The sequence below is a fragment of the Micropterus salmoides genome, unplaced genomic scaffold (genome assembly GCF_014851395.1).
Source record: "Micropterus salmoides isolate LMB-PRFRI ecotype aquatic unplaced genomic scaffold, ASM1485139v1 Ms_hic_scaffold_5, whole genome shotgun sequence".
Lineage (NCBI taxonomy): Eukaryota > Metazoa > Chordata > Actinopteri > Centrarchiformes > Centrarchidae > Micropterus > Micropterus salmoides.
In genome coordinates this window covers 23,973,097-24,117,275 of record NW_024044237.1, presented here as the reverse complement: position 1 = coordinate 24,117,275, position 144,179 = coordinate 23,973,097, and the positions used below count along the sequence as shown (strand labels likewise).

The window sequence follows — 144,179 nt, the reverse complement described above, 5'->3', positions numbered from 1 at the left end:
TCCATTAGGCGCCTAACAGAGCGTTGGGCTGCGGCTGCTCTCTCCCTCAATGCCTCCATCTCCCTGTCGCCCTTCAGGTCTCATCGCCCTCGCAATGGAGGATCCATCCGCCATGATCCCAGGACACATACTGTCCTCCATTACCCATCCTCACAGCCCACTGCATTCAGATCCCACTCCCAGGACCCATACATGTGCACGAGTCCATGTATGCATGTGTGTGAATTGTGCAAGTATGTGTGTATATGAGTGACTCCGCTAGGCCTAACCAAGGAAAGTAAGTCATATCTGGTTACACTACCCCAACACACACAAACACACACAGAGAGAGCTGAGTAAAAGATCAATAGGCCATTTCAAAGGGTTTTGTTTTTTTGCTTGGATGAAGTCCATCTGTAGATTCCTTACACATTAAGTGAATGAAAGACCTTCAGCAGTGACAACTCATACCTCTGAGCCATCACATAAACATTGAACATCTGCCATAAGCACTCCCAAGTCAACAATTAACATTGGTGAATAGTTTGTAATGAGCATGTTTTTCAAGAATGATTATGGCTGAAAGGCAAAATTTGTAATTCACTTATTTGAAAAACTCTTTCCTAATATTTCAAAAACTTTCAGCACTACCGAATGTACTTGTTGCTGTTTGCCTGAAGGTTTAAAAAGAATACATCAGAAGTCTTAAGGCCACAAAGGCAGTCAAAAAGTTTTAAAATGTTTCACTTTTTAATTATTCCATGCAAATCAGACAAACCTTTATTTTTGCTGCATTTAAAACTTAAATGATAATTTCAGACTACTTAGTTTTCAGTCTCAGTTCATGAATGTTCCATACTGAGTATTCCTTCTATATTTTAGTATTGTTTGTATATCAGCATCTTGACAACACTGTTGTTTTTTTGTTGTATTTGTAACTTTTCAAGTAGATGCTATAAATGTTCAGTTTTGTTTTTCTGTCCAGTTTTATTTAGGCCTGCTCTCTATGTAAGGACGTATGGAAACATTTTTTTCAGTCTTTTTTTGCAAAGGACCAGAAAATGTGCCAAATCTACAATGCTCCTCTCATTCAAATCAGATCACTCTGTCTTCGCCTAGAGTCACAAACACCCCCAAAACTGAGATAACAAATTGTTTTATCCATAGGATCCAATTAAAAACTGTGAAGTCACTAAAAGTCATTTGGTGTCTTGGATGCTTATCTCCAGTGAGTGCACAAGTGATTATACTTGCCAGTGAACTCGAGGAAATCAGAGTGATGAGAAAAGCCAGAATCATATTGTACTTATATTTCAAGAGCACAATGAGGAATAGCATCTTCTGATAAAATCAAAAGTGGAAGTTTTAACTCAATGTTCAGTTGGTCCGACTCATACTAAATTACATTTGCTGTAGTCATGTGACCAAACGTTGTACCGTTAGTACAGCATTAAGGAATTTTTAAAAACTTTTGTTTTTAGCCATGTTAGCAACATGGCTCCAGGGACAGCTGTCACCTCAGGATCAAAATTTCTGTGTCCAATATTTGATTTGTGAACAAATTCCTGTAAAGCCAATGACCCATCAGCTTCTCAGTGATAATTAGCAAATGCTATCTTCAGCATGTTAGCATCGTCATTGTGAGCGTGTTAGTATGCTGACATCAATATCAGGTACAGCCTCCCAGATCCATATGCATGGCTTTAGGCTACATCCACACTACTACATTTTTTGTTTTTAAAAAAAGGTTTTAAAAACAAACACAATCTCCATCCACACAAGCGTTTTAGCTCCTTATGAGAAGTGATCCGTCTATATTGAAACAACTGAAAACGCACATTTAGTGGCCATTAATGTACATTGGGCATGTGCATGCTGGTGTAAACAGGAAGCAGGTTGTCTACTCCGCAGTTGCAGAAGATTAGGTGAAAGTAGTTTTTTGCATGGGCCAACAACGAGGTAGAACTGGTGGAACGAGGTGGACAATTAACAAGGGAGTACAAAGCGACTGTGGCGGCGGAGAACAGACTTGGAGTTAATATGTAGTAATAACAAATACTGACTAATGTAGAGCATTTTAGGGATTTAATGAATAAAAACAACCCACAGAAATGAAACAGCTGTAACTGGATTTAATATTCAACTAGGGGTAAAATAGTTTACTATTATAGAGGAGTTTTCCTCGTTTGTTCTGGTCGCTGTTTACATTCCACCTCAGGCCTGTGTTAGTGAGGCGTTACTACACCTGGCTGACCAGATAACTAACATGGAGAAAAAACATCCAGACTCCCTGCTCATTGTTCTTGGGGACTTTAACAAAACAAACCTCAGTCATGAACTTCCAAAATACAGACAGCATATTAAGTGTCCCAACAGGGACACTAAAAACACTGGACTACTGCTACACTACATTAAAGGACGCTTATCGTTCTGTTCCCTGTGCAGCCTTGGGACTCTCTGATCACTGTCTGCTTCATCTTATCCCGACACACAGGCAAAAACTGAAATCTGCTAAACCTGTTGTAAAGACTGTGAAAAGATGGACCAACGAGTCAAAGCTGGAGTTACAGGCCTGCTTTGACTGCACTGACTGGAGTGTTTTTGAGGCTGCAGCCACTGACCTGGACGAACTAACTGACACTGTGACATCTTACATCAGTTTTTGTTAGGACATGTGTGTGCCAACTAAAACCTTCCGCACATACAACAACCAAAAACCCTGGTTCACAGTGAAACTCAGGCAGCTTCGTCAGACCAAGGAGGAGGCCTTGTACAACCAGGCCAGGAACACAATGACTAAAGAGGTCAAAGCTGCAAAGAGGTTCTATGCTGAAAAGCTAAATAACAGCTTTGCAGCCAACAACCCTGCGTCGTTGTGGAGAAGCCTACGGACACTCACAAACTACAAGAGACCATCCCCCAACACTGCTGGTACTTAATGACTGGCAGACGAGCTGAATGGTTTCTACTGTAGGTTTGAAAAGCCCAAAGTCACACCTCTCCCCCACTCCAACGCCATCTTCAAACAGTCACCTTACCCTCTCACCTGCACTCTGATCTGTGAAGAGGACATGAGCCACCTCTTCCAAAGGCAGAAGATCAGGAAGGCTCCTGGACCTGACGGTGTCTCACCATCGTGCCTGAAAATCTGTGCGGACCAGCTGGACCCCATCTTGACTCAGATCTTCAACAAATCACTGGAGCTGTGTGAAATTCCCTCCTGCTCCTAACGCTCCACGGTCATCCCCGTCCCCAAAAAACCCTCCATCTCTGGACTACATGACTACAGACCCGTCGCCCTGATATCTGTAGACATGAAGTCCTTTGAAAGACTGGTGTTGGCTCACCTGAAGGACATTACAGGCCCCCTGCTGGACCCCCTGCAGTGTGCCTACAGGGCTAACAGGTCAGTGGATGATGCTGTCAACTTGGGTCTGCATCACATCCTGCAACACCTCGACTCTCCAGGGACATATGCTAGGATCCTGTTTGTGGACTTCAGCTCAGCGTTCAACACCATCATCCCGGACATCCTCAGCACCAAACTCACCAAGCTTACTGTGCCAGCCTCCACCTGTCAGTGGATCACAGACTTCCTGACTTACAGGAGTCAGCAGGTGAGGCTGGGGAACATCCCCAGCCTCACATTTCACATCCAGCCTATCAGCACTGGCGCCCCCCAGGTGTGTGCTTTCCCCACTGCTCTTCTCCCTCTACACCAACGACTGCACCTCAGGGGACCCATCTGTCAAATTCCTGAAGTTCGCTGATGACACAACAGTCATCGGCCTCATCCGGGACAGTGACGAGTCGGCCTACAGACGGGAGGTTGATCAAGCTCAAAACTGTGGAGATGACCGTGGACTTCAGGAGGAGCCCCCCCCCCCAACTCTGCCCCCCATCACCATACTCAACAGCTCTGTGTCTGTTGTGGAATCCTTCAGGTTTCTGGGATCCACTATATCCCAGGACCTGAAGTGGGAGCCCAACACGGTCACCATCATCAAGAAGGCCCAGCAGAGGATGTACTTCCTGCGTCAGCTCAGGAAGCTCAACCTGCCTAAGGAGCTGCTGATCCAGTTCTACACAGCCATCATCCAGTCTGTTCTCTCCACCTCCATCACTGTCTGGTTTGGAGCTGCCACCAAAAAGGACAAGGACAGACTACAACGTACAGTCAGGACTGCAGAAAAAATAATCGGTGCCAACCTGCCCTCCATTCAGGACTTATACATTTCCAGAGTCAGGAAACAGGCAGGAAACATCACTGCAGATCCATCTCACTCCGGACACAATCTGTTCCAGCTCCTCCCCTCTGGGAGGCGCTACAGAGCACTGTACGCCAAAAAAAACAGACACAGAAGCAGTTTCTTCCCAGAAGTCATCACTCTGATGAACAGCTGATTTCTGACTCACAGTGTCAGGAACAATTCCTGTGCAATAACCCAGTAACTCTGTCTCTAATCAGCACCTGTTTACTGGTTTCCACTTATTATCTATTTGTTCACCATTCTCTATTTCAGTGCTGTTCATACCATGTCATATATACTGTACACCAATACACCTACCTCAGGTCATAAGGTCATTTATTTTTTACAGCATCCTTTGTACTATGCTCCACCCACTGTGTACATGTGTACACATACCTGTATGTCATATCCACCTTCAACATGTACATAATGAGAATAGTTTACTCTTGCATCCTTTGCACTCTGATTACTGCACTATTTGTCAATATGTCTATATTGTTCTGTTCATAGTGTGTATATTAGTGTTGTCTATTCTGTAGTTTGTGTCTGATTTTATTTTATTATTATTATTATTATTGTGTTATGGTATTATTGTATAAGTAAGCACATCGTGAGCAATGTACAATCCTGAGTCAAATTCCTTGTATGTGTACACATACCTGGCAATAAAACTGATTATGATTACTTGCTGTGTCGTTGTTGACTCAATTATAGTATGTGTCATGGTGTTGGATGCAAAGAAGTTACAGTTGGAAATGCCATATTTCATTGAATTTGCGTCAATGACATGACATGTATATTTTTGTGTCTGAGTGAATTCTTTTCTGTTAAAGTAATTTTAATCAATTCACGACATATGTCATTTTATTCTACAAAACCCATTTGATGTGAATAATTTTTCTCAACATTATAATGATGCATATTATTTTATGTTTTGGCATCTAAAACTCCCAAAATGTCAGGTGGTGCAAATAAACACATTAAGAAAAGATTTTAAATATTAAATTCAAAATAAAATACTGTGGCATGATGTTATGTTTTAAACCTTTCAAATAAACCAAATTTTACAAGTACCACTAGTTTTAAAGTTGCTGAGATAATTAAAAAACTCCTTCAGCAATTTGCATGTTTTCAATTGTCAGGGTGGCACAACCGTAAGCATAGGACATTATTCTGAAGTGAAAATTTATTAACAGTAACAGGTTATTGCATCATCCAGAGGACCCCAAGTAACCTTTATGTCTGAGTGAAAAGATTTGTAAACCCCTTTCAAATAATGATAAATATACCTATGTTTAACTTATAGTTAGACTGGTTCACTTTCCATGTCAGGTGGTACAACCAATGTAATACTGGAAAATGATTAATTTGTCATAAAACCTTTTATTTAATCACAACAATATATGTATGAACTTGCTAGCAAAAGCAAAAGTTAATACAAGTTTCATGCTATAAGCCTGTTTCATTTGAAATAAGTTGTAAAGTCAGTTGGTGCAACCAGTATGTCAGGTGGCACAACAGCAAGGAAAGTTGTGACTAATGTTTGGATTGATAATTCAAATTTAAAAATTAGTTTTAAATTAAGAATGTTTTACCTTCTAAGCTTTTTCACGAGAATAGGTTGTGTTTACTAGCTTCAGAAGATCTGCATTCAATACTTCCAATTTAATAAAGCACCTAAAAAATGAACATTAAACAGAATACAGTGAGTTCACTCAGGTAATTCAATCCAAAGCTGCCCCGAAGCAACACACGAGGATAGAGGATAGAGAAATTTAATTAAACATAGCCATCCTGAAGTGTATACTGTGCAACTGTATTATCTAGTAAAATACAAGTATCGGATCGGGACTTGGAATTGGCAGATACTAAATATTAAATGACTCCGATCAAGGGCAAGAAAAGTGATCGGTACATCCCCATTTATAGATATGAGAAGGAAGATAGAGGGGAAACTGTAAAACTCCCAATTAGCCAGCGGTCCAGAAGAGAACAGCAAAAACTGAGGCAACAGTGGAAGCAAAACCGGTGAAAGCACAGGGAGAGGAACATTAAAAACATTGTTGTTCAATTACAATCTAATACAGTGTATCCACTGCACTGTAGCCTATTCTAGTTGTTTTACTTAATGTGATATCGTGTATCCTCTTTTTAATCAGCTCATTACATTTACTTCAATAGAGACTGTTGACCAAAACACCTTTTTTGTATTTGAAAGAAAAATGCAATTTTTCAGTATGTTCGCTCATCATTAGTAATATGTTGTCAGGTGGCACAACTGAATTGTCAGGGGTTGCGACCAGCTAAAATATTGATTTAAACTGATAAATAATAGCTTAAAGCGAACACATGCTTTAAAACAATGATGATCATGGATCATATTTTTCCATCAATAAATGTAAAATTGGATGCTAAAGATACTAAATATCTGGCCTCTAGAATGTAATAATCTTAGATAATTGTAAATACAAATCACAAGCACAAAATAATAATTTGTTAAGCCCATACACTCTAGGGAATTCTTGCCAAAGCTAACTATAAATAGTAGGAAAATATATATATTGTTACAAATATTTGGTTGCGCCACCTGACATTTTTTGGGCTGTGAAATTAAAAAAACATTTGTATTTAAAACACTTTGAAATGTTATTTAACAAATAAAACTTGTTTATACACATGGTCCAATTTCAAAAATATGAATTACATCCATTTTGAAAAGACTTTTAAAAAAAAATCTTTTTTGAAGCTTTATATATCATTGACACATTTACAAAAAAAAAAAATTCTATATTGGGATATGTATCATTATTGGGATATGAAATAACCAATATCAGGATATGAATTTTTAGCCATATCGCACATACCTAATGACTATATTAATTAATATAGCTTATTAACACTGACAGTATACTATAACTGAACATTATACTTTTTATTAATGTTATATTACACTTTTATACAAGTTCCTGCCTAGTTTACAATGTGGTAAAAATCAGCATTTCATTTATTTGATTTTTTAAACTGTATTTCTTCTTATGTTTGTCTAACTTTGTTACATGTCAGTATTTTGTGCATTTTCTTTGATAATCAAGAAAGTATACTCATAGTACTATTTGTTCCATTATATCACAATCTTATCCACAATAATCGCAATATGACTTTTTCTCCAAAACGTGCAGAACCTTGTGCAAAAGAAGCAAAAGTTCTGCATATTAAAACAAAAATGTAGTAGTGTGAATGTAGCCTTACACTCTAAAGGCCATATCCCTCAACCGTGTGCAAAGCAGGGCAAAGCACAGCGCAGGGGTCATTGCTTGTTTCCAACCAACAAACTGATTTTCAGACTGGTACAAATAACGGTTTTGGTCTCTATAGCTAATTTCCCCCTTCACAACAACTGAGGGAGGGTGATGAATCTTTATACAACTTACCCATTCAAATGATTAAGGCTTATGCATAATAAAGGGAGTGGCCACTTTGAGTGACAGGTGGGTGCCCTCTCAGCCAGAGGCAGGAGCCACCAAAAGCCACCCTCATTGAGTTTCACAACAGATCTTCAGAAAACTATGGGTGAGGTCACTACGTCACCCATAGGTTTCTACGTCCATACAGTCTGTGGAAAACACTGAGCTATTAGTGCTAAGTATTTTCCATGTAAGCAGAGAATGTTTTTTATTTTGGTAGACACACTGCAGGTTCAACTTATTTTGAATTGATTTCCAGTGTTTCCCCTACATAGGGCCATCTTCGGCATACCACCATATTTTTACCATGCCACATAATCATAAATAATAAAAATCCATTATGAATTGTTAAATGAATTCATAAAGCTGAGAAACAGCATTGCAAATTACAGCAGTTTGACAAGGCTGATAGGTTAAGTTTGAGAGGTGTTCATCACCGGTGTATTACCACCAATAATTAAAAAAGATGAGCGTAGTCAAGTCAATTTATACAGCCCAATATCACAATGTGCTATTTTTCATAGCAGTACAGATGAATTTATCCTCTGTCCTTAGACCCTCAATTCAAATGAGGACCGACATGCAATGGATGCCATGTGTATAGAATAGATTGACAACAAAAAAATTATAGTATATACAATTATGACAAATAGTTACAACATGGTTAGTTACCAACCACAAAAGCAATGTCCCTTATAGTTCTACTCATCGTTTCAACCAGTATTTTATCCAATTACAGTATAGCTCTAAAAGATAACAATTTCAGACTGCTTGTTGGTGTAAAGGGTTCCTCATATTTACGATAGCCATACTAATGTATGTACCTTTAAACACTGTTTGTAATAATTATTGGTGGACCAACCAAACACATTATGGGCTTTAATAAATTCCAGGGGAGCAAAAGAAAATTACACATTTAAGGCAAACGTAACAGAAATTACTGAATAGCATTTGCAATGTTGAAAGCACCCACACACCTCACCTACTATAAATTACACTCAAATCTTGTTGGAAACAATGAATTTCAGCTTCAAAGAATATTGGAGAACAACTTTAAAAAAGAATGTTGAGTTCACATCTGCAAATAGGTGATAAGGTTAAAATTGAACAACATCCTTCAAAAATTACAAGGTTATGAATGAATTATGATGATACATGTGCACTGTTTTTGTCAGAGAAATTACAGAGAAAAGCAAAAACATTCAGTAGATGAAATAAATTCTTTCAGGTAGGCCAACTTCAGGTTAATAGTGTGGCTTGCTAAGTAGTACAGAAGGTTAGTGACATTTGTCTGGTTTTGTGGGGGCTAATAGCATGCCTCTGGACACAATGGAGGCTCCCACTAAGCTAAAGTGTTGCATGAAGTGCACATGATGACACAGTATTGGCACACTACTTATGTCATGTTATCGTTTCTTCCTTATTATACCAGTCTGTTTCTCATTTTCAGCAAAATAAAACATGCCTCAGAAACATTTTTTTTTAAAAGCACCACTACCACATTTCACTAACTTGAGAATACATTTTATATGGGGGACCTGGTTTAAACCTTACATGACCATGAATCATCCAGCATGCTAAAATATTCGTGAGCAGGACTTATTTAAATGTCGTACATTACTATTTTCCTGAAATTACATGTAATAATGATAATTACAATATATGTTAACTCATATGGTTTTCATGTGCTATGACATGTATTTTGAAAAAACTATACCAAATATTAAATGCATTTAAGACCAATGAAATATAGGAGGAAGAGTTCATTACCACTTGATTGATTCAATGGTTTTCTAAAATGTGAATTAGCTGCATTACATCGGTTGTCTCATTCTGGGATATTATTCATGTTGATGAATGAAAGCTAGAGTATACCTCCATCTCCCCCCAGCAGGCAGCTGTATTTGTAGTTATTCAAAGCTTAGTAATGATGCATACGTAACCTTAATGTATTGGTGAGAATATCATATCGCCCTTTTAACGTCACTTAGTGAAAAAAATAGATCATTCAAATGTGGCACACAGCTAATTTGATGATGAAACATAAAATCTAAATCTGGCAGCTCTGTTACTGTAAACATCCATCCTTGTGCTCAGAGGGTGAGACCAAATGGAGACATAAAATGAAAAGTAAAAGTAGCTGTGGGGAGAGGAGGCGGTTGTAGATGAAAATGTGAGTGACAGATAGGAGGGGAGGAAGACTGGCAGACAGGTGGGTGTGGAGAAGAGTCACACATCCATGAGGAACTGCATAATGGCTGGGGACGGGGAGGAGAAGGCTCAGTGGGTGGGGGTGCTTCCTGTGAATTAACATCTACATTTATGAAGAGCTCCAGCAGCAGCATGCTAATGAAAGGCTTGATAAGACAACAGAGCAGGAGTCAAGTGCAAGTCCTCTGCGAAGGCAACATTTCTGCAAACCTATCCCTTTTTTCTTTCCATTTAGAAGTGATGACGGAAGACCTCTATCAGGACTTTGTAAAGCTTTAGCCCCTATAAAAGGTAGAGCTACAAAAAAATTAGCACAGTTTAATAAAGTCTGTTATTAAGTATGAGATAGTATGAGATATGGACTAAAAGAGTCCATCAGGGAAGGAATAAGTCAAAACCCCTTGGGTGCCTTTCTTCTTTTACTACATGCATAGTGCCTATAGGTGCCACTTGCCTTATGTGCGAGTGGCTACAATGTTGGTAGATGATCATGGACATAAAAAATAGACCAAGGCTTAGGGAAATCAATACCAGAGATAGAGGCCGTTTACCGTTTCATTATTCCAGATTCATGACCTACCACCGCCCCATGCTGTTGTTGCCCCCAGGCTAAAGCTCATTGTCACTCACATTCGCTCATTAAGTGCCAATCACACAGTACTTCAGGCTATAATTTTGCCAGCACTTGGTGGCACTGCAGATGTCACATAATGATCCCCTGCCTACTTCTTGCATAATTCAATATAGGTGCAGTTGACAGAGTTTACCCTTGACAATGAACTCTGCCACTGTGTAAACTGGTGGTGAACTGGGTCAACCAACATTTTTTGTGTTTTACAGGTGAAATGTTGCACCTGCTACACCTAATTTTGCAAGTCTTGTCAATGTGTTTTAGCCAGAAAGAAAATGAATTCTGTGTGCTGGTTACATTTCATCTGAACTGATAAACACAGTAATATGCCCTGAAAAAACACCAGTGTAAACCTTCTCCTTTGATGATATATAATCTTGTTAGAGGCCTGCATCTCATATTGTACATCACATAAAAGACTCAGGTCTAATATGCATATATTATCTCCTTATGTGTATGATGCAGGAGAGAACATATGCATGGCTCTGATATCACTTAAAGCAGACAGAGTTGTGAGTGGTTGGTTCTTCTTCATGTAACATTTACAATATAAAAGACCTTCAAAAACTTTCAGTCAGCAAAGAGAAATAAAATGCAGATAATGTTTAATACAAGGGACAAATCTGGGTTCGGGCCACAAGGCCCAGTCAGACTGAGGCTTCAAAAAGGACGTCTGTATGACCAAGGCAAAATGGCATGCTACATAATAACACAGTACAATTAAAACACATTTCAAGTAGGACTGTGATTAAATATGAAGAGGTGCCCCAGCATGGCAGTGAATTAAATGAAAAGTGTCATGTGTCAGCAGCCATGATCCTGACTTAAATTGACAAGTTGTCATAGTTCAGGCATTTGGGAGGGAAATAAATCATTCACAGCCCAGAGAGACAGAGACCTGAGACAAATAATGCTTCTGTTCCAACAAGTTAAAAACACTCAAATTGCAAAGTGAAGGCCATGTCAACATGCAGAAAGAGGAATGAGAATGCCCACAGGAGGTGGTCATATTATTTCATCAAGACAAAAAGCCTACATCTATGATAGTGGCCCCTGCTGGCTGCAATTTTCATTGTACCTTACATTACCACAAAATAGATGACTGATTATGCCATTGTTGGTAATGGGGTTTAAAGCTTGTCCAAAATGGTGGTGCTGGTTAAAATGCTAAAATCATGAGTGAAACAACGGTTTATTTAAGTACACTGAACAAAATTATAAACGCAACACTTTCCCCCTTTGATCATGAGCTGAACTCAAAGATCTAAGACTTTCTCTATGTACAGAAAAGAAGTGCTTTTCTAGGATGTCACCGTCTCCTGCATCTGATGGTGTGTCCAGTAAAAAGTGGGAGCATACTGAGCTACCAGTTTAATGTGCACAGAAGCGCAGACGTTTGTGCTAATTTTGCAACCTGGTGCTGGCTAAGTATGATTTAATCACAGTTCCCACAATGTATCATTTTGTGTGTGGTGTGTGCTGTTTGGCGACACTTTTCATATTAGATCCTGCAGGTGGAAAATGCACATCTTTCCTGCTGCCTTCAAATGATTGCAGTGATTTAATAAACTGAAGGGGGAGGCTTTCACACAGTATACAAGCAGTTGTAGGTAACACATACTAATAAGAATCGCTTATGTATCTTTAGTTTATTATGCACTTATTTAGAGCATTTTTGCTACAATAACAGTGAATAAGCATTTTTGTGTCTACCTTGGAGAATATATAGTCAAAGTGAATGTTCACATAATTAAGCACTTGTCTCCAGTGGCTGTGCATTCCCATCACAGATTTCATTTGTGCTCGTCAATGAAATCATCCCACATAATTATCAACTGAGTGAAGTGGTAAACATATTGATTCTCAGTGCTATGTCAATCACCCAATTTTCATCAAAAATACCAACATGTCTTGTGTTACCTCAGCTTGAACTCCCACATACTTACACCTCTCCTCCCACTTTTGTGGCATGTGTGATGTCCCTGGTGGGTACAGCTCAAATTCATCTTTACTGCTATGAAAAAATAGAACCCTTGCTAGGTAAATCTTGTCACAGTATAAACCTACTGAACTCCAGCTGAATAGATAGATTAACTACTATTTTGATAAACAATTAATCATTTTAAGTCTTTTTTCAAGCAAGAATGTCAAACATTCACTGGTCCCAGCTGCTCTTATGTGAGTGCCTGTAGCTGTTGAAGACGTCACCTCAGGCTCTTAGAAATTATGGTATTTTCCTACTTTTTCTGGCACTTTATAGTCAGGACAATTGATCAAGAAATGAATCTGCAGATTAATCAGTAGTGAAAATAATCAGTGGTTGCAGCCCCACTGAACTTACACTGAAAAAAGCCTTCATCATCCTTTATATATCCTGTTAAAAACAGTTTTGCCCACAACTTTGCCATCTTGAACTATGTGCTTGCAGACTGCATATAACAAATCCTTCTCATTGTCACAAAAATACTAACTCAGTCTGATAAATCACTTTATCAAATTTAAAATGTGTTTCAAGATTTAAAAAAAAAAAAAAAAAAGCCTTAAAAGTTGGCTTTTGGTAGCCCTATTCATTTGTCTACAAGCAGAGAAGCGAAAGTACTTTAACATGATCAGTGTTACCAATAAAAACTTGAAGGCTTCCATAACACTTGGTTATCTATCTGGTCTGAGGTTATTACAATAAATGAAACAATTTTGTCAATGGCATTTACTTAAAATACCAATTTGCACTAACATTTAATGATTTAGGGTAGATAAATAATCAATACTTCATTACACATATTTGCCTCAAGCTGAGATAGTTGTGAATAAATATACCTAATGAATGAATAACAAAAACAGCTAGTGAGCAAGACTGAATATTATAAATGAGATTTTTGTAATGTTAATGTAACTTACTGAATGGGTCTTCCACTGTGGTGTTGTCCTGCACCGTTATGCTGCATTATTTTATATTATGTGGCAACTTATGGCGACTGAGACAGGCGAAGGAGCTGTGTACCTGAGTATCTGTAAAAAGACAATAAATGTAAATACAATGTTACAAAGCTAACTATGTCAGATCCATGCTAATGTAGCTTGCTACCTCCTGCCTTTCATCACTACAGGCTAGTATAAACAAATAGCTCCACATTTTCTTTGTAAATTACATAATGTCTTGCAGGCTAAAATCAACACTTTGACATAATAACGGTACAGAAACATGGTAATACAGATCGCATTAGCTGGTGAAGTAATGTGGCAAGTCATACAACTAAAGCATTTTGCAACGAATAACAACTGGTCGCCATTAGTCGGCAAGCTAATGTTATTTAACTTGAGTCATGTTAAACACAAAAACACAATATGTTTCATATGATTTAAAGTAATGTTAGTTTACCTGTCCAACAGGATGAAAGGTAGCTCTGGGTCAGTTTTTGTGTCCAAAACAAAGCAGTGGTTTCTCCACAACTGAAACGTATTTCCAATATTGACCAGTGTTTTCACCCAACGTAGATCTGATTCTCGTTTGGCCAGCATAATTCAACATGCAACATTCAGCACATAAACATTTTTTGATGTTTTTTGTACTTGAGGGGAGTTTATGTTGGAGTCTGTGTTGTGCTGTAAACCAGTCATTCTTTTGGTGTTAGCTATGGCGTTATTGCTGTGTGTAGTTCAGAGTTTAGAATAAGCAGGCCGACATGATGTTCAGTCTGATTTCTTCATATAGTAAGCAGCACACAGACCATCAGAGGTATTCGAGAAAGCCAGCAAATGGTTAAATTTTATAAGATACAACCCGTCAAAATAGGTAATAAAAATGTAATTAATTTCCTGTAGCCGCTTTAAAAAAAAAAAAACAGGTTTTCTTCAATATATTGGGATCAAAATACAAGCAAAGTTATCTATATAACTTACCTCATGATATATTTATCCTTTGTTAACTTTTCTGTAGCCCTAAACTTTGTTTCCTCAGTCTTATAGACAAACTTTTAATCACAGATAGACAAAACCACCAAAAAATATTCCTCGAAGGCTGTCTATGACTGAGCAAGGTAAATGTTTCCCAATACAGACTTACTCAGAGGCAAAGTAATATATAATATATGAAGGCTAAAATACAATTGTAATCTCCTGCTAGCTACAAAAGTGCAGTGAAAAGCCTTTTCCGGGTTGCTGCCAGAGAGGCAGTCAAATGTGAAGAGTTAAAGCTGCTAACAGCACTGAAGGCCAAAAATCCCATTTCCATCTGGATTTGATTTAAAATGTAAACACCACAGAAATCGCAGCAATGTTGCAACTTCTGACATGTCTACAGGCATAATCTAATCCCTAATACACCCAACTAGTTTCTCAAGTTATTTTATTCCTCTTCCTTTCTTAGTCTTTCTAAGTCATTCTCTTGCCCCTTCACTCTTCCTATATTTTCCACTCAGATAAACCTTAATTGATTTTGATTGATTCTAATACATTTTGATATAAGTCATGCGGTCAAATAAATAAATAAAGTCTATTAATGAAAGGGTTACTGAAATCCCTCTATCTCCAGATTCTTCGCTCCTCTGGGATCTGGCTCAATCTCAAGGTTGTTTTTGGCGATTAGGTCCTTGGTGTTCTCAGCTGAATGGCTCTTTTATCAGCCACTATGGCTTTTTTCTCTTTCTCGCCTCCCAGCTCAGTGTGAGAGGGGCTTGGATGCACTCCTCTCATCCCCCCTTTCCCATGCTCCATTTCTCCCCCTTTCCTCTCCTTTGCTCTTCTCTGCCATCTAGTCTGTGTGTACAGATGACCTGCATTATCATCAGTGCCACAGAAAACATAAGTCTCCTGAGATGACTACCAACTCCTTCTTGTCTTTAGAGAGACACATGTCTATCTAAGTTCTTCTGACTTACACTGATGCATGCCACAGGGCCAATGATAAATGAAGAGACATGACTTATTATGTATGCGGATAGAGACTGGCAATCAGCGAGAATTAGCAAGGTTATGAGGGCCTCAAAGCCCGCCATTCAAGGCAATTATTGCATTTGTCGCAGATATGAAGGAAGACTGATTAGAGGTAAATGTCATGTATTGGCCACGGAAAAACATGTTGGTGAATCATTAATGTACTGTACAGCCTGCAGTATATCCTGCATGTATTTGGAACCTGTTAAGTGAGACAACAACAAATATGACAGATGCTTATTTATGTATGCACACTCATCTGTAAACTCATCTGTATATCTGTAAACATTGGAGGTGGTAATTTCAACCAATAGGTAGCTCAACATCTCAGTTTGAGATTCTACCACTTTATGATGTGTACTGTATTATTGATTACATGTGGGGTTCAATCTGACTAGGCAGTGAGGGAGGGCAGCAAAGACTTTTACTAGACAGTTTACTACATCACCTATGTATAGTACATCATACTGTACTATACCTCATATTCAGTAAACTCCTTTTGTTTGGCAACTGAGAGCAGATTGTTTTCCAGGACCTGTTGATAAAAGGTAATCCAAAATGCAGGCTATTTTAAGGACCAGCTAATTAGCATTGCATTTTCCTTCTAGGGTGGAAAACAGCTTGAAGAGAAAGATAATTAAGTGTTCTATTTTGCTCCACTATTTGTAGCTCATTCCAGACTTAATTGTGGCTAATTAGGCAGTGATGTGAGTACTGATAAGTAGTGAGGTGACGCACCTTTTCAAGGCAGCAACAAGAGACATCACAACATCAGCTCATCACAACTTCGAACATGTAAGAAGTTTCCTTAGTACAATGAAATTGAATTACACAAATAATGGATAATCCAGGAGGGGGGTTAAATGGCTCGAGTAGTACTTTTCTAGGGGGTCATTTCTCTATCCAAGGGTGACAAACAATATTATGAAAACTGTACACCAAATGCTTTACAGCAATGGCAGATCACAGACCTCTATACATGGCTCTAGGTTCATCCCCCCTTTAGCTCTGGCCAACCAATCATTGCTGGTTGGTGTAAAAGCAGAGCAGGAATGTCACCACAGAGCAGAGATACCAAAAAATACAAAGATTTACTTGTCTGTGATAGGCTTAAAGGATTGTGTGAACTCGTTTGGCAAGGGCTTGAATGTAACTGACATTTATTTTAGGGATGCACCGAACAGACTTCTTCAGTGGGTACCAGCCAATGCCGAGTACCAATCCAATACCAGTGTAAAATAAATAAGCTGTATTCCTCACCATGAGGAAGAGACTGGGAATCAATCCTTTATGTGTAAGGCATCCGGCTTAAACATAAATACTGCTTCCTAAAAAAACTAAATGCTATTAGCTCTTCTAGCAAAATGTCCATTCAAGTCTACCGGTATACTGCTGACACATCACGTAACACGCGTATAACTAAATAATAATAATAATAATAATAATAATTTATTTATAATGCACTTTACATTTCAGGGAAATCTCAAAGTGCTAGAACAACAAGGGGTTAAAAACAGTTCCAGAAAATAACAATCGCAATAAAACACCGTAACAAAAAATTTAAAACCATGACTGTTAAAAGGCCTTTTGAAATAAAAAAGTCTTTAGGCCCTTCTTAAAAACCTCCAGAGTTTGTGGGGCCCTTAGGGGCTCTGGGAGGGCATTCCAGAGCCGTGGGGCGACTGCCTGGAAGGCCCTGTCTCCCATGGTGGAGAGTTTAGTCCTTGGTTGGTGCAGGCAGTGGGTAGAGGTGGAGGAGCGGAGGTTTCTTAAGGTGGTGAGTGGGGTGAGGAGTTCACTGAGGTAGGCAGGGGCAGTTCCATGTATGCACTGGTGGGTAAGGAGACAGATTTTATATTGAATTCTGTATTGAATGGGCAGCCAGTGGAGGGATTTCAGGACTGGGGTGATATGGTCATATTTGCGCCTCCTCGTCAGGACCCGGGCAGCGCAGTTCTGAATATGCTGGAGCTTTTGCAGTCTCCTGCCAGGGATCCCGACGAGGAGGGCATTACAGTAGTCCAGCCTGGAGGAGATAAAGGCATGGATCAACTTCTCAGCATCTAGTTGTGAGAGGGAGGGGCGGAGTTTGGCGATGTTTTTGAGGTGGAGGAAGGAGACCTTACAGAGGTGACGGATGTGAGTGTCGAATGTGAGATTTGAGTCAAGTCTGACTCCAAGGTTTGTAACAGAAGTAGACAGGGGAATGTGATGACCAAAAATGGATATACTGCTGAGGGAGGAGGACTGGGTTTGATGTGGAGTACCGATCAAGATGGCTTCGGTTTTGCTGCTATTTAGTTGAAGAAAGTTGTCAGCCATCCATGCCCTTATCTCCTCCAGGCAAACCTGAAGTGCAGATGGCAGAGCTGAGGGGAGTGTAGAGTCCATTTTTATGTATAGTTGTGTATCATCTGCGTAACAATGGAATGAAACTTTGTGTTTATGGATGATGTGACCGAGGGGTAGTAAGTAGATGGTAAAAAGGGTTGGACCAAGGACGGACCCTTGTGGCACTCCACAGCTGACTGTGTGGGGTGATGATTGGGACTGTCCTAGAGCCACATACTCCGTCCTGGCTGTGAGATAAGACTGGAACCAGCCTAGTGTAGTCGAAATTGAATAGATCATCCCCCGATCGAGCTGAAATCTGATATCAGTATCGGGATCAGTGCAATTTATTTATATGTGAAAGTTAGAACCTTGCTGAAGACACCCGACCACACCCAACCAAACCCTCAGTCTGGGTGTGATCAAAGGGGCATTAGTCTTGATACTTTTAACTAGACAGGACGGTGAAATACTGCCTTTAAGCCTGGTGTTAAGTTACGCTTTAATAGTTTCTCATCTGTCAAAGGACAAGGGTTTTTACAGCAGTGTCCATCACTGAAAAGTAGGACAAGGTGTAAATCAGATATTATGTTTTGCATCCAGCTTAGTTCCTCTGTTTACTTGTTTATAATTACCAACCTTGCCCTGCAGACTGTTGGCTTCTCTGTGCTTGAAGTGCCAGAAGCACATTTCATGCAATTTACCTACTGAATAATTTCTAATTGATTGGGAATGAGGGACAACACATGATGTCATGCTGGAATTTCTGATACTTTTAGGCAGTAAATGTATGGGGAGTAAATGTCCTCCATATTTCATGTTGTCATTTCAATTCACGCTGATAGTGTATTTGTGCACATTCCCCTAGTCAGAAGGTTAGCATAATGCCGGTGCTATCTGTCACTTAAGACCCTGGCTGAAAATGGAAGGATGGAGAAGCAAGGGATCACTGCTTACCCACCTGGCCAATTAAAAGACAGAGAAACCTACAAGATGCAGTCTGCCTTCAGGAGCAGGTACTAGTCACTGCTATGGCACTCAGCAGTTGCTAGGCAACACCACCTATCTGTTATTGGGCAAACTTGTTGTGGGTATCACTATTATATGTATAAATCACTGGTAATCTCTGCACTTCAGATAAGGTGGTGCAAAAAAAAGAGAATGTGAGGTTTGATTTATTCTTGCAAGACTGTTGGAAATTGATTACCTCAGACTGAGTAAGATCAAGTAATGTAAATATATTTCCAATCAGAAGACACATGATAATATGGGGCCTCTCTATGTAGAAGTGAAAGCTATGGGAAAACATCACATTTTAAGGGAGAACACATTTATCAGCAGCTTCTAAGTTGTCCAACGCTTCCGATTTAAGAGATTAATTTTATGTGAAATTCCAGGTAACAGTGGATAGTGTGTTGTAGTTTGCTAAAGGACAGATGAACGATGGGGTTCTGTAAGGATTTGATATATGCACCGCTTGGCAGGGGATGCGGTGTAAGCAGAAATGATGAGAGCCTTGACACATTGGCATACATCACAAGGAAAGCTTTAACAGCCCATAGAATCTATTTCAAATTAAACACCTACTTAATGTCTATTACGAAAAATATTCTACATAATGAAACAAAACTATTTAATAATACGTAGTATATTAGCATTTCTTTATTCATTGCCGAGTGTTTTTTATAAGCACTTAACATTACTGTCAGTAGTGGCACTTCATATCCCAATTATATAACACTTCTGCAATATTTTAAAAACACTGAATATTAACTGATTACCACCATGGAAACTTAACCTACACAGAATTAACAGAAAATGACACAAAGCATCTAATACCCCAGTAACTCAGCTTTAGCCTATTGCCAAAACCGGGCTTTCAAATAAAAATGGTGTGATTTTATTATGTTTATTTTACACATGATGTGATACCAACTTTTAAATTAAATAGTTGAGTCTTCCATAATATAAATGTGAGTGCACACACACTGAATTTAATGATGTCCCTGTAATGCTGCTGACAATGAGAATTTGCCTACAGAAATAAATAAAATTATTGCAGGCATATATTACCAACACTTAAAATTCTGGATTAATGCACAAATTTTAATATCAGAGTTGGGCTGCATGATGCATTATACAGAAAGAAAGGAAGAGAGAAAGAGTTGAGGGCAACTGGCCAAATCATGTCTATTAGTACCGCATTTTCCCAGATCCCCAGCATGAAAGGTACACTCCCCAATGCATTTTTCTCTGTATATGTAATTATTTCATTAAATATTATATCAGTCCTGCAGCCCACAGCTGCTTGGTTCAAAGGATGTTTGGTATCATGGCCTAAAGCCCGACTCGCATACACACACCAACATCTCTCTCCGCTCTCTTTCGCTTTTCTCACTCTGTCTTGCTCTGCCTTTCTCTCTCTCACTCACTCACACACAGTCCAGCAGTGCCAGTTTTGCCCCGGGCTGACTGATCACAGGAAGGGAGCAACATTTTTGAATTCAGGGGAGGATTGAGTCACACAGTCCCAGCATCAGGCTGTGATGTGTTACCCAGCTTTGCTGTTTCACTACTGCAGACCCCTATGATTCAAATAGAATTTTAATGGCCTACTCTCCTAAAACTGTATCTCTGTCTTCTCCTATTTGTTTCTGGATTTGTCTCCTGCCTGATAATGCTTTTTGTGTTCATTTTGGTATTTGCTTAGTTGTTTCATGCCAGGTATGTTGGTGGTCCACTTACAGAATTTTATGCAAGAGCCTTGTGGTAGTCCCAGGAATATTACTGTGCTTTTTGACCCATTAAAATAGTAAGCAAAACCTACTGTGTTTGCAAACACCACATACCAGGGTGCATATGCAGAGAGCTGAGCAATTCAATCCAAAAAAGACTTTTTCCGTTTTAGGTTGTTAATTTGATAACAGCAGAATTCTACATATCCCTTGAATAAATTTTTAAATGAAAAATCAGTTACAAAACATGAATGTAGAGGAAATGTATTTCTAAACCCCATAAACATCATCATCATCTGAAAATGTCTTTATATGCATCTATCAGAACAGCTTCCTTACAAAATGGTAACATAACGAGAGACATTTCTCTTCAAATATGTAAAATACCAACTAGTCATATCCGTGACCCTTACAGTGGCACCTTATGGTGCCACTATAAATTAAATTGTAGGTGAAAACTTCAGCCATTATAACCTTTAGAAACGGAGGGAAATTACAATTCCTGTATTATGCAGGTATTGACATTCTCAACCAGCTGCCAAGCATGGATGAGTAGTAATACCTTGAGGAGCTCACCTATTTATATTCATAGTCGTTCCCATACAGGAGAGGGCAGTGCAGTGAACCTGCAGTGACTTCAGCCAGCGGAGGGATTCAGAAAGAGAACAGTAGATGGATAAAGTGAAAGTTTAAACCCAGGGCTTATGCACACAGAGACCATAATCCTAACAAAATCTCCATCCACCATCCTTCACAACCAACTTAAGTAGATGACCTTTGGTTATACATTCGGTCACATACTCACTCAAGGATGTGCTAAACAAGCACCTAAATCAATAGGTAAAAGTTGATTCCAACACTGAGAAAAGTCTCTAAAAAGCCTATTTGATGGTATGTAACTGACTAAAGTTATACTATCTAAAATGTCACACAGCTCCCAGTTGATTCAGTGTATGATTGACTCCTAACTTCTTTTGTCTGCTTGTTTTCCATGTTGTTCTCATGCAAAGTTTGAGTAGAGTCTTGCAAATGAGTTTCACGCGTGTTATGCAAATTGTCTCATTTTGCATGAAAATAAATTCTCCTTTTCTTCTCTTCTCTCCCACCAGCACAGCCACATCATGACACCCATAGATAGAAAATGAGGTTCAATTCCACACAGTGTTCCTCTAAGCTGTGAGGGCGGGTCATGTGTCTACAAATGAAGTATTTTAGGGTATCCCTGCTCCTTCCCTTCCCCCATTCAATAAGCCCACCAAGATCAGACACACTAGCACTCACATATTCTTGACAGGATTTAGAATTAGCCGACTTATCGAACATTTTCTAAACATTTAACTGACACACAAAGTTAATGGACAGCCATTTAATCACCAAAACAAACAAATTAACCTTTAAATACCAGTAGGGGTATTTAAGGGCTGGTTGCACTTGTACATCTATTAGAACTCTGGTTTCTCACTGTCTCACACACAATCAACCCCCCACCCCAAATACCCCTTTGCTGTTGGCTACAGCTGGAAAGCGAGGTGAGGTTGTATGTGGGACATCACAGAGCTCATTAATGTGACTGTGCAATCAAATCAGGTCAGATGGATGCATTGGTGCCTAAAGGAAGGATTTGATAGCCAGCTCAGAAATGCCTTATAATAAGTTAATTAGACATTCACTTAATGGTCCTGCAGCTATCCTATCAATTGATAGTTCCTTGATATGGGTTTGGTCTTGAAAATTGAGTGTCACAGACTAGTGCCTTATCAGTCCAGTGAAGTAATGGGAGAGTCCTCATTAGGATTAGAAATAGCCTGCTTCCTGACTTGGAATTTAACCATCTGAGGATGGAAATACAACAATCACAAATAAACCCATTTGCGATCAATTTGGTAAAGACTGAGACATTAATTAAGCTTTTTGGCATGGGGATTCTTCTGATTTTCTGCAAAACAGTATGTGACACGTATGTGAGAAGCAGAGACACAGTTGTGTTTGGAGCCAAGTACCGGAAATACTATATACAGACTTATTTGGAGGAAATGAAAAGTAATGTTTAAATGTTTGCTTGCTTGTTTTTATATCTATTCGATGACTGGATGCAGGTTTTAACAAAATAGCGATTCAATATCAAGTTCAATTATCCTTTTTTCCTGCCCACAGTTTGAGCAGCAGAATACGCAGTATTATTTATGTTGTTAACGGCACAATCTATGAACAGAACAAAAACAGGGAGGGAAACCACAACATTTAGGATTAGAAACTGAAATCACTCTTAAATTGATTGACATTCCCATTAAAACAGAGGCCAACACTAGACAGCAATTAAATCTGAAATATCTGTTTTTTCTTAATCTCAGTTGTAAATACTTACACAAAACAAGGCTATAATAGATTTCCAATTATGGATTTGGGGAAAACAAAATCAAACTCTATACATATTCATATATATGCATGTGTCATAATTTGTAATGACCTTTCGTTATATAAGTGACTGTGTGTGCTTTCTTGTTGTCTGGTTAAGATGCTCTCACTATACAATTACCTCATGAAATAATATAATATAATATAGCACCTGCCCTATATTATATTATTTCATGAGGTTGGTTCTAAGAGACAAAACGTCGAGCACAGTTACTGCAGGTTAGGTGAACTGGAAACTCTACATATTGTTTGTCTGTCTAATGGTGTTTTCACACCAAATCTGCTTGGTTAAAACCAAATCTTGTGCATTTGACCCATTAGTGAGGTTCATCGGATATCAAAGCTGTCAATCAAACATACCACACTAAGATCCGAGGGGGGGTGTCTCGGTCAGGTCCCAAACAAAACCCTGGAGCGGTTCATGTGTGGTTGGAACCATAAATTACCATTGACATATGCAGCTTACCTAACACCTAACGTCTTCGGTTTAACACGTGGACGGATCGCATGTCGTTGTACATGTATAACATTAGCTTCCCTTTTCTGCTTAGTCGTCTGAAAGCAGCACATCTTTGCAAAGTGTAAAGCAGCTCAGTATTTTCAAGATGTTTTTTGCAAGTGCATTCTGCATTCTACTGGTATAGTTTTGCCTGGTATTTTGCCCAAGTAATTACCACTTTTATGAGCTGAAATATCGGTGTGCTTGCCTTGTGACAGGACCTGTCAAGGTTGCACACTGCCTCTCGCCCAGTGCATGCTGGGATAAACTCCAGCACCCCTGTGACACTGAACGGAATAAGAGGATGATAGAAAATAGATGCAACAGCAACATCTGTCTGCATTTCTCTGTCGCTCTCTCCATTGATGGTTTTCCAGTATTATCATTCTCGCAGAGCTGCAGTGCTGCCACAAGGGTCCTAAACTCTGATACACCGTCAGTTCACAGGGGACCTAGTCCTTTTCCCTGAGCTTTAGTTTCAGTCATCTAGGCCCCATCCCCCATGGTTGCTGTCTCAAGGGAAAAGCCCAGACAAAGTGGCATCTGTGGAATTACAGGAAATCATGGGTAGCAAGATAACTTTGAAGAAATCAGAGCTGTAGGCTCAGTCATTGCAATTATGTAATTCATTACACAGTACACACTACATTTGTAAAGGACTATACGCACAATAATACTAAGTGACACTAAATGTAACCAATTAATTTATTTTGTGTGCGTGCGCGTGTGTGTACACACACACACACACACACACACACACACGTGCAAAGTAAATAAGGACAACGTTCACCACTTAAAGGCCTTCTAGTGTTATACAATATCTTTCTGTAAGGTAATAACGTGATATTTGCACTAAATTACTATAATTAGTGGCATACTACTTAAATATATCATAGATAAATTAATTAGGCTATTTTCCCTCATCATTTGCAATTTTCTTCCTTGATATAGTAACAACTTAACTAGGGCTGAGGCGATTTGTCGACGTAATCGATTACTTCGCTGCATCTGGTCCCGGACAAGCTCCAGCTACAAGACCGCGCCTTCGACCGTCTAAAGTTTCGGAGTATTTCAGACAGACACTCAACAACGTGCTGCTCTGTGAACTGGAAACAGCTTCACTGCAGCACAACTGCTGTCCACAAATACGTGAAGCAGCATGAACACGTGAAACGAAAGTATCCCACAGCACTTTGTCTAGACGGCAGCACCGCAAATAGTGTTTACTTTCTGTCACCACACAAGCACAGCACATTATCAGCACGAGGACACGTAGTATTTCTTCATTGCCTTCATGTTAAAAGTAATTTCTGTCCCGCTGCTGTCATGGTAACGTAACGCTACACCGCGTGTCATCTAATGTTCGCCCGTTTCATATTATCTGTTTATTTAACGGCCACGTATGAGCGAGGAAACAACTGAGACTAACAGTACAGACGATCTGTGACCGTCTGGACAGTCTGAGTCCTTTCAGGTGTTCACTGATGCAGAAATACATTTGATTATCATACTGCATTACGTAATATTGAAATGAATCCATGTCAGAAACATTTAAAGTTTTAAGTAAAGTAGCCTAATTAATGACTGTTATTGTTATCACAACACAGCAGTGACGTGGAAATTTGATTCATTTTAAGATTTGTTGCTATTGTCATTATTCTAATGTGCTTCATCAGGATGATTGAATAAAATATAGATTTATTGATTAGACATGTTTTTGATATTTATTTTGGATAAATTGGTATGTTAATCGAGTAATAGTAGGATAGCTGGCCCAGCTCTGTAGCTGGATTATTACCTCTGCATCGACAACAGAAGTGTGAAACAGGCCAACATCAGGATTAAAGATTAAAAATGTAAATTCAGCAGTTGTTGCCCTTTATGGTGGCTACAGGAAATGATGGAAAGAGGTTTGTACCATTACAAGATGGCTGGGCAACAATGAAAATGTCCTTGACCAATCTTCAGTTTATTTACTTAGCAAAATAAGAGATGACGTAGATGTGGCTATATAAAAAAGAAGGCATGCAAACTGGTCAGAGGTAAAAAAGGTGAGGATACGCAAGCAGAGAAATGTACAGAGACAGTGTAAGAGGGGTCTTTTTTTAAGCTTCCATGTTAGATAAATAACATGCATTTTTTTACCACAACGAGAAAGATACTAACACACAACACTTTGTGTTGAAAAGTAGTGGGGACATAAGAGCTGTGACGATACACTTAGTTTATGAGATGTGGCGATGCACCATACTGGTGTCACAAGAAAGAGATGTGATGATAAATTAACAGTATTTAATAAAAATGAAATATATGAGTTGGTGGTACCGGGGGTCCTCCCCCAGACAATTTTGAGCATTAAACAGTTAATTTCCTGCATTCTGGTGACATTTCCTATCCTGCCTTTCCTACATCAATTTATGATGACAATGTTTTTATTTATGTAAAAGGGAAACAAAATTCAGGTGGCAGGTAACAATTCAAAATCTGTCTAAGTATTACAGAATCTAATGCAGTGCAGCTCTCAGGCATTCTGTGTTGCTTTAACATATGTTTCTCCTGTAGATCAACTTTTCGCATGTAATATTACACATGCAGGTATGATTTAGTCTTCCCTCCTCTTTTGTCATGTTCACAGGGAGAGAACAGGAAATTCAGAAAACGCTTTTTTAACAAAGCCTTTCAAAAAGTCATGGGGACATGTCCCCAGCGTCCCCAGTGTAAATAACACAGACGTCGACACATTTTATCCTGTTGATGTTAGCCTACATTATATCCAGGTTGCTGTCACTGTTCTGAACAATTAGCTTAGCTAACATTACTGGTTAATAACAGCGGGCAAAGTTCTAAACTTAGCAACATTACTGTATCTGACAGGACAGTTAACATTGTAAGCTAGCTTACTTCTGTCTTACATCAGGCTTGCTTTTCGATGGACAGCTTGTTCAGCAATCTTTTACCATCCTCACGTGTTCAGCTGTCAGACTCTGCAGTGTAGTGGACTAGAAAAAAAGACCCGCCCCACGCTGCCTCTGACTGGGTTTAGGCATTAGGAGTGACGACTGGTCAGGCAGAGCCAGTTGTAAAGTTGCAAAGCTCATGCTAGAGAGGAGAGGACTCGGTAAATAAAACGGGCAGGCCTAAATGCTGTCTTAGCAAAATACTCAATACATCACACAAAACAGAAATCACCTGGAAAGCTTGCGCTGCTCGACATAGTTGAAAAGGCAATAAAGACTACAGGGACCGGTAGGGATGGAGTGAAATGTCCATGCAGGTGCGGGTCTCATCCAGGTGGGTGGCGGGTGGATGATTTATGCGTACATGTGGATTTGGATGATGTCAAAGCCGGTATGTGCATCGCTATATGCACATACCTGATAAGTTAAAAAAAATAATTTCCTGCTGTGATATACTTATATCCAGTTACAGACAGGTATTTTTTTTTCTCTTCTTTCTAGGCCTACAGTTCAGTCAGTAGCAAAAATGTTTAGCTCACCTTAGAGCTGTGGCAAGGTCACTGGAGATTAACCTTTTTTTTTTCCAGGGTGGGACTGGGGCTATGCCTCTGGCTGGCAAATGGCTGAGAAGTACTTTGGTTAGAACAGATGTCAATTGTAGAAAAAAAATGTATTAGAATGTATACTCTACCATTTTCGCCGATACTCTGAAAAATTTGTCACTGTCAGCTTTTAAGAAATACAGTCACCATGAACGTCTAAGAAGTTATTAAATCTAGTGATGCAGTTGCCAATTTAGGGGCACTGCTGTAAGCAGCTATGTTTTCAGCTTTGCACCATTTCTGTGTTCAGACTGTGAGCAATCACTCTGCTGTTCTGCAGTCACTGGGTGATTTGAGTTCACTGATTGATGATTGCTGTAGTGTCAATGGTGTTGCAGCAGTAGGTGGGGCACAGAAAGTGTACAGAAAGTTTACGGCATGTGATCGGCTGATAATGCATAATGCAAATTGCATGTTTATTTACAGCAAATGTTTATATACCTCATATGACACTGGCCAATATTTCTTTTATCATTCAACCAAAAGGCAAATTAAGCATTGTATGTCTGTCATTTATTGCCCGTTTTACATATTGAAATGCTTGTTATGAATTTGCACAAATTGGGCAAGATCTTGTGTAGAAAGCAGTGCATTACAGGCTTTGTTAGTAAATTATCATAAACTTGGTTTATTGTTTGTTTATCATGCACATTTAGGGAATTAATTTCAATGATCAATTGAGGAGTACAGCAAAACATTTCTTTTCTCTTTGGCAATCAACCAATGTAAATTGAGGCACTCATTAAGACCGGCATTGTAATTGCTTGGTTGTGTTACACTTTGATTTACTCTCATCAATAAATAAAATACAATCACTGCTGTTTGATTATACTGTGTTTGTTATTCTCAAGTGATGAGATGGGGCTGTTAAGAAGTTAATGTATGATTTTCTCGAAAATGTAATTTAGAAAAGATGAGTGTGTTCTTCATTGTATTCGTCATTGTATTGTGAGAGTTGTTTTCCTTTGCTGTATGCCACACTGTATGGTGAACTGCAAGAATTGGCCTGGCTTGGCAGATTTGATGGTTTCAACAATACTGTAGTAAAATAATTCTGGAAATGTTTTGCCCAGTGGTGTTTTGAAAAAGGCCATTTTAAGAACATAAAGAGCCAGAGGGAACATTTCTTGGAGGCAGAGTTTCTTTTGTGCTGTATCAATTTCTTATTGCATGCTGTTGTTACCCTTCTCTAGTGGTGCATAAAGCCCCAAAAACATTCCTTTAGGAGGCAACCTCAAGGGTTTTTAACAGTGAGTTGTAAGTCAACTACTTTGGAATTGTACAGTTCATGCTGTTCCTTAATGTGTTTTTTGCCGTTTTTGCAAATTTAGTATATTATACATTGCTGGAGATATAATTACATAAACAGTATTGCAAAGCAGCATTTCTCACAATGTCACACAGACGATAATACCAAATTGAGCGCTATCTGATTGTTCTGATGTGAAACAGTTATTTTGGTTTCTATTGGACTGCTAATCATAAGTTTTTGTTTACAAAAACACAGTATACATGTATCATCTTCATTTCGCAAATAAATAAGCTATCCGAGGAGAAAAAAAAAAAAAAGGGATCTAGATTTGCTTTTTAATCATCTTCAAGAGTCAAACCTCTCAAGCACATTTGTCATATACTAATTAGTGATAGCTACTTAACGGATTGTTGTTTTGTTCTATACAGAATATTATTTAATCAGACGGCGACATTCACTGACAAGGAAACAAACATCCATACGTAAAGATAGAAGGTGCCAATATATGGGCAGGACTACTTACGGTTACCTTTAAAACCTCTCTTCCAAATATATCAGAATTATTCAAAATCTCCCACTGGGGCAATTCAATTGTTTTTGCATTAAATTTCTTTTTGAATTTTTGTTGTTAAATGATCTAGGGTTTCTTTCAATGGCTCCACACTAACTGAATGCATTGCTCAGTGCATTTAACTGATAGTATCAAGCTTTGGCTAACTAAGTAATGTAATATTAATGAGGGGCAATTAACCATAATGGCATAGAGCACTTTCTGGTCTTTGTCACATATTAGCTATTTTAGTATCAAAGTAGTGTAGTGGAGATCCATTAATTCTGGCAGATATAGCCACAGATCCATTCAGTTGGTTAATTGATTAATACCATATTTGAAATTCTTTGCATGGTATTGATAATGCACAGTCCTTGCAGCAGCAGTGAGCAATATTTTCTTTTGGTTTAGCTGGCCTTACGGAGCTGCCGACAAATGCATCTGTTTTTAATTTCTAGAAAATTTTCTTTCACCTAGATAGAAATTCCATAAGGTCAAGGAAAGATCTAAAGCAGAATTCATAAGGAGTTAGAAAATGACAGCCACTGAGAGAAACTTAACCACTAGTGAGCAATTTATTTGCTGCCTGTCAGAAATATTTTTTTAAATAAAACTCAATTCAAAAACAACAAAGTGAAAAAAGGCGGTTGCCTATATGTACATATTTGCATATTTTATAATAATTCCTAAATAGAGGGAGCTTTTATCTTTAGTCCTTTAGATCTAACAGGGTAAGTGTTTTTCTAATACAGCACTAAAATTGGAATTCATTTCAGAAGAAGCCTAATACGTGACAGCATGTACTGAAGAGATTTTCTGTTGTTTTCACTCTTACACGAAAACTCATCTACTTCTACTAAGGAGAGTTTCTAATATAGTAACAGTCGAACTTCAGTGATATAAATGGGGCGGCCAAAGTATTAGAAATACCTGTGTTTTTTTAAACAACCAGGCAATGCAAATGAAAACAGTGCTAATAATATGGAAATGTAATAAAAGTAGTGACATTGACAACGGTAACAAAAGTAGCTGATCCTGACATTTTTCTAATTCTGTCTTAACAGTTCTTTATCTACAGTATGTGTGTCAATTTCTGCATGTCACATAGCACTGCAACAGGATATGACACAGCAAGACAGGAGAGACTTTCATTTTGTGTATTTGTTAGTCTTTGGTCATTGACATAATGGTGGAGCGGTGGAGCAAAAAGACAAATCAGTGCTGCAGGTATTACAGGATATAGGAACAGGAGTTTTCAAATAAAAGATTTCTGTCTTGAGTACACTATACATTTATCTGATCTGCTAATAGGGTCTGTATTGTTTTGTCTTGCGGATTCTGTAAAACTGTCTTTTCAGCTGCGGTTAAGTAAGTGGTTTAGTAAGGAGGAGTTGGGGTATTTTTCAGAGAGTGAGACATTAAAGCACTGCAACAACGGGACATACAGTAAGGGGAGGTTCTGACTGTGAATCTCAGATAGTTTTCTAATGACCCCTGACCAGAAGTTTTGGATAAGTGGGCTGAGCCAGAGGGCACAGATGTAATCTTCTGTTGAGGTGGGACAGTTGTGATGACTCAGTGTGAGCAAGTGGAAATACGTTATGGCTGTGATGAATAGCTATGTCAGCCTCAGTGAGTAACCTTGAACCTCACTCAATAACTATAAAGCGGTAGGCTCTATCATTAGCACATTCAGTTTCCCTCCCATTGAAATATGTTGTCTCTTAATCACTCAATTATCTCTGATTATTATTTTTCTAAAGATATGACCTTTCAAAGCCTGGATTTCACCAGAAACTTCGGTGTCCTTCAACATATTCTTTCGAAATGTGTGATGCAGTGACTAGCAGCAGAATTCTTCTACACAAGTTTCTAAAGGAATTTGATATACTGTATATTAAACCACTGGACAGCACTGATAAAGGAAAGAAAGTTTGATTTGTTGTCAGTTGAGTGCTCTGATAGTTGTAGTCAGTGGTGGTTACTGGTTTGAGGCATATCTCAGTTGCTAGCAACCTCCCAGATCAAAACCTGCACCTGAACCACAAAAAATATATTTCAACTTAACCATCTCTTCCCAAGACCTGAGCTGAGTGTGATACCTTATGGGTAAACAGCAGAAAGCTAACCAGGGCTGTGATGGTTTGGATTCTAAATTTCACAACATATAACTGTGTGACACAGTCATTGAGTGCGTCTCTGCACCTAGATCTACTGTAGCCTTATCTGTTGCCACTCCCTTATTTCAGACTAACAAGACCAGGCCCCTATCTGAATGAATTGAGAGAGAGCCATAACAGCACTTTTAATGGTCACTGGGACATAAAAATTGCATGTATAGAATCAGCATTCAAATCTGATAATTGCTGAAAAGATTGATGACTTGCCCAAAAATAAGGTTTAAGAAACGTTTTTTCCCCACCAGTTATACTTCTACTACACATGTGCAGTATTAGTGACGCATGTGTAGTGGACCCATTACATCAGTGGAACCACACAATTGGCTGAAATATGTTTCCCGCCTCGCCTGTTAAAAACAGATGGGTGGGACGGGATAACCGCCATCTTTGGTGTTACAGGCTTTCCCTATAGTTGTGTATAGAGGATTCTTAAAGTAGCTTGTCTCCTCTATTAACCGTATCTGTTTATGTGCTTAAAAGGTGCCAATCACCGCAGTACGTCCAAGAGTGACTAGTGGAACCGGTGTAGCCATCAGTCATTATCGGAGCACAGTTCCGCCTATAACAAGTTTGTAAAATGTCTTATCAGCGCCGATTACTCAGCTAAACAGAATAATAGGTCAACCTCTAATACAGGTAATCAAGCTTAGCATAGGCCTAATAAACAGTGAACGTTAAGTAAAAAGTCTGTAAGGAGAACAGCAGCATGTTCATCAGGGAAGTTTTGTGACTTCCTAATGAATAATAATTAATGACTTCCTAATGAATAACATCACAACACAATCACATTCCTGCTGGTAGGGACCATTCTCTCTTCATGCACATACCCAAGCTGCAGTGATCCGTTTACTCGAGCAGCCCCTCATTTGTTTGCTTTGGCTACTCAAAGGCAAAGTAAAATATTTACACTAGCGCTGGGCACATTAACGCATTAATTAATTAACGCCAAAAATTATTTTATCACACGTTAACGCAGTTTTTATTTTTATTATTTTGAAAGTCCGTTGCTCACTGGCTTTGAATACACATACAGTTAAACCATGAGTTACAGGAGGGGTGGGATGCTGATCAGCCTGCAAACCACCCACCCAAACAAGCAGCGGAGAGAGGCTTCGGCAGACTACACTGGATGCAGTGTGTGGGAGAAGTAGATAAACAAAAGCAAGACAAGCGCTCAAATGCCATAGCGAAGTGGATAGCTACACACTGCATGCTGATTAGTATTGGGGAAGATGTCGGTCTTAGGAACGTTCTTAAAATCACAACGTTGTCTCTTGGCCCCGCGGGGTTGCTCTGCGCTCCTCAGGTGAACAGGAGACAAGCGCAGGCGCTCTATGGAGAGTAACCATGGCAACAGCTTCTGTGCGCTACACAGCTGTGGCCTATTTAACTTAAGTTAAATTATACGCTACATAACTTTACCTGATAGGCCTACATCTAGTTTTGCGGGGATGCTCTGCCATGCAAATTCCCTCCTGTTGGTGTCCTATATAGTAACAGCGTCGCGTACAAAACGTTCAGGACAATTCAACTTCGGCAGCAGGCGGGTGTGTGCGTGAGGCCAGCACCACCGCAACACTTCACCTCACTCTAACAGGGACACTTGCTACTGAACATAGACCGTTTCTGCTGCTCCCTGATAAAAGAAAAATGTTTCTGCGGATACCTGTTCAGAAAGAAAAACAATAACAACAGATTTATATATATGTTAACCTGTTGCTCAGAAGGTGCCTGTTATGATGTTATGATCGTGGCTCTGGATTCTAACTTATTTTAACAAGCTATAAAAGGTAGGCAGGGGCAAATAGCTTTGGTTTTATATTTGATTATTGAGATTTACAAAAAATATTTTATTGCTACTGTGTAGAGGGAATACTGCTGGTAAAAAGCACCTTATTTGTTTAAAGCGTTTGCAAACCACATTATTGCACTTTTGTGTATATAGCTGTTCATTTAAATCAAAAGTGCGCAATTCACGACTTTAGAATTCATTATTTCAATTTTGCACATAACTACGCGATTAATTGCAGAAAATAATGCGATTAATTGCGATCAGAAATGTAATTGTTGCCCAACACTAATTTATACATTTATTCATTCATTACAAGGACTTACATAATTATGCCAGTTTTGGGGACAAGTTCTGGGAAAGCCAATAAGAGAGCTATTGAGAGAAAAATGAGGCATGTGGGAAGAACTGCTCTGCCTAGTTGTGGTTTGTTATGTAGCAAACTCAATGCTTTGCAGTTTAAAGGATAATTTTAGCAAGCAGATATGTTGTATGTCAATAAAAAGGTACAGTGCGCATCTAAACTCCCAAACACATACCAGCACCAGCCACAAGTTAACAGGAAATATAGGCTTACCCTAAGAGTCAAGCACCAAATACAAATCAACAGTAAATATGGCCATTGTCAATTAACAATCATGTACTTCTTTCTGTGACTATCTGAGATACTCAACATCTAAGATCTGTGTTTAAGCTTGGTCTTGTTTTTTAGCTTCAGCTGCAATGCACAGTAAAAGGATGGTACTAATTTGGAACTAATTTGACTGGATTACTTATGTCTGACTTCTGTGTTCCTAATACAGGTAGGAGTTAGGGCTGAACAATTTGGGGAAAGAAAATCTAATTGCGATTTTTCTGCCAGATATTGCGATTACAATTCAATTTGCGATTATTTAAAAAAAAAAAAAATCCGCTAAAGTTCAATATTAACTTCCAGTCTATTTTTGACGGAAGCCACATGTCAACAACGTAGGGCAGGCTAAACACTCTGCTGTGTAACACTTCAGAGTGAGTTGACACAGGACAAAACCGCGGCACAGCCACTGCCTGTGTCGGTTCGCCTGATGCCATTATCCCACGTTTTCCTCCACTTTTCTTTGTTTGTGGTTGTAAAATGAACACGCCCTGTGCCCGCTCTGATTGGCGATTAGGAACGTTACAGGAGGCATATGGCGCTTGTGATTGGTTAACAAGTCTGTCACACAAGAATGACAAAGGAATGAATCTGTAACTGCACGACTGTTTAAAACGGGCCAGATATGCTGAATATTTAATCTACATTTTAATTGCCGTCTTCACGATTAGCTAATCGTGTTCTTTCAAATCCCAATTTTGATTTGAAAAAAATTAATCGTTCAGCCCTAGTAGGAGTAGTAGCAATTGTTGTTGTAGTACATTTTTATGATTGAGAACTTTTTGATTAAGTGAAATCCTGTCACGATACAACAGTGTTCAGATGGCACAAAATTAATTCCCAAATAATGTCCTAGCATTGCAATGGTTAAAGTAATGACTCCAAAACAATAATCTAAATCAGCATTTCTATTAACCTACAGTAAGTCACCACGGAAGTGTAGCACAGCAAAAGCATGCAGTGCACAGTTCAGCTTGATGCATTTGGTTTCACTCCACATAAAAGCAAACACAGGTTCTGTAAATACTGCTGCAGGTAAATTTCCATGACCAAAGGTTTGAGTGGCTTTTTAGCACAATGCAATTTCCTGCAAACTGTCAGTGCAGACATAACAAATGAGTGCCATTCATTTTGATGTCAAAAAGACATGCACTTTTCAGTGAGGATGCACTTTTCAGTGAGGAAAAAAAGGCACAAAAGAAATGTGCATGAAAGTAGAGGCTTATTATAGTTTGTGGTATGGGAGAGGGAACACTATGGAGAACTTAATTTCTATCCGTAGCAAAAAAGTTAGAGACTGACAGACGAAAACATGCTTTTCCATTGGAATTGGTTTTGTTGGCGTTATGCCATTTATAACAAGCAAAGCTGTCAGTGGGCATCTATAGAAAAGAGTTAAACAAAAACAACTATTGGTACAGTATTGATATTTAACTTCACAAACTTAGTTGTTAAGACAAAATAGCTGTTAAAATGGCTGAAAAATGAAAATGTTATTGTTGTATAGTAAAAGAATTGGTTAGTGGCAGCCAACCATCAGACTGTCAGATTATTTTCTCTGGAAGGAGGGTCAAAGTTATCACTGACAATAATAACCAAGAAGACATAGTCCCTCCCATCAGTCATTAAAAGCTATCGATTCAGAACAGCTGCTATGAACAGCTTCAAATGAAAATTGCCCCAGCAATTGATCCATCAACCCACAAACTGAGCATCAGTACAATCAGGTACAATTGAGAGATGTTCAAGGATGTGCCATGCCATTATTATCACTCATGAGTATCAATATGCACTTAGGCAGTTCTAGCATAAAAAGTGAAGAAAGGGTAAACAATTGTTCTGTGAACATTTCTGGTTAGCACTACCACAGAATATATTATATAACATTGTTTTGTTTATGGATTTCAGCTAGTTGTTTTGATTGTGTCAGAATCAATACACGTCTTCTAAAAAGCTGTTACCTAATTGCTGATGTACAAGCAAATTCGAGTTGAAACGATCAGTCAATAAGTCAATCAACAATAAATTCATCTTTAAAAAAGATTAAATTGATTAAAGTAAATAAACATACATAAAAAAAAAAAAAAATTGTCCAGGCCTAGATAATAGTATCACGTTCATTACATCAGCAGCTCTGTTCCAAAAATGCAGAGTACCAACAACCACATGCACACACACACTTAATTTGATATGTAGACACAAAATGGACATGTAGAGGGATGTGTAAGATGGGACCATGGCTTCAGACACCAAAATAGCCCTCATAGGAGACAGTCTACATTTGAAAAATAAATAAGTCCCCTGAAGGCACACTGCTGCCAGTCTGTTCTCAGTGTGTTTCGGTGTATGAGACAGCAGCAGACAGCCGCAGACAGCAGAAGACCGCGGAAGCGCACAATGATGTATTTGTGCAGAGGATGTCAGTAGTTTTGAGAGTGTACTACTTGTCAATTTGTGTTTGCATGGTACAGGTTATCAAAGTTATGAGAAAGAGAGAAACAGAGTGAGAAAGACATGAGGGCAGCAAGTAGGGGTCCTAGGGAGAGAGTGTGATTAGTGCATTAAGCATGCATCAGAGCTCCTCCAAGCTGTCTCGGCAGAGGCAGGGCGCCTGGATGAATAGCTTTAATATCCCTGTACTGCGATAGCGGAGCAACAGTTGTTTCCCCATTGATGGCTTAGGGGTATGACCGACGTAGACACTGACCTTTGGAAAGCAGTATGACAACCCCCTGTCCTTTCCACCCCAGAAGCCTGTGACCCGTTGAGACCCTGGGGACAATGAACCAGCAGCACCAGTGGGAAAACCCGTGTATGTTAGAGCAACAAAGGCTGGCTAATGCACGTTTTTCTCTTTTCACATCCTGGTGGGGGTAATCTGACCTTCTGCCTCTTGTTTCAACATGGTGAAAGCAGCAGCAGTAAGACGCTGACCCCTAGAGCCTTGTCCTCAATGCCAACCACCCTCATGGACACATGCACTTTAAACACACTACTTTTGTATTGTGTTCTCCCAAAAATATTCAAATTCAAACACAGCTGGGGGAGATTTAAATAGAGGTATGAAATGTTCAAAAGCCCTCCCTTTTTTAAATACAGACCATGCAATCTTTTTTGTTTTACCTGTTTTTGTTGTCAGCATACCTAATTGAGCCGAGGAAATGCTGACGCTGTGTTATCAGTTTGCTAATATACTTTATGAAAACGGGGCATTACTCTTCAAAGTGCCATGATGAGGCCCATCATGATGTTTCCTTTGAGCACAAAGAATTCAACATGTGTAAAGGAAATGGAATGCATTGATTCCACACGCTGCCGCTTGTTCTTTAATACTTTTCGTCGAGCCTTTGTATGCAGACATAATCAATCTGAATAAGAACCGCCAGCTCTCTGATTTTAAAAATAAACCTTCTCTTTGAAGTACAATTTACATCGCTGCTGGGTAACTGCCATGTTGCTCACACCATCAAATGATTATTGGACAAACTAGCCAAGAAAGACCCAATCAATTCAAAATAGATACATTTGAAGTAAGCAAAAATAACACTTAACATTGTGTCACATGCAGTTTTCTTTTTATCCTCAAAATAAGGCCTATTTATCCTAATTAGTTGGAGTGAAACCTTTGATATTATGTGCAAAGGTGTGGTTTTGTGTAGACATGATTAAAAATATATTGTCCACTGATAAAAGAGAAATCTGAAAGGTTCCAATCTTCACTTTTCCAACTTCTGCCTCCCGATATTGACGCTCAGAGAAAAAAAAAAAGCACAAAGTAATCTCAGTCATCTTCCACTTTCTATATGCCCTCTATCTCTTTTCCTTTTTTCCTTCACAAAAGACAGATTTGAGTTGTTCAAGTGATAGCTTGAGTGATGGCCATCTTGGGAAATGAAATATTTGCTGAAACTCTGTGCCCTTGAAAGTTAATTCACAAGAACACAGGAGGTATGGTGGAAACCGTGAAGGAGAACAGTAATGGGTTTTCTATCTTACTTTCACTTTGCAGTACCATTCATTTGATGTTCAGAATACATATTCTCTTTTTCTGAAATAGTTACTTAAAATAAATATGCTCGTAAGACTACATGGTGAAGGTATCCAAATTCATACATCATCATGAAACAACTGAAGCTTCTGCAGTATTTAAAATATGACCCACAACTATGGGCATCAAGGTGCTTTGATATTTAAGACAAACTAATTTAAGACCAACTGGAGCTCATAATTTGGCGATACAGTACTCAACAAAAAACAGGACAAAATCACTTTACAAATGGTATGTATGATATGTATCACCATATCATAAACATCACATGCATTTGGCTGAAACGAGCTGAAACGATTAATCAATTAACAGAAAATAATAAGCAGATATTTTGCTAATGGAATAATGGTCTGAGTAATTTTCAAGGCAAAATACCCAAAAGTCCTTAGCTCCAGCTTTAATCAGGCTGCACAGTGCTGTTTTATGTTAAGGATAAAGATATGTACTTGTAAGGCCCACAGGCTCATTATAAGTCAAAAGCATAAGGTGCTAGGTGCAGTCACATCTCTGCTGCTATATGGCTTTGCCAAGTAATGCACACATGATTCTTTTTAAAAGCCAACTAAGCATTTGTGGATATGTCGGCTGTTTGATCTTTGATATAAACCCCTCAAGCGGGGGGGTGGGGGGGGTGCAGTATTTTTCATGGTAGACACATTTTTTTGACACAGAAGTGTCACAATATGCAGACTGGGTTTTTTTTGGAGGAGCCACTGACTGCTTTTTTAAGGGAAGGGAAAGAGCTTATTTGGCTGGTGTCACTGGCATCAGTGACACTAAATCAAGTGGCACCTTAACAACCAAACTGCACAGATGACCATCAACAAGCAGACATTCAACATCACAGGCCAGTAAAAGTAACATCCTCTCCATCCTGAAGCTCGAGCAGAGAAACTGCCAGTAGTCCATTCCATCTTTCACTGTAACTGACTATTTTTGCAGCAGCCATCCAACATGAGAGCACTATGGCTGCGGTGAATCATCCAATCAGAGAGGAAATCATTGTATGCAACTTGCCCTCCTTCCAACCCAGTGTGACACCGGGATCAAAAAGTTCAATTAAATACACATCTCGTCGCTGACCCCTCTCACACCAGCCAGAATATGTTCAAGCTCTCTCAGCTGGTATGAACTATAGAACTGAAACCCCTACCAACACTACCAACAAGTGCGGATGTTTTTAGAGCCATCTCCCACATAGATCCAGACTCCTGGATCTATGTCTACTGTTTATCATTTTCTTAAAGAATTACTCAAAATGATCAATTATAAAAATAGATGGCGATCAATGAATCAACTAATCATTGAAGCTCTACCTACGAATAACCTATGCCTTATTTAACTAAGCAAATATATACACTGATGTTAATCTGCACATATGTCTCTACAAAAGGTTTAGAAAAGTACAGCTGTGCACCAACTGCGTACACCATGCCCATTTTTTTGCTATAAATTCATTTATGCATCAGTGCAGACTGGTTAGGGTTTTGTACTCATTCATGCCTCCTAATCTAACTGGCTAAAGCAATCCTCCAGGATGTATTAATTGCATGTGCATATGTTAAGGCTGAACGATTAAATCGTTGTCAAATCAAAATTGCGATTTGAAAGAACGTAATTAGCTAATTGTGAAGACGGCGATTAAAATGTAGGTTAATTATACAGCGCATCTGGCCTGTTTTAAATAGTCATGCGATTACAAATTCATTCCGTTCTCATCTCTGTGCGACAGACCTGCTCACCAATCACAAGCTCCATGCGCCTCCTTTTACGGTCCTACTCACCAATCAGAGTGGGCACAGGGCATGTACATTTCACAACAACAAACAAAACTAGAAGAAAACGTGGGATAATGGCACCAGCCAAACCAACACAGGCAGCGGCTTTGCCCCAGTTTTGTCCGGCGTCAACTCACTCTGAAGTGTTTCAGCAGTGGAGCGTTAAGTGTACACGTTGTTAGTTTGTCATTTTGTGTGCTTCAACTGTGGATAACAGCCTGTACTGTTCCGCTCTCTGCAGGCTAACGTTAGATATCGACATGGCGTATTTCAGAATAAGAGCGTTTTGCCTGCCTGATTTTGTCGATTTCTTCAGTTGTCCTTAATTGTTGTGCTTCTACCATGGTTAAGTAGGCTACATAGTTAAATTTTTAGTTTTTTTGTCTGTTTTAACTATTGTTGACTTATGATCGTGAGTCTGAAAAGGGTGTTTTATTTTGAAATTCGACCGGATTCTTTATGCCGTTCTGTGTCTGACTTCCTGCCTGGTTCATCTGCTCCGTGCTGCTGGCAGTGAACACTGAACTTTAGCAAAAAAAAATTGCAAATCAAATCGTAATCGCAATATCTGGCATAAAAATCGCAATTTGATTTTTTCCCCAAATTGTTCAGCCCTAGCATATGTACTTGGCAATAAACAGGTTTGATATTGATTCTGAGGTAAGTTTGAGGGTTTTATAGTCTACAGCAAAGATAACACTACTGATGTGAATGTGTGTGGAAGTCTGCCATTTTCTGCCAACGATCACAGCAAAAGTAAGAAAATGCCTCTGTCTGATAAGTGCAGTCCTGCTTGGGCTTACGCTTGATTTTGATGAGTGAAAATACAGTGCCACTTGGCAGACGAAAAGCATTGTTCCCAGTGCACCACAGACTTTACTGGCAATGTTAACCAGCCAAGTGCGACCTGACAAAACACTGCAAGCTGATCTACATTTCTCAGTAGCTGCAGAGAATGTCTCCTTAAAAAAAAGAAGGTACAAGTGCTTCTTCTGAGCGTTTTATAATATTCCACAGACGGCTATATCAAGCATTTATAACCACTAGAAATAATTATGGATGCCAGCTTTATACTTCAAATCCTGCACAAATCCACACTTGCAATGACAGCATGGAGGCCAAACCTAGCAAAATTAGATTTACTGTAGTTGGACCGCAATGATGTTTCACTTCAGAACCATTTTCCCCCTTCCAGACAGCCAACTGCAGACCACAAACAAGAGTAATTGGCCGAAAGTGTCAGTGGTACATCTAAACCACCTCTTTGTTTATAGATCTCTCCTGCCTTTACAGCTCCTGCAGATGCAACAGCAGTGTGATGTTCTAGGGAGTAATTGCAAGAGGTGAGAGGACAGAGGCTCTCTGCGAGGCGCCTAGGTGGCTCAGAGGTGACTGCAGTCCCTGCAGTTTGAAACGCTGTCTGCTTGAAAGCGAAGTTGACCTTGACAAGACAGGAGCCTCTCTTTGCCTTGTGGGAAGAAACAAGGAGGGCAAAGGGCGTTTCTGTCTGCCCAAATCACTTTGCTAAGACCTAATGGCAAACTGTCACAATGGAACACACCTCAGCCACAAAGAGATGTTTTCAGGGAAAAGCAACCTTGCCAAGGTTGGTAAGTCATTGCCAAAGGGGAGTTTTGAGTTGATTCCAATGGCACCATAGTTTAGGGTCTCCAGGCAAAATAATCTCGGCTGATGCGGCATTTATTTTTTTCGCCCTCAAATAAAGGTGTAACGGAAATGCCTACAGTGGTGCACTAGTTCTGTTATGTATTCCTTTAGGTGATTTCAAGTATACTATCTCTAAAAAGGCTTGTGGTGTAAAATTTATATTCAGAGTTTCCGCTACGTACATTCAGCAGCAGTGGCCTGTCACTGCAAAATTATCGCTGCCGCTGCTTCAGATTTTTTACGAAACATCATTAAGTCGCACACAACTCTGCAAAGGCTTTTAGTTTGACACAAAGTGAAGACAGGTCAGTGGAACGCAGTAGAATCATTTAGCGACACCACTGGGGATTAGGAGTACCGGTCTTCCCGGTGGCCTGCTGAAAAATTGGGCCAACAAACCACTGTCACGGCTGGCTCAAAACCGCGACAAAAAAAAGAACAGTACGATGACATAAAACTGCAGTAAGGTACCATTACTTTTATTTTTAAACAAACAAGGAGTTTAAGATGTGCTTCACTTACATACAAGCCCCTTACCAAAACACCTCTACACAGATGGATAGATACCTCTCCAGACTCGTAATCTCCAACCTCAGCAGCCTTGGCGCCTAGGAGCAATTTAAGAGGAAGGAAAACAGAGGCAGCAGAGGACAGTATAGAAGTAGTATTAATTAAATTGCAAGAGTTACAAAGGAGCACGGGACAAGGCATCCGCAATAATATTATCTTTGCCTTTGATATACTTATCCAACCTCTACGACCAGATCCGGTTTTTAGAGACACAGAAGTGAGGAATACTGACAGAGGGGAAATTGAGGTCGTAGCCCCGACTCAAATTCACATCAGAATGAGCACCCGAAGCTCATCTCATATGAACAAGTTGGCCTTCTGCTGGACAAAATTCCAACAACCAAACGAACACAACTGGAATTACAATGCAAGAGCTAAACCAAATTAGCGCAACAAAAGTTTCCTCCGAACAAAGGCTCACTAGCCAATCAAGTCAACCCAAGACGGACAACGCAATGATCCAACGCAACAACAAAACTCATACTAATAAAGCATGAGCTATAGCACAATGTTACCAAAGCTAGCAGGCCAACCCACCAAGTCGCAGATGCTAACCCAGATGGATAACATTCCCCACTGCCAATATTAATTCCTCAACCAGACCAAGAAAATTTAGAGGCGTAACCAACAGCTCTAGCAGTCTCATCTGAACAGTTTTTCCCTTTCCAATGACTGCCTTAGCTCTTCATTTTCTATGCTTAATTTATCCCTTTCCATTTGCAACAGCAGAAGTTCTTTTTGTTGCTCAAAAGGTTAAAGCTACTGTAGGGCAAACCACAGACTCACCGACACCATCACCTCGACTCTGCATCGTAGCTGCCAAAATACCATTTTCCATTAAAGCAGACCTCAACACTCCTTTAATTTCCTCCTTTACCCGTTTTTCCTCCACTGTTATAATAATCAATGAGCTTCAAAAGTTCATCTTTTGTACAACTATTCCTAGCTCCTCAGATGGAGACCGAACGAAAGTAGCAACAGTGGCCATAAGAAAATCCAGTGTGCAAAAATTATAAAATCAGAGTCTTCCCACTAACTACCTACCCAGAAACCTATTAACTTCAACTCTAGTCTTCATTAATTACAGTAGGTACTTATGCACTAAAAACCACCGGAGCGAGAAAGGCAACTGCACAAACAGCGACCCCTTTGCGTCCAGGGATGTGCCCCCGACACTGCTCTAACCATGTTCACTGCAACACTACCAAGATATTATGAACGAATCCCAAAGGAGAAACGTTCCTTCATCCTACCAGGGAAAGCTCCAACTCCAACATATGCACACAAACACTCAACATGGCCACCAAAATTTCTGAAACTGTTGCTAGTCCTACACAAGACAGCACTAAAGCTCCAACCCTAACCACACCAACCAAATAAGAAACAATAAAAATATCAGAAAGAAACTCAATAACAACCAAAACCAAAGCTCCAGATTATGAGGTTTCCCAAAACTAGTACTTAGCATTATACCCAGTCTAACAACTTTACTTCATACATGAGACTAAATCACTATCCTCCAAAGGCCAGCCCCAAACCTTTACTAAGGCAGATTAGTGCAAAAGAGTGAAACCATGAGTACTAGTAGTAACCTAACTAGGGCTGAAACGATCGATTAAATCGATTCATAAAATGCTTCGCCACAAATTCTTTGCATCGATGCTTTGTTTAATCCATGTAACTATACAGCACAGTGTTTCGCAGGGACATTTATTACTGGTGCACATCGCGTTTACGCTGTGAACACGACGTGATTATGATGGAGTTGTTTGCAAAGTGGGGGAAGAGAGAAAACAGTGAGGGACAAAAAAGAAAGTGTCCAAAGTATGGGATTACACTCACCTAAAGGATTATTAGGAACACCATACTAATACTGTGTTTGACCCCCTTTCACCTTCAGAACTGCCTTAATTCTACGTGGCATTGATTCAACAAGGTGCTGAAAGCATTCTTTAGAAATGTTGGCCCATATTGATAGGATAGCATCTTGCAGTTGATGGAGATTTGCGGGATGCACATCCAGGGCACGAAGCTCCCGTTCCACCACATACCAAAGATGCTCTATTGGGTTGAGATCTGGTGACTGTGGGGGCCATTTTAGTACAGTGAACTCATTGTCATGTTCAAGAAACCAATTTGAAATTATTCGAGCTTTGTGACATGGTGCATTATCCTGCTGGAAGTAGCCATCAGAGGATGGGTACATGGTGGCCATAAAGGGATGGACATGGTCAGAAAGAATGCTCAGGTAGTCCGTGGCATTTAAACGATGCCCAATTGGCACTAAGGGGCCTAAAGTGTGCCAATAAAACATCCCCCACACCATTACACCACCACCACCACCACCAGCCTGCACAGTGGTAACAAGGCATGATGGATCCATGTTCTCATTCTGTTTACGCCAAATTCAGACTCTACCATCTGAATGTCTCAACAGAAATCAAGACTCATCAGACCAGGCAACATTTTTCCAGTCTTCAACTGTCCAATTTTGGTGAGCTCTTGCAAATTGTAGCTCTTTTTCCTATTTGTAGTGGAGATGAGTGGTACCCGGTGGGGTCTTCTGCTGTTGTAGCCCATCTGCCTCAAGGTTGTGCGTGTTGTGGCTTCACAAATGCTTCGCTGCATACCTCGGTTGTAACGAGTGGTTACTTCAGTCAAAGTTGCTCTTCTATCAGCTTGAATCAGTCGGCCCATTCTCCTTTGACCTCTAGCATCAACAAGGCATTTTCGCCCACAGGACTGCCGCATACTGGATGTTTTTCCCTTTTCACACCATTCTTTGTAAACCCTAGAAATGGTTGTGCGTGAAAATCCCAGTAACTGAGCAGACTGTGAAATACTCAGACCGGCTCGTCTGGCACCAACAACCATGCCACGCTCAAAATTGCTTAAATCACCTTTCTTTCCCATTCTGACATTCAGTTTGGAGTTCAGGAGATAGTCTTGACCAGGACCACACCCCTAAATGCATTGAAGCAAATGCCATGTGATTGGTTGATTAGATAATTGCATTAATGAGAAATTGAACAGGTGTTCCTAATAATCCTTTAGGTGAGTGTATTTCAAGCTAAAGAAAACAACAACAACTCTGTAATGTCAGTCTGTCCACCGTAAAACGAAACTTTTGTCGTCTCGGCAACAGCACGACGCCTTATCAGAAAGCAGCCGGTGTTCTGCCAGCGGACCACAGACAAGGTAATAGTAACAGCAACTTTAGCATTTAACTGAAATCATGACTGATTGTTGAGTTGAAGGCTAACCAAAGTAATCCGCAGCCCTCAACTGTAAATGTGCACATGTGCGTTTGTTGTTCTCCTTTTTGGGCTGTGAGTTGTAACCTCACAGTCAGCCAAGCAAAAGTACTTCTTAAACAACACATCGATGAATCGTTGAAATGATCTATACAAGCTTCGAATACTAAAATCATCGTTAGCTGCAGCCCTAAACCTAACATCGGAATGCCAACAGTTTCTAACTCCGCATTCGAAAACTTACCAGACAAAGATAATGGACAAGCTCCATTTTTGTCACAGTAGGCCAGATTCAACATTACCAAATGGTTTTGGATCCCAGAGCCCCCATTTTGTCACGGCTGGCTCAAAACCGTGACAAAAAAGAACAGTACGATGACATAAAACTGCAGTATGGTACCATTACTTTTATTTCTAAACAAACAGAAACAACTTGATATTCAAATAATCCTATGAAGTGTGATAATCAATAGGTCAGTCATGTCAGCAGGTATGCATGCTTGAAGAAATAGTGAGTGGAGTGTTGTATGGTGAAAGAAACAAAAATAAGGAGGAGCATGGAGCATAGGGAACAGGGTTTCCCTCCTCTCTAGCCCACAGTGCAGAACATGAGACATGCTTTTATACTGGAGAACACCAGGCCCAGGTGGCTCCAATAACTGATGATTTTAACCACACCTACTGGCATCTGCAACATAGAACACAAAGAAATAGACATCCCAGCAGCTGAAAGAGATGGGGATGTCACACCACATAATCGTTTGGTATATGCTGTCATCCAAGATGTGTGTGTGCAGTTATTACGCATAAGAGCTTTAGCCGGTGTACTTATGCCAGATATTAATGAGCTGGGCAGATGCAAACATTTACAAAATCAGGCAAATACCTTTTGAATTGAAGGTTTGGTTGTTACCCAAAGCTAGTAATTGCACACTGTGCCACTGTGCGTGTTGGAAAGCAGCCTGTAGGACCCGTTCACAAGCTGCAGAACTACTTTCACTTTCCATTAACGGCGTGTTAAAGCCTACTTAGTCTCAGAACAAATGAAGGCTACGCACTGAATAAAAATCTAAGTCAGATGATCACTGGATTGATTCTGAGAGACTAAATTAGCAGAATCCTCCATTTGTTATTTATTCAGCAAACAAGTTTTGAGATGCAGAGGGAATACAACAGTCCTACGTGTGACGCGCAGGCCTGCCTCTAATATGTAGGCTTTACTACTTCATTAAACAACATGCTGCTCCTGTGTTATTGCCCCAGTAATTCTTTGCATTGTAAAGATTATAAATACTTTAGGAATAATCAGATCTATGGGGTTCCTGACCTTTTAGAGAAGGCAGATCATGTGCACCTTCATAACAGAGCAAGTGGTTTGCTTGGCTTCATGTCCATGTAAAAAAGGCAAAGGCAACATTAGCAGGCTGCAAGTGTATTAAACAGAAATGGCTAAATATGAGATGATCAACAAGCAAAGTGCATTCCCTAGAAATAACTGATACACAGTTAATAATAACGATTCACAGCAGATCAAACACTTAGCTATAATTCCACAAAAGGTATCTGGCCAACAACAATATTAAAACACAAAATAACTTGTAGCCTACTTTGTGTAGTTCATTTTATCAATCCAGTCCAATTATACTTTTAATTGAGTAGGTTTGTCAAATAGTAATTTGAAAAAATGAATGAAAAAAACCCTAGAGGAAACACCGTTATATTCATCATTGTATTCACAATAACTGAAATAATAAGTCAACATAATTACCATCCTCACAAAATGTGTCTAGAATCAAAGACCTCATTCTAGTTAGAATGTGATGCTTCTAGGATTATAGTGATGTCAAGTTTAAAATTTGGTATAAACATTGCCAGAACGAGGATCTAAATTACAGTGTAGCTGGGCTTCCAAACAGGTACTGTGCACTTGTGTAGGCATTTTAAAGTGTTTCTCATCGCTCAGATATTAAATTTCATAAAAGGAGCCATTTAGTATTGTTTATTTTTGCAGTCTTTTGCATATTAGATTTCAAACTGGTTGTTAGTGGCTGCCATCAGTCATCATTCAAGTGATATTACGTATGCACTGTCATACTGCCAGCATTTTTCAAGTCACAATTCGCATCCCATAAATGTGACTGTTAATTTGTGGTTCAATTGAAATGTGTGCCAATGTTGAGAACAGCGACAGTTAGATTAGTTCAATGATGAGTTCTACAGGGGGTGCTTGTGTCAAGAAAATGTATTTCAAACATTGTCGCAACTTATGCAACTTCTATTAAAAGACTATTTCAAAGTATAAATTATAAGACAATGGCTTAATATGGTTTGAGTATACACTATGTTTGGAGGCATGTGACACAATTAGAAAAATATGCAGATCTGAGACCTCCCGGGGATCTCCTGATCACTCTCTGCCAGATTTCTCATCTCTCTCCACTGTACAGTTTACTAAAACAAATTAAGTTCTTAGGGAGGATAATTTGTACCCCCTCTCTGTAATAAAAAGTTGATGTAAGCATATTCTATATACCTCTGAATCCCAATTCTAATGCAGTGTAATTCTCACCAAGTCAAGCACCCACACATTTACAGTGACCGGACCTCCATTCCCTTTGGACCAGATGAACTGTGCTCTAAATGCAAAGTAACACTGTTAAAAGCGAATTCCCATTCTGCTGTTTATTTCGTAATTGAGGGCCCTTACATGTACATTATGTTTGACAAAAACCTAATTTAATTGTAGCGCAACCTCTACAGATGCGATTAAAGCCCCCTCCAGCCAGTTTTAACCACCGTTTTTGGTTAACGTTCCTTCTCAAACAGAGAATGGGGGTGTGGTTAATAGCCGGACCTAACACATTACCATGACAACCAGGCTGGAGTGTTCACTAACGATATGCTGTGTTAACATCACTACATTGTAAAGTTTAGTACACTTTACTGTCTGGCAGGAGTAGCTTATTTACCCATGATAGAAACTAATGTGTGAGTATCAGCTGTTATCAATCATACAGTCGATGGTCCTGTCAAAAATAAAATGAAGACCCTCTGTTAGCTAACTTTCTGCAATAACTATGCTACCCAACTACACCTGGCTAACTACAACTTAGTTAAATTAGCTAACTAAACTAGAAAGACAAACCAACAATCAGACACAGAGACATACCTACTGTAAGTTCTAAGTAAATTACATGATAAATTGGTTAGCTAGCTCACAACGAAGTTTATCAGTTTGATGCTCTGACTTAACGAGGCGTGACAGCGTGACAGTTTTTTAACGAGGCATGCGCAAGCTGGGAGAATGGCGTATGACTTATGGAATTACTATAGTCATACGTCACAACCCTGTTTTAACAACTAAGCAATTTTTACAACTTTGAGCACAAAATTAAGCCATTTTTCTAAAAATATTTGGCAAACTGTGGGTAATCAACATTGTAAGGAAATGACTCAGAAAAATATGAAATTTGATAGAAATGTCAAAATACATTGGAGGGGGGCTTTAAGACCCTGCATTTTGTTTGTAGTGTAACTGCTATGAAAAAATACTTAGGAATCAACCTTTCACTTAAGAGTAATTCTAATAATGCTGAATTTATTGTGCAACAGTTAGATTAGGAAAACTCTTTGCATTATTTTTCTTGTTGTATGATCACATTCAAAGAAACAATTACACCAGGAAACAGGTCATATTAATTTACTTAATCATTTTACATTAATCAAGTATACAAACTTGCTGTGTTATCATGGTATGTTTACCTCTCATTTTGGTAAGACTAATAAGCCTTATGTCAATATTTTGAAACTATAAATATTACTAAATGACTGTAGCTGTCATCAACATATTGTTTTTATTAAGCCATTTCCTAAATCATCTTTTGCTGCTTTTCTCATTGTCTTAACCCCACTGCGAGTGTCACTACTCAGCCATCACTCACAGAATCACTGTGCTGCACTACGTCATGTATATAAATGTACACAACAAATTGACTAGGCTGCTGCTGACAGCTGTAGACTCTGTTCTGGACTCTGCTTTAATTAGAGTGAGAGAAAACAAGCGGAGTAGAAATACTCTGATCCACCGTGTGAGTCTCACACTAGAAGTGCATGGCAACCTTCAATAGGTTTGATCCAACTATAAAAATAAAAGCACTAATATAACTTGCTAATTAATGTTTACTACATCTATAATGTCATAACCCTAACTTCCTACAATGTAGTGCGCAAAATCTTCATCTTAATAGGGAGGCAAAATGTGTGTTTTTTGGCAAAGCATCCTCCTTTCTCACACAATTTTGACATCTATTTCAGCACTCGTAGTACACTCTTTCCTGAGAAATGTTTATATAAGCCTCTATAACACTGACTGTAGTACAATCCACCTCTCCACTCTATGGCACATTGGCTTGCTGCTAGAACTAGCAGTCTATAGTTTGGTGTTTGGACCCCGATAAATCACATTAACGAATAAGACAACAAGGACCTTAGTATCATATTCTGTAGTTTAATGTGCATCTAGCAGATTCACTACAGCATAGACTGCACAGAGGTTAGCGCAGTAATTTATTGTATTGTTAATAATTAATTGGCAACTATTTTGATAAGTGATCAATTATAAATACATTTTAATATCTGTAGGATTGTTGGCAATTTGATATTATGTTTAGCTTTAGAGAATTGTGAAGGAATTTTATCTATTTGAGTTACTGTGCATTTTATTTATAAATAGCAATATAATACCATGGTTTACAGAACAGCTTTTGTTTAATGTACATAGTATAGTAGTAGACAGGAAGCCTGTGTGTTAAATATAGTTTTTTTTTTATTTACTCTGCAGTAAAACTATGGAGTAAAATGACTGTATGCTAAATGATTACAGTAGTAAACGACTATGGTTTGCACAACAGATCTACTGTAGCGATGCCACATTTTACTACCAATGTACAGATATCCACTATGACACACCAACATGTCTAAAATCATACCAAATTAGGCCTAAATGACAAAATAGAAAAAGAAGAGCATGCACATCTAACCTGTTATGTTGCATGATTACAGATTGGAATGACTGCTGCAGCCCAGCACCACTCTACTCATAGCAACAAAGGTGACTATCAAAGAGCAATAACACTGACCACGGAGCACAAAATGTGGATGTGACTGCATAAACTGTAGCTTATGAAAACAATGTCACATTGCAATAATTCCATATCAGAACGGATGTTCGTTAAGCATCACAAGCAGCGCAAACCAAACAGAAACCAGCCATGATAAATTTCCAATAACCAAGCTCTAAATAATGCACCATAAACAAACTTCTAACCACCAAACTGTATCACACTGCACAGAGTTAATCGAATAAGGTCTTACCTTTAGAAGAGTTTTTTTCTTGACCTTGTGAGCAGAAACTGATCCATCCAATCCTCAAAGTCCATCGATCACACCAGGTTGGACTCCATAGCCAGCAATGACAGCTCAGCTCTGGGCCGATGACAGCAATGTAGTCAATGCCAAAATATGATGATGGCGATTAAATAAACAATTCTCTTCGTACAGTTTGTTAGGAAGGCTGCAATGATACAGGTCAAAGGGAAGATGGTTTCTGTCAATGTCAAGGTCAGTTTCCCACAGATTCATCTGTGCTATTATGTAAAGCTGCAGGGCCTTGAACAGCTTTCTTGACATACTCCATAATAGTGCCACATACTTTTCCGAGATGAATAGTGTAATCCATTTCTGATTATCCAGCTGAAACAGGTGAGTTATCTCATCACCATTTTGAATGTAGCTCATTTCCAAATTCCCGCCATCTCTGTGTACATGGAGCTGCTGCTGGCCATATTCTTCTTCCAGCTTGTCCAGACTGCTGGCGCACCGAGTTCCCTCTCACCATCGCTTTATCTGCCCCACAAGAGCTGTCCTTCACAAGCCTTGCCAAGCAAACACTACTTCCGTTGGTAACGTTACTGACAGCCCTGATGCTGGTGGTGGGACTAATGTGTCTGCTCCAACACTACCACAATCTTTACTGCTTATGTCCGATTGTGGCTACTCTTGGCAGGTAAGCTAACTGACAACAGCACCTGTCCGGCAGGGTTTTCACTGTCACAAACTAGAAAGTTGAACTGTCAGGCAATTTATCACTTTCTGGATGCTACCTAAATGGGCATTTGGTGCTAATAAAGTAGCTAATTAGACACTCCTTTCTTTGCTATTCACATGTCAGGCGTCTGTGAACCACAAAACAAGCGCATACTCAACAGAGTGCAGGTGAAGTCCATCAACTCATTAAAATACAAGATGGCTGTTCGTTTCTTTATCGCTCACTCGCCGCAGAGCTGCTTCATCGTCAGTCGTCAGCAATGCGCTCAGTGCTGCCTTCATGTGTGGCTGCCCCTAGTGGTAGGAAGCGGAAGTTACACAACAGCTGTAGGCGTGCATGCTGTTGTGGTCACTGTGATAGGTACCCCTGTACAGTCGATCGCACTTCAATATAATAGCTCTGCCATCAATTCCTTAAGAATATAATCAATGTAATGTCATCATGTAATTACCCATGTTTAGAATAAAACACTGATGCATCATGGAGACCAGATATTTTAATTTAGCTAAACACGACTGTTTCTCAGTTGGGTTTTTTGCAAATTTTGGTCTCTGAATTATTTTTATACATATACATGTCTCACTTTCCTCACTTGAATCTTTTTACTGTGCCTAGAACACCAAAAAATTATAAAATACTTAAGAGGGCTGAGCTGGATAGATCTTTGGAAATAAGACTCTGATGGTTCTTGCATAAGAAATAGTTTTGCCTCGTGGGAAAAGCTTTTTGTCAAGTTTTTCAAAGAGATACTAGATAAAGCTATCATTAGCATCTCCTTGGTATGAGCCGTGACCAAGGATACTGTGCCTCTGAAAACTTCCTGTGACATTCCACAGTTTGATTCTCTGCAGTAACCTTGGCAATTGCCTCAATCACAGGGAATTAATTCCAGTCATGCCACTCTGTCCTCCTCCCCTGAGTTGTATCGGGCCCATGCATCGTACTACTGACCCTGATTCACCCTGAATACCAGCCAAGCCCAACGATTTCCAGGTCCCCAGGCCCCTATTGGTATCTGTCTGCCTCCACTCTCAAAAATGGGCCAGTCTTTTGTCTGCACTCACATTTTAGCTGCCAGGTTGTGGCAGATTCAGTCCTTTTTTATTTCCATACTCACAGATGACGCCTTTCTTTTCTTAACAATGTTGACAAGTGCATGAATAAGATGAGGTTGAAAATCTCTAACTCTTACCTTACCTTACCTTATTTCCCTAGGTCATCCATATGACCAGAATATATAGAAATGCTACACAACAAAGAAAAGTAAAGAACACATGTGCATAGTCTTTATAGAAAACTCTGTTTGTGTAGCATGTAGCAGAGCATTTTTGCCTTTACTGGGTAGTGACAGCTATAGGGAGAGACATTAAAGGTGGGAGAGACAAGAGATGACATGAACCTGGGCCATTGCGGTTTCAGTTAATGGTACATGCTCTACCAGGTGAGCTACCAGGGCGCCCTGCAATTTTCTTTTTAAACTCAAAAGCTGAAACTTTTCTAGCTGCCATTATAGCAACATAATTATATGTTTCCTGTCTAATACATTATATTTGTTCTGCATGACACCTAGGCCGGCATCGGTTTAAGGACTTGGCAATTTTAAGAAACGTCTTGTAATGTGTCACATAAGTACAGTGTAAAACTGCTGGTTATTTTATAGGAGCTGTGCATCAGAGCATTACTCAGTACCTATACATTCCATCAAGCCATCGGGCCTTTTTTTAAGGCGCATGGGTAATGATTGTTGCTCTCAGTCTCAATTCAGAGTTCAGTCAGCAAACAGCAGCTTCTTACTCCCATTTACACCCTCACCACTAAGCCTACCTATTTAAAGGACCATGTAGTTGCACCATCCAATATAAGGGCTGCTGTGATGCCAGGCAGGTAGCCTTATTTCCACTGCTTCAGCTTTGTAATGCACAATTAATGAGCCATCTCACATTGGTTAGACAAGGCCTTTTAAATACTGAGGTACTTTCAAGAGAACTCCTATTTGAAGTATTTTGTCATGCTAGCCTGGCCACCTCGAGGATGAACCTTTTATAGGGTTTCTGTTTGGGACTGCTGTATAACGGCATCTTTATTGGAAGCCATATCCAAACTTACAATGTTTTGATGAATCATGACTGACTATTGAAGGTGGTCACCTCACAGCAAGAAAGTATTGAGCCTTTTTGTGTTTTGAATTTGCATGCTCTCTGTGAATGTGAGTGTATGGTTGTCAGTCGGGTGACCTCTTCAGTCAGTACACCGCCTCTTGCTCAGTGCATACTGGAATGGGTTCCACTCTCACAAGCCTGAATTGGAGCGGTTCAGAGAACAGATGAATGGATAATTAACAAGTGAATCAAATAAAGCATGTTTCTAACATGTAGGATCTAGATATGGGTTAAAGGGACATTTTATGTCATATGGTTTTTTGGTTTTTAGCCCTTGAGCTTTTTAACTAATCCACTGTTGGTGGCTTTTATCTGTAAAAACATACATAATGTATATCCTGTATGGATTTTTGTCAGGGGGACATGATGTATGTATGTATGTATGCTCATGTAAAGGAATGGTGACTGTGAGGAGATGGGGGTTGAGTCTATGGTGGGAGGCCACTTGGACCAAAGGCATCTGTCTGTGAGTGGCTGTAATTGGCTGCAGTGTGGCATTATCTCATTAATATGGAGCCCAGGGGAAGGAGACAGCCAACTTCCTCCCTCTGTTTGGTTGTTTGACTGTATCTCTATTGATGCTAAACTCAGTGCTCCCGGGGCACCCCATGCTTGTTGCCTGCTTCGTTAAAACCAAGAAAATGAATATTAATGTCATACAGACTGGAAGCTGCAGTAGCAGAAGGGGGTCGTCAGTCTAAAGGCTCTTACCGCAGATTTCTGGGTTTACTTAATAGGGTCTATTCGTAAGGGTTTGATCCTGCAGGAAGGCATGCCCTATCAATGCAAAGTGCTGTCGACACCTTATTTCCATGGATCATGGCACATGGTGCCCCCAATCAAATACATAACACACAACACATATGGAAAACCATTAAATGAAAATATATGTTATGTATAGTTTTATGTTCTAATTCTCAGTGGCTACATAGACTCTACAAGTTTTGAGAATGTAAATATTCATTTATGTAACCCCCTGACACAGAGTGAAGTGCATTTACAAAACTGTGTGGGCATGGGCAACTGGAGTATCTCTACCCCTCCAACCTTGATCTTGGGAAGGCAGTAAATAGTGTATGTAACCACCACAGTAACATTTATGACAGTTACCACTGTCTGTTTTCAATTTACTTGACAAGAGTAACACCAGCAAGCGGACATGTCAATTGATCCAAAGATAATATTAAACAGCCCACACCTTTCTCCAGCTGCTAACATGCTAGAAGGACACAGATTGTATCAGATATCTGTGAATCTCTTAAAACACACATTTCTCTGATTTATTAGCACATATTTGGAGAAAAGGGAACAAATCCTATAATAACTGCTGAAGACTGATGCAGACATTCAACAATTAAAGGAATAGTTGGACATTTTGAGAAATACACTTATTTGCTTTCTTGAGTTAGACTAGAAACAGAGAACGATGCTGCTCTTCTCTGTCTGTAAATTATAAAGCTACAACCAGGAGACTGTTAGCATAGGTTAGCATAAACATTTGAAGCAGGGGGGAGATAGACTTAGCATTAATTAGATTAAAAAATGACATATAACCTGTTAATTAGTGAGTTTAGAGGTGCTGGTGGTTGGATTTTTTGTTACCTTCGGGCAGAGCTATACTAGCTGTTTTTTTAGTATTTGCGCTGACAGGCTTGTGTCCTGACTGTAGCTTCATATTTACCATACAGACACGAGAGTGGTATTGGTCTTCTCATCTAAGTCTTGGCAAAAATGCAAGTAAGTGTGATTCTGGCTCATGCTGTGTAGACTAAGTGCTTCTGCACTTCATCTTTAACTAATACTTTAAGCACATCTCAAATCTACTTAGCAATATATTATTTTTGTTCAAAGCTAGTGATAAACAATAATGTTCAGTCTTTGAACAGTGTATATGGTGTTAATGGTTTACTGAAAAGTCAGAATTCTTCTGAGAAGAAGTCTAGTGAGTCATTTTGACAGTGGTGGAAAGGAAGAGTAGAAAGTCGGTGTTGAATATAGTATTATTGTTACATAATCAACTATAAACACCTCATTAAGGGTGAGTGAAAAGACTGCGCCAAACTTCTAATGTGTCAGTCCCTCCACAAGACTGCTCTCTGTTAGCAATGAGCTAATGAATTATTAATTATAGAATACATAGAATTCTCACTAGGGACCTACTCTGTATCCTCAGAGCAGACAACCGCAGAGGGATGTTCAAGGTCAAATAAAATAGGTTTCTTTGCCAACTGTGTAAGGATAAAGACTCCGGAAAATACCTATAATTGGTTTAAAACACTGCAATGTGGAAGGCTCCCCACTAGCCCTGCGGTCATATCGGCTCTTTTTCCAGTTGAATTTCCGCAGCATTAATAAAACTTCAATTAACCATCAGGGGTCCATCTTCTGCCTCACCTTCCTAATCTAGTTTGATGGAAGCAGTTAAAGAATCAGCAGAGCCAATTTATAACGCTCCCACCTTTGTAGTGAGCGTGGGTATCTGATACTTGTAGTTATACCAGTGACACCCCTTCACTGTCAGACAAAGTGTGCAAGGCTGCATCATGTGGCGTTATACTTTCTTAATTCTGTTTCTCTTTAGCTTTGCCAATAATTTGTAGCTCTATAAACACTGCTACAATGTAGAACTGATGTCACACTGGTTAATAGGATCTGACCCCTGATGGTTAAATTATTTAGGTGCTTTGAAGAGAGAAACCCAACATGCCTCTCTAATTGATACACCCACACACAAACACAGACACTGCTGTGAAAGGGTGTGCAGATCCCAAGCATTGCAGAGGCCTTTCAGGCCCATTGCCATTCTTCTCCCAGCAAATTGGAGGTTTTTAATGAGCGACCACCCTGTTTCTCCAACATTGTCTGTGGCATGGCTATCCACAGCTGGACTTCAGGGTCTGAAAGACCTTTTATTATGTTTCCTCAGTAAATGAGATGAACTGTAGTAATAGATTTTCTTTCTGTACCAGATCAGTTCTCAATTTTAAGTTTCCTTATAGTTCCTTTTACAAATCAGTTACACCCGTAACAACGTGTCTAATTATCCTAAATAAATGTTATTATGCAAAGGGTCTTTTATCAGTTGCAATTATTCTATGGCCTATTTAAATGCATAATTCAAAATAATATGGTTTGTGAATTTTAACACTTCCAAGTTAATTGTCACACACATTAAATCATTCTGTGATCAACATGACACTAATGTGGAATTACTAATCAACACATTCAACAGTCTACATTTCTAAAGACTAGTTAAGTTCTGCACTTTTTAAATAGATTTTATTTCTTACATTTGCTGAGAGAAGCAATTGCAGTTATGGAAAAACTAGTCCCCTTGTCTAAGTTGGGTGCCCTGCAGAAGCCTAAATGTGCTGAGCAAAATAATCATGTCATCAATAACAAATCAATTCTGTTTGCCTCAGACATCACACTGTAATTCTTCCTCCAGGGGTATCTTCAGAACACTTGAAGGACTTGAAGGACTTGTGAACAGAGAGCAACAATGAGGAGAATGCCATTTGTGAGCTCCATGGTGCGTAGGTAACAACATAACAGCCTAATTGCTAGACTTTTTTGAAAATAATCTTTAAGTCTTTAAAGGGACAATTGCTCACAAATATCACACCTCAGCCAAAATACAGAGTACACATTGTTGTTTGTGTGTTGTAATGGCTGTCATGGCTTTCATCTGTTGTCTGGTTTTAGCAAAATAGTCGGGGGAATTTTTTAAAGGACACTTGATGGACCAGGGTTTGTTGTCTCCCTTAGAGCAATTATTCTTGGTGGAGAGAATACTTGTACACAAACAAAATTAAAACAATAGGTAAAAATAAATAAATCTTATTACATGTTTGGCTGGGCTGCTGTGGTCAATAAGAGGAGAATTTGTATCATTTTTTACTTCACTCATCTATGCATCACACTTGATAACCACTTTGAGCATTTCAGAAGGTTTCTAAAGTCATATATGTTTACACACTTTTAATTGTAAAACACATCCATTTCCGACCTGAGCCCATTTCTACTTATCTAATGCCATAATCAGCTTTGACCCAAATGTCATCAACTGCTTTACTACAGTAACTTGTGCATTGTTTGCCATTTTGTGTAGCTCCCCAGTACACTCCAACAAAGGCCAATTGCTTTAACATTTCTATGCTTGCTCTTCAGCTGCCATCTGCTGCTGTCTGTTTACACGTGCCACTGTGTAAATTAGCTCACAATAAATAGCATAAATTGTCACCTCATATATAAACTGAAAATATCTCATTAGAATAAGTGTATCAGCATGTGTCGGTGATGGACGTCACGCAACGTCTATAAACATCTTTGCAAAATGTTATAATGTGCAAGAGCTCACCTGCGCGCCATTCATCTTTTAATTGAAATGAGCAGCTGCTGTATTGTAGGTAGAAAACTAAATCATTTATGATCATGAAAAAACAATAATAAAAAACACTATAATGATGTATGGCCTGTAAATTGTTAAAAGCTGTATACAGTATATGCTAATAATTCATTTGACTTACAGCTGATTAACTCAACACTAAGAGGCCTGGGACTTCACTAAAAGATGAAATTAATTCATTGTTATCATGGGGAATGGTCATGTTTTTGTTTTAGACAATTAATCTTAATTTCTTGAATGGAAATACTTCCTGTCAATACGTGCACAGAGAAGTGAAGGAGGGCTCGCAGCTGTCAATTTGTCTAGCAAGGTAAGGGTGATTTAATGCTCCCTCCATATGCTTAATCATGTAAAACACACAAACATGGTGGTGATTTGTTGGCTGCCAGTCTTCCCCACATCCAGGGTGAGCCAGTGGATAGATCAAGCCAACTGGATGTTCCAGGTCCACTTTCACTTTAGATGCATTAATCCAGACCCGTCGTTGTGCTTTTGCATATGTTGTTAGCAGAAATAAAATGTGTTTCATTTGCTAACGGCTCCATTTTCTGTCGGTTTCACTGAATGCTGGATTTTGCAATATTTTCCTTCTGGCAGTGTCAAATTGAACCCACACATGCTTCATCCTCGCCTGTAAACATTTTAATGAGGTGTATACATTATCATTACGAATCCTCGGTTCATCTAGTATGTGCCTCCTTCTATATTAAAAAGGTATGAGTAAAAACAAGAAAAGAAAAAAATCGACTTACAGAAATTCAAGTTATCAACACAACAATATATGCAACCCACATTGGAGGTAAAACTCCAACTTAAGGTACACCACAAGGTGCAGAGAAGAGAAAATGTAATTCCTCTTTACCTGTCCATTGGCACAGTATGTATAGAGAGAAAAAACGAGAAAAAAGTTATTAGGGCTTCCATCTATTATTCTGCAGGTACAAAAATATATGTAATTTCTATCTTCTCCTTTCAAACCAAATCACATTAAACAAAAGAAGCCAAGATGTTGAATAAACCTACATGAATCCAGTTTTATATTCTAGGTTCATGTCGAGTGCGAATATGTGTGAGTTATACACTCAAACTCAATTGTTGTCCATTTATGTAAAGTAGTGTGAAGAGCCAGGTTCAAGAGTGAGGTATATTCAAAACATATTTAGAGTTAGAGTATGGTCCCATAGTTGGGTCTCTCTTTTTCTCTATATGTATCCAAAGAACATAAAATACTGGCAAATATGGCAAGAGATGGACAAATGACACTGTAAAGTTAATTAACATGTCATTCTTGACAGGAAAAAACATATGCTATAGTTATGAAAGTTTCTCAGGCTGGTGAGTCTTTATGTTTATGTAAAAAATGCTTCCAATACTTTTCAGCTAGGTGATCAGCCCTGATGGCGGACTCATAACTAAAAGAATTATACTGGCTGCCATTACTATCTCTGAAAAAAATCTGATCTATATATGGTATCATGCATGCACAGCTTTATGCCACAATCAATTGTTGACACCTTAGCCAATGCTAATCTATTCATTTTGACTGGAACGGAAGTATTTATGGATGTTCAATCCAGGATTTGAAAAGGTTAAACTTTGCTGGTGTGTGAGTCGAACAAATATCAAACAAATTAAATGTCAAAGTTAGTACCCCTGAACAAATGAAATGTCAGGGACAATACCTTGGCCCAAGCCCTCCCTCACCTGGCTCATCATCTCCAGGCAGTCATATTTGTAGTCAGACATAAGAGGGCAAACCAAATAGGGTTTCTTTCACTGAGCTGACCTATTAGCACCCTATTATTTGAACTGCTGAATGAAAAGTGCTAGGGTCCCTTCAACCCACCGCAGAAAGTTAAGGTCACAAAGTAAAATTCTCTGGCACTTTTCACCGTCCTTTGGCTCCTGACTCTGCTTCCTCCTATTTCCACTGTCTGGCACAGAGCCTCAATTCCTCCCAGTGTGGACATTCTCCCATGCACCAACTCTGACTATCAAAACAACAGTCATTAGGCAAATTTGCTTTGGTGCAGGATTACGTTAATTATCATGGAATTATCACTTCATTAAAGCAGGCAGAGATAAATTATCTCTGATGAAACGAATGCAAAATGAGGAAATAATGATCAGGCCAAAAAAAAAAAGAAAAAAAAAAAAAATGACTAGTCGTCGAAGGAAATCAAGTCATTGTGTTCCAGAAAGTTGGTCTCTGAGAGGCATTGAAGCACAACGCAACATGACAGAGCAAGTGGGTTTCCACAAATGAGTGAGGACCACCCACCCCTTTTACCCAATGCGGTTCTATTTTACTCCCCAAGCCTCAACAGAGCTTTTACTTTTCCGTGCAAAATGCAAGTATCATTAATCATGCCAAATACCAATTTTAATGAATGCTTGCATCACTCCAGTAAAGTCCTTTGTTTCTGGGCAAAAAGGCTGTGTAGCTACAGTAGGACCAGTATGTAATTTTTGTTGTATATTTTATAGTATTTTCATGGTCACAAGCTTTGCTCTGTTGACCTCTATTCGACCATTATAAAATGTTGGGTATCCAGATGACACTGCCCAATCAGGTTCGTATTAAACAAAATTCTTAAAATTTGAAAAGCCTTGGCTGTGATCTCTGACTCGTTTGTGAGTGCAGTGGTAAAAGGAAGTCTGGCAAATTTGTACTGATAGTTATTTGTAAGCCTGTGTGCTCAGTCTTAACGTTAAATTAATCATTGAGTCACTCTTCTTTTCCACATTGTAAGAGATAACTGGGAAACATGCATTTAAAACATTGGTGTTGCAAGCTATTTCTTACTTGATTTAGTGACAGTAGTGGCATCTTTTTAAATTGTTTTGTAACACCATCAGCCCTTTACTATGATATAGGGCGCTACAAGAGGAAAATAAAACCCTTGTTGTGATCCAATGTTCTTTTTCCCAGTCTTTGTTTTTTGTATCCCAAATGACTGCAGCACAAGGACACTGGTCTATGCTTATAATCATTAGAATAATCATATTTCTATGGCAACGTTATGCAGTAGCAGGGGTCCAATCTTTCCATTGCTTAGTAATATCCACTGGTGTGCAGTGTGAAAGAAACAGAGTTTCTACTGAGCTTCATAGACTAGTTGGGAAAGAATATTGTGGTAAACTCATAAGGTTACATATGTACCTGTACTCATGCACTGAGTCATTGTTTTGTGTCCAAAACAGCTGTGTTTTCTTCTTGATACAGTAGGTTTGATTATCTTTTTGTTGCCTAAGACTGTAATCTGTTATGTCATGTTGATTGACAGATTGTTGCTCTACAAATTGAAAGAGTTATTGTCTGAATGGTACTTAACATTTTGGTAATATGAGGGGGCAGTGACAATTCTTGTCTCTTGTTGCCTCAATTACTGTCTCCAAATGCACTGAAAAAAACACTTAGTGGCATCTCCCTATCATGCGAAAGACAGCAAATCTGTCTCTGACAAAGCATGTAGGACCTCGTGCGAGTACAAGTTACATATTAGTGTCTATGTTGCCTGTATATAAATAAAAAAACAACATGGAAGCTAAGTGATTGTGCACTTGTCATAGTATTATCTGTGAGTCTGTAACTGATGAAAGATCACAGAAAATGTAACCTCCCCCTTCCATTACAATAGCCTGCTATATACTGTGCTGATCTAGGGACTTGATGAACTGCATCACTGAAGCTGTAATACAGACTCCGCTAAATCCCTTAAGGACCTTCTCGTAATGGTGGCACACTGGTCCATAAAAATGCTAGTTTGCTTTGGAAATTGAGGTGCAGGTTCATTAGAAGCCATCCTGTTGAATATGAGAATAAGCTCCCAAGTGAGTCAGGGAGAGAGGCCCGAAGAATCACCAGAGATGGCGGAGGGAAGTTCCTTATACACACACTTTCTCTTTGTTGCTCCACGGTAGGTTTTACCCTCTCTCCCTCTCCTGCAGTGTTGGTGGTATCACGCCTTCCATTGTTAAAGTGTTTTGGGGGAAAGCCTCGCACCAGGCTACTTATTCTTCATGAGGTCACATTAAGAAAAGACTCTCCAGGGTTTTCTGTGATTTCTAAAAGCATTGCTATACAGCTATACTGAGTTGTATTTGTTAGATGAATCAAATCATCTTTGCAAAGAGGAAAAACATAATTTTAATTCATCAATTGAATTCATTCACAAGCACTGAAGCTAGCATGTTTAAATGAAACCATTAGGAACATGGAAAATGGCATTTGACATGAAAAATGTGATCAGTACAAAATGCACATGAAGCTGTCTTGCAGGCATGGTAAATCAAAAGAGTGGCTGCAAGTGTTGGTAAATCTTCAGCTATTGTATGCTGAAGTAGAGGATTTTACCAATACAATACTCACAGCATGGAGATATATACACTGCTGTGCTGACTATCCCGGTGTCGAGTAACAAATTATATAAACCACCCACAAGAAATCTGTGAAGATGTATTTGTGATGATGCAGCTACTCGCTACCGTGGCCAGAGCGCACTCTTTCTATTCTAACGTTTTATTCCAGACACTACTTCATGTTCTCCTTCTGTGTTGTAGAGAAAGCTGTCTCGAACAATTTCTACAATGTAGGCTCATCAAAAAGCATGTCCAATTTCTTCCACCAGCTGCACTGGAAGCTACACACACCTGTAGTCAAAGCTGCAGGCAAACCATTCGCTTTTGTTCAGAGATTTAAATAACATAGAGAACAATAACTACTGTGCACTATGCGCACCGTTCCAATTTCTCTTCAGTAATTTCTCCTCCTTCTCTGCAGAATAGTGAAATCCATTCAACCTTTTTTTGTCTCTGCCTCTTATAACCAATACAAGTCTTGTGTACATACACATTATATACATACATACACTGTTATATTGTGACAATAAATATACCTACCTACCTTCATATGCATATGTAAATCTGCAAATATTTTCTTTCCATATAATTTTCCTAATTAGGCTGATAATTTGATTAATATTTTGTGTACAGTAAATGTGCAGAAAGTATGCACACTGTACATGAATGTATATATGTATACTGAAAAGACTCAAATAAATAGATGATACTCCCTCTCATTACTAACATTTGACTGGCTACTGCTAAAGGAGAAAACCATTTTATCAGCTTTGCATTGGTTGTGAAATCAAACTGGCTCCTTAGAAACTGATGCACCATCTTGTTATGAGGAAACTCAGTGCCACTCGAAATAAAGTAGAGAATTTACCTAGGTAGCACAGGTATTTCCATCCATCCATACAGGGTCGCGGGGGGCTGGAGCCTATCCAAGCTGACATCGAGCGAAAGGCGGGGTACACCCTGGGCAGGTCGCCAATCCATCGCAGGGCCACACATAGACAAACAACCAGTCACACTCACGCCTAAGGACAATTTAGGGTCACAAATCAACCTAGTCCGCATGTCTTTGGACAGTGGGAGGGAAGCCTGAGCACCCGGAGAGAACCCACGCAGATAGGGGGAGAACATGCAAACTCCACACAGAAAGGCCGGGACGACCGAACCGCAGAATAAAGTTTTTTATAAACGTAATAAGGAAATTTTCTTAATGGACTTAAATCTGTGGCAAAATGTTGATACTGAATGTATTTGCAAAATTTTCCCTAAAATATCTGCCCTCTTGATACACTTACAGCAACTAAAGCATAGTGAACATTTTTTATGGTTATGTTTTAACACTGGAAGCACAAAGTTAGGCAATCTGTCAAAGTCAACAGACAGGATGGGGCTATTTTATTAACATAACCCAAACCCTTGTCTTATCCTATAACCTAAATGAAATGGTTTTTCTACCTAAACCGGGCTTCAGACTGAAAACAGCCCTATGTTAAAACAGCTCAAAGAGCTGCATTGGTGGGAGCATGTTGTTTAAGGTACCAGGAAGACAATGTGGTACACTGCAGCAATCCAGTTTGATTTACAGATTAATGAGTTTGAAGGCTTATGAGATGCAAAAACACTCCACAGCTGTTTGTAATAATACTCACTGTGTTTGCAACTCTGGAAAGTTATCATAGCAGAAACTATTTCATCTTCCTACCTTCTCCATCCCACCATCCACTCATAACTTACAAAAAGGTAGCACTTCATTGTAAAAAATAACATGATCTAGGAAACCATTATGGTTGGCAGAACAAATGAGCAGTATATGAATATAACTTCTAGGAGGGCAAGAACACAGCTGACTGTGATCCAGATGGTTGTGATCTTATGGTATTTTTTTAGCTATTATTGTGCAATATGTTAAGATTCCTTTAAAATGAAATATCATCAAATTATCTATTTGGGTACTTAAAATGCTGTGGTAAGATAGTTTAGCATACAACTCCATTCCTTCTGTTGTTTATAGGAATACGGCTGAATCACAAAAGGCAGCTATCACTTTCTCAAAGCAGCATTTCCTGTTAATATTAAAAACAAAGATTAATAATTTATTAAAGTTAATAACCAATATTTTTTGGATCAGATGTTATTCATTTTTGTTCTCTGCTGTGGCTCAGAAAAAAAGCCTTGTTCTATCACAATTGGACATCACAGGGAAATTAATTAGGTGACATGCAGGACAAAACAAGTGGTTTTTATGTGGTTTTTATGTCTATAAGGATTCTCAGTCATCCAGGTCATAGTTATCCAATGAAGGTTAAAATCAAGGGTAACTGGACTTGGTTGAAGATACTGGAAATCTTCAACCAAGTCCAGTTGCCCTTGATTTTAACCTTCGTTGGATAAGTGGTTTTTATATTTCAGCTGCCAGCCTTTTATCTTTCTAGAGTTTAAATCACTTTGTTTGCCCTGCCAGCCGGAAAGTACAGTATATCACATGCCTTTTGTACAAATGTCTTTTTTCCTTCTTTAAGCCACATAGTAGATCACAATAGGTAACTGGGTGTATGCAGGGCATATGGGAAACTCAGCACTTTATCTATCAATAGCACATCAGCAGTACTGAAGCATCTATAGCAGGCATACTCAATGTTTGCCATATGTTTTATGACGTTTGTTTTTTTTTATCACTGAGAGACAGAGGCAGACTTTCCATCGTCTCATGGTGGATTCAGTTCTTCAGTAAAAGTTCCTGTTGATCAATAGCCAACGACCAGCTGGCAACTAACATGCTTTGTGCTCCTGGGTGTGAGAAAATACTCTAACTTGTCAGGAGTCTCTATTCATAATTCAAAACTCGTAGTGGGAAGACAAACTAAAGAAATCAACCTACCACTCCACCTTGAACATTTTTTATCTTTTTTGGTGTATGCTCAAAAAAACATTGTCAACTATGTATTGTTAGTTTAATAGTCACAACTGGTATTGTTAGCCAGCAGTCTTTTGTTTGTAGAGGAACATAAGGAGAAAAGGCACTGAATGGGTGAAGTCACTGGTTTACAAGGCTGAGCAGCCGGTCAGACAGGTCTCTATCATTGACTACCTCCACTGACACTCAATTCAACATGTTCAATCGGCCAAACGACTGCAAAACATCCTGCAAAATCTGGTGTGCGATGGCTCGAAAGTGTTCATCTCCATTCACTATTAGTTCAGCGCTTGCAGAGTGTTGAGCTTTATAGGCTTGCCTAGCAAGGACTTATTTTCACTGTTGCATTCTTCTTTAACTGCACACAATGGAAGCATTATTTCCCCTGGCACTCCATATGAACACTGTACAGCTTGCTTAAAAACCAAGCTAAATGTTATATAGTAGCAGAAAAATAAAAAGGTTCAACTCAATATGTCATCAAATGCATAGTAGATGATCAATAAAGAAGGTTAAATTGACTTACAGTATGAGTTGCATGGATGCAAAAAAAAAAAAAAACGACTTGGTGGGCTTGGTTTATATTTTGTACTATATGTAAGTTTATTGTTGAAAGATCACAAGAAACAAAACCACAGCTAGAAACACGTCAGAAAACAAAGATCTCTCACTCCTGCAAAGCTTTTTGAAGTTATTGCATATTTTAGACAACTACTCTTTGGTCTGTGAGCAAATGACATGCTCCTTTGTTTTTAGCTTTTCACAGCATATTGTGGTCTCCCTTTGGACCACAAGCCATCATTCTGAATTAATGCAACAACAACTGATCAACCAATTTTTTTAGTCTGTACATTCCTATAAAAGGCTTCATTCCACAAAGACTGAAAAACATATTTGAGATGGACTCAAAAACGGATTAAAAATGCTTCCAAAAAAAAATCTTGAAACATTTGTACCACTTATGATCCAGTTTTGTCTGTCAATATGCTTCCTTCCAAAAGGGTAGAGAGGTCAGGGGAGGTACCTGTGCCAGGGTAAAATAAATCACTGGTGAATAGAGACTTTAGGTCAAATAATCACCTCTTCGATAATGCATGTCCATGGAGAGGGCCGGTGAGATTCATTTCTGTGCTCCTGCTGACAATAAGGGAGGCTTTCAAAGGCCACAGTCTTTAATTTCTACTCCCTGCTATCAGCGTTTTTATCCTCTAGAGAGGGTGAGGTCAACTGCCCCTGTTCCACAGCCCCAGAGCCAGCTTCCTAGGCATTAAATGCTGAGATAGGTTGCCGAGGTCAGACTGTGATTGCTGCTGGAGATGGTAGGCTGAGGGGTCCTGAGACTCACTGGACCCTTCCCCAACAAAGAGGCTTTACAGAGCAGCTCCCAGGTCAGTTTTATCAGGGCATCACTAATGGTTATGATATGATCTGTCTAGCATCACTTCTAATTAAAGCTTGCTGGGGGAATGTGGCAGCCACTGCTCCCCATCTCACTGAGGGCTCATAGTGTTCAATGAATGTAGACCATTGTCTGAGCTGCTCATTTCACTGGCGATCAAAGTTCCATTGTGACTACCACAAAGGGAAGTGGCCACTGGCCAGGCCTATTAGATACGTAGTTGTGGTGGGGAAATGGAGAGGGTAATCAGTCTTCTTACTGATAGCAATGACCAGCCCACTTCTCATTGTGACAAAGACTAACCTCTTCAATACAATATAAAGCTATAACAAAAGGTTATTCCTCTTGTTGGATAGGCTTGCCTTTAGACCAAGAAAAATACATCCTTGAGAGTCTTCATAGTTTCTACAAACTTCCTCTGGCTTCACACTGTAGTCTCTGAGCTAATATCCCATTCTTAGAGCTTGCCAGTGTCCACCAAGGACCTCAAATCTCCATCCTGGCTCAGACTGAGAGCTGTGCAGATGTGATGTGAGGACACACGCAGTGCAAGGTGAGCCCAGCTCTGGGCTGATTTCATTTCTCTCCAGCAGTGATGATAATCACCTTGCTTAAAGGTGTGGCTCTGTGGAACAAACCATTATCTGTTTAGTAACTCATCCTAAGAGAATGTAAAAGTACATGATTGAAGAAACTGCACAAAGACAAAAAAGTTCTTTGAAGATATTTGCTGGTTTGACATTTGCAAGTCTGAGTGAGAGTTACAGAGAATATCTTTTTTCTCCCCACATTTGACCGAACTTCTCTAACTTGCGACTCTGAAGTCTTGACCACTTCACTTGCTTTTCAGTGGAAGAAAATTAGAGAAGTGACAAAGTCAGTGGCTCATTTACATGCCTGAAATAAAGTGAATCTGGCAAAGTGCAGTGGACCTAGGAAAGAAAATCATTATTTGTAGATACAGTATTTGAGGGTGCAGACCTTGAAGTAAACGGTCTCATAGAGTGCCATCAGACTTTGCAGCCATATCAAAAAACAGATAAAATTTAATCAGTCTTTTTGTAGCTACAGACAAAAACAAGGACTATTCACACAAATTCTACATCAGGTGACTGTATTATTTTGTTATTCTTTCTGGCAAACTTCTGATATTCAAGATTGCAACAAAACAGGAAGACAGTAAGATGTTACTTCACTGTGTCACATGTTGTTGGCTGTCACCTAATCCCATGGTAAACCTCCACCAGAGGTTAGTGAAAAGGAGTAGTTGGTCATAATGAGGCAGGAGCAGCTGCAAGCCCTTTTGATAGAATGAGGTCACTAGAGCGACAGAGATCAGTGCGCCTGATTGGGGGTTGGTCGAGGGGCTGTCTCACTCAAAAGAACAGACGACAAACTACTTTGTATTGAAGGAATGCAAGGCTGCAGGCCCTCCTCCTGCTCTTTTTCAACTCATGTCTCTGTCAGAAATAAATCATTTTAATTGTTCTCTGATTCCCCCTCTCACCGTTTTGCAAAATGATAATTGAAACATTAATAGGATGTTAATAGGATGTGTGTCCTGGTAACCTTTGATATAAATCTTGCCGTAATGGAGAATATTCTCCATGACCACCATGAATGAGGAGTAATTAAATATGTGGGGACAAGCACCATTTTGGGGATTTACAAATACGGTTCCTGCATTGCAAATATGGTTTGACCCAGGGGGATAGTGTTGATATGGAAGACAAAGTTTTTTGCCCCCGTCCCCCAAAGAATTACTGCAATATTGTGCTACTAAGTCAGTATTTCCAGTTAATGATAATGAGGCTTGTTTCTTTAAAATATTTTAAAATGCATACTTTGCCCTTCAGTTGGAGGCAGGATTGTACCTTTAGCTAAGGCAAGTTTGTTATGGAGACCCAGGGGTCTAAACGCTACTGAAAGGGCATGAGAAAATCGTATGAGTGGGGTATTGCTAGAATAGTGGTATTGCCCATGAGAAGGGAACTTAGCTGGAAGAAACAAGATCCTCCTTATAGACTAATGGATGTGTTAGCAAGTGCGCTTTCAGACCAACTTTCATGTTGGCTCCACCAGAGGGTATAGAGGGAATGGCAAATTAATTATAGAAATTAAGCCAACCTCCTTTTCTTATCATAGAGGGCAGATGTGTTTCCCCTCGCTCCTTTGCCTTCTTTTCTGTCTACAGCACTGGAATGTGTCCTGTTCTACATCTATTCTCTGCTTCTCCCCATCAATCCATACAAACTTACTCAAGAGAAAGATCTGCTGTGTATGGGGGAGGTGAAAGTGGAGCTTTTATTGAGTGAAAATGTCATAGAAATTGTTGCAGACTACCAGAGAAAGATTCAGCTTCTGCATTTTCTTTCAACTTCTTTCATAGCTTTTAGACCCTTCCCCTCAAAGTCGACTAATAAATCAATATTTCAAGTGGGATCCAGTTTTGTAATGACATCACACTGTTGGCTGTGAAAACACATTACCCACCAGCCGAATATGAGTCTCAATGACAGGCTACGTGGTTCTGATCAGCGTCTGTATTGTAGTGTTTTGAGAGTGTTTTGAGATTTGGAGATGTCAAATGTCTCAAAAATGGCATGTGTGACCCACTCTAGCAAATGAAAAGAGCACTACCATCAGACATAGACAGTAGCACACACTCACCTCACTTGTTGGACCATTCCCAAAGGTCTGCTTTGGAAATAATGGGAAAGAGCAACAGCGAATGCATGGAATATTAATGCAGAGTTGGAGCCGGCCTGGTCTCAAACTGTTAATTTCCATTTTATCATGACAAATAGAATAGACATCACTCCATGTGTTATCATGCTGTTTTCAAGAACAGACTCTCAGACTTTCACATCATGTTACAGATGTAAATGTATTATGCAGACCCAGATCCATTTTTAAATGAAACACTTGATGTATACTGTTACAGCACACACTTACCTCCATTGCTGGCTTTTACATTATTTGTTAATTAATGGTAATTGTAATACATGCTAAAGGCAGATTTAAGTCTTAAGATTTAAGATTTAACCTGATGTTAAAATTAGTTTTTGCTGAGAAATCCGTATATATGTCCTTATTTTTAATTTCGACTTGTTTATTTGCTGATAATTGTATCTACCAAAAAGAAGAGATATAGTACTATAAGATATATATATATATCCAGGTACTTCTTTTGTGATGGTCGCTCCTACATTAGTGCTGGTAATGTGGCCCTACTCTTTATACATCAATTGGCCACACAGGCAGTTGAATAGCTGGGGGGCCAACAATGTTAGCCGATGGTCAGCCCCATCTGTTATTTGAGAACTCAGTACGTTACCCCATGACTCCCTATATTAATGAACGAACTGAGTGAGTGAGAGCTGTCAATGACTCAGCAAATGTTGAAATAACATGAACGAAAAGTTAAATATAGTGGGAACCAATGCCATGTTAGCAACCTAGGCTAACTAGCTTCCATTTTCCCAGTTAAAGCTATTTAGCATTATTTGCTAACTTCCACTTTCCAAGTAAAAAACAAACATAACAGTACAATGGTTCCTCCCAAATGTTGATGGTCATAAAGTGATGGTTTAAATTAAATTGCTAATGGTGGGTAACAAACCCTATGTTAGCTTGTTAACAAAAGGAGAAAAGTTTTTATATGTCAATCTTTGTAGGCTGTACAGTTGTTATCTGTGACTTTGTTTTATTTATTTATTTTGTTCTGGGCTAGTTTAATGTATACTGTGCAAGCTGCTGTGTTCGTACTCTGCACCTGTCAGTCATTGTCTATGTATGTATTCATTGTGAGCTAGGTTGTACGTTGCATCTTTTATTTTTTTATTTTTGTTGTTTTGTAGTATGTGAAGTTCATGAAAAAGCATTTCAGTATAATGTCTGTGTTCCTTCTAGCTCATTTTAAGGCATGCATTCATAGTATATGACTTCATTTTAAAAGATTGTTAAATTAATTTTACAATTGTTTTTTAAGTTTTATAGGTTGACTATGTAACAACTGTCCAGGGACTACAGATGGAAAATAGTCTTTTGGCTAACTCTGGCACATTTGCATCTATGCTTATTAATGTGCGCTGTCTAGGCTAAATTAAACTGATTAAATAAAAATAAATAAAATACAGGGCTTGAAGTGCTCTGGTCAGGAGGAAATCCTGGAAGTTGGGTTGTATTGTAGAAAAAGAGGGGGGCTAGAGCCAATCCCCGGTGGGGTACACCCTGGACAGGTCGCCAGTCCATTGCAGGGACCACACATATGCAAACAACCACTCACACTCACACCTAAGGACAATTTAAATGTATCAGTTAACGTAGCCTGCATGTCTTTGGACACTGGGAGTTGTTGAGTAAAGACAAGGAAACAAAGCAGAGAACATTTAATAGTTTAATTATAAGCTGCTGTATACATTCAGTGATTATTCCGATTTTCATGTTGCCAGAAGCCATGGGTGAGACCAGCAAAACATTCAGCTACAAGATCTAGTTTGTTGTATGCAATTTGTCCATTTTCATTCATATTTTTCCACATTGTACATAGTTTACTGCAAAGCAACATAAAACCACATTGCTGATGTGCAACACGGTTCTTCCAAAACCTTAGTTCAGCCAGACACGATTCCACACAGTCTGTTGTGTGGGGCTCGTAGGAGGGGAGAGCCCTGTTTATACCACTCTGGTCTCAAACTTATCTTTGAGATCAACTGAACACAGATGGCACAGGGTGACAGCAGTGCTGAGCAAAGCTAGTCTGCATGTCCAAATGTCCTCAGTTGAAGCTGAAAAAGTCTCGTCTAAACTTGATTGGGCCCAATAGGAAAGCCGACTCATTAGTGGAACCCTGTTACCAGCTTGAAGAACACTGGGAGTCTTTCTTTCGCCTCCTTAGATACTAAGATTAAGCAACATCCTGCAATTTTCACGGTTTTGTTTGCATCTTTTTTGGTTTCTTTTGCTATCTCACTCTAAGCTCATTGAACTGACACACTAATGTTGGTGCTGATTTCGCTTTTTTTGTTGTTTTTTTTGTCTTTTTTACATTTTCTAGTAGCCCACACAGAAACTTGATGGCACAAGAACTGACCAATAAGAAACTCTTTACAACAAGGTAGACTGCAACAGTTGCCAGGGGTCACACAGTAAACAAAAAATAATCCAAGTTCATTTTGAAAATAAAATCAGGTTCAATATAAAAGCAAAAGACAAATGAACAAAAGCAAGTTAATTTCAAGTATAACTTACTCATAAAATAACTACACAGCATTAAATATTCTCATTATACATTTTTAAATTATTTATAAAATATATTTGGCATATATGTTTTTTTTTATTTTTGTGTTTGTGTAACAAACGCTACTGTAGCTTCAGTTGAACACCAATGTTTATTTGTTTTTTTCTCTTGAAACAAAACATTAAAGGGATTGTCACATAACAACGGGTTATTAAAAATGATAATAGTAAACCCTATAGAGAGTTTCACATAGCAAGACATGAGTGACGATCCCTTCTATCCTAGCCCCATAGTCAAAAGTCAAAAAAAGTACAAGACCAGAGCACAAAGTTCTAATTGGTGCTCCACTGGCTACAATCAAGGTTGGGCACAGGAGATTTCAAAAGCAGTCTTTTTTTCATACAACTCAATTTGAACACAAGGTTCTGTCTGTCCCACTTCCAGTGTTCAGAGCGGCTGGGCAGATAGCGAGAGTTCATTTAGCTCCATCCTTGATAAAATATAAATACTGTAAAGACCTCACAGTCTGATGACATTAGGATGTCCTCAGGGATACACAGAGAAAGTTTCTCTTATTAGTCAGGGAAAGGGGCAAATGAGACTGAGAGGCCTCCCTCTCCTTCTCCTGAATGCACTGAAAACTGTTGGAGTAAATTGAGGGTATTTTTAGATGAATCCTGTGAATTGTCGTTTATTACATTGACGGAGCTCACTATACAAAGGAACAAAGAGCGATTTTGGCAGCTAGAACAAACTGCAAAACCAAAGAAGGCAAATATCAGTTTGTGATACAAAAGTAGTTCAAAAGGCATAACTGTACTTGAATGAATTGGCACCTCAGGTGTCCAAACACGTAGTGTCCTGCTTTGGCGCAAGGGGTGGAGAGCTCCACTGGCCATGTCCATGCAGTCAACAGTAACCTGCCTGTCCACGCACTGCAGACTCGGAAAGAAAATGGAACAAAAAGCAAACAAGGAAAAAGTACTGCGACTACAACAAAGCCACATCCACTACCTCAGCTTGAGCACACAACTAGCTGCAGCATACTACAGTTCATCATCCTCAGCCCGAGCTGGTTCTTGAATATTGTATACTGCAAATGGGTGTGTCTCTCTCTCCTTCCGTAGCCTTCTTTCCACAGCCTAACTTTCTTCTGTGTACACACAGCTATTGTGGGGTACATATATGTGAGTTTACACTGTATGTGTGTATGCATGTTGGTGTGTGTCATAGAGAAGCTCGCTAAAGCACAATGTCCTTCAGGCGCTTGCTGCTGGGGGATTCCTTGTCTCTGCCATCGTGGAGAAGCGTGTTGATCTCCCTGACAGCTGGCTCACTGTCCTTCCCCTCCGGCTGCCGCAGCAGGCTGTGGTTGGCGATTCGCTCTGCGTCGCGGCATTTCAGTGTGTTGTAGGCAGATGACGGCTTGGACATCGGGCTCTTCAGGTGCACAGGGGAAGTGATGGGGCTGGCTGCCTCGCGCCCATTGCCAGCTTCACGGACAGCCCCTCCATTGGCCTTGGGGCTACACACCTGAGACTCCTGAGTCCGCTTTCCCTTTAACTCTCCCCGTTCCACGTCCTCAGGCCCATCCTTGCCGAAGGTGGCAAAAGTCCTCTTGGTGGTGCCATCCTCGTAGTGGGGCACATCCACTGTGGTGGCCTCGATAGACAATGCGATGACATTACGGCCATGCTCGGGTGACTTGGCACGTGCCGGGATTGAAACACGAGGCATCCAACAGCGGTCAGAGTGGCCTAGGATGCGACACTCATCCTGGCAATGAAAGCCTTCACTGGGATCTGTGGGGGACAAAGAGAAAACATGATTGTTAAAATCAGCTTCATTTTCAATTGTTACGCTCATTAGATTTCATCATGTTTTCTCTCTCATATGGCCTTCGTTTGATTTAAGTATGTCAAACCTGTTATGAAAAAATAAAAACATAAATGAAAAACAATGCTGCATTTTGTTTGAATTAAATGATTTACTTTTACTGGCAATGCATTCCTGCATCTGCTCAAGACTGTAGTGCCGTTAACAGTAGTCACTGATAACTAGAGCTGGATGTTTTGGGGCACTTCTAATATGACAATTAAATTATGTATTGTTAAATCAAAAGTCCATTTGCAGCTCTTGTATAATTGGGTTTTCTGTAGCAACATCAGATGAAAGGCAGGTTTAAACAGTGCAATCAGATATCTCACAGAGAGAGACACCAGACGAGTTGCGGTGTTGTTGCCTGGTTCATCTCTCTCTCCCTCTCTGTCTCTGTCATCTGGCGCCGAGTTATAAATATGTAATGATGTTTAACGCTGGAGTGAAAAAAAGATTTGCCTGAGTCTGAATAACTGCTCCCTTTCGTACTTTGTTGTGTTGGAGGGGAAGGACTTTCAAGACAATTTTTGCATCGTTATAACAACACAAAAAGTGTCATGCTCTCTTACTCAAACTGAAATGCTGTGATTTTGTTTTTCCTAGTTGCTGTAATTCACATACACTCTAATTGTGGAAAGAGCTTGGTGCTACTTGTCTCCCGAATATTTAAACAAAATTGATGATCGTGATAATACAGATGTATAGTAGCCTATGCACTCACCTACACAGCCCTAGAAAACATAACAATTCGGAAGTCTGTGCAGTTGTGTTTTTCCACCTGCTTTAGTCTTGAGAAAAAACCTACCACACAGATTTGCAGTGACACATTTTTGCGCTCCCCTACTGCTTGTTTCACTCCTAGCAAGAGCCATCCTCCATTCCAGAGGCCCAAGGTGACAAGAGGGGATTGTCAGAGGGATTGCCATCGACCCAAATGCATACGCTTACATCTGGCAATCGCAGCTTGACAGATCACCTAATTAAAATCACTAATGATCTGTTTTTCTCCCTTCTTTCCTGCACTCATGAGAGGCACCTCTGCTTAGGCCCTGGGGATCGATATTTAAAGATTGGAGACAGGCTTTTCAGGGGCAGATATGCCAGAACTGTCTCTCATAAAGTATAATCTGATGAGACTGACAGATAACATGGTGAATAGATGACTGAGTGAATGAGTAAAGGGTATCATGAGCGGTTCGAACCCAAATGTGGTGGTGTTCCTGAGGAATCATCATGCTTGAAGGCTGAAAACATGAACACCATCACCAAAAATGACAAATGTCCCCATGAATGCTACATAATGAGACAGAGGCGACACAGAATTTGCTTCCTTTGATCATGTTTGTGTCTAAATGCACACACATACGCAGACTGACACACACAGACATGCCATTCTGTCCAGTAAATGCAGATTGAGAAATCCGCTTCCTTACAAGGGACGTCATTGTAATAAGCATCTCAAATATAATCTACAAAAACACAAGTTACAAGTTAGCATTTTATAAAATTTCGTTCAGTGTAAAAAATGAACTTCATGAATGATCTATTATCCACATTCACCCTTCTGCAGCATGAATAGGCAGTTTTATAACACTTTCTATGTAGTTAAAATCACTTTATGAGGCCAAAAAGAAGGATGAGCAAACTGAATATATTTTCCACGAGTTGCACTCCTGTATGTATGTAAATTTGCATGAATGCTGATTGGTCCAAGGGACTGCACTGGCGGCAATCAAGGAGACAAAAGGCAGGAAGCTGGGGGTTTTGTTTAAAGAGAAGGGGCGCAATCAGAATGTAATAATGTAATCACAACAGAAAGTCTTTACCAGGTACCAGGAACATAATGGAGGGTGATGAATAAAAAACAAAACATTCCCACACACTGGATTAGATTGTCCACTGTGACGATATTTCTAAAGCCCTTTCAAATCCCATGTTCTTTTTTTAATCCTATGTAACTGCTTTGTCATTGACTGTATTTTGAATTTACTCCTTTTAGAGGCCTTTTCTTTGATTTATTGGTAATAACAATAAAAATGCTAAAGTCAGTCAGTATTTCAGTCATAGCAGCAATGTAAAGTATATTTGGAAATAGTATATTTTAGTACTTGCTGCCACTGAAAAAATGTATGTAATATGCATTTGGAAGTTGTGTCAGACATTTCAAACTTGTACACAAACGCTAGACTTCAGCTCTACATTTAGTAATCTGAAATTACTCCCCAAATCTTGTTTGACACGTTTGACAAAGTAGATCTTTTTCTCCACTGATTAAAGATTTACAAGTATCTTGGTAATGAATGCTATTTCCTCTAAATGCTTTTTTCTATAGCCTGAAGCACTTTCTAAAGCATGAAAAGCCTTGGGGCACAAAGAAATATACACAAGTTGTATGCTCTCTACTTAGCAGTGCATGCATATGCACTGAATGCCATTTTCTCTCCTTTCCTTCAGGGGTCTATGGGAAAGCAACTGGGTTGTAAATGACATTGTTATGGAAGCCAAGTGCTATTAACATGCAGACATCCTGCTTCTGCTCAGAGCTTCATAAAACGCAGATGTTCCTCTAAAAGACCCACAAAAAATGTAAGAGACAAAATTTAAATAAAAAAAGTGACAGGCCATCGACTTCTAATAAAAAACTATTGCCTTCTATTCCAAAAAATTAGAAAACTGTAATGGTAGGATATGAATTAATGGCTTTTATAGCAGTACTTAGGTTTGGAAGTCAACAAGTACAGAACAGAAGACAGTGAAGACACCTCCTGCTGTGAATGTGTATTTAAAGTCATCAGGAAAATAAGCCTGCCAATCAGTTCCAAGAACAGACTCAAAGTACAGTACAGAGCAGGATGTCATTTGGAACATTTCCTATCTACAATTTAATAGCTATTAATTACTGAGGGAGCTCCATCGGGAGGTGGATGCCTGTTTTTGTAGAGTTCCACATGTAAAATACAAACAGGCTAATGGGAGTAGAGGCCAAAAAAATCCATGTATCAAGTAGCACAGAGCTGCTATCAAATCCGACATACTACGAATGAATACTGAATTAACGTCCAAAGACTGTCAGGAGGCACTGGGGAGCATTTTAAATATGTATGTAATGATGTGCATGGCATTGAAAAATAATAAATATTGACACTTCAAATGCAAAAGACAAATTCTCCTGATAATGCTGGCCATGTTTTTCTGTTTGTAGTTACCTGGAATAGCATCACTTTGCATCAGCACAGGGAGAAAACCCACGTTCCCTGCCATTTCATCTTGCATCTGCAGCCTGCCAGCAGCCGATTCAATCCTGTCTCTTTCCCTCAATCAGATGAAGGCGTCTTAACTTCAAGTTACAGCAGACAGATCTTCAGCATGGGGATCCCACAACCTGACAAACTCCTTGCTCAAGTTACCCTCGTGCACCGCATATAATGATCCCTTCATGTCATACAGCTGGAGGTGCTATTTGTTTGTTGCTAATGTAGCAAAAAAAAGAGGAATCAGCAAAACACTAACATCCCCTGACATAAAAGGGAAGGCATGTGTTCACTGAAAGAGGCAACCCCCTCCAAAAAACTCCCTGAGCTTTCACCAGCTATTTTGTGTCCTGTTTGGCTAACACATGGAGCCTGGCTTGGAAAACAAAAGCGCTTTTCCCTCCAAAAGTAGTGCACACAGCCCCAAGGTTTAAAACAATGATGTAATCCTATAAAATTAGTGTAAACAGCAACAAGAAACAGAAGGCCAGATTAGGGGGTCAGTGATTGGCTTGAGTTGATGTGGACCCAGATTCATGTGAAAAACTCTCTATTTTGTATTTCTTCATTTAACTGGAGCCCCAAGGCGATGGGCACTTGCAGTATGACACAATTCAGTCAGTTTGGTTTTACAGCATGATGAACCCTAAAAGGAATTTGGAACAGCAGTGTGGCATGATAAATCATTTTGTAAAGAACGTCTGCCACTTTTGGCTTAAACTACTTTTTTTGTATTTCCTCTGTAAGCTGACATTTTTGTTGTAGTAGTAACAATAACCGTCCTGATTCTGTTTGTCATCTGAAAACAGATACCCCTAAACAGACAGACAGTATAATGTAGATGCTACTTAGATGTAGCTGTTATAAAAGCAAATAATTTAGAATAATTTAAACCTTGACATGCTTTACTTGTGACTTGCATAGACTTTCCCGATTTGTTTTGATTTCCTGTGCTTTCCTCACTGTCTTTGATATTAAACCCTCTCAGAATGCTGTGACAAAGCTATCAACTATAGCCGATCTCTGAAAAGACAATTATTCAGCTCTGGTGTCTGGGGCAAACAGAAACTCTGACATTATGCTTTGTGTTTCTTTTCATTGCTGTGTGAGAGGGCTGGTATTAAATCCAGAAGAATTCAATCTACAGAAAGTTGAATAAATGTTTTTCCTTTTTGAGGACAGCCTGGGAGTCAACACTCCCTGCCATGTCTGAGTGGTGTACACAAAGATTTCATTTGCTTCTAAAATGCCATCTACTTTTTCTGCTCTCATCTTGGTGTATCTTTGACAGTGAGATGGCTGTTTTCTAATTGCTCTCCATATTAATTTTCCATCCTGGCAGTCACATGGGAAAGATTGATTAAATCTAAATTGTTACTACAGAGTCTTGATGGAGCCTGTGATGCAGAAGCTGATGGAAGTATCACAGGGGAGGGGAAAATTCAGAAAATATGGCACCAGCAGAATAGAGGATGAGGTCGGTGCTTAGAGTCCAAAGCATGCTTGAGACCTAACAGGCTTTGGCCCTGGCTGATCCAAACACTAGGGATGGCGCTTAACATCTAGTCTGCCCTAACTACAGCATAGGGCAGTTCTACGGCCAGCTGAGGCTAAGGCTTGGCCAAGCAGCCTCCTACACTACTCACCAGGGAGAGTCCAAGCAGTGCTGTCATCCCAGCCAGCCAATTCAGTCTGTGGGCCATAAATCAGCCTGGAGGCCTGGCTCCTGCGGGAGCGGCAAGATGGAGTGTGATGGTCTTGTTTTTACAAACAGTAGAGGGGCACCCTTACTGCGCCACGCTAGCCATCATTCTCCACACAGCACCGAGTCATCTCCTTCTCCCCACAGCATCTGGTTCAGTCACATCAAGCTATCCCCCCCGACACCCCCAGATTCATCCCTCGCAGCTCCCAGCACAAGCCCATCCTTTATGCTTCTCCTCCTTCTGTCCTCCTCTTTCATCTCATCAGTACTGCTGTCTCACGTACATTGGTGTAATTAAATAAATCCTTCACCCAAAAATCTCTTCCTCTCATTTCTGCCTATCTGACCAGATTTCCTTCTACTCTCTCAGTCAAATATTAATTGTCGAGGAAATTAGACTCACTGGGCAGCCTTGTTAGTACGGCTGGTGGAGCCAGGGGTTCATGTGGCCCTGGTTCTATTTCTGAGCATTAGTACCAGTCAATTTATCAAGAACAAATTCACTGTCTAATCCATCCAGCACTGCATAGAGTGTCTGACAGCTTGTCACTTCAACCAGGCCTGCCTCTGTCCGCCCCAAACGCTAATGCAAAATGGCAAGTTGACTTCCTTTTGAGTCAGTCTTACAGTTGAATTCTTTATACACACTCATTCTTTTAAAAGCTAGCAACAGTTCAAGCTAAATTCTGCAAATGTTTACTTCCACTGTTTTCTTTCCCCCTCTCGCTGCTGGCCCATCCAGCCCAGCTTGTACATGCTACAGCAGGTCCTGGTATAAAGAATGAATTTCCAAACTGGTGTTGACAAACAATGAACTAGCTTCTAAATTGGTACAAACAGCATCTGTTTAACAGCTGTGTAACAGCAGCGAGAAGAAAAAAGCAATCGCTATGTTGTTTTATAAATCACTATGTCATCGCACAGCACTGTTTTGTTCAAAAGCAGGACCACTAGCCAATGGACTGCTTGATGTAGTGGAAATGATGCGAGCTGGTTGTCATGATGACAAACATGAGTGGGCTGGTTTCAATCCCCTGGCAACAAATACTATTTTGCTGAAAGGGTTCCCTCACCTTACTGTGCCCTGCTCCTACCATCTCTGCCTCCTAGAGGTTGCAGTGTCTCAGTAAGTTTTCTGAGGCTCTAGAAGCATTACCCTTGGCTTCTATTATGACATATGCAAAGCTTGGAGGGACAGGATTTACAGTAGTCAGATATGTAGGTTTTAAGACCATAATGTATGCCCTTGTTTTCATACTATTGTTTAACCCTCTCAACAGGCACTCTGGACTGGGTTTAACCCAGGCAGAAAGGCATAAGCCTGCATAAGGCTAAACGTGACTAAACAGACAAAAAGAAGTTTCCAGGATTGGCACCTGGAAACTGCACAACAGCGCCTATACAACACACTTATGTGTCCACAAAAATATCAGCCTCTGGGAGCCATGTCTTTCTTAACTATTTCAACCACACTGCCAATCTGGCAACATGCAGAGATTTGGTAGAGAAAGACGTATTTTTCCTGTGTGCGTCCCTCATTGGACACTGAAATACAGACCATTTCACTGAAAAAGTAACGATAGACCAAACAAATTCTATTCAGGATTTAACTATTTGTGTCAAATCACTGTCCTTAGAGCAATCTACTTGTACCGTTGCCTGCAATTTTTTATACCTTCTAGCCAGAAGGATTTGGATGGTTTTGTTTTATTTGATAAAGATGTCAAGTCACATTCACTATACTACTACAGTCGAATGCACTATGATCATGATTGGAAGGTAATTGAGTGTATTTTAGATTAAATGTTTGGGTTTATATAGATACAGCCAGTAACTACAAATTGTAATAGAACTTTTATTATGTCTGTGTTTTCCTCTGATAATAGTGCCAACCATATCGCTATCATTGGAACAAGAAATCAGTTAATGACTTTGTGGTAGTAAATTAGATACTTTTACGGCCATACATAACATTTCTAAGAAAAACTAATCAGGGATGTACTTCAGTGATGAATTTCATCAGAGAAAATTCATCTTTGGGTAAGAAGTATTTTAAAGGGATAATTATTTTAAAATATGAAAGATACAGGATGAAAAAGAATGCAATTAGAGTCTAAATGAAACTGCAACTTGAGCTCATCTTATTCACATAATTTGATATATTTCCAGTTAAAATAGGATATTGTGGGGAAACATCATGCAGGGAGCAATCATTTAAAAGTGTCTGAAAGCCAAATTGGAGAGAATGGTAATTTTATTTGATTGAAGATAATAAAGAGATAATATAATCCACAATAAGTGAGCTTTGAAATTATTTGTTTTATTAGTATAATACAGGATATCATTTTTTGATCACGGTAGAAGTTTGAAGTGTTGCGTTGTACTGTGTGTGTGTATGATGTACTTCACTATAATGACACAGCACATGTCTCCCTTGTCAATTCTCCGTGTCCAAATTGTCCTTCTAATGATGGGATTTAAATTAACCTGTGTTCTCGCGCACCAGGCCCAAAGCAACAGTACAATGCACTCCCAAAACTCAGCACAGCAGAACCCGGTGTCCAAGTTGCAGACCTGCCTATTCTGACATGCTAGCCAGCCAGCCAGACCGCCTGCCTCTGTCTACTTGGCTCGTTTCCTCTACAATGCATCGGCAGAGGACATCTTTAAATACACTGGAACAAATGCAGCATTTCTGTGTTTAAGCTTGACCGAGCTAGCAAGCTAATTTCCTCCTAAACCCTTGAGTCTGGGAGAAGCAAGGGGACAGAATCAGACTCTCAAATTACATCTGTGAATGGGGCTGGGGTGGGGGGGGTAGACGAAAACCATACGGGGAGCAGGGATGGAGAGGGGAGTTGGCTATGGACTGTGATCAGTGATGACAAAAACTGTGAAGAAAAAACTGTTATGTCAGGTGAGTCCCTAAGGTCACTTTATCTAATTCCTAAACCAGGAGTGACTATTAAATATTCCTAAACTGCATCTATAGCTGCGTTATCAGCTACAATAAATCCCTATTACACAAGTGTATGTTCTCAGCAATTCTAATAGGCAGCAGAGACAAACAAAACTGCAAATGTCAAGGAAATATAACACTGGATGACTGAAAACAATGGTTTATTTGGCATGGAGCTTTTCCTTAATGAACAAGAGGTCCATGACAAATTAAAGATGTTTCACCAACTCCAAGATTTCACAAATAATCAAGTGTGGGGGAATAGATTAATGATTTAATTGTTTTGACTAATCTATAATCCATAATCAACTTCTTAGAATAAGAAACCATTATATTCTTACATTTTTCTTAGTTTTCCATTCTTTGATTATTTTTTTCCTTTTCTCAAGTGGCATTTATATTAGCCATCTGAAATGAACACAATCCTTCAGCGCCTGTCAGAGTGTCCAGCTCCAAACAAAAGAGGATGGCATACCAATAATCTTAGGATTTCCTCTCTCTCTCTCTCTCTCTCTCTGAGCTTCAGTTTTGCTTCAAAAGAGTGGCCTTACATAATTAATATAATGTGGCTTCTCACTCAGTCATGTTCACTTTGTGTCAGCCAGGACTGTGTGTTTTATATTCCATTTTATCTTGTCGCAGAACCACCAGCATGGTCCCTACTCTCTCTCATTTTAATTTTTTTTCTACTTGTCCTTTTTCCCGACAATTTTAACAACCGCTAGAAGTAGGACACTGTAACATGGTGAGTGTGGTGGTATGTAGTGTGATAGGCAGGTCTAGCTCAGCGTGCGGAAACATATACAGTAAGAGTGGGTGGGCCGCATTGGGACACCGATCATGTTTTAAAAAGACAGTCCCCCTGTTTCCCACTGAACCAGATTGACGGTGTCACTCAGGGATGAGAAGCACATAAAAGATATAAGGAAAACACAGCGAGGCCCTCGCTGCATGGAGATGCATTAGATTCATACCTACTGGTAAGAGGAAAAGCAAGAGGGAGGAGACCTTTCTAACACTTTCTATTTCCCTCTCACAAAGGCCATTCTGTTTGGCATCTGGGAGGCATGCTGATGCTCTCCAAAGTTCTCCATTATTCACCACAGTGAAGTCTGCACCATGATACCACTTAATATCAGACAGTCAGAACCAATGTCCATAGCATTAGCCACCCACCAGCCAGTGCTACGCTATATAGAGAATTGTCAGCACTGAGGCAGTCCATGAGAAGAGCTGCAGCTCGTATATAAGACACACAGATTGAAATGGAGGTGGGAGACTGGTCTGAAGAAAAGAGAAGGAACTAATAGGCACATCTTTTCTGATTTGAGGAACATGACTATAGCATACATAAGGATGATGGCAGGGGTCTGACACAGTGGTAGTAATTGGATTTCTCAAGCCCTGCACCCACTCATGATAACATGCTGAGCTGTGACATGAAAAGTCCTTATGTGTGGCAAGGGAGCAAGGTGCAGCAGAGTGGAAGTGACAGGTGTCAAAGATCCAATTCCCTCGCTCCTCTCGATCCTTGAGTTCCTTTTCTCTTGAGACAGCTGAGGAACAACCTGCCCTGTGGTAAAGCCAAACACCAAGCTTGACATTCAGTTGCAAATCCAAGCTAGTTAAACCTATGTAGAGTGCAGTGGAGGAGGAGGAAGAAGAGGAGGAGGGAGGGTAGGTGGGGGGGCTGGCAGCACTGTGGATATAAGAGGTCACGGCCTGATTGCTTGCTTTATTTATTTTGTGATGCTAATGTAAGCTGAATACAGAAGGAGCCCAGGGTTTCTACGACATGTCGGAGAACACACAAAGGAGCCTGAGACCCCCACTGCGAATCTTCTAGATGTTGGGGGGTAGTGCAGTGTCTGGCCGCAGTTGCCTCCCTGTCCTCTGCATGCATTCTGGCCTCCACTTTAACAAGGGCTGCATAAGAACAGGCACATCATTAAAAAGAGTCATTCTGTTACTTTCCTGTCTGCCATTTAACTTAACAGCCGACCTCTCCCATTACCTTTTATCCTTCTCTTTAAGGAGGTGGGGGACAGCGGGGTTTGAAAAGTCCCATTTGGCTGGCAAGATGCATCCATTGTGAATTTTTAGTCAATTGTACATAAAAGGAGCAACAGTGCCAGCCTCCAATTTCTTTTTGCATGTTATGCACTTATCGCTGTAAATATTCGGATTAATGTAACACTTACTGTATTATGTACATAACCTGATTTTACACGATATATGAATGCGATATGATAATAAGCTGAATTCAAAAAAATATGTATGGTAGCCTAAAGGAAACATTGTATTAGCAGCACACTACCAAAACAGACGGTCTTATGTTTTTATTGTTGATGAATTTACTTTCATTTGATTATCCAGCAAACTACACCACAATGTAAAAACACCACCATGTATCCTGTTCAGCTCTGACCTTTCTCACACATAAACAGCCAGAAACAGGCAGAAATCTGACTACAGTCATTCAGATTGACTAGTAAAATCAGTGTGGTGTTCAGGTTATGCACGGTACAATTTCAGTCTTTATTCAAATAAAATAATGTGTTTCCTTAATCTGAATTGGAGTGCATGCTAATTCATTGAATAAGGAACAGACGGCACACAGAGGTTTAAAAGAGTGGAAGAACAAATGTCTTGTATATGAACACGTGTTGAAAAGCAAAAACCAAGCAAGGTCTTGCGGAGACAGGTGGCCAGGAAAAGGTTGGGGGGAGGCTTCCTGGGTCCACACACACAGACACACACAGACACACAGACACACACACACACACACACACACACACACACACACACCACACACCTCAGCAGGTCCCTCCTCTCTGTTACTGTGCCTTCACTCTCTCATCAGTAGTTTATAATCTGGGTCACTAGCAGCCACAACATGCCTCCCACTATAGAGACCTACTCCAAAATGTTGAATTACAACATAGTGAGCTCATCCCTGCAAGGTCATCTGGGGTACAGCGGGGGAACACTGATACTAATTGCTGAATGAAAGATTGTAATGATAGAGGTGATTTGGATGACTTCTCTGTAACCTCTGTTTAACTTCTACTGAGCACAAATCCAAAGAGCTCATTCTGCCAAGCTATATTTTACAGTATTTGCATGGTCTCTGCGAGAGAAATTCTGCATTTCAACGGCTGTAAAATGTTACAGAATAAATCATTCTCATTGAATATACATGAGGAAAGCAAAATATGGAAATATTATAGCAGTATGCCTGAGGTAGTAACCTTTTGTTGCCACAACTGAGGAGGACGACATAACTTTACATATTCCTGCTACATATTCCATCTGAGTTATAATGTTGTCAGGAGAAACAAGGTGATGAGAACTAAGATAAAAACCAGGGTGGAGATGACAAAGGCATTTGGGGGAGATAATAAAATGAAAGAAAAATAGAATGTAGGAAATCTAAAATGGATTAAAAAGGATGCAGATCTAGTGTTTTTTCCTCACAGAAAGGAAGTAATAAGGGTTAAAAAAAGAAATGCACATTGCAGCAGCACAAGGGACCCCCCTCTCTCTCTCTTCCTCCCTTACCCCAGCTGCAGTGATAAATGTCTCTTTGTATTCTGGACAGAAAACTGCGGGCTACAATGTACTTGTCAGAAGACAGCTGATTTTCCCCTTAAACAGAGCAGAGTATATTCTTAATCTTTCCTTTCACAGAAGGAGAAGATAAAACAAATGCCTCGTGCCAAGACACATAATGCTCAGAAAATATCTCCCCATTCACTACACGTTTGTGTGGCATGTTGCTATGAGCACACTCCTGTTTGTACAATGTGTTTGTCTGCAGCAGGTGTAGCAATAGCATGTGCAACTGCATGCTATTTGTACTTTTCCTAAATTTCACAGCATCCTTAATCCCCGCAGTATAGCCAAGGTTCCACTATGAGGCCTCATAAATGGGAGTCAGTGCTACAGGTAATGGAGCTGATTATAGCTATCTGGGCTACGGGCCAGCTGCCAGACTCTGCCCTGCCTGGAGGGAGCACAGGCCGCCTGGTGTCTGATATCCTGGGATCCCTGTAATACAAGCCTCGCTTTGGCAGTCACTCGTTGCCCACTTCCAGCCACACACTGAGGCTCCTTTGAGTTAGTCTATGTGTATAGTATGTCCTCATCAGCTTGTTTACTCCTCATGATATGAGTCTATAGTCATACCATTTCAGCAACAAGGGTGTGGTAAGTTGTGCTTTTGTGAAGGTGTATCAGGGACTCTGGAAAGGAGCTCAAGTTGTCACCAGAGGATCAGGGTTGTAGTATCTGCTATTTTCTGCCCTTGGGGAAGAAGGTGGACAACTTTTACTGTTAAGCACACAAACTGCATTCCTGAATCAACAGACAACAACAACTTATCAGTTGTCCTACAAATGACACAACAAAATATGTGTTTTTTCCATGCCCTCTAGAACGTCACGTAGAAGCCCTTTCTAATCTGATTCCACTATCGGTAGGATGACATCAGGTGCGTTTGACTTCATGCGGCGTTGCGCAGCGCTGACTTAACGTGATGCAGGCTGGACTTAAAATAATGCATGCTGGTTAGAAATTATGTCCGACTTTTGCCGGCACTGCAAAACATCACCATGTCACATGACATTAAAACCTCACAGGAGCAGGGCGGCTGCAATCCGAGTCTGTTGGTTAGTTTATTTGTGGTTTAGTGTGATTTTGGTGTTTTCGACCCTTACAACACCAAAATCACACAATACCACAAACAAACTAACCAATCGAGACAGCAGTAGACCAGCAACTCCCGTGTTCTGTGTGGTAAAATAACATTTTTTGTCAAGGGACTCTGGTGGCTTTGAACAGAGCAGTATAATTACTATTTCAGGTTAAACAAAAAGAATCTTATTTTTTTAAAATGGGTCTATTTCTGTGGGAATGCTTTCCATAATATTGTCAGACAGTTATAATAACAATCAGAGGCTGTCAGTGGCAAAAACAACCACTTTAGCGATGATTTGACGATGCACAATTGTTAGCAAGGATTACATTGCAGCACTGTTTCACTGCCGCCCACTGCAGCACGCTCACTCAACGCTGTCAGTAGGAAATGGAAAACAACGAACATTCTAGTGTTACCTGACTTCCTCCTTTGCTCTTGTCATATTTAGGATGGATGCTAGAGGCCTTTGTCACTTGAACGTAAACATATGCTGACTTGCTGAAATGACTGATGCTGTCATTTTCTGGTGGAGGTCAGTGTTTTTAACTGTGTTACTACACACGTAAAATTTCATGCAAACAGACATGCACCAACACATTGAATGTAAACCTGTATCTCAGTCTCGTCTTGGCTTCACTGTCTATTTCAGTGAAGCCAATATGGGTTTCAGTCACAATATGGGTGTGTGCGACTTGCACTCGTGCGTGGGAAGGACATAAATAGAGAACACCGTGGCAGAGAAAGCTTTGTTAACCTCTCATTATGTTGAATTTACATCACATGAAGATTATGTAAAATGTAATTTGAGTTCAGATTCGAATCTGAAAATCCAACAACAAGGCCACATCAAACTGGAGGTAGAAGTATACTTCTCTCTCCATTAGGTGTGTGTGATTTAAGTACCAAAAATTGAGCTGCATTTCCCCCCTAGCCATACAGCCTTGTGTTTTAACCCACAGTCTTATTACTGCTTTGTCTTGCAGTGGAGCAGTGGTGCCCACGCAGTGACCTCAAAGAATTAAAAACACAATGGTGTGGTTAGGAAAAATGACTGCTGCCTCAGTTCCTCAGATGAGAACAAGGATCAATCGGAGCAACAAAAAGCGAGTTGACTGGAGAGAATGCTATGCTACTTGAATTTCACTCTAGGTCCCCCAACCCACAGTATTTCTCTCTTGTTCCTTCTCTCTATCTTCCTCCCTGTCCCTCTTTTTCCCCCTTCCGTCTCTGATTAACCTTTAAAAGGAACACACTTACTGCAACACACACACCCACACCCTTACACTCCATATACTGTGTACACTCTCTCAGACAAATTTAAAATTCTGGTACTCTCTTCCCTCTCGTTGATACACACTCGGCCCCCATCAACTTCAGCACATTACCTGTTCTTAATCTCCCTCCCTCTGTCTGGGATCATCCTGATCCCCCTGTTTTCCCATCTGCTGTCAATTGGGGCCCAGCTTGGCTAGGTGTTCAACAAACAACTGTGATTCACTTGGTTTCTGCGGAGATTATTAACACACCTAGCATGCCACAGCGTCATGAATAAGCAATGGAGATCCGGAGCCCTATTTTCTCTCTGTCTGTGTTTCCTCCCTCTCTCACTCTCTCTCTCTTGCCCTGCCGCGTTGTGAACTGAATGCCAGGATTGTCTAGAAAATGAGCTGTCAGTGGAGGGCCTGCAATGAGATACATCAGGCTCATTGTGAGCCCTAGAAAATAATGAACTATTCCCATTTCTCTCTCTCTGATATGTTCAATACGCTATCCATGACAAGTGCAGAGAGATAAGCAGTCCCCTCTTGAGCTGATTAAATACAGTGGGTATATTCAGGAGAGCGTTGGCAGAATGAGGGTTCAGGGGATGCCGTTATAGTATTATAACATTACTATATGTTTTCAGTCTGAGCTGGAGAAGATGTTTTGCATGCATTTTTGTTTGCTTCTACTAGTTGAGGAAGAGTAGCTAGAGGCGATGCTTGTAAAAACTTAACAGAGAATCAAAACATGTCAAGTTTGTTTAAGGCCTTCACATCTCTTAACTTATTCCCTCTTGGAATTAACGAAAGAACTAAAGGGATGGGCTCGCACATGATTTTTAAAGAATCTGTTGGTTTACTTATGCAAGTACTGCAAACAAACACTACCAAGAGGCCACAGCCAATTTTTTAAATTTAGAACAGACATAAAATCAGTGTAGTTTGTGTAGTGTAGTTCTTTACACAGTGAGATATGTAAAAACAAAGAGAGGGCAAAAAATTCAAATCTTCCCTTTAAGTGATACAGGTCTCTCTTCTATTTCATGCAAAGTCAATATTGGTCAGCTCTGCTTTATTATATTAGGTGTAATTTCAATAAGACAGAACCAGAGACCTCACTGAGTCACACAATTTCATTCAGCGACATGAGGTCAATAAAAAGCCCAGATGGACACATCTTGAAATGACATTTTATTTCCTTATACTTCCTCAAGCTTCTACATCTCAGAGGCACAATCTGCATCTTGGTTGTTCCTTACAGACTTCACCACACCTGCTTGCATGCATTCTCCTGTGTGTTTGAGCATGCAGTGTGTGTGTGTGTGTGTGTGTGTGTATGTGCGTACACTCTATCTTCCTTAATGCTTATATAGCACTGAGCTCTTTGTCACTGTCAGCCATTTTACCTCCACTATCGGTTACACATTAGATTAAGCAAATCCAAATCAAAATGGATGGCGCCAGTATAAAGTTTGTATGTTAATCTAATCATAAAATATTATAACGCGACACGTGTTGTTGCCAGCCCGAATCACAAGAAGAGTTTTGATGCTTAATTCAATCAAATGTTGTTCGAGAATCAGTCAAATCCTCTGGCACAGTCACAGAGTTATCTTGGAGTGAGAGAATGAAAAAAATCACTCCTACCTGTCAGAGAGATTGTTTCCTCTTTTTATTTTCCCTCGCTAAGACTGCTTACTAGACTCTCAGCTCATCTCTCCATCTCTGTCTCCCTCACATGCAGACTCTCTCTTCCCCTCTCGTGTTGTCAGCACAGCCCTGTTCCTGTTGCCTTCCTGATTCTGACACCTGTCAGCATTTTCGTCAGTAGATCAGAGAACTGCAAACTAGAAATGTTCCCGTGTTGAATTTAGGGCAAGTTTGCAGCAGGAACGTGTGAGGTGCTTTTACTCTTTCTTTAATTCAACAGGGGAAGGGAATTGCTTGACTGGCACAAAGTTGGGAGATGTGGGCTGGAGATGTTTGCAGTCAGTAGATGGAAACAGAGGAGAAAGACAGAAAGCATATGGAGGGAGAGGGACAAGGAGAGAGAAAAGGTGGGGGGAGCTGAAATCAATTAGGAACAATGAAACCCTGTGGATCTGCTGATGGAATAAGGGAATATGGAGAAGTCTTCTGCCCACGGATGGGGCTTCCATTCCTGGGCTCCAGCTTCAGGCACACACCCATAGGGAGCTAACAGATAGATGAGAGATATTCTCCAGAGGTGGAGGCCAAGAAATATGTCAGAAATAAAAGAGGCCTGTTCCCTGCTCTGGCTAATTGAGCAGTCTTGGATCCCTTTGAGTCTAATAAGCTAAGAGGAAGGGCCTTTTTTAAGAACACTTACATATTGACCTGGTAATAATTCTAAAACCAAGGCCACAAACCTCTAAACCCACAAATCGGACAGTGTGAAAAGACATCATGCTCTCCCTTTCCCTCCTTCAGAGATAACTCGAGCGATTTAACAATACATGAATCTTAATCCTTAAAAAGCATGGCTCATCCATATCCGGAGGGAATTAAAGTGTGAGCTATGACAATCAAAGGAAGTTGAAAAAAACAGATTTAGCTCTCTTTGTCACCAGCCCCCTCGGAGTCTGTTCCCCTGCTTCTCCCTTGACACTAATGGTTCTACAGAGCCAAAGCTAGCATGTCGCACATTTCAACCAAATCCCCCTAACTTCACAGACATGCCTATAAAGATAAAAAAGAATTCATTTAATATAGCTCCTTTTCACAGTTTATAGTTACAGTGATATTATCCATTTTTATTCTATTGGCAGATATGAGGGAGCCATTACATGTTAAAGACAGCCCTTCCTTTATAGATTTTAAGAGACTTAATGTAATTTGTTCTTCAGATACTTCCCTAATCTAATCCACTGGGTGAGGATATTTCAGGTCAGGTTTTCAAAAAGAGCACACACGCCTCTTTAGATCCTTGGCAGGGATTCAACAAAGAGGCATTCGCTCAGATTTAAGTCTGAAATCTCTTCACAAGCACTTCGCTGAAAGTTACCTTGGTAGTGCCTGGTGCAGGAATATTGAATGGCGTTGTTGAAACCGCATCACTGAAGAGGAAAGCTTAACTCTGATGGACAACAGACAAATATCAAACTCCTTAATAGACACAGAAAGGAAATATTGCCCACTGTGATTCAGTGCTGGGTTAGTTAGCCGCTGAATCTCCACAAATGGATTCCCACATGAAAGCCCACAAGACGATTGGGGTTACAGGGTCTTTATGTAAAGGTAACGGCTTGTCTCAGGGGCAAACACACCTTTACATGGCGCTGGGAATGGTAAACATTTGCACTGTAAAAGCCCGAGAGTTTAACCCTTTCTCCTTCCCCCTTCCAGCTTCCTTTTGTTCTCAGCACTTATCAACACAAGAAAACAGAACAATAAAACACACAAAAAACAAGGCTGTTCTATCCTCGGCTTGTGTGTGTTGTCCTTTGGCAATTGCAGTCTCTCAACTTGTTCTCTGCTTTAGCTGGCAGGAGAGGCGCACTACACAAAAGAGTTTCTCCCAGAAGACATCTAAGCAGCGGGTGTTTAGTGAACATGCCTATTTGTTTTCTGACAGTTCCCTCCATTCACTCAACAGAACTAGCTGATAGTGTCCATTTTTGTCAATTAAGACAGATGAGCTCAAAGTAAAACCACATCATCACATGACTGTAACCACTGCGCTTCTCATATTATACAAACCTCAACTGTTCTATTTCTGCCTTTGTGCTCAACTCGGCTTGCACACAGGAAAGTGAAGCAGGGAAAAGAGGAAACTAGTGTTCTCCTGAGAAGCCACAAAAAATATGATGATGTAAAATTCTCATACTACAGGAGAGATTCAACTGTGCGTCATGCTGAATCTGCCCATCTCTGTCAGCCCACCATTCCCTTTAACTATGTAATTAGACCGTTGAGATGTTAATAGAGGGACTATTTCATTTGCTATGTCATTACATTTCTGCACGTGTAAGGATCTTTGGTCAATTCATTTAATAATTATGAACAGCCTCTCATTACTCTCTGGTGTGACCACTGCTGCTGACTGACTCTGAAAACAAAGGGAGGAAAGATTCCAGTGGAGCCATTTTGTTAAGTCCTTACTGAGGAAAACTGCTGGCCAAAAGTGAGTGTGTAGCTGACTCCAATAAAAAAGTCAATAACAAACCGTCTAATTGTAATTCCAAACAGATACTTTGTTATCATCTATTCGTTCTGGTCAAAAGAATGGACAGCGCAGTGAAATAGCCTCTTGTTCTATTTACCAGCACTGTGGTGCTGCATTTCACATTCAGGAGGCATGCATCCATTTTGCTGAAACAGATACAATCATTGGTGGTGTTAATGAAAAAAGAACTGCCTCAGAGAGCTCTCCCCACTTGTAATATTCCTCCTGTACATCATTTCTAATTGTCTCCAATAATGAGATCCCACTACCAGAAGACCTGTCAGCATGCATTTTTTAAGGCACAAGAATTTGTGAGGGTTGTGAAGTAATTTCAGCTGGCAACCAATAGTCAGCAAATTCACTTTTCATTGCTCATCATCCAGTACAAGTAGATTCTAATGGCCACATACTTCCTGAACCTATATACGTCTATCTGTATTTCTCAGCTAAGTCATTACAATATATGGGCAACCTGCCATGAAGGCAGATCTATTTGATTAACATAAAGTGTAGTTTGTGTCATGTTATTATTCCCCCTTCAAACAGCATCAACAGCCAAATTGCTCCAAGCGAAGCATCTGGTTAGTTAAAAATGCCAAGGACCAGACATGGAAGAGCCTACACATGTCTTTTACCGCTTCTACAACCACACCCACACACTTCACAGTCCACTGATAAAAATAGATAGATAAATAATAAAACAGAAAAATCACATAATCTTCATTCCTTCATGCGTTTTTATAAAGTAGGGTTCCTTTGCCTTATCTTTTGCTCATTAAAATTTCTTCCATATACGAGCAAGGAGGAAGAAAGTGGAGTGGTGAGAAAGTCGGTAGCCTTACTGGGGCAGTGTTAGTAAAAAGGAACCAAAATTATGTCGACGTTAACTGAGGGAAGAAAAACTATATTTAGCACAAGTGCCCAATTTAGAGCACAGGGCAAATGTAAAGTTCAGACACTGCGAGTGATATCTGTAACTGCTGTCCTGAAGAGTGTGCTCTTGAAATAAAATGTCCAGTGCTTCCTCCTCACTCAGAATAAAATTGCTAATGTGAGTCATCCTAAAATGTCTGCAATTTCCACACATGCTGACTCTCGTGCTCCGCTGAGCTGTTGCACCTGCGCATGTGGTGTTTCTTTTGAGCTCAGTAAATACCCTCAGGTGCATATAGTAACATCATGGCCTGCTCCAGACAGCTTTATCCTGCTCTCTCTCCCTCTTACTGACCCACTCTTTTCCTCTGTCTGACTGGCAGTAGTTAAGAACGAACATGACCCTTACACTGACTTCTGCCAACCAAGTGGATGTCTTTTTAAACGGTGAGTCAGAAATGAAACATCAACATTAATTCCCTGCTAAATGATCCCACTGAATAATGGATGAGGGCATGTGGCGATATGTAGATTTCCACCTTGTACCTTTGTGAGCCTAATTGCTGCCATTCAAGCACATCTGAAGTCAGCCCCACTTCAAGAGCAGACATGGCTACTATCAGTCAATAATGTTGCCTAAGCCTGTATCAAAGGGTAGCCTTAGCTGCCCGAGATCTCTCACATTAGCTCCTCTAGCAGGACATCAAAGACAAAAAAAAAACTGTGATGTTATTCATACTTGCACATCTGAAGCCGACAATGGGCATAATGCACCTTAAAAGATGCTCTGGTGGCATAAAAACAGACTCAGACGCACGTGCAAATAACTCTTGGTCTTATCTTGAAACTGGCAAAACACATTCGAAAGGACGTTGCAATCCGCTAAACACACTCACATACAAGCGCAGGTTTTCTTACCTTGGTCTGGCAGCTGGCAAACATTGGGGGGGACAGTCATGTTCAGCACGTCATTGACAGCCGTGTCAACATAGTGTCCTCTCTGGACATCATGTTCACTGTCGGTCTGGTCGCTCTCCTCGTGGCCGCTGTCCTTCAGACTGTTCCCCTCCAGGTCCTTGAATGTCGATGTGCTACATGGGGGCCAGAAGGGGGGAGAGGGAAATGTTGATTAACTGTCACATCACCTTTTCTCACATGCTCTTCTTCGTCCCTGTGTCTCTGATGGTATGTGAGGAGCTGTCCATCTTTCTCTCCCTGTCCCTTTTAATGTCCTTTCTATGAATTCTTTGCCCTTTTACTTAGTCTACCTCCATGAATTCAAAGAAGGCGAATGGTCATTTTTTTGGTTGTTGTCAGTCTTGTGTAAATACTACACTTTCACAAAAAACAAAGCCTCACTCCAGCTTCTACTCTTGCAGTAACCATGAAATAAGTAAGTTTTAAATCTGGTGAGAGCTATTTTGGAGCAAGGGGACATTTTTCAACTTCACAGATAGCATGGCAGCTATGGGGTGTTTCAGACAGGGACATTTTGAATGGATGCACTGACTTCAAGGACACCGCATTGAACAAACAGGAGGCACTCACTCACTACAATCAAACAAATACTGCAGTAATCAGGAATTCCTGGAAGGAAGATGGATGTAGGAAACGCTGGGAGCATACAAACTGAGCATCTGTCTTGTTTGGGGCTCACAGTCAATAAAGAGGGTGGGGTGGGGGGCACTATCAACAGCTGCAAAGTAACAGCGTGATTTCCCTTCATTTGATTTCCATCCCAGTGGAACAAATTCTGCTTTACAAACTAAATAAACACTAAATAGGGTTGAATATATGAACATGTGTTCTTGCAGGAGAGAAGAAATATATGAATGAGTTCATGTAAGAGGAGAAAAGAGGTTAGAAAGGAGAGAAAAGAATAGACTGAGGAGAAAATGAGAGTAAACAAATGTGTGCAAACAAAAAGACAGGGAGAGGAAGTGAAGGACAGTACAAGGTAGCTGCATACCCCAGCCCAAGCCTCACATGCTGGGAGCCTGGGAGAGAGGACTGCAGGTAATGCTGACTCTCTGATGTTATCACTGTAATTGCACCTGTCCCAGACCATAGGCTCACTGGCTCCTGGGGGGATTTCTTTGTAGTGAGCTGCAGAGGCCCACACTTGAATGCTCCTTGTTTACATTAATGCAGGGAATCTTTGGGGGAGGAATTGCCATAATGGGTTTTCAAAAGGCTGGGATGGCCTCAAACAAAGGAGAGGCTGGAATGTTCCACAGATGCAGGTAAAAGGGATAATTGTAGTTTTCAAAGTTAGCCTGGTTACAAAAAAACGTCAATGACTGGAGGGAATTATTATATGACCCCCATTCCAATCCCCTAACCTGCATTCCTGCAACTCTATCTAAAATCCTGGTTCAGGTGGATTGAAATACAAAGCACAATGGAAACATTTATTCTTCACTGAAGAAATCTCTTGAATATCATTTAATCATTGGGTAGTTGTTTTAAGCCTTAACCCGACACAATTCAAGAGACATTTGTTGCTAATGAACCGGTTTACAGAAGAGTAATAAGGTTATCTTTAAATATGAAAGTCATTACTTGCTGATTCTGCTGCACCGTGTAATCAAATCATCTGAAAATATGAGTTTGTGGCTCATTTCAACAAGTGAGCTATATTTATACTAAACGCATAATGGAGTAATACTATTTATCCCAAAATTGCATGCTGAATGGAAAACATGCAGGAACACATGCAAACTGCTGCAATGGTAGCTGTGCACCCATTAGATAAAACAATTACAGATAACAATGGCAACGAGGTGCTGGTAACAATTCCTAATCAAGACATACCTTTTAATGAGGTGGGCTCTGCTGTTCACGTAACTGGAGTCAATGGAATAATTCTCCGTCTGTAACAGAACGATGCAGGGGGGTGGGGAGGTGAGTGGGTGGGGTGGGGGTTGTGGTTGAGGGATGATGGGGGCAACAGAGAGAGGTACTTTTAATAATGGAAGCAACCAAAATAATGTTACCAGTAATTGGCTTTCAGTAGAAATGTTATTTTACACAAAGGCCCCGGTGAGCAGCCTCGGCTTTCAAAGGGCTGAATCCTATTCTCTTTCAAAGCACACACACACAGAGAGGCTGACTGGGAGTTGAGAGCGAGGAGAGTGCTGCAGTGTGCGCAGCCTCTCTTCTCCTTTTCACCCTCCCAGCTCTCGATCCCCTTGCTTTCTCTCCCTCCACTGCCGGTCAGCCCACTGTCTTTAAAATGGAGTCATTAGGGCGGACAGACTATCATGCAGACAGAGGGAGAAGAAAAGTTTCCCTTTTTTCTTTTCTGAACTCTTCACTTTTACCATGTTTGAGAAGACATTAATGTAGAAATATTAAATAAATAACTGCAAGAGAAGTAGATGAAATTAAGACTGTACCAGGGGAATCTTAACTCCGCAATTGCAGATGAAAAGGCTTTCAGAATATGCATACGATAGATCTCTGACCCACATTAGAGAACACAGTTCAAAGGCATCCTACATATTTTTTTCAACATTTATTTAGCAAGGGGAATGTCTGACGAGTATGAGCACATGGACAAAGTTAGTGTGCAGGTAGCCCCTCCTGCGTCTGCCAAACATCTACTCTCACTAGGTAAGATGTCAGAGGGCCAAAGGGTATCAAAGCCTCTCGAAGGACTTTCCCAGTCCTGCGAAAAGCCAGGATATAACCCTTTCAACAAAAGTTTGATAAGATGCAGGTGTTTCCTGCAAAAAGAAAGCAGAGCCTTCACTTAAAATTCCACGGCGCAGATACAGTATCCTGATAAAAGCTGTGAGTCAATGGCTGACTTCCGAGGGAAGTCTACAGTGCCCATATCAAAGCCCTGTTGAAAAAAAAAAAGTCACCCCTATGATAAGAAAGGTTAATGCAGGCACTGGAGCACAGTTGCTGATTATCAAGCGAGCTACACATTTGACACAAGCCTGCTGTTGAGGTAGCAGCGGCCCTGCACAGCTGTCATACATGGTGACCAAACAGATTTGGATTAAAACTCAGTGTGCGACTGTGCGAACACTCTCCTTATTAGATGTTAATGGGGTTGAACATTTTGAACTTTTTCAGTGTCTGCGTGGAAGTGACAAACATTAGTCCCAGTCTTCTTGGATCTCTTTTGAAATACATAAATAAATAAAAGAGATGCTGGCAGATCACAGCAGCCAATATGTGCTGTTTACCTCTGGCAAATAGCTCCCATGACCTGTCAGCAATGTATGAAACACTTAAGAGCTTGTTAATGCTACCAAATACATGTCCGTGTTTGTTTAGATTTTTGATATTGATGCTATTTTCTCATGGCTTCAAAGACAACATATACACTGAGTGTTATTATCTGACTGAAGCTGTTTTTGTAACTTTAGTTGCTGTAAACTATAAGGAACTTGTATGTATGTCAGAGGTGTAGTTATCTTTTAGTATTCATAAACTGTTGTTTGCCATCTCACCTCCTTTACTCCTTAACTCATTACTTCTACAGAACAATTTTATAATGATAAGCAACAATGCAACGGCAGGCGTCTGACTCGGGTTTGATAAATTATGATGTAATGTGTTTGCGCTGAAGGTTAGCATCATTCCGCCTCCTTTTTACCGTTTACCCCTAATTAAACTTTAACTCATTGCTATAGAGAAGATAATTCATAAAAAGGAATTTAATTAACATTTTATTATTAGCCCTTAATTTGGAGCACACCATGTTTGTTCTCTTGTATTACCCCTGACTCCTTTTGTTCCCGTTCAGCTTGACTCCATTAAATATCAAAGGTAACTGCAGTGGCAACATACTGCAACTCAGATTAGTCATTAATTAAAGATTAACGCATATTATTTAATTAATTGATAAACTGTGCCACATTTGAGAAAAATATATGTGGTTGTTTTATCTGAATAATATCTTCCCCTTAAAAGATTTATAGATCTATAAAGTCATTATAGATCAATACTGTTTCCATGCTATAGCAAACATGTACATTATATTCACATGTTTTGTGTTCCACCCGTGCTTCACCTTGGTCTCAATGAAGAAGAATTAAACTGCCTCATCGTCTACAGTGGCTGCGCATCCAGCGAGACACTAATGGAAATGCAAGTCATGAGTAACAAGGGGGAAAACTTCATTTAAAAGACAAGATAGAAAATTTCTTGTGAATGTCACTCTGGCTATAGCCTGTAATTGGTTTGGATGGCAGGTTCTGTGGGAGCACGGCCTGGAGAGGAAGGCTGTATGCCCCTGCTCTCAAGCTCTTCCAGTCCAGAAATGAAAATGTCTTTTCCATAATGCAATTCTCTCTCAGGGTTTTTACATGGAGCTCTCTTAATTGTGTAGTAGGTACAACCAAAAGAGGCTCTTCATCGTATCCAACCAGTCAATGTTTCTGCTTCACCATTTTTCCTATACTGCTGCACATTAATCAAAGGATTCAGCGGGGATAACCACATTTCTTCTATTTATCAAATTGGCAGTGGAAATGAACAAACACTCAACATGTGAGGGCATAACCTTGGGCATTTATGAGTCACTCAACAGTGCTTATTCTGAGGAAGAATCAGATGCATTAGCTCAGGCTTCCTGTAAAGAAATGTAACATCTGCCCCCACATTTCTGACCAACCTCAAATTGGAGGACATGTCAATATATCTTGCTGGGAGGTCAAGTTTCAGGCAAGAGGGTGAGGACTGCTTAACTACAGCGAGGACACCACAAATGGCCACTTAATCAGGTTGGACAATGTGTTGTTGTGATCTGAGCGGCCCCAGTTTGGCGGCCAGAGCCATTCTATCCCCATAATTATTGTTCCGTTTCATCTGGAGGACTGGAGGGAGGAATGTAGTCCCTGGTGTCACTGGGTGACTGATAGGTAGTGTCAGGATGACTGGGGAGGGAAGTGGAAAGAGAGTGGAGAGAGTGAGAGGGTGAGGATGGGAGGAAATGGGTGAGACTTGACCTGCGGGAGACTTGCGGTCCAGCTGCTGCCGCCCTGTAGCTTTCCCCTTTTCACCCTTTGCGTCTTTCTCTCCAGTAAAACCTGAGGCACAGGGACGATGGGCTTGCTTCTCTGCCACTGAGAGGAAAAGCAATCTCCTCGCCTAGTTGCTGCCGTAAGATTTGATTTGCCTTCCTCCCAGCGTGACAATTGGTTCTGTAGTCTGGATGCAAGTGTATTCATTGTGTGGGGGCATGGGGCGCACCAGAGAGAAGAGGAGGGGTGGGGGAGTGAAGACACCAGTTGTTACACCAGTAAACACCCGACAAGTTCAGCAGATGTCACACAGATAGGAGAGAAAAAGAGAGAAAAAAATGTCACACAGCTGCCCTACTGTATGTATTATCTAGGCTGATACAGCACAGTATAACATTTAAACAGGGAAGCTAGCTAGGAAATTACGAACAGATGCAGGGACATGCACTAATAACATGTTATTTTGAAAAAGGGATGCATAAGATGACGGCATCAGCAATCTGTTTCTTACTCAATTTACTCATTTAAGACATTATTTCTTTTTTCTTTTCCATTTACAGATAAAAATAGAAAAAGAATACTTTTTGATAAGCAGTATTTGCCAGGGTGTAACTTTTTGTCTGAAAAAACTGTATTTAAAACTGTGTCTAATAAACATGATTTTAAAGTGCTTTAAAACAGAAGTTGTTTAAGCAGGGTGGGGTGGTTTGTATAAGACTGTCTTAAAAAAAATTGAGCATCTGAAAGAAGAAAAGCTGATTACAGAAGAGAGTGTTTCATGTCTGTCATGGATGCAACTCTTAATGTCATCAATTTAGCTGACAAATAACATCCAGACATGCTTATTGTGGACACAAAATGCTCTTACTGCCATACTAAAATGCACAGTTTAAACATACAGAACAACAGACTAGACAGAGTCAATTAAAACTGTCAGATCGAATTTTGCTGCTTCATTCTGCGTTTGAGCAGTCTGAGGTTGTGCCTCAGTCTTCGTTTATTGTTGCTGCAGCTCAGTCACGGACTCCCCTCGGTCCCGGAAGGAAATGTTACACATAATGTGCCTTGTTATTGATATCCCATTGCTAAAGGAAGAGATGAGAAGAAAGAGATCCAGGGGTTTACAGGGGAAGCCAGCTGCAATTAGAAAATAAAAAAGGCTTCATTATCCAGCTATGTTGTAGTAATGTTAAAAGACTAAGTGATCGGTTAAAAAATCAAGTGAGAAGAAATTAGAGCAAAAACACCAGATGAAGGATGGTCATTATCAGAAACTGCCTGTTTACAGATGCATGTATTATGTAGTTTTGTAGTGAAGATGAGGAGTGTGTGAGCGTGTGTGTGTGTGTGTGTGTGTGTGTGTGTGTGTCTGTGTTTGCAGGTGACTTTCTCACCCTATACACTGTAACTATAAAAACACATCCTTTGCTTTGAGCCTGTTGCACATTCACATTCTTTCACACATGGGCTCTGTCTTTCTGTCTCACTACAAGAGCATTCCTCCAACTATCCCAGATTTACAGGGCTGATCTGGCACTTGACCACCTCGCCGCTGTGTCGGCACCCAGCAGCACCCATAATGAAGGCATAGACCACCATGGCAAGCACTCAGAGTAGGTTAATATTTTTGTTGATCATGTGAGAATGAGGAAACGCTCTTCGGCCGCTAAGCTGCCGTATCCCTCCACCACCACCCTTTACCATGACAACCATGATCACCATCTTCTTCCCAATTATAGAATTTCCCATAGATCCACTGCCATCTGCTAGATTATAGATTTCAGTCTTCCTTTAGAGAGGGCAAGGCCCCTGAGGGAGGATCAGTGGTAAAAAGGGTGAAAGAGTGCCTGAGGCACAGCCATGGTTGTGGATGGGATTACATTTTCTATTTCTGTCTGCTAAAGGGGGCTCGCCGTGATGAATACAGAGAGTTGTTACCATTTAATATCAACTGGCTCCCCTGCAAACTCAAATTATACACAATCAATTGTGACAGAAGGCTACATGTGTGACAAATAACCTGCCACATTCTCTGCATCATTTCACTTCATCACCCATCAATTCACCCCAAACCCAGTAACCCATTTGGGAATCAATCATGTTATGAAAGTGAGTGATTCTGTGGAGAAAAGGTTTTTAATAGCTTCCTTGTTCTGCTGTAGCTTGTACATTTCTGCAGTCTTTGTGACCGGATATAACACCCCCACCCTCCCCAAGAAACTGGTTGAAACAAATGCTATTATGAGGTCACTTTTGTCCTTGGCCACATGTGTTGAGTATTGTTTGAGCAAACTATATAACAGCGTCTCTGAAACACAATGTAACAGATTCGTAAACACAACACCGCTTCCTGCTTGCATTTCCTCCTCGTTTTTCTTGCCTTTCCGTGTGAAATTGAACAAATATTTGTATATCACCCCCTGCTCTCATAAAGTGAGACGAAAAGGCCAAAGTACTAAAGCTATTGCTTGCTCCACCTGTGTATCAACCCCACAAAGGAAACTGCAGATCATGCGGCTTTTGCTGTCTTTTATTCTGAAACAGAGACGATAGTCCAGACCAGTCTCCATGTCACTCAGGCCTACAGGCTCCACAGAAGTCCAGTTTGTAGAGATGTGATTAATTATACATACATTGATAGAAACAACATTCATTATTCATAAGCTTCTCAACGTCAAAGCTATTTCCCTCCCTTTCAGCATGATGAAAAGATTTTAAATAATAGGCCTCCTTTGCAGACGTCTGCATTCCAGCGGAGTCGGCTGACGCTAAAGAGGCTTAAGTCAGAGCTGTTGTCTTACCAGGGAATCACTTCTCAGGACCAACATGTTTCAAACTGTTGGTGGCTGTGTGGGTTCCCGGGGTCGGCGTTTTTGTTTTTGTTTGTCTTAAGAGACATGGCTGGTGCTTTTGAAGCCTTTCAAATGGAGGTATAGTGTCCATTCAATAAATAGGGGTCTACGGCGTCACTAGGCACACAAGGCTCGATAGAGTTTCATTTACCACCTGTTCAGCTTTCAGATCTGCATGTGTTTTCAGACTTTTTCCATCTCCAAGTCAGAAAGAAAACCTGAGTATCTCTATGAGATTACGATTCATGGTTTTACATAGTAAAAAGGGGGGAGGGCAGAAAAAGACTTGACTATCTACGCTGTTTCCTAAAAGAAATCGGCTTACTTTTCTTAAAGCCTGTGGAGCCTAATCAAACTCAAATAGCTGGAACTCCCCCTTTAGGCAAGTCTTGAGGGATTTTCTTTAATTTGGATGTCAGACTGAAAAGTTTTCACACTCCTCTCATCCCCAAATCCGTTAATGTGTGTATGGCGCCACATGAGAGAGGTAGGTGGTTTTTTGAACAGACTCCGGAAATGTTGAGAGTAGCATCTAATACAGGTAGATTTTGTAGTTCCAGGGTCCTCTGAGAATAAGCACTACAAACATATGTTTTTAGCAGTCATTTTATTTTTGCGAGGGAATTACTAGATAGCATTTCTCTTCTCAGTTGTGCCCTATATTAGCCTGTGTTGGCGGTGGGGGGCACGCTAAATTAGAGCACAAGGAATTCCCAAAGGTTTCTCCCGCCTCCCCTGGGCTGGGCCTTAAAAATAAACACTCAAAAACACTGCAGATTATGTAAACATGTTCCCCTTAAACGCTTACATGAGAGCAGTGACTGAATAAACAGCATAACTCTGAGTCACTTTTAGAATTAGTAAATCTAGAATAAATTTTTGATTAACTCAATACACACGAGGACGACAGAAATTAGAAATCTGTGAGGAGAGCTGATCAACTTGCACTCAACAACATGGTGGAGCATGGCTTGGTACATTTTCTCTTAGCAGCTTAACGGTGGCTGCCAGTCACATCGGGGCTGCTGTAGTCTCTCTGTCTGTCTCTCTTTCTCCCTCCCTCTCTCTTTTTCTCTCGCTCACTGTGACAAGGCATCTTTACAGACATTTTAGTTGGATGGAGATTTGCAGCAGCTCATTACAGACTGGGAGGCTCTGTGAGCGGATGCAGTCACTCGGAGATGGATTGAGTGGGTCTGTTTATTGACATGCCTTAATCTGACACTGGGTAAAGGGAATGAGTCACCGCCTCCAGACACACTACCACATCACAGCCACTACAGCAAATAGGGAGGCAGCACCCAGGATACAAGTGGAACTTCATCAGCGCTCATTAATCCAACTACCCCAGGCCACTCGCTCAAACAAACCATGTTTACACTGTGTGTTGGCTGGATGAAGAGGTGATGGAGCTTTTCAAAGGGCATGTGTGCAGGTGCTCAGATCTGCAACGTACACACACACACACACAAAAGCACATACTGTGGCCTCACACGCATACAAACATGTACTCCATCTCATCAAAAACCCGCTCACCATCCTAACCCACAACCCCCTAAACGCAATATCTGTGTACACCACCTGCTAAAACTCAGTCGATGTATTTCGTCTTGCAAATCAGAGCTCGTGTTCAAATCAGGGCCGGACGATCGGGCTTGATGCCAAAGTACGTATCATAGAAAGGGGCTTTTTATTAAACAGATGGGCATAAAAGATCTTTTAGCCAATGTCACAATAAGGCTACTCCTATCAGTGATCCAACTATGGAAGCCTAGTTATCTTTTTGATCCTGTTTGCTGGTGCTTCAATGTGAAGCACATCTGGTGCTAATATTTGGGATGGTCTTTCTAGGCAGCTGTCAGCACAGGGATTGACAGGAGAGTATTAGCTGCTTGCACATCACCACCGCATCTGTAAATCCAGCTTGTTAACAGGACTGTGACAGGCTGCCATCAGGGCAGGGGCAGAACAAAACAACATCCAATGCTATGTAGTCTAACGCCACAGTTTGTTTTCCAGTACACTGCTGTTTAGTACACTGTCTAAGAGATGTGGGAACATGTGAATCCTCTATATTTTACACTTAACTGTAAATTTACAAAATAAAATCTAAATCTCAGCAAAAACAAGAAAAATGTGTGAAATGTGTAAGCCTGTCGCAAACAAAAAGAAATCTTTCTTGAAGAAGTGCACACATGCACTCAGGCACACAAGGAAAACAAGCAAAAAGGGAATAAACACTGTGTGAGTCAGAAAGGGAATAACATAAATTTACAGTAAAACACGCGTGCACACACACACCCAGACAGTCGCAGTGGGGCAGACAGTCAGACCGGGGCCTGCTGTTGTCTCAGTCAGGGACTGGGAGCCTGGCAGCTTGAGAGGCCAGTGGAGAGGGGGCCAGATGCAGCGGGCTTGACCCACTCATTCGTGAGGGAGGGGGTGTTTCAGCAGCTGAAACACACAAGGATTAGCCGCACTGACTTCATTTAATTTAATTTGTATTAGGGCTGTCTTTGGGGGCAAACATCGTTTTCACTGCGGGGGGATATATGGGGTCATGGAAAACAGAAACAGACGGTAGATCTCTGCCTTCTACCCTTGTAGTGGATCCACAGGGGAAGGCAAGGCACTGTATTCCCAGACCTCAGGCACACACCCACATTTACACACTCAAGCACATCTCCTTCCCCCCTAATTATGTCTGTATTATGAAGTCAAATTTATCAAGTTGAAATGCATTTTTAGACCCTGCATCCACCTTTCCACAGCTTGCTTTCTTGAAATAAATACCTTGAATCCTTTTGTTCTGCCACCATAAACAACATGTAGTAATTTTCTGTGCTTATCAAAGCTCCGCTCTGTGCACTTGTGTGTGTGTGTGTTGCAAACACTAAGCTGTTATCTACCAAGAACATGGGGGTGGATGTTTATCTGTGCTGATGCAGATTGGAGTTCTCTTTGTCTCAGTGCAGTGGTACATAATATTATTTGTCTTTTGTTTTTTCATCATGTATTTCTCCTAGGCTGATATAGTTTGATATCCTATAGCGGAGAATCCTTTTAGTTACCGCCGGGCATCTAATGTGCTTTTACTTGTAATCTGGGAATTTAATAAATGAAAAGGAGAGGAAAAAAACTGTACACAATCAAATAATTCAACTCCCCTTTGTATTCTGTGGAACATGAGTTACGCTGTTAAGGAGAGGAGGAAAACAACTGCAGTGAGTGAGTGAGTACCCAACATGCCTCCTCACAATTTACAATAGCTCGGTGGAAAATATGGCAGCGATCAGCCATGAAGTCTGCTGTAGCCAAAGCCTGCGGTCATTTGAAAGCTTCCTTTCTGTCTTGGGCAGGTGACATAGTCTGAGAGAAAGCTAATGTACCATGCACTGGGAAAAGTAGTTTTATTACAAAAACATCCAAAAAATAAAGAGGGAAAAAATGTGTGAGCTGCAAAAGCATTGCTTTGTCTCTGCTAGACAGAAGAGACTGTATTGCTGGAGCCTGTACAAGACTATCAGGCGCTCACTAGCAATTGTTTTTTCCTCTCTCCCCCAGCCCCTATCAAAAGATGTTACTGTGTAAAATGTCAAAGAAAAAAGAGGCAAGAGAAGTAATCTCCTTCTCCTTTTTGATCGCAAGTGGAATAATTGGAACCCTCTTAGGCTCATTACATGAGTTGCCCGCCAGCCAAAAGACGGCTCCAACTGCCCCTCTTCATTCATGTTGGAGCTTTGAAACATTTCGCTTCTTCTAGTAACAACTCCTTATGAGATGCAATGACTAGAGGTCCTGGTACCTACACTAACGGGTAATCCCACAATGCCTTTGAAAATATAGCTTTCAACTACCACTGTCAAACATCGATTCAGAGCAATGGGAAGGAAACAGCAACAGTGTGGCTCTGTAATAATGTCATTATGCATATTGCACAGCACTTCTCAACCTCTTTTTTTTGGCAATACCATTCTTCTCAATTACATAATGTACTGCATATATACTGGCAAGTTAATTTGGATCACTATTACTAATAACCTGGTCTTTATTGTTTTTACAACTCTGTTTGTAATTATTTTGACTCTAATTACTATTACAGTATTACCCAAATTAACCTTTTTCTGGGTTTAGATCACCCGCACTGATGGTAGCCAAGACATGCCTATGAAGAATGGCACCAATGTCCCTTCAGATAAATCCAGTATAATTAGCTATGTGCCTTACAGGGCCTGTGTGATGGTAATAATTAGAGCTACTGTAGCAAAGGTCATACAAAACAATTTAGAGAGGATGCTGGCTGCATGGGTAATAGGAAGAGAGGGGAAGCGACTAAGGAAGGGGGAGAGATTGAACGTGGAGACTCCTCTCCTTTTCCATCTCTCAGAGATGGAAGATGTATGGCTGCACTTGGTTGATTTTTAACCAATGCTCTCAAAATAACAGGAATTGAAAACCCATTTTAATGGCAAGTACTCTCCCAGCTAACATAGTTTAAATGGATCTGTGATTAGATTTGAGTAAAGTGCTACAGGGTGTATCTGTGAACTGGTTTCAGCTGAAATCGATTCGCCGCCTTTGAGGTGTGATAGCTGCCCCATCACCCTGTTGTTGCATCTGTTCATTAGCCCGAGTTTAATGTGTTTACGCGTACCCTTAGTTATCATTATTAATTGTGAGAGAAAGAGAGAGAGTGAGAGATGTGTTGCTTCACCCAAGTGCACAGGTTAATGAGCTGAGTCAAAAATGTTGACACAGAGGTAAACAAGTACACACACTAAGGTACTTCTATTTCTAGGCTCCCCCATGTGGCTTGGCTCTCTCTGTAACTCCCAGACTGCTCCTAAGGTGAGGGCTCAAGGTCCAGAGCCTGATTCCACCAGGAATTTGCTCCACTCCCTCACCTTGCCCCCATCACACCCCGATGAGTTAAGTAACAGCCTCTCATTCAAATATAGCATCTCAAACAACACATATGCCTATGTGTGTTAGATTGGTCTCTATTCCCTTTTGCAACAGGGATGGCCACCCCTCCCGCTGCCACAACTCATAACAACACTTCATTAGCAGTGAATGATACAAACAACCCAAAACTAGTAGTCATTGGTTGTTGTCTTATCTTGTCTACATAACCTGAACCGTGCAATTGCCACTTAGCAGATTAGTGTTTTGCATTTTTTAGCCCATCTATGACAAATTAAGTACTTATTGTCAACAAAACTGATGGTTTTGTTTTAGATTTTTGAATATGTTTTCCTGTACTCTAGGTAGCGCATGGTTTTGGGTTAGCTTAAAGACATAAAGACTTGAAACTGGGGGAAGAGCTAGCCTCTGTCTAAATAAACATGTTATATCTCATTCGTTTAATCTGTACAAAACCTGTTGTGGTATTACTGAGGGTTATGTGACGGACTATTTCTTGGCTGGGACAAGCAGTGGACTGACAACATAGCAAAAAACATAACAAAAAAATAGTCCTTTAGAAAAATTATTAGTATAATGCTTTAATGGAAAAGTATTTTAGTAATTATCCATTTTTAAGAAGACAAGCTTTCTGCTATTTTGATTTTGTGAAAGTTTCTGTGCAGGATTCTGTATTGCAGCTTTGATCTGTTTATCTCTGACGAATTATTTCTGATATTCCAAATCCATATTATCTCAGCAACAGAGGCTGGAGCCGTTGTGTCAAACAGTTAATAAATGTCTGTGTGAAAATGATTAAAGATAACAAGCACTGCACTCATAAAGTGCTGCTGGACATCTGATTTAGCTGCTTTATTCAGTTATACTCAACTTCTTGATGAAAATCACTGTGGTGGGAGCGGAGGCATATGCTCAGTATGCCTTTGTGAGTGGGGGTCTAAAAAAACGTAAATTGTGATCATTGATCTCAGTCGTTAGATGCCTAATCTCTATGACTCATTTCCACACTGGCCATATTGGGTGACGATAAACTGTCCTCCCCCACATGTGAAGTCCCAAACAAGTGTTGAGGGAAGCAGTGATAAGCAGGTCCTTATCCTTTTAAAGACACTCCCGTAATCCAACAGTGGTGGGGGGAGGGAGGGGGCTTCAGCTTTAAGCGTCTTAGTCTGGATTATGGCTAGTCCTCCAAATTAAACCAAAAGTCAGCTTTCTGCAGTTGCTCATGCAAGCTGGCGACTGGCTTGTTACCAGCGCTACTAACAAGGAAAACGACGGAGGTCTATAATTAGAAAATGCTCTCATTCAACCACCAGGCGCAGGAAGGTAGGTAAAGCAGTAGCAAAACCTGATCTCAAATAAACATTTTGCCTTCCTTTACCCTTTCACTTCCCAGCTGACCTCCTGTGACTACACTCAAAATGTCTTCCGTGCTGTGTACCTGACTCTTGTTGCCAACCAGCTTAGCCACAGACAAGCTCCTCGGCCAGGGCAAGGCTGCTCTGTCCCCACTGATGCTGCTTCCCACAGCAAAACAAGGCCAAATCTGGGGCTTTAGAGGCTAAAATAATCATTACTGGGTAGCGAACAAATGAAAAGTCAGAACACCACTCCCATGTTTGCACTCCCTCACCACTCTTGGTATTTTGTCCGCTGTCCTATCGCACACAAACAAAAAGGGGGCAGCCACACATTAACATTTAGGATGGACAACATTTTGGCCTGATAATGACAAATGAAAAACAAAGCAAAGACTGTTTTTTTCCCTGGAATATACAATTTATTCAAGGAAACAAATGAAAGGAATAGTGCATTGAATTTTAACATACGCAAACAGATCTTGTTTGTTTAATATGTGTACAAAAAACGCAACCAGCAGAAACTCCAAAAAGTCACTTCTCCAGGCCAAGAAAGGTTCATATTGAATGTGCAGATATCAGAGTGGTATCAATATTCTTATGGGAGTCTTTTCCAACTATATCTATTCCTTCAAAAGTAATACTTCCATTCTGAACCAATAATAGTACATCTTCTTTTAAGGGAATAATCAATAATTTTGGGAACCTAATTGTTTCCCCCTGCTTGTAGTGTTTGTGCTAAGCTAGGCTAACCACATCACAGAGCAACCTTCTCATCTAACACTTGACATTTTTCAAATGTCATATCTTCTAATTGTAGTTTTTATGATTCATATTGATATCCCTTAAATGGTTCACAGAAAAGGCTCTTAACAGGTATTTTAACTGTGTGTTCGAGTTCCCATGTGTGTATGCATGTACGTGCATGTGTTCTATATGTCCTTACAGCCTGCTTTGATGTGACAGTCCTTGAACTAGATAAAAAGGCACTCGAATTCCATTGTTACCTTCCTTCTGTGCTCCCTAACGGAGCAATCAACCTCAAAGATTATAAGCAATCTTCCCTTTAACAAGTATAGATATTCTACCTTCTCTTCTCAATAGCTCCCCGTAAGACTGAACTGGGAGCAGCTCTCAAATAGAGAACAGGTACAAGAGACTAATCTTGAACTAAGGAGGTTACTGGAGAAAGTACTGCACTTGGAGCAGTTTGACAGAGGCCAAGTGCTTTTCGTTCATTAACCTCGCAGTCTATGCTGTGGTATGTCAAACGGTGGACGTGAGGGGAGAGTCAAAACAGACGTCCCATTGTGCTCTACAGCCAGACACTGACTGAACCCTGAATATTGTTTTCTGATGTCATAAGAGAGCACAAAGAGGCGGTTGAAGTTGTTATCAATTCCCCTGCAAGGCCATCATAACTATTATCATTAGTAGTGTTTTCATCCTCCGAGCTCAGCCCAGAGTAGATATCTAATCTATTCCCTGGCACACATTATTGTCTTTCCAACTTGACCTGGTATCACTCGAGCAAGGAAATGGTTTCCCGCCTCCCTAGAAACTAGATATGGGAGTAAGTAATAGGCCTGGGCCCTTTCTGAAAAGCCCTAATCCCAGGAAAACAAACCTGGATGAAACAGGCCCACCTGAATTGCTTAAAAAAAACTAGATAATCAAAATGCAAAACAGCCTTTGATAGAAAAATGAGCCGACTTCTAACAACAAATCCCCTACACCTAACATCAGCAAATTCTCCTCCTGAACTTTTATTTGTATGCTGTGTTTGAGTTTTTAATGTAATCACACTGCATACAGCGCTCCATCAATGAGCTATTCTGATTTATGTCAGCCTGAATCAGACTGACGGCTTAGAGCTTTACAGACATCATGAATGAGAAAAGGAGCCACACACTGAACACATTAGGGGTCCCCCCATCTCCTCAGACAGGGGCACAATAGGAAGGGGAGCGGAGATAAAGGAGGGGGATAAGAGGGGTGAAGGAATGGTTGATGTTAATCGGGCAGAGAAAGGGGGAAGAATGGGAGAAAAGAAAAGAAGAGGCCCAAGACACTGGCCACACAGGGCAGAGGGAATGTGAGGGCTCTGAGAGGCCTATACTCGGTCATAGCCCATTAGGTTGGCTGGGTGAAAATGCTACAGCTCATTACATGCTCTGCCTCTGTTCTGTGGATGAACAATGCACAATTACGCTACCCTGCTGCTCCTCTAGCCATACTGCAGCAAGCCTCTGAGGCGGCCGATATTGCTGCTATAGTGGCTTGCCTGCCAACAGCCTCTGCGCTCATCAAACATCCCATACATGCGCTCTCTAATGCGCATCCAGGTTTATGTCTAGAAACAAAAGCGCTGTATGAATTTGTTGAAATGAAAGGAGGGGAGAAACAGGAAAGGCTGCTCCACCACTGGAGCAAGCAAAACAAAGGTATAATGCCGCATTTGTGTGTGTAATACAATGACGTTTGCTCCCTTTTGTCTGCTCTGCCTTCCTTAAATTCTTTAAAAAGAAATGTGACAAAGGGATAATTATTTTTTTGTCCAGCTGAATTAAGTTTCACTCAATATTACAATGACTGCAAAGTCAGGTGCAGTGCTGACATATAGATCCAAATAAAACAAAAATAAAGAACGCAAAGTGTAAGCACATGACACTGAAAGTGCCGCGACAATATCTGCAATGCAGTGAATAACTGATCTTAGGATTCATCTATCCAGCAGCAAATTGGTTCACATCAAGTCTTCCTCCTTTCCATTCTACAATTATGCATGCAGAAGTTGACATTTAATCTGATGGGGGAAATGCTAACTAACATCCTCCTGCTCCCTCTTTGTTTTAGGCAAAAAACAGGACACTTGGAAAGGTCATTCTTCCCTGGTGTCAGAGCTGGCTGCTTGGAAAAGTTTCTTTTCACAGCAAGTATTGTTATCTTTCACCCCCCCCCACCCCAATCCCCCCCATCCCAATCCCCCCACCTCCGTCCCGTTTCCCTGTCATTCAAAAAGCCCAGCATCAGCACTTGGAAAAAAGCCCTGGGAATTCTCTTAACAATGTGGCAACAAGTCTGGTAACCTGCAGTTCAACTAAGACAGGACAGTGAAAAAAAATTACAAGCCTGAAAGCCATGAATTTTAATGAATTCCTTTTCTCTCTGCACATTTGGATGAAATTAGTTTTTGGGACACTCAAATCATAATGGTTATTACTAGAGAATTGTAATTACGTTTTTCTAACTTTATTTATTCTGTGAAAAAGATTCTGGTTTTATTGTTCCAGATCAGAAAAGAAAAGAAAATCCCCCAAAGACTGATTGCAAGTCCATTGTTATTCTTATCTTCAAGGAGGGATAAATATGTTGAGTGTCCATGGTGTCTTACAACGCATGCCAATACACATTGTACAAATGCTTCTGTGTAAACATTTCCCAAGCAGACAGACAAAGGTGGGCACCTTCCTCTTGAAATACACTGGATATGATAGAGCAAATAATATTGTGAGGTTCCACTGCAAACAGATTTCACTTCTGGCCATAACAAGTCATAACAAGGTTTGTGTTTTTTAAATATGCGAGCTGACCTTTCCTATCCTATATTAATGTAACTCCAGGCATTTCCAACCATAGGCAGCAAATTCTGCATTAATGAGAGAGACAGGGTTATTTTTTTATTCTCCTAGAGCCTTCCTTTGTCACATGTTTCCCTGAGACTTGTTTGGTTTTATTAGTTTTCCTTAAAACTGTTAGTTTTACTTCACACTAAAAACTGTAGGAGTGTGGCACACAGACTTTGCACGAACAGTTGTGAGAGACGGTATATGATCACCCATTTCCTTGATGGTAAATTCCCACGTGTTAACTCCCTCTATGTTCCATGAAAGAAAACAGAATGCGGCATATTTTTGCCAAAGACTTTAATTTGAGAAATAAAAAAACAATGCTGCGGGAAACTCATTTAAATGGGTAATTACGTCCACGCAGCATTGCTTGCGGGGCTTAACAAGGTGCGTAATGATGTCCCTTTCCCCAGCGATAAACATCATCAGTATGTCCATTTCCTTTCCTCCATTTAGCCTTCTCTCATTTACATGTGGACCCATCAACCTATAAGCCCAATGCCATTACACCCCTTTTTGCATTTAGGTACATGTCCAGTACAAATCTTTAAACATAAGCTGTTGGATAACTAATGCCATTATGTGCCTATCTTTTGCTTCACAAAAACACAATTCCTTTCACATTTAATAGGTTTAAAGTTAATTTTTTCCACATGATAGAGTTTTCAAAGTAATTTGAAAAATAGTTTTCTCTTCAGTGCTATCATCTTGAACCAAGTAATATTATATCAAAAGATGGATGAATGATTAAGCTGATTAGCAGCATCTGATTTTACTTTTTTATTTTAATGTGCTTGTGTGTGTCTACTGATGCTTAAAACTGTTTAAAAATGTCTGTTGTAGCATATATAGTTTGCTGATGTTATCAAGATGTTCAACCATTTGATGATTTTATCCTGTATTGTCAAGATTTTAAGGGAAAGGAGGAGCAAAACTCAAGACTCAAGAAGAAACCACTATCCTTTGTCAGTACCATCTTCCATGTTTTCAGGTACATTGAAATAATCTATTTTTTTCTACGGAAAAAGCATCTAACAATAGAAGAACGACATTATTGCTTTCTGGAGGTTTGTGCAATAAAATCTCTTCCTCATCCTAACACCACATTTTACAGAGAAAAATGTATCAGGCAGTAGCTATACAGGTTGAGTAAAATCCTTGGCATTCTATAAATAGATCTCTCTTCCCTCCACTTTTCCTTTCTGTTTCTCCTTCTTTTTCAAGGCCTTGCCGTTTCTCTACAGTATTCCTCTCTCCGTATACTCCTCACCATTCACATACAGTGACATGTGTACATCAGATGTCATCATTCATGTGTTTTGACTCTTAAGCTCTTTGGCTGGATGCTCTGATCCCAACGAGAGGGTGGCAACCCGGCGGGCCTGGATGCTTCTGACTGGCTGCCTGGGGTTGTTATGTCATTTCATTGTACCTCTGCACCATCGAGAATGACATGCAGTGATGGGGTGTTGCGGGTTGGGGTCAAGGCTATAAAAACCCAACCAAGTGTAAAACTAGCTCTGGTTGTGCATAAAGTGAAAACCATCTTGTTGAGTAATGTCACAAAATCACCCTACAGCTTCACTAGATATGTGTGTTAGACGCGATGGGAGGAGCCGGCTGAGGAATGCAATAAGAGGGCACTGAGTACATCACTGTCACACTGTTAATTTATTTCTGACAGACAAGGCTTTATTTCACCTTATAAACACTGACACTTGAAAAGCAGAGCATTTCTGAAGTCTCTGCCTTACAAATAACCTCTCTAAATAATTAACAGGTTCATCTGCCACTCAATCAGTGCGCATTGGGAGCTTCTCGAGATGAAACGATTCTTTCTTAAATCCTTTGAAAGGAGGAGACTTTAAAGAATGCAACATACACCTCCCACTCTTTCAACACGTCCAAATAAATACAAAAACACTGACTTTTAAGATCAAGCAGTTATGTATCCCTTCCCTCATTGCACAATATCGGTTGTTTCTTTTCAACCATGATTGGCAAACTGTTCAGAGTTGGATAGGGTCTGTATCATTAGAGTATCTGGCTGTTTTTTCCCATTAAGCTTTTTGACAAGACATTGGCTAAATGCCATTTAGCTTCTTGGACTGTATACTGCAATTAGAATGATTAAAGGGATTACTCTATCATTAAATTTACAAAAAATGTAAACTTTTAATCTAAAGTGGGGATCTTGTCCCATGGGAGTAAATAAGGACTGGTTTGAACTGCCATTGAACCTGTATGTTTAAAGGACAGAGTGATTTTATTTTTTGGTTTCTTTCATTTATGTTATTCTAATGTTTGTCCTGATCCATGACAGGGGACATTTTTAAAATTAGCTTGTCAATTAAAATGTTACACTCTTATTGACTTCCAAATGGCACTGACTACTGTGAATAATAAAGGTGAAACTCAGATACCGCAAAACTAAAATCAGGCAATTAACTCTAACATTTTGAAAGAAGTTCCAGTGAGGATCTCCTGTTGCATTAATGTGTGCATTCAGCAACACCATGAGAGCTGACAAAAGATGAGACAAAGTTTTACTTCCACTTAGTTTTTTATTTTTATTAAAATATTTTTTACCGTGGAAGTAACACTTATAGCCTACACTTGTAAGTTATTGTGGATGTCGCCGTATTTATTTTGCGACAACTCCCAGTCTGTTTTCCGTTGCCACAGTCACTTTAGACTCAAGTGTTACATTCAGAAACCGTTCCAGCTCGTTATTGGTCCATGACAAAAAAATATCTGGTGCGGTTCTTCGTCTTTAGTGCTGTATCTTCTTTAGCTACGGAAGAAAGAGACCATCTGCTTCATGTTTACACCGGCATGCGCATGCCCAGTGTACGTGAATGGCCACTAGACGGAGATCAACTCTGATACGCAGCTAAAACGCTGGTGTGGACAGAGATCGTATTTATTTTAACATTTATTTCCACTTACATCAACACTAAAGCTGTCCTATAAACAAACAAACAAACAAATAAAAATGATAGTAACTATTAAGGAATTCTTAGTAGTAACATGTATAGCCAAGCTTATCTTTAACACCAGGAAATGATGACATTATCAAAACAACATTATAAGAGTAATTTAAATAAAGAATCATAGTTTTGTTTTGATTATCGAATATGTTGGATTATGCTTCTCATTTCTCCTTCTCTGAGAGTTCTGAGTCGGTCATAATGATGTAAATGATAATGTCACAGCCAATATTTCAAATAAATGTGACACTCCATAAGAAATATTGTGTGCGTGTGTATTCATGAGTACGTGTGTGGGGGGAGATTGGCAGTTTCAACAGATGTGTAGTATGCGCTGACAGCATGACATCTACTTTGCATGCTCAATATGACACGTCTGAATGCTCCTATGTATATTGTCCTGATGTGAAGTGATAGCGAGGGATGTGAAGCCTCAGTGGAACCACTCCCTGTTGTCTCTCCTACATCAATATCAAAACGTCTTCCTTACTAACAGGGAAAAACAGCAAGACTGGTGCACTGAGATACCTTGTCTCAGTTGTTTGTTGTTTTGTTTCAGTTTTCATTTTCTCATTTAGGGTCCCTTGATTGACTGTGAGAACTGAACGAACAAACACAAAATGGAGATCCATTTCTCTTTTGTCAGAATATTAAACTGGCACTGTGGCATACACTACACTACAGTTTCACTGAGACTTATGTAGCCACAGTTTCTTTAAGGAAATAGTGCAGAGAGCATCTGGAGGATGACCGCATCGATTATCAATCAATTCAACTTGTGAAGCGCCATCTCCCCCAAACACTATACAGCTGACACCACGTAGTGCAAAATCCAGCCCCCTTTTGTTGAATTAATTTATCACCTTTTTCTGATTGATTTCTCACCTGCGTAAAAGACAAATTTGCCATCTCTTACCTTAATAAGACTAATCAATAAAGTAAGATAACTTATTTTACTACTATACTCATTATCTGGAATCACAGGTGTGAGAAGCCTTAGTACACATTACAAATTCAAAAACACATTCTAGCCAAAGGCCATTCCTTTACTGTATAATTGTCTCCACCACCAAGTGATTCACTATAATTAAGCCATGGAAGACAGCTCTATTCTCCTGTGAGCATTCATATTAGTGCTAGCACAGGCAGGTCTAACAAACATCTCACAGCTGATGCTTTTCAAAACAATAGACAGCGATGTTCAGGGAGGTATATACTGGTACACATTCTCACAAGGGAGAATACAATATACACAATGCAATTGCAGGTACGAGGCCTATGGGGAGACCTGTCACTGTTATCTTGGCCAAGTCTGCTGTGTTTGTGTGTGTACGTGTGTGTGTGTGCCAGCATGCTTTGTCTGAAGCAGGAAAAGCTTGACTCTAGCTGCTCTGACATAAGCAGGATGCTGACTGCCCCACATAAAGTAACAATGAAGGACAACTTAGCATCGATCAAAAACATCATTTACAAATAGACACGAGCCTGTGTCCTCTTTACCTCCATTAGCAAACCTAATCTGACCTTGTGTCCACATTCTGATGGCTATGACCGTTCTAATCTACATGCTTGGAAAATAAACAAACACAGAGACATCAATGTGCCCTAGTGTAAAAACAAAAAGCTCTTCCGCCAGGGATAAATGAATCATGGATAATTATGAGGTTGCCCTCAGGATGAAAACAATTTTTGGGACAAAGCAGCCTTAGTAATCACAACAGTGCAGCCACTCGTGTATCCTAGCCAGTCAATGGGATATGGGTTGAGGACTTGTAGAGTCAAGTGGTTTCAAGCCCAAGCTTGCTCATTGTAACAAAGCAATTATCAGTCATTTCACTGTTTTCACTGTTTATTTGTGCTATAAATGGCTTTGTAATTATACTGAAAACATTAAAAAATTTAAGAGCAATATTTGTACATACTGTAGAGCTTCTGCCTGTTGCAAATGTCACAATGGGGAGGAAAGAAAACAATGACACTTGTTTTGCACTAAGGTTACCGCTATTTCTCAGTTACTTTTTCAAATCACACACACATTCTCTTTCCTCAGTCCAGGGAAAATATGCAAAGGCTGGGTCAAAGAGATGTTTGTCAACATGATGTGCAAGGCGGAGAGCAATGGAATCTGCATGCTAAACAGGCCCAGCCTCCGTCAAGCCAATCAAGTGCCTCTAAGAAAATGAGAAAACATGGTCGGGGCTCAGACACCTGGCACTAAGACTCATTCACCCTCGCTCACTTCCCTTCTTATCTCTCTATCTGCTCTCACACAGCTCTATCAAGACAACTCTAGGCTTTGCATATGGAATCATCAAAATCAATCTTCGATCCTATTTGTCTCCCTCTCCACTTTTTCATTAGCTGAAACAAATAAAGGCTCTCCTAATCCTGCGGCAAATGTGCTTTTATTGGATGGTTAAGCCACAGAGACAGGATGCTGCTGGAGCTTTGTACAACGTTGGTTGATTTCTTTGTGTCGCCAGACCTACAATATTTTTTTTGGCTGAGAAAAGCGTCTCGTTGACCTGCATAGCTATACCCACCAGAAAATACAATCACAGCAAACGGGTCACTGCATGTACCTGCTGAATCCCCCACCTCTGCCTCCACTGACCGGATAAAACCACAGGACAACCCACTACAACATTCCTCATTTTTTCCACCTGTGTTATCCACATACACACAGATGCACACTCAGTCAGAAGCAGCTCAGACAAGCCCTATAAATCAGCATGCCTGTAAGTAGGTCTCATTGACCCCTCAGGATCCATCGGTGCCTGGATCTCTCTGGATCATCCAGTCAATACATCAATATCCATCTTGTGTTTCTTGTTTTAAGACCCCCACTCCCAGGCCCACACCCTACCTTCTTCTCACTGAATGTCAAACGGAGATTGGAGTCATCAATTACAAGTGTGTTTGTGTATGTGTGTGTACGTGGAGCTGGAGCTTATTTGCTGCTGTCTACAGGAGTGAGCATGACACACATTCTTATATAAACACACAAACACACGATTTTCTCTCTCACACAGACACAAATGCCCCTTTCTCCCGTGGGACCAAGGAGAAGTGGGTCATGAAAGGAAAGAAAGAGGTTGCCCAAAAGAATCCAATAGACCAGTTCATACATACTAAAATCTATAAACTAAAGATCAGCTGGTCGGCATACACTCTGTCAGCCTGAATAGCCTTTCAAGTCAGACCTTCACTACTCTGCTGGAGCCATGCATGGTATGTCAGGGTAATTCAATGGCTGGTTGTGCAGAGCGGCCATGCGGTAACACTGCAGCCAAATGGATGACACACAGATAAAGCATTTAAGCAATGATTATTCTTTCTGCTAGCACCTGAAATGACATGTGGAGTTGATTAGCCGGGTCAATACATCTGGCATGTGCTCAAACTCCTGTTCTTTTTGCAGTAGCTCAGCACACACAAATACAACATAAAAAGAAAACAAGTTGTGTACGAGAGGCTCTCAGTCACAGGTCAGCTTCAGTGTCTCGGCTCCTTAAAATGCATTGAAGGATTTCACTCAGATCGACTGACATAACGTCACATGTGCCATTTTGAGATCGCTCAGCTTTCCATCAGTAACAGACTGACATTTCACTGACACTATAATCTCTGGGATGGAATGCTAAATATCTCTACACCTTTAGATGTGTGGAAAGGTGGTACATTTAATTTTGACATCTCATTCTTAAGATTCATCATGATCAAAGAGACCTATAGACTGTTTTTTCAACTGCAACTGAAACCTCACGTTTAGTCATGGTACCCAATTTTAAAACCGAACATCCCCTATTCCTCAACCCCTAACACCCGAAGCAGCCCAGCCAAGGATTTAGGACAGAGCACAGTGGATTGTATCTCACCTCTGGCAGTGGCATGCCGTTGATGATGAGGTCTGGCTGCTGGTGGCCCTGCCCAGTGAACGGGTGCTGATAGCCATGGTTGGGAGCTGCATTGCGTGAGTTCTGGTTCTCCACGTTGAGGAAGGTGCTCTCGGAGCGCCTGCAGCCCAGCGGCAGGCTCTGCTGGTGGTAGTCGAAGTAGTTGAGCGAGGAGGTGAGAGATGAGCAACTCACCACATTCATCTTGTCTGTCTCCTCGACGTCACGTGGCACCAGTCGGATGTCGTTCTTGCTCAGCTTCTTCTTCTTGCTGGACTTCTTCTGGTTGCCATATGAGTACTCCGCCACCCTGCGCAAGTAGAAGAAACTGAACAGACTCAATAAAGCAGTGTTCTGCCTTCCCCTCCCCTGTCCACACGGTCAAAAAACTCGCCCGCCATGCTAGCTAGGCGCTGTTTGACCAAGGGTGCTAGACAGCACTCATTGCCCTTGTCCAGAGGTGGAACAGCACACTTAAGTGACTCCCCACTCCCGGCCTGCAATGGAGCTGTTGTCCCTTGTTTGTTTGCATTTGCATGCACAATAATTGACATGTCACAAACAGGCAGACAATATGCAAACATGCCAAAACCACAGAAGCAAAACCAAAGCAAAAGAACACAATGGTACTGAGCAGCACTACCGGTATATGCAATCATATTCAAAGCACACAACCCACACTAATTCCATTTTTTCTTTCATTATCAAGCGAGCCCACTAGCAACATGGAGTGCAGGAGAACTGCAGATTCAAATTCATTTAGCTGCTCTCAGTGGCTGCTGCAAACTTGAACTGAGTATTTTGACTTTAATAAGAGCAAATGAGCAACACAGCCATGTTTTATCAAAGGATCCTCAGACTGGGGGGAAATATCCATTCTTCACACAGCCTTGCAGTTTTCCACATTGAGAACAGATGCTGTGTACTAGTGCTGACTACAAACTTCACTAGACATATTCCATATAATATGTGATGTCTTTTACCATCTGCATTACTTCAAACTCTGGAAGAGGCCATTTTCAACCTATGGTACAAAGCATAATGGTTTATTATCCGTTAAAGCCCCCAACAAAATTATAATTACCCATGAAATTGTAATATCTGTTTCTGTCTCTGTTCCTGCTTCTTGCCTTGTCTTGAACATCTCTGCTATGCTAGCCCCCACTGGCCTCTGATCCTCACTAAAATGCAGCAATAATCCTCTGTCGCTTCTAAAATCACACTGGTTAAGAAACACCACTGTAGTTTGTCTTTTTCATTTTTCTTTTAGATTGCATCTTGAAAACAGCTCCCTCCCCCATTCTGTGCCCCCTTGATTCAGAGAAAGGAAAATGGGCAGCTGCAAGGGTAGAAAATACACCATCTCTTTTTCATTTATCATTTTAACATGTTGTCTCTCTACTCTGTGCCAAAATTGAAATCTGGGAGGGGAAATCTTCAGAGTCAAACAGACTGACAGAGGACAAGCAATAAATTGGAGATAACTGCTCCTCATATTCGAGGTGGTGACTGAAAAACAGTGCACATCAGCGCTGATTAAAGCACCCAGCAGGGAGAGTTGCTACCACTAGGAGAGGAATGTACCGAGAGCAGTTTGGAATTTGGAATTTGTTGTTGTCTGTCATTTGTCTTCTCTGAACTAAAACGTATAACTAACACTGAAAATATGATTTTACATAAAATACCTGTTGTGATCAAGATATCAACACAACAGTATCCTATATCAAATCAGGCTTGAACAAAACATATTTAGAGTCGTGTTTTTATTATTATATGTCTACTATGATGAGATGATATGTGGACTCTTCCTGTCAACAATGTAAAGGTTAGGTCACAATTGAAAGTACAGTACTCAGGTTTTTAAGTAGAGCTACTAGAGAACAAGAATGTATTCTAAAAATCAAAGCTCTGCAATTCACAAAATGTTTAAAAGGGGGAATCATTTCAACCAAACATTACATAAGAATAAAAAAAACACAATTCTTAATCAGTGTGTATTGAGAAAAAAATCAAGAGCAATATTTGGGGAGTTTTAGAATATGTTTTCATGACCACATGCTTGAAAATGGCCTAAGCTAATGTCAAATTAACAAAATTTAGTTTGGAGCAAAATATGATAATAGCTTCAGGTTAAATTCTCAAATCCAATCTATATGTAAATTTATAGTGGTATGTGGCACCGGGAAATCAAAGCCAGAGCTGATGATCAGATTGATGAACAAAACAGAATGTTCAATATCCAAGGTCCGGAAAATAATAATCTGCTCCTTTCCAGGAAACTGGGTAAATAGTTAATGACTGTGATGTGACTTACATGATTTCAAAATACACTTTTTAGATTTTAGACTTTTGTTTTATTTAATTTTGTTGTTGTTCCAAATATTCCTTGGTGCAGAAGAAATCAGAGGTACATCTGACTGATCCTAGAGGACTGTCTATAATCACACTAGATTAAGCTGATAATAGCCAATCAGCCATGGTGGACGTTAAGTAATAAATGTCTGGGACTGCTATTGAACCAGTGGGGCGTTAATTGTCCGGCAACATTCCCTCAAATTGAACATGACAGTTGAATCGTCATATTTATGAGTCAATTGGCTGCAATGGATAGATTAAATCTATCAATCAATCGCGTTTCCTTAACACGGAGCAGTGGGTCTCACCAGAGTGTGTCTGATTTAATGCACCCGGGTTTATCGTTTACCTCAGTTTCAGCTGTGGAAAAAGGAAACTCTGCAGCACTCACATTCGGGCCTCTACATGCTGCATAACAAAAGCAATGCACTGACAACTCACAGCTTCAGGCACGGTTGCGGACACACGCACGGGCGCGCGCGCAAACACACACACACACACACACACACACACACACACACACACACGGCATTTAGTCAGTACCTGCAGTTGTATGTCCGGATCTCCTTGTTATCCCTCTTGCACTTGACCGCCACAAAAATCATGGTGACAAAAAGGATGGCTGCGATGGAGCCCAGAGCGATGATGAAGATGAGGGACAGGTTGACGGGTCCAATAGGCTCCTGCGCGTTCAGGTCTGGGGAGAGGTACACCACGATGTAGGCCGAGGCGGACAGGGAGGGCTTACCGTGATCCCTCGCCACCACTGTGATCTCGTAGGTGGATTTGGCATTTTCTCCAAACATCCTAGTGGAGCGCACCTCTCCGTTAACCTGGTCGATTTCAAAAAAAGCTCTGTCGCCCTCTGAGATGGTGTAGGTCAGCCGCCCATTCTCCCCCTCGTCGTAGTCGTCTGCTTTAACTTGGGTCACCATGTAACCCACCCCAGCGTTTCTTGGGATGGACACCTCCGCTGTGCCGTTAACCAGTGGAGGGTTTGTCATTACAGGTGTGTTGTCATTGACATCCAAGACAACAATACGCACCGTGGCGTTACTTGATAAAGAGGGATTGCCATTGTCTCTGGCCAAAACTTTGAAATCAAAAGTCCTGGTGTATTCATGGTCGAATGATCTCATGGAGTAAATGCGGCCTGATGGGTTTATACTGACATATGTGTTTACATCCATGTGCTTAATCTCACCGGGGACTATGGAGTAAGAAACTGTGCCATTCATCCCCAGGTCCGGGTCTTCTGCTGATACTGCTAGCAGACATGAACCAGGGAGATTGTTCTCCATCACCATCTCTTGATAGTGTGGTTTAACGAAGTGGGGAGGGTTATCATTTTCATCTGTGACTTTGACTACTAAAGATTTTGTGGCGCGTAAAGGAGGGATGCCACTGTCTTCCGCTTGGATAGTCAAGTTGTATGTGTCCTTTTGCTCTCTGTCCAGCCTGCCATCAACAAGTATAGTGGAGAAGCTTTCATACTCTTGAAGTCTGAACGGAACATTGCCCTGCAGCCTGCACTGCACTTTGCCGTTTGCCCCAGAATCCTTATCTGACACCCTCACTAGAGCAATGACATATCCACGCTGCGCGTTTTCACTGACTTCCACCATCTCTGTGTTCAGTGAGAGTAAACTTATGACAGGTGGGTTATCGTTCGTGTCCATCACATTCACTGTGACTTTGCAGTGAGCTGGGATAGAGTTGGGACCTAAATCTTTGGCCTGGACGTCGATCTCGTATATTTGCGTTGTTTCATAATCCAAAACACCGTTGACAGTGATGATCCCGGTTCTGGGGTCAATTTTGAAGGCATCCCTCGTTTTTTCGGTGACGTAACTGTTGAACGAGTACACAACCTCTCCATTAGTGCCCTCGTCAGGATCCGTTGCATTCAAGTCTATGACTAATGTATTGATGGGGGAATTCTCCATAACATTAACTGTATACACAGGCTCGTCAAAAACAGGGTTGTTGTCATTGGAATCAATTACCTTGATATTTAACTGGACCGCGCCTATTTTAGGAGGGTCTCCTCCATCTTCTGCGCTGATTTCATATGAATAGTGGGACTGGGTCTCCCTGTCTAACGATTTTTGCACAACAAGCTCGGCAATTTTGGAACCATCCCCTCTGGTCTTTATTTCTAGTCCAAAAAGCTCATTTGGAGTGATAGAATATGACTGCACTCCAAAGATCCCCGAGTCCGGGTCGCTTGCCCCCTCTAGGGGAAACCTGGTACCAGGGGAGGCATTTTCAGAAATTTCAATGTCAATGTGGCTCGTTGGGAATCTGGGTGCGTTATCGTTCAAATCCTCAATTTCAACTTTGATGACACAGATCTCCATAGAGTTTGACATCACTTCCAGGGAAATAATGCACTTTGGATTCTGTCGACAAACTACATCCCGGTCTATTTTCATTTGGGTTGTAAGGATTCCGGCTGGACTGAGTTCCACCCATCGTGGTTCGGAATTGGAAATAACCCTTAAGTACGGGGGCTGCGGTGCAATCTGAAATCCTTGCTTTAGTGCGTCCTTTGTCACATTTCCAATCACTGACCCGGGCTTCATCTCCTCGTTTATTCCATACTTGAGGTTGATGACAGCCTCAGACCCGACCCAAAATAAGACGAACAGAGCAATGAATTGTATTAATTCCATCTCCTTGGTTTGCATTGTACCTGTTGAGTTTTTCTCTGCTTAAAGACCTTGATTATTACGCACAAGAATGCACGTCAGAGAAAACAGGGAAAATGTTCCAAATGAATCATTTCAAAGTGTCCAGAAAAGTGTTTGGGTGACGAATAGCTCTTGTGTATGCAAATTATATCATGGTGTGAAAGCTATAATTGTAACAAGTGCCTAAACCTATTTTACTCTTCTCAGGCAGTGCACATCCTCCGGTCTACTGCAGCGGACGAAACATTGGGGCAGACAGAGCTGTGAAAACATGCTGAATCTTCTCACAACAGTGATTTAGCCGTGTAAATCCGTGCAGCTCTTATCAAGTGGTAAACTACTCTTACACGTGACTCATATGTTGAACTGTCCATTTTAAAGTGGACTGAAAGGAGGACAAATGTTCGCACTTCATAGACACAAAATGAAAATTCCTGTGAGCAAGTCCGCAAATTTTCTAATCTTCCGTGTAGAAGTAATGGGGTTCAAAAGTCTGTGTTAAATTCTCCGCCCTGATGCCAGCACATATTTAAGTCGCCTTTTGGATACACATCTTGCTTTGTGGGATATTTTACAAGCAGTGATAAAATTTCCTTTTCGGTCGGCAGCTATAGGCTTTCAGCTGATGACAAAAAAGCTAAAACGATCTGCAGTCACAAAATTATTCAACAGCTTAAGTCCGGATATCTTTGCTTAACGAACACGGGTGCAATTGCAGGAGTGTCTCATCACATCACTGAAGTCCCGATTACCTTTTTTTATTTCCAGCAGATCTAGTCTTTCATCCCGTCTGCAAGTCTTGAAGCTTTTTCTTACTAATTAATTTCCTCGTATCTCACTTGGAAAAGGCTGCACATATCCCGACAATGAGTCCATGCAACGCAAAAAATCCGATGAAAATGTAGCCAAAAGCCAGTGGGAGGAAACGATGCAAGAGCCTACTGTATGTACAAAACGCATTTCATGTTGGGCTGCAGCAAAGTAGAAGCACAGTAGCCTATATCCAGCCTGGCTGAGGCAGAAAAAAAATAATTCGCCACTCGCTGCCAGTAGGCTGCCTAGTTGACTCCAACGAGCGCTCCTCTCGCTTGACTGGTGCACACTGGCGGACGCGCAGCTTCGAGCCGAGCGCTCAGTCTCAGGACCCGCAATCCCCTCAGCCAATCAGGGGTTACACAGGAGGGCTGGAGCTGCTGGTGGGTGGGGCAAAGTACAGCAATGAAACACGGCCAACTACCTGTTCCCCTGCAGATGGACAACTCAACGGGCAATTACAGCGTACAAGTTGAAACACGAAGCTACGAATTAGATGGTCGTCAGAGCGACGTTTCCTAAATGTGGGGTCTGGGGACCCATGGGGGTCTTTGAGAGGGTTCCACTGGTGCTACAGGAAAAAAAGAAAAACAGTAACAGACTAATCTTCCCCAGCAGTGAAACAGAGGAAGGCTAAGGATAACTTTTCACCGATTTGCCCTTGTTTTCTCCTCTGGTAAAGGCGCCAGTGGGCATTTTTGAACAAGTCATATTTCACAACACAGATTTTTGTCAATGGGGGTGCTGGATGTTTATCTGTGGATCTGTTTGATCCACAGTGACATGTCAAAGTTTGATAACATCTGTGCCAAAGCAGATAGCATCACTGTAGAACCAAATGGCATGTTCCGCTACCTTCAACTGCATACTGTAAAAGTCAAGTGCATTGTTGATCTATAAAGCCGCTGCAACTGTACACATTATGTTACATCATTTAGCATATATCCTGACGTGTCTGAACTAATGCAACACCAGGTACCATGGTGAGGCAATTTCCAATAACGAACAAGCATGATGGCTTCCATGAAGCGGCATGCTGGGAGGAAATATTACCATGGCTAAATCAATACATCATACCACACGTTTTTTCTTGGACGTCAGGAAAATAAAAATCCTAAAGGTTTCCCGATTAAATATTGCCCTTGAGCCCCTCATCAATTAGACTTCACGAAACCGGCTGGGACACACAGAGTTAAATATCATATATTCTTTAAATTGTCAAGACCACGTGCTGGTCAAAAATTGGTTTGAGTTCATAGAATGTTTCATACCTACCTAACAGCTCAATACCCGATGAAATACCTTTGGATGACACGTCACCAGTAGACGTCAGCCTATGACGGAGTGAGTATAATAATAGAGAAAATAGCTTCATCCGTTGAAAAACAATACATTACCTTCACTGTAATTAAATCGTTTGTGTATGTCAGCTGCAAAGTCCATATTTATAAAGGTTAATAATGAGGTGGGTGGACTATGACCTCAAGTTTGTCGCTAATCATCATAAGAAAAGGAACAACAAATCAATTATTAGCTATTATCCAGTGTGCCCCTTCTCCCTTGTCTCCGTGTAACTTAGGTCGACATCATATTGAGGTTCCTTATGATGTGAACAATTCACGTCAGACACGCATCAGCCACGGCAGAAGTATGAAAACTACTCTGTCACTAAAAGGGGTAAATATAAAGTTCCTCAAGTAGCCCTGGCTGCACATATTGCAGACTCTCATCACCCACCCGTACACAGCCGGTCCCACACACACACACACACACACACACACACACACACACACACACACACACACACACACACACACACACACACACACACACACCCTCCTCCCGTGCAGCCAGCCTGTCTGCTTCTCACCAGCGCACTCAGCCGCCATCACATCCTGTGGAGGGCAGGCCGATTTCAAAGTCACAAGGGTGACACCTAGCGTCCGCAGCCTCTGCTCGATTCTGTGATTCCAGCCCGTCCATTTCACCCCCAGACTGTTTCACCCCAACGAAAAACAAGAGCGTGCCACAAGAATAACAGTGAAATACACTGGCAAATCAATTTCCTCTTATATCGGAAGAGAAGTCGGCAGTTTGACCACAATTAATATGCTGTCCAAGAGATGAATTAGTTCTGAGCCATATCTAATCATTGTTAATCAATAAAGAGTGATTGAACTGTGTATAAGAAGGAGACTAAGGTCATTGTTGTGTAATGTGCTCATATCAGTTACCATATTTATTTCTGTTTTATTTATTACAAAAACTTAAAACACTGTCAGTCTAATGAACACTCTTTATTAGCAGCTTCACTGGGCCTATTTTAGGGTATGGACATTGCTGACATAAAGCTTTTTAAATAATTCAGAATATATGTATATGAAGACTAGTTACTATGTCTTACAGGTTACAAGAACAAAGGAAATAATTCTCCTTAAACATTTAGAATCTCTCACCGCCTTCTCTGAATAATAATGTTGTAAAATACAAAGATGAGGCCACACTATCGCCTAAAAGAATCACTGTTAAATGCCTCGGATGTGATATTCTTGAAGTGAAAATATTTTATCTTCTCTTGCATAATGCAGTTGCATCTTGACAAACAAGCAAGTACCAACAAAGCAACTTGTTTGCTCTTCCATAACACTTTTCGAGACATGTTGCAGGCGCATAAGGAGAGTGCCAGAAGAATCTTTAAGCTCCTAAATTCTTAATGTCGGCGAGTTAAACAACCATAGGCGGTGGCAGGGGACTTTCTTTTCCTCTGGGCTTTCTGATGGCTGCATGTACAACATAGTGCATAGTAGATTTGGTATTTCAGTCTGAAATGATGTTACAGAGGCTTGCATTGCCTGCTTGACAGTAAGCTGAACAGGTACAAGTTCTCACTGGTCACAATGTCAATTAAAGTACTGATCAGTACAAAATAAAATTTGCTTTTATTGTTACATTATGTCTGTGAATGTTCGGGAGACTATGTCACAACGTTCATGTTACAAGGGCTGAGTTGAGACTTCTGTTAACCCTACAGTGTTAGGGTTAAACATCCTTGGCCTGCAAGGTTTGGTCCAATTTGGAGTGCTGCAGTGGCTGATGAGGGCTAAGAGGTTTAAAAATGTTGCAGATGTTCTTATCCCTGCAGTTGAATGCAGTGTGAAAAAAAGGCAACAGCCCTGCCTCGAGCAGCAGGGTTGATCATAAACTATGGCGCAGTAATTTAGCCACAGTGTATTTCTTTCTCTCAGAGAGTGGTGGCATATTTCATTTATGAGCTACGATCTACCTCAGTATACTTCCTGCTGTTGACGTTCCTTTGTGTCCTTTACAGATTTTACCACCAGTTAAAATCCTTAAATTTTCTTTTGTGAGTGGTGCATTGACTGTTTAGCATCAGTGTTTGTTTTCATTGTTTCGGTTTGCGAAAGAAAGAAAGGGACTGATTGTGAGAAGGTAATACATGTCTACTGATTCACTGTCAGTCATTCAAGCTCAGGAGTGTGTAACTGGCCACACTTAATGCTCTGGCCTGATTTCTATTTCTCAACATTGTACATTTTATTTATCAGCATAGGCCTAGCTACACCCCCTCCCAGAATTCAATATTTACCTAAAAAGTCAACACTTCATCAAGTCATGATGTGAAAGTGATAATTAATGTTCATTCATAATGTTCACATTCATCAGACTTGTCAGTACACTTTTTAACACTTACACAATAATGCTGTCAAAATCACAGAAACATTTTTTAAAGCTTCTTTAAAGTTGTTACTAAGGTTCGATGAGTTTAGCCATTTTTATTTGCTACCTCCCATTGTTGTTGAAAATTCCCAAACACAGTTAATTGCATTGACATTTACATTTAATCATTTGGCGCTTTTATCCAAAGCGACTTACATTTGAGGAACAACATACAAGCATCAGCAGAGCATCAACTACAGATCTACAACTGACAATACATACTAGTAAGAGCAGCAATAAATACTAGTAAGAGCTCACAGTACATATCACATCAATGGGGTAAATACCTAGGGAAGGAAGTAAGAGTTAAAGACATAAATCTTAGAACCATAATGTGACATTTCTTTATTTACTATGAATATCTAAATGTATTTCCTACTATATTTGTAGCACTGTACTGTGTGTGCTTTAAGGCTATGCAGCAGATTATTCTTAAACTTGAAGACAGGAGGCAGAACTAGGCTATTTAAGTGCACTGGAATTTCACAACCTTGCACTGGTTTTGAGCATATTTGAAGCGTTTGTGGTGGAAAGCTTGAACCAGTGCAGTTGAAAGTACACAGAGAATGACTGATTTTATTTCATATCATTTTTTTCTCTGCTGCCAAGGAATGGCACACGTCTGTAGTCTGTCCCTGCTGCTTGCTTGGAAAGGAATATCTAAGCTCCTCTGACAGATGCTGGCATTATCACCCCTATGTCCTGCCCGGCACTGGAACTCAGCCCATGCACAGACATGGACTTACAGAAGCTAGCACAAAACAGCAGAGACAGACAGTGGCGCATTGATTCTAAATGGGCAAGATGGCCACGCTTATTTTGGCTGGGGCTGAAGATGACGTTATTATTATGGTCCTCATCCGTACAACTTCTCAAAAAATTGATTCCTCCTGAGCACCATTTGCCAGAGGCATAAAAAGGAAGGGGAACTGACAGGCTTAATCTATGAGCCTCTCGTCAATGACGATACGCCCTCCACTCCATTCCACACTGTGCCTGCCCATGATACATCAATTAGTATCAACTCTCACCATCCATCTAAGGGTTCACAAAGTCCCCTGGGCTCACCAACTTGGCTACAAGTACAATTTAGCAGCAAAATGGGCTTTTTTCCCTGCTCTTCAACAACTATTTTTTTGTTGTGCTGTTGGTTGTTGCTACTTTTAATTTAATCCTGTTTTTAATCCTAATTTCCCCAAAGCACTGGCTTGGGACCTCCATCATGGTTGAGTTACGGAAGAAAGAGTACAGTGGGTACAGCTTGGCTTTGTGTCATTCAATCAGTGTAAATACCACTCAATACCATTTGTTTTCCTCCCTGTCACGTTTCTGTGAGTCACTGAGTGGAAATAAAGTGGAAGTATTTGTGTTTGTACCTATTCTGGGCGCTGTGCTTTCCTCTATTATGTACTGGAGAGTTACCATAGAACAAAACTTTCTTTTCTCGTGGCTCCTGGTGACGCACTTGTTGGGCACAAATGTGTCCTCTTTAGCCAGCACAAGAGCTGCTTTTGATGTTTGCAAATTTGATTTGATGTGTTCTAGTGAAATGTCGAAGGTTTTCCGGAATTAGCTTCCCTCAGGTTCACTGGAATTACTGCTTTCGCCTGGCCTGATACAAGCAGGAAGTGGATGCAGATGGTCCTGTATTAGAATGGATGTGGCCCTTGATGCATACAGATGCAAATGAATGAAGGAATTGTTGAATGTGGCTGTTTGTAGTTGCATGGTTGGTGGGGCTCCTGATCATCAAGAGCTGCATTGATTTAGTATTCAGTTTGTTGATGTTTAAACAATTAATAATTAGTAACCCAATGACCCATTTGCTTCTGAAATGAAACATGTTTAAGAGAAGCTTGTTCTATTTGTGCATAATTGCTTTAGCTATTTATGCTGTTAGATGGCAATTAACAGACTTTGTGTACAGTCCTCTCATGTTTAAAGCCAAATCTGCTCTCACTGTTTCTCTTTGAATGTCTGTATGATAAATAGCAATTTAAACCCTAAATGGCTATTTGTTAAAGTACTCTCTTCAAAGTGGATTGATAGTTTTTGAACATTAGCAATTCAATTTATTGTATGTTATTTTAAATGCTACTTGTGTAATTTGATTTAGAAATTCTCTCCTCTGACTGCAGGGGCTCTGTTTTAAAGAGAGGACATGCTTCACAGATCATTTGGAACCAGGCCATGCCATTTACAGTAACAGTAATATTTCTCAAGAAATCAACGCATTTCATTTCCCCCTGAAAAGGACTGACCTCTGAACAGCAGTCTTTTAAACATTTCTGAATTGGGAAATCGAACATTGAACAGCAGTTCTGAATGCTTTAGGCACGCCGGTAAACACATTTTTTGAGTCAGGGTGTTTCGGACCAAGTCTACTCTATTTATTGCAGAAATGGGAGCTGCCTGTTTCTGAAAGCTTGACTGTTTAAACCACTGTGTTAAACATTCTTTTCCCATTTCCATAGCATGAAACACAATGGGTGCAATCAGGCACAATACCATGCCAGATATTTCATTTTTTTCTAATTTCACCAGTGAACAAAATCAGTTGCCTTTGTTATGAGGCCTGGGCATTAAAGAAGCAAAAAATAAAACATAAAAACACAAAAGCCACACAAACCCAAGGTTCTGAATGGACAGACAGAAACTGTGAACACAGAAGTTTCTGTTCACCAGGCATACGGTCAATTAGCTTTGTGTTGCTGTGTTTATTCAATGTCAACTCTGATTAATAGGCACAACATGGTGGATAGAACACCTGAAAATGTAGTATGGTGCCTGGGTGGGACATTGTTGCCATCTGATACCATCTCCACAACATGGTGCTTATCTCATTGCCCCCTCCCCTGGGGGTGTTTACAGCTGTTTTCTCGTCAAGACAAATTAGTGCGGCTGTGTACCACTTTCACCCCCCTCAGAGTGAAGCAGTGAACGGAGACATCATGGTCACTACCTCTCTAAATCTTTTGGATTGGTGCATGCTTGGCCATGCTTAGCTTTTTTTTTTTTTTGAAGTTGGTGACATATGTCAGTTTTAAATAAATGTGTTTGTTGATCTCTGTATTCATAACCTGGGGATCCAAGAGGAAAACATATTGTTAGGGTTTTTATTCACTCTCTAATCTGTCTGTCTAATCTAATATCCAATTTTTTTTTGAGCGGCTGTCGCTGATTTAGCAGTGGTAATACTCCAAATCCTGACTAGCCTGACCAGGCTGTGTGCTTTAAAATGAAACAACGAGTTTATATTCACAGAGGATAACCTCCCTCCACAAAGCACACACAGCACCCATCCACTTTGCCTGCCATTGCCTCTTTCTCTCTCTCCCAAACACACCTAGCAAAGAAGTAGTGCATATTTTCACTTAAGGCATACACCTTACTGATACCACTTAACAATTATAGTCTCACTCAAACTTCCTGCTGGTGAAAAATCTGGTTTTGTTAAGGAAATGACATTTCCTTTTGCACTGACCATGACAGTGTTGTTAGCAAACCCCAGGCGGGTAAGCACTACCACTCCTGCGGGCACCCATATGTTGTCTGTATGATAGATGCAGTAGCATGAGGGGGTCTTGTTTATTGCTTTTCATAATGTGCCACCAGTGTCTTCATGGTAATGAGGACTTTGCCCTATGATTGTGCCAGTTTAAAATGTTACACTTCATCACCTTAATACTGGGTTCCAGCAACGTTTGATGGCACAGGCTCCATAAGACTCACCACAAATTAGTAGGTCTTGTTATTTCAACATTAGCCTGTCAACACCTCATCCTAATTTCACTGCTGAACCACATCTGAACCATATAAATGGAGACCTTGAACACTTTGGCTGCTTATGTCGAGGGGAGATAGGAGGTGAGAGTATGTGTGGGTGTAAGCACACATGCATATTTGTGTCTATGCCACTACGTATGGATGTGAGTGTGTGTGCGTGTCAGTATGTGTCGAAAAGGCATTCTCCTCCTCAGAGAGATGCGAATTCAAAATAACAGACACAGAGATAGAAATAGAGGTAGAGAGACGGCAAAAGTGAGTGAGAGAGAGACAGAGAGAGAAAAAATAATCTCATGCTATGTTATCCCTGCAAAACCTGACAAACCACCCCCGAGACTGATCTGGCTTAGCATTCAGTGTGGTTAGGGGCTTGTTTGTGCTCTTATGATTGGAGCAGGCTGGCTAAGTTGGCCTCATAACAGTCCAGTCACAGTGGAGCCTCAGTGGAGTCACGCTGCCCAGGGATGGCAGGTCTGTCTCTATCTGGCCACAGATATCAATAAAGGCAGCAGTGCAGTCTTCTGGGAGGCTGGACAGTCCACATTTTCTCCCCAGAAGGAGGGTTATTAATTGTCCCGATGTTGTATGTGGTCTGCTTGCACAACATGCTTTTTTGTTGAACATTCTGAATTCCAGGCATGTATCCCAGAATGCAATTAGCCCTCTGCCATTAGATCAAGCGACACATGTCTTCTCGCCTTGTGCCTGGTCTGGAATTACGGTGAGGGGAGGGAGAAAAGAAAGAAATTAGTATGGAAATTAGCTGTCTTCAAAGCCTTTGGCGTTAAAGGTGGTGTAAGGTGCTACAGGAAGGTGACAGTTCCTTTTGCAGATATCTGACTAAGAGAAAACGCAGGGATACAGGAGGATTGATTTCCTTGGGAGACTCATATCCCTCTGTGCAATGTGGGATTAAGGAAATGGCACATGAAAGGCATATCATGCTGTTTAGTATACACTAATTGTGCATGCGGTAAGAAGTGGTCTGGCGTAAGCAGATTGTATTTTAACATCACACACTGATTTTTGATCCATGGAGAGTTGGAGGTCCTTAACATTTTAAAATAAACACATTAGAGTTTTTAATCTTTACCCGAGCCCAATGGAACCAAGCCCAGGCCGGAGAGAGGAGTCTGGTTTGCCTTCTGATGCTTTTCTTCACTATCTGTGGGCATTAGGAATGGTGACAAACTGACACACATTGAAGCTCCCCTGCAGGAAACACGAAGTCCTTAAAGGTACAGTAGGTTTATTTTGATCTAATGCATTTTAACCATAAATTGAATACAACAACATATTGCTTCTGCTGCTGACAGGATGTAGGTTTACATTAGTTACTGTATATCAAGTAAATCAGCGTTTCAGCACCCAAGCGAGTGTTCAGGGCAGATGGTGACAGTTGCGGCATGCACGCAGGAAAAACTGGGCTCTAAGCTTAGGTACATTTAGTGGTCACATTTCAAAATACAAATTAAAACATATTTGAAGATTAAATCTACACTTTTTTTCATGCTCAGCTAAGATGATGGAGCACACTGACATCTTACTGGGGGTGCAAAGGGGCAGATCTTACAGCAAACTGCACTTTCTACATGTCAGAAAAAACATTAAAATTGAAACTGATTTGAAAGTAAACAAAATCAAAAAAACTGTCTTTTACTTACGCATTAATTAAACAATTTAATTAATGTATACAATGGCCTTTACATCCATTTTAATTATAACTATTGATTCAGTGTTAGTCAGCTGTGCACTGGGTTACTGTTGCCAGTTATGTGCTAAGGTCAGGGCTCTTTTGAGATGTGATACTGTACTGAACAATGTGCTACAGTGTGTGGATCTGAGGATTAATAATGTCTTGGCAGCATGGTACATGCTTCCTATATATTCAATCAATCATTCAAAATTTATTTATAGAGCACTTTAACAGCAATCATGAAGTTGCACAAAGTGCTGTACAGAGATAAAAAAAACAAAAAAAAACAACCAAATATTGTAACAGCATGCTGTCTTGGTGTTACATTTTGTGTTCTAATCGGGTCATGCTCAGCTGTAGACTGTTTTCACTACCTTTTACTAGTTTTGCATGTACGTACACAGACTGCTCTCAGCATGCATTTGAACTGAAGTGAAAACAAGTTTCTGGTATTACATATGTAGATACTCAGTTGAGTTTTTATCCATTATATATGCAATAAAGAGTTGAACCTGCATAACCAGCTTCACACTAACACCCATATGAAGGTTTTCTGATCCTATCATCAGGGTGATAATATTTGTTAGTGCCCTTCAAAGTGCATATTATTATTAATATTATTATTACCATACCAGCAGCCATACCCTGCTACTGCTGATTGACCGAAACTAAGCAGGTTTGGGCTTGGCCAGTACCAGGATGGGAGACCTCCAGGCAAAACTAAGTTGCTGCTGGAAGTGGTGTTGGTGGGCCAGTAGGGGACAGACTTCCCTCTGGTCCTAATAATAAGATCCCAATGCCCCAGTGCAGTGATGGGGACATTGCGCTGTAGGAGTTGCCGTCCTTCGGATGAGACGTTAAACCGAGGTCCTTACTCATTGTGGTCATTTAAGATCACATATGGCACATATCGCAAAGAGTAGGGGGTTCCCCGGCGCCATGGCAAAATTCCCTACCTGGCTTTCATCATCTGGCCATCTAATCATCCCCCATAGTAATTGGCTCTATGTTTCCCTCCCTCTGTACCTCAAGCTGATGTGTGGTGAGCGTTCTGGCGCTAAATGGCTGCCGTGCATCACCCAGGTGGGTGCTACACATTGGAGGTGGTTGAGGTGAGTCCCCCCAACTTCACTGTGAAGTTTGAATATGTATGATAAAGCACTATATAAATGTAATTCATTATTATTATTATTATTTAACTATTCATATGTGTGTCAATTGTTTTTTGAGCTGTCAACTACTGGTTTAATTTTAGGAAAAGATCATAGTTAAGATTAAAACAATAACCTGTTTAAGGTTAGGAAAAAATCATGGTTTAAATTGAGACTACTCTCCACCTGTCCAATAAAAAACAAAAGGTGGCAGCATATTACAAATGAGGTCATTACCGCTGCTAACTGCCGCAGAGCTAGTTAGCTCAGTTAACCCTGCAACTAACTGGTCCTATTAGCTGACTCAGTCCAAACTGGGCACCAGAACTGGAGCTTGGCGAGTGGGCAACGGAACTGGCCTCAGTAGCCTGCCAGTCAACGCGACTGGACCGGGGCCAAACACAGCCTCCGAGACTGACGTTGGCCATTTCAACGACTGCGAATACAGTACTGAGTTGAAATACAGCGGCTCCATCCAGGACTCCAGGGACGACGAAGACATGGGGGATTCAGGAGAGGCGTCAAACGGGAGAAGAGTGAGAGAACATAGGAGTATCAGGAAGGCAGTGTCTAACTGTGAATGAAGCTAAAAGCTAAAAGAGCTTGTGTAACGTAGCAAACTTGCTCGCTTGCTCAAATCTCCCAGCTGAAACTACAGGGGAGGCTTGATATCTATACTATCGGACTATTGCCAAAGTCCAAGGTGGTATTATGAAACAGGACGTTCTGGGGCTAGCTTGTTAGCATGCTAACAAACGGCCGATGCTGTCTTCTTTGGTGTAAAGGCTACATATATTAATACACAAAGGTTACATTCAAAAATTATTTCTATTTCTATTTCAGCCACATGTTCCTTCAGTTCCTCTTTTATTGCATTAGTCCTCAAGGCATGCTGAGATCCTTAATACCTGAATATTTAAGATAATTGCTCTTTTTGGCACCTACTAGCTTCATTATCTCTCTTACAATGTAGTGGGGTGGTTCTGCTTATTTTGGCAGGAGGCAATCTGGCCCTGAGGCTATGGGGATTCCTTTCCCCCATGTGTCAGCTAATGTTTACCGAGGCCTCAGGACTGAGAATGCATCACAGGATTTCATAATCCACTGCCCGTACAGTGGAGCAAGGGCAAAAAAATTATTCTCTTTGTGTCAACAGTTGTTTCATTCATGGGTAATTTCCCTGTAGCTAGCCTTATGCTGCAGCCAGAGATAGAGACAGAAAGAGAGAGAAAGGAAGAGATAGCAAGAGAGATGTCCACACTCAAGTGTTCTGCTTCCCCGAAAACTGCTTCATGATTTGGTTGTAAAGCCTCACTATTTGTATTCCACCTGAGTTGTTATTCTCATTCATGTGTTTTAACCAACCGTGTATTTGAATTTATGAGAGCCATAGAAGTCAAGAGATGCAGATTATGTCAGCACTTCTTTAAAGAGGGGGGACATCTCGGGTCGAACCACTACTCAACAGTTTTCTTCTTGCTCCCTGGGCATTGGCTATTTTCCAAGACATAGTTCAGGATCAATGCACTGTGGAAGTGAACTCTGAATGGCAGCACTGGAGGTAAAATTCACACTGAGCACAGTCTGTGTAAATCTGAATTTCAGAAATTTGATATTTCAAATGGTATAAAGCAGCAGTGCTTCCTCTTTGATACTTTCTCTTTTATTTTCTGACTCTAGTGGCTGATGGGTTTTATTACACATTAGAAAATCATGTCCTGCAAAGGCACAGTTTTTGAACACTCATAGATCAGAGCAGTGTTCATTTCAACAAAATCTATGACAAAAAATATTTGTTGATGTTTTCACAATGAAAATGAGAATGAAACGAAACAAAAAGTAACCTTTAAATACCAGAACTATGACAAAATTAGTTTTTTTTCATCAACAAATATAAATGTAAAAGAAGAACAAATGGACAAATGAACTGATTATTGTTTTAATCAAAAAAAGTCTTATTCAATAACCTGTATGCAGAAGCGGAATTGCACAATGTAGTCTAGCTCCTGATGAATAAAACAGTCAATCATCTGCTGCCCAAAAATATCTCTTGTTAAGAAGTAGATTTAGCTGCTTGTTACACTGCCGTTAACAACAAGCATCTAACATTCAGTAATGATCTGTTACCAGTTCCTGAAATAAATACATCAATGGACTAAATCCAACTACAATCCACTTAGATTTAGACATGAGGCAGCAAAAAACCAGCTGGGGCAAACTATGAAAACATATGAGCAGCACGCTGACAATTATAAAAAGATAAGATGATGTAACATTATCAAATGCAGCCAATGTTGATGTTGTGGCTGTTCTTCATGTTGCTATCTGAAAGAAAGTTCCAGGATTAAATCAACAATGCCTTACAAAAGTTGGACAAAAATGTCTCTGATGAAAACGTGAGTAAGATGTCTTTTTGTTGACAAAAAGTAGATGAGAACCAACAAAATTTTACTACTTTATTCACTAAATTTCCATCAAAAGACGAAAGCTAAATCAACATCAGGTCCAAAAATTAACACAGGATTAAAGATATTCTGTAAATATTCAGTTTTTCTAAATACCTTGTATGTATCCTTGATACCTAACATGTTAACTGCATTTCCTTCCTCATAAAATGCTTTTGGAGTTTTTCATAACATCTATTGTTTACACCCCTGTTTACCTGATTGCACTTAACTTCTTCCTTGACTTTGACGCATTTCTATGTTGCTTTGTGCATTACCGCAGACAACCGACGATCAACGGAATAGCACAAGAGTGTGTTTTGCGTCCTCATGCATGTGTACAATACAAAAAAGAACCCACTTGTGAAAACATTGCTCCATAGCATTACTAGCGGTCAAAAACTCCACAGGGTAACTTTAAATTATGCATTACACAACTATTACACACACAGACTATTTTTCTTACCACTGCCCTCCTTATTAAGTGTAGTCACACAATAGAGAGGCTAGAAACAGCTTCTTCCTGTCTCTCCTGCAGCTACACTGTTAAACTTCCCCATCAATATGTGTTTGTACTGCTGTCAGTGCAGCAACCTGGGTCCTCCTCTGCGGTGTCCCTCGGTGATCACAAAGGTGGAACAACCGTACACTGTTAGTGGGAGAGCCATCATGGCCCTTTGCAGACCTCAGGATGTACATTCTACGCATACTCGTGTACTTTTTCTCTCATCGGCTCTTGACTGATATCTGGGCTGCGCAGGACTGCAAAAGCAGGATCATCTTAAGGTGGATAAAGAAGGACTTTCACTATCATAACCCTGTGGATTAACTGGTGCCTTCTCTATGCTGATATGAAAGTGCACTGCATTGCAGGCAGAGTATATGAGCACTGCAGGCAGAGCATATAAGTCAAAGGTGCATTGTTTGGCATTGTATCATTGTGAATCATTGTATGACTCATTGTGTTTTGTTAGTTGCCTGGTAAGGTGGCAAATGTATGCTTTCAACAGTTTGTTGTTAAACCAATGGCAACATAATGGAAAAAGGAGCAAAGTGTGGTCAAAAGAAATGAAACAGTACAACAATGATGGAAACAAAAACAACACTAACAAAACATTAAAAACATCCTGCAGTATTTTTGACCACTACCTACAGCTATTACTTGTTGACACTTCTAGCACAAACTATGTGTGGCATTAAAGCCATATTGTACTGACTGTGAAATTACCATCTGAGAGGGAAAAACTACGGTGGCCCATAGGTTTCAGGCCTAATACAAAAACCACAACACGAACACAAATCCCACAACACAAATACAAACGCCACAATACAAACACAAAAGCCACAACACGATTACAAAAGCCACAACACAAATACAAACGCCACAACACAATTACAAAAGCCACAACACAAATACAAACACCACAACACAATTACAAAAGCCACAACACAAACACAAAAGCCACAACACAAACACAAAAGCCACAACACGATTACAAAAGCCACAACACAAATACAAACGCCACAACAAAATTACAAAAGCCACAACACAAATACAAACACCACAACACAATTACAAAAGCCACAACACAAACACAAAAGCCACAAAACAAATTCAAAAACCACAACGGAAATACAAACGCCACAACATGATTACAAAAGCCACAACACGAATACAAAAACCACAATGGAAGTGAACCACAATGGAAGTTGACAACGAAACAGATGCTTAGTAACAGTGGATTACTCTCCATGGAACACAACTACACAGTAGTACATCGGCAGTGTAGCTGTCCCACATTCAGGAGGTCCAGGTTCAAATTATAGAATGAACATTCTTTTTCAGGTGACTTCTTTCCGCATAATACTGTCTGCCAAATTAGTAAATGTATGCCTACATGGAAGAAGAACTTCTTACCCGTTTGATAAATAAGTAATACTTTGTTCTGGTCAAATAATATACAACAGGATATTTGTGTGAATTAAACAGCTATCTGTGCAGATTAGCTTCATGTCCCAGGATAGCCTATTTGCTGTGACATTACAGCGCAGATGGAAACGTTTAAAATGACTGACAGACGCCTTTCTAATCATGAAAGTAAACAGTTAAACAAAAACACTCATACATCAACACAATAAAGAAATCACCTGGAAAGTTAAAAGGACCGTTAGAGGTGGGATAAATCTGAGAAAATAATTAGTTGGGCTGAGTGTGGGTGGATGATTTGTGCTTACATGGTTATTCAGATATTGTCAGAACCAATTCGCGCATCACACCAATGTAGCTCATTTAATCGTGACAAAAACAGTGCTGCTGACGTCAAATTATTAGGCTGTATAACATAAAGAGCATCATTTGCATTCAGCACTAACCTGGTGTATTTTATGTTGTCATATTGTAACAATAGTTAGAAGTGTTCCTCCCTGTCAATTCATAGTTTTCAGTCACGTGACGGAGGGCAAAAACAACAGACCAACACAACGGCTCACGCCGCGACTCCCCCTTACATTTTGCAAAAGCTGTTACATTTATTTGGATCACCTCTCAACTTAAGAAAAAGAAAGATATGAACACAAACCACAAAGTGTTGGGCACTTCCGATCCATGTTACAGCACCCGCTGCCCTTTTCCCTGTCCCTGCTGCCGCTCGACTGCGGTAATGTTTACGTTTATCTTGTGGGGAATCCCTCACCTAACACAGCTCAGGCTTGTCTCTTCCTCGATTTGTGCATCAGAAAGTACAACTACCATCCAGCATTTTGGCAATGCAAAAGTAAAAAAATCATAGTAACAGTGTATCACTTGCTTCCTGACAGTGGAAAATAATGTCTTTTTTGCCCTCCAAGGGAGCGTTTTTCGTCACGTAAAAACTATGAATAGGGGGTGCTGCAGCACCCTCCGCACCCCTTTGTATAAGTATAAAGTCATCTCCGTGGTAACCTGAGACTCCTTGCTTTTTGTTTAGCACATTTTGAGTCTATTTTTTAAGCTAATCTGCATAGATAGCTGTTTAAATCACACAAATATCCTGCTGTATATTATTTGACCAGAACAAAGTATTACTTATTTATCAAACGGGTAAGAAGTTCTTCTTCCACGTAGGCCTACAATTACTAATTTGGCAGACACTATTATGCGGAAAAAGTCACCTGAAGAAGAACGTTCTTTCTACAATTTGAACCCGGACCTCCTGAATGTGGGACAGCTACACTGCCGATGTACTACTGTGTAGCTATGTTCCATGGAAAGTAATCCACTATTACTAAGCGTCTCTTTCGTTGTCAACTTCCGTTGTGGTTCACTTCTGTTGTGGCTTTTTGTATTTGTGTTGTGGCGTTTGTATTTCCGTTGTGGCGTTGGTATTTGTGTTGTGGTTTTTGTATTCGTGTTGTGGCTTTTGTATTTACGTTGTGGTTTTTGAAATTGTGTTGTGGCTTTTGTGTTCGTGTTGTGGCTTTTGTAATTGTGTTGTGGTTCTTGTAATCGTGTTGTAGCGTTTGTATTTCTGTTGCGGTTTTTGTATTTGTGTTGTGGCTTTTATGTTTGTGTTGTGGCTTTTGTGTTCGTGTTGTGGCTTATGTGTTCGTGTTGTGGCTTCTGTAATTTTGTTGTGGCGTTTGTATTTGTGTTGGGGCTTTTGTGTTCGTGTTGTGGCTTTTCTAATTGTGTTGTGGCGTTTGTGTTCGTGTTGTGGCTTTTGTAATTGTGTTGTGGCTTTTGTATTTGTGTTGGGGCTTTTGTGTTCGTGTTGTGGCTTTTCTAATTGTGTTGTGGCGTTTGTGTTCGTGTTGTGGCTTTTGTAATTGTGTTGTGGCTTTTGTATTTGTGTTGTGGCTTTTGTATTTGTGTTGTGGCGTTTGTGTTCGTGTTGTGGCTTTTGTAATTGTGTTGTGGCTTTTGTAATCGTGTTGTAGCGTTTGTATTGTGTTGTGGCCGTTGTGGCTTTTGTAGGTTGTGGCTTTTGTAATTGTGTTGTGGCTTTTGTATTTGTGTTGGGGCTTTTGTGTTCGTGTTGTGGCTTTTCTAATTGTGTTGTGGCGTTTGTGTTCGTGTTGTGGCTTTTGTAATTGTGTTGTGGCGTTTGTATTTGTGTTGTGGCTTTTGTGTTCGTGTTGTGGCGTTTGTGTTCGTGTTGTGGCTTTTGTAATTGTGTTGTGGCTTTTTTAATCGTGTTGTAGCGTTTGTATTTCCGTTGAGGTTTTTGAATTTGTATTTTGGCTTTTGTGTTTGTGTTGTGGCTTCTGTAATTTTGTTGTGGCGTTTGTATTTGTGTTGTGGCTTTTGTGTTCGTGTTGTGGCTTTTGTAATTTTGTTGTGGCGTTTTTATTTGTGTTGTGGCTTTTGTAATCGTGTTGTGGCTTTTGTGTTCGTGTTGTGGCTTTTGTAATTGTGCTGTGGCGTTTGTATTTGTGTTGTGGTTTTTGTAATCGTGTTGTAGCGTTTGTATTTCCGTTGCGGTTTTTGAATTTGTGTTGTGGCTTTTGTGTTCGTGTTGTGGCTTCTGTAATTTTGTTGTGGCGTTTGGATTTGTGTTGTGGCTTTTGTGTTTGTGTTGTGACTTTTGTGTTCGTGTTGTGGCTTCTGTAATTGTGTTGTGGCGTTTGTATTTGTGTTGGGGCTTTTGTGTTCTTGTTGTGGCGTTTGTATTTGTGTTGTGGCTTTTGTATTCGTGTTGTGACTTTTGTGTTCATGTTGTGACTTCTGTAATTGTTTTGTGGCGTTTGTATTTGTGTTGGGGCTTTTGTGTTCGTGTTGTGGCTTTTCTAATTGTGTTGTGGCGTTTGTGTTCGTGTTGTGGCTTTTGTAATTGTGTTGTGGCTTTTGTATTTGTGTTGTGGCTTTGGTAATCGTGTTGTGGCTTTTGTGTTCATGTTGTAGCGTTTGTGTTCGTGTTGTGGCTTTTGTATTTGGCCTGAGACCTATGGGCCACCGTAAAAAACAGCCTGCCAGTTGTTATTACGACTCTGACAGCTGCGATATCTCCGCGTTTACAGTTCAGCGCAAACACAATCCAGTATTAACACAATTACAAATGATTCAGGTTATTTCAAAAGGAGCTAAATAGCCTACACAGTTTGTTTATATCTGATTTAACAAACAGAAATATGAGATTCAATTACAATTGCTAATTTAGGCAACTTTCTCATTTTAAAGGCTTTGACTGCAGGGCTAGCTTAGTGAGTAAATATTTCTGAATAATGTAGAAACACATGAACCTGCTGCTGTGTGATATTCTACCACTCCTGCAGAAGGTCTTGATGAAGTTGTTGGCCACTGGAAGGCATAGGGGTCATGCCTACTCTCTCCACATTCAAAGTACTACAGAACAAACAGGAAAGTGACTCAGCAGAGTCTTTATTTTGCAGCTCGGAAGTAAGTTCTCTGTAAAGGTGACCTGATTAGGCATTGATCCAGATGGACCTTGTTAGGTTAGAGTGCATCTAATAACCTTTGGTGTGAATGACAATTTGCATTACTTCACTGCACAAGCTTTATTTCTGGCCATTGGGCTTGAAACTAATTGACAACTTATCACAGCCTATAGTTTATCACCCCAGAAAATCTAGTTTTCCATCAGTATACTGTGAGTTGCATTACTGTCTCTTCTGTCTACAGGAGATTGTTGAAATATGGACAACCTGTTTTAACACCTTCATTGATTGAACTCTTGCGTTGTCATATGTTTCATTAACTTTTGCAAGAAACTGATTGATTTTAGCAGTATGCGATCTAGTTCAGCTGGAGGCAGTATATGAATTCAATTTAGGTCTCAGGTTGACAGACTACCTGTTTACAGTATTTACAGAAGAGTTGGCACATTATATGGTTTGTGTGTGTGTGTGTGTGCACAAATGGGTTTATACATGTCAGAATCAATATACGTCATGTTTGTACATGATAGGTCTTCAGAGCATTTTGTCTCTCACAGTGGGCTCCAGATGCAAAGAGGAAGGCTCTGATTCACTTTCACCTTCTTCACATACCCTGCTACACTCATCATGACTAATTCATGTCAAACTGTCACAGCATTGGTGAGAGGAAGTGATTTCTGGCATTACAGTGTCAACAAAAGTGTAATACATACATCAGCAAATCAAAGGATGATGGACAAATCATCTATTTTAGAGACTAATCTCGCCACAGCAACACTAAAACCTTAATTCTGTATTTTCTAAACAAAAGGCAGCGAGGCCAGTACCCAGCACAGTGGCTGCCCCTGCCTAACTGGAAGCTCACAACCCCTCTGTGTTAGATAAGGTTGTAATAAGATATAGTCAAAGCCTGGCAACTAATCTGATATTTCACCTCACTGAGAGATAGGAAAGATATAAAAACGTATTAGGAGTGGGCACTAAGAGGATTAGAGTATGGAAACGGATGTGCGCCGGCGTTTTTAATCCACTCATGCTTAACCCTTTCAAGCTGCCCAATCTGCTACACACAAACAATGATTATTTAGTCTTGCTTTCAATGGGGCCGTTGTTCTTGTTTTAGTCAACTCTCTCTCTCTACACGCACACACACACACAGACACACGCACACACCTTCCAACCTTTTTCATATAATTTGGTTTTGAGGTGAAAAAAGGTGAACAGCAGACTGACAGAGCTCAGGTTTGATTAAGATTCTCTGTCCTGTGACAACACAGCACATGTCTGTGTCTCCGGTGAATTACCCTGGACTGAAGATTGGCATTTGGTGGTTGGTTTAGCAGCTGTGTGTCTGTGTGTGTATCATTTATTAACATTTGCATTTGTTGAAGCTGAACCTGTGTATTTTTTGGGCACCCTCCCACAAAGCTGTATTTGTTTTATGTTTTACGTATGTATGCATGCACTTGCACCTGTCTGTGTGTACACCAAGCACCTAGTGGCTTAGTGCAACCTAATCTCACATAGCCACACTTTGAGGACATGAGATTAAATACAGCCAGACTGTAGAGGGCAATTAATCATCCTTCAACATCCAGGCGGCAGCTTTAATTTCTGGGTGGGCTGATCATTGCTGGAATGTGCCGTGTGAAAGGTGAAAACACAAGTATTTGACCTTTTGACATATGTTCATGCTGATATAAGTTTCAGGGGGGCAATTCCATTGAGGAGCCTTCCAGGAAAGATCGTTGCAGTCAAAATGAAGTCATCACTCTGGGAGAGACAGCTGTTCCATGGGATATTAGCAGTCAAGCTTGAGTAAGCAGTCTTGTTCCCTCATCCAGGTCTGCTCTGAAGGGTGTTGCCCAGTAGCCCACCAATCGTTGCTGTCTATCAGGATACGACCCTTGTGACTGCATAGCGAGCTCAGAAGAAGAGCGTGTATGTAACCTTACAGAAGGGCATGGCCATTAATAAATCGTAGTCTGAGGTGGCTGGTGGAGACAAGGAGAAATAACAGGTGTCAATCTTCATTACATGTGATCTGCCACCTCTCCAAATTCCCAATTATTCCCCAATTAAGAAGAAAAATGAAGGCAAGGATGCTCTCCCAATTTGACATCCTAATTAATTACTTCCTTCACATGAAGAATTGACTCATACTTCATGTCACCTTGGAGCCCTCTTGTGTGTTTTGCATTACAAAAGTAGTCAAGAGAGCTCATTGTAAAATAAGCTTTAAAAGTGGAGAGGGCTTTAAAATATTTTGACAAGTTATAATAATGTACGGTTTTAATTATAGTTTGCTGTTTAATCATGTGCAATATCTGCATGATTGTATATGTCAAGGTATTTTTCAAAATAAATCAATC

General features: G+C 40.4%; 1 protein-coding gene and 2 long non-coding RNA genes across 4 annotated transcripts; all 3 read right to left on the bottom strand.

The window, feature by feature from the left end:
* Positions 1-12,169: 12,169 nt before the first annotated feature.
* LOC119888714 lies at positions 12,170-13,543 on the bottom strand. Its single transcript, XR_005441925.1, has 2 exons — positions 13,434-13,543; positions 12,170-12,549 (listed from the first exon to the last, which is right to left on the bottom strand). It is a non-coding gene; the product is annotated as an uncharacterized LOC119888714 (long non-coding RNA).
* A 31,573-nt stretch (positions 13,544-45,116) lies between these two features.
* LOC119888713 lies at positions 45,117-50,186 on the bottom strand. Its single transcript, XR_005441924.1, has 2 exons — positions 50,103-50,186; positions 45,117-45,417 (listed from the first exon to the last, which is right to left on the bottom strand). It is a non-coding gene; the product is annotated as an uncharacterized LOC119888713 (long non-coding RNA).
* Positions 50,187-70,459: 20,273 nt separating this feature from the next.
* On the bottom strand, positions 70,460-123,924 carry pcdh19 (protocadherin 19). Of its 2 annotated transcripts, none has more exons than XM_038699415.1 (5): positions 120,657-123,924; positions 117,741-118,086; positions 94,944-95,002; positions 93,048-93,220; positions 70,460-73,118 (listed from the first exon to the last, which is right to left on the bottom strand). In XM_038699415.1, the coding sequence occupies exons 1-5, from the start codon at positions 122,801-122,803 to the stop codon at positions 72,559-72,561; spliced, it is 3,285 nt and encodes a 1,094-aa protein (XP_038555343.1). In that variant the 5' UTR covers positions 122,804-123,924; the 3' UTR covers positions 70,460-72,558. The 2 variants fall into 2 exon arrangements, with proteins under 2 accessions (XP_038555343.1, XP_038555344.1); XM_038699416.1 differs by having other exon boundaries at positions 117,741-118,068.
* Positions 123,925-144,179: the final 20,255 nt, after the last annotated feature.

What these genes read in the sequence shown, in the direction of transcription:
- pcdh19 (XM_038699415.1), bottom strand. Translation starts at nt 122,803, where the DNA reads ATGCAAACCAAGGAGATGGAATTAATACAATTCATTGCTCTGTTCGTC. An exon ending in ATCCGGACATACAACTGCAG is followed by an intron (nt 118,087 to 120,656) that starts GTACTGACTAAA and finishes GAGTCTGTTCAG; the next exon opens with TTTCTTCTACTTGCGCAGGG. An exon ending in AGAGCCCACCTCATTAAAAG is followed by an intron (nt 93,221 to 94,943) that starts GTATGTCTTGAT and finishes GCCCCCATGTAG; the next exon opens with CACATCGACATTCAAGGACC.